Below are 112,231 nucleotides of genomic sequence, written 5' to 3'. Positions count from 1 at the left end.
ATATAGGCCCATGGCCTGTTGCCGATTCTTGAATTTTTCGTGACTTGATTCACAAGGGATCCGGCCTTTGGAACCCGATCTTTCCATAACTGACGATTGATTGAGATAGCTGCTGGACTTATTGCCTGGTCCGTAATTTGCAAGGCATTTTAGGACTGAACATATGCTCCTGCATAGCTTCGTCTAGTCTGTTATTAAGATCGCCATTTGTTTTTCCGTTTTTTCCCTGTTGACCGTAAAACAGCTTCTTCACATTCTCAGTAGTTGGGTTACTGTGTTTTTTTCTTTCAAATAGTTTAAGTAAATCGACGTTAAACGCGAGTATAGAAACGTTCAAGCATGTCGGGTGACTCGCACTCACGAAGATAAGCCTCTATAGAGAGCACTTGGCCGTGACCGCCACATCAGCCTTGTTATTTCTTGATAGATCGTTTTTTGTCGGTCAAAGATTCCAAAGATACGTTAAGCGAAACTCGGCGTCGTAAATTAAACTTGTACTAGCGGCAAACTGCAACATGCATGGATGGCGGAGCAGCGACTAGCGTGCGAACGAAATAACCAAGATGCGGATAAAATAATCTGTCTTAGGTATTTCGGGAAACCCTGAGTAAAATTAATATCGACGCTACATTAAAAGTTTTAGTTCTTTGTAAGACAATTTGCCCCAAAACGAATGAATGTTCAGACCAGCGTAACATTTTACTCCTACAGCACAATAGAGTTCTTGAAACCCGTCACTTAAATCAGTTAAATGCGAGTATCAATCACAGGTGCGTGTGATGGCACGCGACAGCTACCCGGTATGGACTAAACCTGCTTCCTGTCAATCTAAATACTTCTAATCTCAACCCTTTCCTCCAAATTTAGAATAAAATTATGCACATCGTAGCAAATGATTTTCATATACAAAAGATTTTCAAATGATTTTCATAGCAAATATACATTTACAAGCAACCAAGAAAATTTACTTATGCATGAAAAGGTCAAAAATATGAAATCAAGAGTGACTTTCTAAGAAGTTCAGGCCGAGGTGCGGTGATCCATTATGCTGCGCGGTAGTCTGTATAAGACTGTATTGAACTTGAGCAAAAAAGAGCCTAAGTATTCGTGTACATTGGCGCGTCTCATCTCAAGGCACCAAGTTAGTTCGTAGATTGCAGGGGCGGTTTGCCTTGAATCTCAACGTCGCGACAAGGCGTCGGCAGCAACATACGTTGGGGCGCAGCATGGCTGATGCACCGACATATCCTATTCTTAAATACATTCCAATTATGAATCTAAAATACATGTATTTATCAGTATAATATAACATAGTCGTTTAACAAAAATTCAAACAATGCTCGTTATTTTTAACTGAATTAATTAATAAATCACTCCTTATATAAAGTTTTATTAATTTATTAATCTTAAATAAATTTGCTTAGTTGAAGAATGCATCATAGCATATATTTGATCGAATTACATCGAATTTATCGAATTACCACAAAAAACCGACATTTCGTTCGACTTTTTGAGTGGCATAAATTTATAATATTTATGTGAACTTAATCTTGCCTGCAATTAAGATGCAAAAATGTACATATAACATCTGCGTGCTTTATTCAAAATTCCAATATACGATCACCTTGAATAAAAATTTTAAAGTTTATTTTTGCCCTTTCATTTTGTAAATTATGTTGAATTCAAGTGGAAACTGACATAATATGCTTAAATAAAGAGATTACCGAACCACTGAAGTTATATTGTAAGTCGTTTCATGCATCTGTTACTGTGACGAGGAATCATATAAAAGAGTTTTGAACATAAGTTGCTATTACTTTAATAGCGAACTTAGTAATTGCAAGCATTAACACGACACTCAATCGTCTTGAAAAACTCTAATAAGTTGGGTTTAGGTTATGGTGAGTTGAAATTGCCAATATATTCAAAGAAAAATTACCAAACGCAATCCGGTTCGTACAGTGCAATAATAAGCGATACCTGAATTCGTCAAAATATCATTCCGTGCAGTATTGATAGCTATAAGGACTCAAATACATAGCAGAACAACCATATACGATGCCATCGATATCTAGAGCAAAACTAAATTCTACCTATTCGCTAGTTTATTAATTGCTAACTATTCAATCACCTCCATCAGATTTGTCGCGATGCCTTGAAACAGACAAGAAAATATGAACATTAATTTTGAAACCTTAGCTGCGATAGTTTATCTAAAGTGGTTTTGTCATTTCATCGTATTCCACTTCTTGGTTTCGGTTAAGCGTGGTTACGGTTTAGTGCCGAAACTTCTTAACATTTTACGCCATTTTGGAAAACTCGTGAAGAAAAAAAGATCGCATCTGTGATACCGTCATCCCGTATTGCTTTTCGTGACTGGCGCGGTCGCGATAAATCGGCTTCGGAAATCGATGGCTGCATTTGAACATCGCATTTACACATTGAAATGAATTTGTGTGATCTGATTGCAAATTTACTATCATAGAATTTATTGCTGGGAAATCGGCTGCCGGATTGAGATTCAGCTCCTTTGCGCATCCATTTGTTAGACTTGTCGCAGATCGTGATGTGCAGACTGTTATTTTCAATGCTAATTCTTCAAATTAAAGAACTTTTAAAGAAAAAATTAAATTTTCGGAGAAATTTAGGACGTTTGTTGCATTGGTCCCTTGAGTGTACCGTGTTTTTAAAGTATCCACAGACAGCAACATATCAGAACAATTGAGTTGTATGAGGCAGCGCAATGCTCTCGCCCAAATGCACCTTCAAATTGCACGATTCTCGTCTCTGATATGACTTTCTTGCTACCAATGTCCAGATCCCCCATTTGTTCTCTTGTTTGCAATCTCAGAAACTTCCCTTTTAATTTCCCCTGGAATTTGTAAATGCTCAATATCGTGCTTTAAGTGACCTCCATGAGTGCCATTACTGGAATGCGCTCCACAAACCTCGCATGCATTGTTCCGGACTCGCAGAAAAAACGACAGAAACTCGCCAAAATAACTCACAAAAAACTCCTGCTCGTGTCTGAACTTTGTGGAACCTTAAAGCGCTTCGTACGGAACCATTACTAGCTGAAAACAGCATGCGAGGTATGCTGCCGGCAAAAAAGTGTTCTGAAATAACGCCAAGCGATAAGTTTCCGTGAAGCGGAAATAAGATAAGATGACAGAACCCAAATGCCGGTATTGCGTGAAGAATCAGTTCGAGTGAAAGTCGGAATTGCATTTCATAGTGACTCGACACCACAGACTTACGTGAAAGGTGACAGTTGTTCATCATAATCTATATTCTCTGCGATTTGTTTACATTTTACATTGGGCTTGCTCGTGTACTCAATTTTATATAGAGCAAATGAGATTTGACAGCAAAATTCGCAGCCGCCCCCCTGATCGGAACAAAAGCCACAGAAAACTCTGACTTCGACAACTATATTATAGAAATTCCCAGCCTCATACATGTCAATTCAATATCTTTATATAACAACGGAACATTAAAATTATTGTACTGCCACTCACGCGATTTAACCCTATTGACCCGCTGAGCTAATAAGAGCAAGTGAGCCATTATAGTTGTCCGCGCCGCATCAGGCGGTGCCCGCGACGTGGTCGGTGAGTGCTGGACTGCTGGTCTCAGGTGGGTGGTCGGCTAATACTAACAATAAACTATTATCTATTCTAAACTAATAAACTGTTAGCTTACTAATAGTTCAATAGGCTATATTTAGCTAAATCGATGAAATATTTACACTAGTGTTGATGGATCAGTAACAATGAATTTGAGAATGAAAATTACCTTAGGATAATCAGGGTTAATTATTCTTTTTTTGTTCATTGTCACATTTGTGTAAAAGTAATGGAAAGGAATACTAATACTTTGGCATTGGCGTATCACATTTAATTTAATTAATTGCAAAGGGAAAAAACGTTACAATTATTTTAAAATTGCAATGGAAAAATCCATTTCCACTTTTGTGTATGACCTCTGGCTCTGATTTGAGTAGAATTTAGGATTTTCTTGAAGCGATATACGGGTAAAATGTCTCATTCGAAAGTGATTCATATTGCACATTTCTAAGCAAGAATTAAGACTTATTCGATTGCAATGAATAATTTATGCAGGCCAAACAAGTGCTTGCGACATGGTTCTTCCTTGTGCATTCATGCTAAATCGGGGCAAGCGAAAGGCCGCGAAAACGACAAAATGTTTCTGTCGATGTCAGCTGAACCGGAACCCAAATTTACTATGTTTTACGTGAAATTAGAATAAGCAAAATTAACTGCAAAGGTTTTATTTATTCGTTTTCCCGCTACAATTTTCTCTTAATGAAGAATTAAATGGTCACCAGAAACATCGGTACAATTCAAATTAATGTTTCCACCACTCCGACTATCTATCCCTCTATTTGAAGCAATTATTGAAATTGAATACAATGAATAAAATTTTATGATCTCAAGGTAAAAATTGAAACTGAATGAATAACATCATATCAAATTTGTTAAAGGATTAGAAATACTCGAGTATGTCGTTAGGGGTTAACATTTGTGAACAGAAATGAACTTTTTTGCGGCTGATATTCTCAAAGCAAGCAAGGCCGCATACGCACCAGGCCGTCCGCGCATACATCCAGAAAAAAACACGGAGGTAGCGCCCAAATCTGGTGCGCAGCCCCCATACAATGTACTGTAATCTGCGTCCGTTTGCTTTTAATTTAATACGGTAATTTACACATTTGATATTGGGAAAAGAATTTCATTGTTTACTGCCGTTCTTGTAAAATAAATCATAGAGAATAAACCTAAATCCATAGCATCGTATAAGTGAATGATTGATTGTCAAGTAATAAAAACAATCTTCACGTCGCTCCGCCGCCCTTCAAACACCCACCAACTTTCAGCATCAATTAAACAACTTGGAAACTGATCATTTATCGGCATAAAAAATACTCGTTATAATCAAAGTTGTTAATAACTCACCGCGATCATGACTTTCAGTCCTCGTACGGTCTTGCAGGAGCCAATATTTCAGCAATTCTGAAATGTCTGAGCCGTTCTTGCGCGAGGCGAACGCTACATTCAACACTGCTTGCCCTAACAGCCGCTCTGTATATTACACTGTAAATAAAATACAATAGCGCATGTCTGCCAGGGAGAGGTTGAAAATGTTTGACTACTCAGCAATACAGGAAATAACAGGTACAATTTAAGTAATTTGAGTTTGTTCGATGAGCGAATTTTTTTTGTGTGTGTTCAGAAGTTACAATTTACAAAAATCTAGTTAAAATTACCGGTAATATCTAAGATATTGTGCACAGTATAAATTAATTCTACAGAAATTAATAGCATCAAAATTAATATTCTCGCGCGACTATAACTGAGGTAAGGATGATGGGAGTCTAATATTTTAAATTCAAGATAAAACTTGAACGAATTTCCCCAAAACTGCAAAAGTGATGATAAGCAAAGACCGTGTAATAAAATCAGAAACGATTTTTCGATCAATCTTACCAAGTTTAATAATTATAAATGAATCGATTTAATAATATAATTATTCGTTGATTGAAACAGCAAATGTATCGAGTTTCTATAAAAGTCTTAAGCCAGAGCTACGAGATCTCCGAACTGAAGCACTTGGGACTCCGTGGACCACTACCTACATCCCCCACACTCCTCCACGACCACTGGATGACTGACCATCCTGCAAAGGATTTCTGCTGCAAGTTTTTATGCGACATTCGGCGGCCTTGTCTGAAAGTTTTTTCAATGTACCATCAGTAATCAGGACTGCAATATTACAGGCATTTCAATAAAAGTCAAATACTGAAACGCTGAATTCCTTTTTGTAGTAAGAATTTTAGCAGGGAGGGTAGAGCTTTTCAAACCTTTAATTGCTTTCGATATAAATTGAACGTTCCTTCAGTTTTTGAGAGTTCGTGGTAAAGGTAATTCTTAGACGAATCTCAAGGCAAATTTGAACGTTAAACTATGTATGTGGATAATTGTACAATATTTAATCCTAGATTCGTAAAACATCTTTCTTCAGAATCAAAATGCAAAAAAGTTCTTTACTACTGTATAAAAGTTTTTTACTATTGTAAAAATGTATACATATCCAAAATTTTTTAAATTGAAAGGTTTGGAAACCAGCTTTAACCATGGTGCCTAAAAATTTAGGATCTTGGAATCTCTGCATATTTTTGAACTAAAACTTGTTAACGCGGGACAATGCCTACAGTTCTCGATGGATTATTACGTTACTTTGCGCGCTTATCTAGCTATTTAGTTTGATATCACCTGAGTAAATTTTGTCGTTCTATTAATTTTGCATTTATCCCTGATGTTTTGATCTGATGAAAGACTAGGTTTCCGAAACTTTCCTACTAAAAACATAATGAAATTTTTTAGACCATGATTTGTCTTCAAATTCTTAGTTTATTTGCTATACGAATAAACTTACTTTACAAATATTTGTATAATGATTGAGCTAACGTAATTTAATTCAGTCTTACGATTTAAACAAATTAATTTAAATTTAAGATGAATTAAACGAAATTATCTGACGTGTGCCCACCAAACACTTGAAATAGAAGCACATATATAATTTTTTCAGCTAATGAGTATAGCCATTAGGCGAAACTTAATTTATTATTGAGATTTAGTCACTGATTTGAAGGCATCATATGCGAGAACGTTATTTCAGAAGTTGTCCATGCTAAATTCCTGCTGCCGAGTGTATCGTTTGAGAGCAATTTTCTGCTGATCATGCATGCTTCGATGCACAACTCGCGGACCCTGGCGTGGTCGACAAACGCTGACACATCAACTTCTCATGAGGCAATGGAAGATTAGCGGTCACGGGGCTTTAAATAGCTCGATTCCTTGCATCTCATTTCAGAAGGCAAGAGTCTGAGTAGCATTGGAGTGGTTGCATGTCTAGTGTTCAACTCACCATGAGCAATCCAGAAGCTAAAGATCTCATAAGTGAACTAGACACTGCTATAGCGTCAGTTGGGAAAACACGAGTTTTTAAACCGAAGAATAAAAATGTGAGCATTGACATGATCACGGCATCTATTTCATCTGTTAATATCGAGTGCCCTGAAGAAGGCACTGCTGATGCAAATGAAAAAACGAAAATTTGTTCGTTGTCAGTCGGGGTTCCTTTGAGAAACGTCGCTCATCATAAGTCATTAGCTGTGCATAAAATTAAAAAACGAAGGATTCTTTCAAATTTTGATTTCCACCAGTAAGTTTTAGACCAGCGAATGTAATCATAAGTGATGTACATGTTTTTTCACCAAGTTTTATCCAAGCTTTTTTCAACATTTCCTTTATAGTTCAGTAAAAAAAATTTTCGATATGTCTTATCAATGTCGATTATTCTACAGAAAAAATATTCAATGCTGATTTAAGTACCAAATAAGTAACATTAATAAATATTGTAACTGCATTAGTGTTTATCCTTTGATATCTAACGAATTATCCTCTGAACCGGCAACATAAATCGAGGAGTCTCGCTTTCCGCTGTATCTCGTTCCCAGCAGACTGCATGCGCGGGTTTACTCAAAGTCTCAAACGTTTGCACGTTATCTGAAGTGAGCAAATAACCTTTCCAAAATGAGTAGCAAAGCTCATCCTCCCGAGTTGAAAAAGTATGTATACTTGTTGATTACAATTAAATTTTAGGCATCCGACTGAGTCGCTTTTGGGTATTTTTCGGTATCTGTTATCCAAACGGATAGAATGATTTTTGACCAATGACAGTATCAATGCAATCTATATGGCAAATCCTCATGGGCTATTAGCCTTATTTTAGCAATACGTTGCATTTTTGTACAGTATGGGTAATGTAAACACAATTTCTATTTAATGTGTGATCATTTTAACATGCCAAAGCACAGTAAGGACTAAGGACCCTAATTAGGCTGATAATCATTATAATGTTTGTGTTACAACACATTTTCACTCAAAAGTCTCACTCCACTTTGCTACACGCTACCTATTTGCTATTAGGTACAAAAATTTGGAGCCATACTAGCATACTACCTACCATCATTTTTAGCTGTATTATACATGAATGAATTTTATTGATAGAAACCCATGCATTGATAATTGAGTGGAATTTTTTATAGCCCTAGGTATGCAGTAGGCTGAAACAGTGAAACTGGGTAGGTAGCTAGGCCTATGCAAGGCTGTTTCAAATATTAGCAAGCAAATGATGCAAGTTTCTGAGCTCATGACAAGTTGTCAATGGCCAACTCATTCCAGAAAATTGGACTGAAGCTATGAATGACTGTGAATGAAAGAAGAATGCTTGATCTTGCTGGCAGATTTTCATTTTCAGATGATTTTATGGCACTTGCCTGCTATTTAAAAAATTATACATGCACATTTTTGCCTTCAATTTGCCATTAAAACCAATTTTGCCTTTAAAACAAATTTTTACCTGTAATATTGTTTATAAATTTGTCCAATAGTCAAGCATGGGGCCATGGCTGTCAAAAGTCAAAACTGTTATTAATATCATATATCCATTATATTAGTTATAATTCAGGAGCTGGTTTCTTGAAACTAGGCTATTAATACTGCAAGTTCAACCTGAAATAGGATGCCAGACTGCCAGATTTCTGTTAATTGCAGGTGAAAAAGATTGTTTCTAGGGCAATTTTATAACATTTAATGCAAAGTGTACTGTTCTTCATCATTTTCACAGAATAAATTGGGCTAGGGGAAGGGCAATTTAAATGGGTAAAACTGTGAAATTTCCTATTTGGGCTGTAGAATGGAATTTTCTTACTTAATAAGACAATTTGTGGCCCCTGATTATACTTTTTAGCACATTTTCTCATTTATGGAAAAAAGGCGCTATTGTGCTTGTAATGTCTCTGTCTGTCTGTCTGTGACTTCACGGTTTCATTGACGAGAAAATGAGCTCTCTGTGGCTCACTGCAGTCTGCAGTGAGTAGGCCTACTGAGCTATATTATTTTGCTATATATATTCAAAAGTTTGCTGACTGATAGTAGGAGATAATAATAATAATATGATACAATAATACTAAATTTTATAAAAAGATAGGAGATGATTCATCTAGCATGAATCTTGATGCTCTTAAATTGATGAGGAAGTTGAAAGCTCTAGTTGTGCCTGGGCAGGTAGATAATTTCCATGCCAATTTAGGCTTCTGCCTAATTTTTCAATTTGACTAACTATTCTAAGTATTTCTAACTGATACATTTGACAGAAGAAAAGAAAAGAGAAAAAATCTCCTGTACCAAAACATTTCAACTTTTAGGTCTCATAATTAGAAAATATTTTTTGACTTTTTCAGCTTCAATTAAGTATTGGATGAGAAAATGTTTATTAAAAAGTAATATATCTACTCTAAAAATAGCAGTCAAGCTCTAGTTGCATTTGAGAAATGATATGCTCTACACTGAAACCCATACATGTGACAAAACTTCCAATGAAGATATAAATGTAGTACCGTAAAATGGGGTAACTTTGACCACTTTTTTTCAAAATGATGCATAGACAAGTTAAACTTAAATTGAAACGTGCAAAATACAGGTCTATACTCAAGCTTTACTCACCATAAATTGCTGGCTCCTGCCTCTCATAGTTTTGATGTAATTTTGAAAAAAGTGATGGTCTTTGTTACCTCAGCTCTTGGGGTTTCTTTGACCGGGTGGTAAAATCAATTTTATTTTTTGATAAAATAACTCCAAATAACTCCAGGTTTTGGTGCATTGTAGTAGAACTCTTCTAGTTACATATGCAAATGACAAATTTGTGGGAAGTGTCATAGTTTGCAAATTGGGGGCGCCGCCCCCCAGTGGGCGAAATGTGACCACCTAATGGCAGCCGTGATGGGGTAACATTGACCGGCTTGGAAATTAAGTTAAAATTACCATATATAAGACTCTGTAGAGTCTGAAACGTAAAGAAAAAAAAAACATTAATAGGTGTATCAAACATAAAATATGTTATATAGGTACCTATGGTAATTTTAACTTAATTTCCAAGCCGGTCAATGTTACCCCATCATGGCTGCCAATAGGTGGTCAAAGTTCCCCCATTGGGGGGCGGCACCCCCCATTTGCAAACTATGACACTTTCCTAAAATTTGTCTTTTGCATATGTAACTAGAAGAGTTTTACTACAATGCATCCAAAACCTGGAGTTATTTTACCAAAAAATGAAAAAATTGGAGGGGGTACTCTGACAGGCTTTAAATAATAGCTCTTTTTACCACTTTTTTCTTAGCTCGCTTTCGTGTCTGTGATGATCAAATCTTGCAATCGATCACGAACTTTCCCATTAGCTAGCGCTCTGAAACTTTTAGGGAAGCTCAGCTCCCGATAACAATACAATAATCAATAATTTGTTGCACGTTTCCAGGCGTATAAACTCTAAAGGAACTCACAAGCAGGGGTTGGAACCTTTAATGCACGTCATCCTCGAGAGGATATTTGTGTTTAGACTGCGTATATTGATGATACGCTTCGTATCATCGATACGTACATCAAGTCAAGTAAATTGGCTTGCAACAACGTGTTTCGTGTGTAGCAACGGACTAAAAATGAGAAAGTAAAATACTTAAAAAGCTAAAAAGTAGAAAATAAAATGTATAAAAAAATTTTTAAAGACCACGTTTTTCATGTGGACTCGAAAGTAGAAAATAATTTTTCGGCAGCTACTGATCTCTGTTTGCTTTCATTCTCTTGGTCTTTTGTATTTCAGTTAAAATATTTTACATCTAAAATGAAAAACGTGGGGCGCATCTTCATTTAGGCATGCCTTAATTTCAATTTTGAATTCAACCACTATTTCTAATTATATCAGCAATACACTTCTCAAATGTTCAATGAACCATCATATTCATCATATCAAGTAATCACCAAACAATTAAATACATATGCGCCCCACGTTTTTCATTTTAGATGTTGTAAAATATTTTAACTGAAATACAAAAGACCAAGAGAATGAAAGCAAACAGAGATCAGTAGCTGCCGAAAAATTATTTTCTACTTTTGAGTCCACATGAAAAACGTGGTCTTTGAAAATTTTTGTTATACATTTTATTTGTGGGTCACATTATTAATTTTTTAACCTATTAGATATGCAAACTTTTTAAATCTTTCTATTGTGTTATGTAGCCTCAATTGGGCCTTTGATGGCCATTGACAAAATTTTTCTATGTCAAATAGCTTTTGAGTTTTGAGGGTTTTTGTTAAAAAAACAAAAAGTGGTCAAAGTTACCTAACCCCATTTTATGGTATATACTATTGATTTGAACATTGTTGCCATAAATTTGCCAGTTGAATTTGAAATTTGATTCATCTTGCAGAAATCTTTCAGCTCCAAAAGTGGCAGGACAGTGGTTGAACGTCTATTCCAAAGTTATCGAAATTATATTGCTTTTGGCCTGCTCAATTTTAGTAACCAATAGAAATTTTCCATCTTGTGGCAGGACAGCCCTATTGTTGATCTATGCTCTGGCAGATATAGGTCTTAGGGAAATTTTTCTACACAAAATAAGTATTCAAAAAATATAATAAAAATGTTTCAGAAGAAATTGCTATTGGCTATACAGTTTGCCAGGCAATCCCCATATTTTTGTCTCAAAAAGATGCCAGACATTGATGCAAAGGAATGGCCCCATTGGCAGTGGATTTAAAGTACCACAACAGTGGGTTGTTTTCTAGATAGTTGATAGCTAAGATCTTAGCTAGATTCATAGCTATTCACTTGAGCTCATTTTTCCTGCTAGATGGCTTAGAAATAGGCTGGATCTTTCTATAAATTAGAATTAAGTTGGCACCTCTGAGAGCAGTGCTATTTATTTTAACCAAGTGATGGTTTGCACAGACAGAGCATGTTGATATCAACCACATGTTTGGCAAAGCAAATTTCTTAATTAACATCTGTTGTACTTTATATATAATAAAAAAAAGCACTCCAATCTAAAATTGGTCTATTTGCTACACAAGTAATATTATGAGGTTCAGAAGAGAAATTTCATAACTCAATACCAAGGACATTATTCTCTTTGCAAATATGTTATAAAAAAATTGCATTAGAAAAAATAATTTATTGGGGCTGTTTTTTTAACATCCAATGTGGTATAAAAATAAAACTATTGGAGAGTAGTTAAATAAATTTATTATAACAAAAGTTAGGTACATAATTAGTTACTGTTCAACATATTTTTCATTTAAATTGAGGTATTTTTTATACCTGGGTACAAGCTTCTTAATAGGAGTATTTTGTTCATAGAAGATTGCCACCAGTGACTTGAGTTGTGTTTTCATGGCACCATGCAGTGCATTGTCTTTTTGGAAGCTTTGTCCTCCTAGCATCTCCAGTTCCTGGAAAAGGTCATAGTCAGTTTCATCAAAGCATCACTGTAAGGATGGGCATTGTAATGAAAGTGCACTATTCCAAATGTGGAGCATTACTCTCTTTTTGTTCTGTATAGCTCTGCATTTTTACCATATGGCATATAGCCATGACTTAGCACAGATCAATATCACCTTATCCCAGAATGGAAATAAAATGCTGAGGGGGCAAAGCTTCCTAACAGATGACTTTGCTGCAAGATGCCCTGAAAGCCCATCTAAAATCCCTGGCAACAAACTGCTATGAACAAGCTATTAAAAAGCTTGTACCCACGTATGAAAAATTATTCAGTTTAAATGTTAACTTTGTTGAAAAGTAACTAATAATGTACCTAACTTATGATGATAAATAATAATAACTCCTAATAATAAATAATATTTGTTTAAAAATTACTTTTTAAAGAAAACACTTCTAAAGAATCCAGTGTTTCCAATATTACAGATGTACAATGAATTTCTAACTTTATTTTCGAATATTAAAAAAATAAATTTTTCAATTTTATTAATATATAAAATTTTTCAAAATTATTTATTCTGTTTATTGATTCATGCATTGCCTCCAACTTCACACAAGTGTGCAAAATTTCATATTTACTAGACAGGTAAAAGTGTGTCAAATATCAATTATAAGATTTGTAGCTGACAAAACTATTTTTTCAGTTTTTTAATAATAAAAAAAATTTATTCCTAAAACCATTTATTTTGTCATTTGATTCATGCATTGTCTCCAACTTTACACAAGTGTGCAAAATTTCAGATCGATAGGATAAGTAGAAGTGTATTAAATTTCGATTACAAGATTTGTAGCAGACAGACAGACAAACAAGAAGTGAAGTTGAATAGAAGTGTTGTAAAAAGAATGCTGTGCTACTTTGTAATTAAAAATTACATTGAAGAAAATGTTTGATTTTGCACTGTTTGAATATATTCCTTTCAATAATGAGAATCGGTGCAGTGCGTTTTGCTTTGATTATTTTCCAGCAATGTCATGTTGAAAGTATGTAGATAATTTGTTACGGGGTACCTGAGAACATCTACAAATAATTATCTTGAAAATTTTGTATATTATTTGAAAACTGCTCCATAATATTAATTTTTTTTATTTCCAGATATATGGACAAGCAGGTTAAAGCCAAGCTCAATGGCGGACGCATTGTTGAAGGGGTCCTGCGTGGCTTTGACCCCTTCCTCAACTTGGTGGTTGAAAACTGCGTTGAAATTAAGAAAACTGGAGAAAAAGTTCAGATTGGCAGTGTGGTAAGCAAACAAAAAAATATAGATAGATTAAATGTGACATTGAAAATTTGTTAGTGTTCAGTTTAGTGCTTTTTCTATTCCAATTAAAACTATACTACCTGTATTCCTGATTTTAATTGTTTTTTAATCCACTTAGTCAGTAGCATGAATTTGCTATTTTGAGATCACTAAGTATATCTAGATATTCAAATTCAAACTATGTCAATTTGGTCATATAGGTTGTTTAATCTCTGTTTACTTGTATTTATTGAATTTTTTAAGGATTGCAAAATGTTCACTTCTTTTGCAAACGCTAGAAGTATACAAATGTATAGATTAAATTTTTTCTCTCCTTCATAAGTTGAGACATGAAACTCTGACTTCACTTATAGCAGAAAGTAAATACAACTACTCTCTTGTATATTTGTTTGCACTTTTCAATAATTTAGATCATTGCAAAATGTTAATTACCTTTGGGCTTTCTCTCGTTTTTTTTGTGCAAATTTGTTGTGTACTTATCTAAACTGATGTGTTCAACAATAGGTTTGCTGGCATTGCTGCTGATGGTCACTGTGACAAATTATTGCTGTGTTCCACTTACAATATGCTCGCAGGAAAAGTTGCGCTTAAAGTAAATCAGTTAAGGTGTTTCAAATTTTAGTTCTATAACGTGATGTATATTTTTGCAGGTGATGAGAGGCAGCAGCATCGTCATGCTGGAGGCTCTGGACAGGATATCGTAAACTCATCGTCACCTCTCCCTACTTGTATGCCATCAGGCTGTGCAAGGGATTTGAGCCATTTTGCGTCTTGTTCAATCACTTTACATTGGAAAGATAATTATAATGTATTGCTTGGTCATAATTCTACCAATTCAAGTTCAAATTTAACTATGATTCTGAAGCCATCTATTTTATTTGCTCATTTCTTTCCGAGAAAGTTGAACTCGCACAATCGTCCATGTCCCATTATTTAGATTGGTTAGCTTTAAATCCTCAATCATTTACCTCCTAGTTATGATCTCTTATTACGATGGCATGCGATCTCTAAGTACCAGCTGACAGTAAAGTTAAGCAAATCTCATAATGATTTTCATTGCCTTTTTTACTACTCAACTCCGAAAATTTGCCAGTGCTAAATCATACTACTAAATGTGTCAAAAAATTTATACCTTGTATAATGACCTCATGTTGCTTATTTACGTACCGCTGACCTTCCATGATAAATTACTGAGGGGAAGCTATGGGATTACGTGACCGGTGCGGTAACATCGTTACTTAACTTTCTTGCTAACAGGATCACTGAAGTTAGCTATTTTGAACGGATTGTAGAAAGAGCCTTAAATTGCCGACAATGAACACTGTGAAATCGTCACATGTCAAATTGCACTTAGATAAAATTAATGTAAAAGAAGTGGAATATCAAGATACTATTGAATCCGTATGTTTTGACAAAAAACAGTGCGTATACGACCATAAATGTGCTCGAATTTTATTTCAAGACTCGGTTTTGTTCTTTCCTGCTTTGAATTCACTATTAACAGCTGAGGTTTATACCGATGCAATGCCGAAATTACAGCTTAAAGAGACAGAAAATTCGTCTGGCATTCAAAGAAAATTTCGTTCAACTCTGCTATAACATCCTTGGTTGTGACGGTCTGGCAGGCTCGGCATGTCGCACCAGGACGGATGACCTCTCGACCTCAAAGAGCGATCTTGAGGCCGCACTAGATCGGAAGAGCCGTGATCTGGAGGACCAGGCTAGCTGCGTGGGCACCACGTTGACAAGCTAGTTTGCGGTCTTTCCGCCTCGGTTCAACCCTTCCGAAGTCCGACGTCGTCAAAGATGATGATGATCCAGAAGCGGCATTGGCTCAAGCTGGAGCTTAAGTGCTACAAATTCGAGTTTCGGCGGATTAAACTAATTGCCAAGGTCAGAAGCGTCAAGACTTAGGACAGTACAGCGGCAGGAGCGTCTTAAATCTATATACTCATTCAGGTCATTCTAGATTAGAAGAGTGGGTCGCCGGCCAGCGCTGTGCACAGAGCGATCGTGCAAGCCAGTTCGGAGGAAGAGAGATGCCCTCGCAGATGTACCATTTCTTAAACGTAGAGCCAAAGCGTACCCAGTCGCCTAAGTTTGGTCCTAGTAATGCCGCCAAGGCGCCGGTCATGGAAGACTCCTTCCTAACGATGCTCGTCGCCGAATTGAAGAGTGCACCTAAGAAGCTGTACAAAGAGGAGCCGCAGTATTTCGACAACTGGCTTCATAATTTACAACAAAGAATAGAGGAGTCACAATTGGGACCACGCAAAGCCATGGAGGTGTTGCCAATCATTCCACAGGCGAGCCGCTCGAGCTGATCGTAAGGTATCCGTCGGCACTCGGCAGTACATATGGATCAGCAACTACAACCTCGTTCTATTTTCACCGAATTGAGAAAAAGGTTTGGCTAGAGCCTAAAAATCGCAAGTTATGTGTACAATCGACTTTTTTCGATCGCTGGAATTGCTGGCCAAGCCTGAAGTCAGATTCAGGCGTAGCCCTGAAACTCAAGGCAATTTGATGACTTATGCGGGCCCCATACATCATAGAGTCCGACTCGCGAGTCTAACTCGGCTAACCTCAAAAAAAAAAAAAAAAAATATGGCGCCAAACGAGCCGAGGTGGGCAAAAAGAGGCGAGCCGAGCCAGGGCTTCCACTGATTGCTGTGGGGCTCGGCTAGAGTTCAGTTGCTATGCAGACGTCTATCTGAGAGGATGTATGCAGCAATGGCGGACTCCAGGCTATTCATGAGCCCCGACTTTTTAACAAAAACAAAGTTCATAGAAGAGTACCGTGCCTTTGGAAGGTTCGTTGCTCGTAATAATCCGACAAATCAAAAAGAGCATGGGAACATCTCGTTGGAATTACGCGGAAAAAGTAGTAAATGCAGACCTTAACTTTGTTAAGAAAAAAGTGGATAATATTTCGAGCATCATTCAGGAAATAATTGAGAAAGATTCGCGAGAGGACGCGATGTGGTGCGACATCCGATGACACGTACACGGTTACACCCCAACTTTGTGGTGATAATATGGTGGAGAACTTTAGGTCTGCGAACGACCGTCCGGTGGCTTTAAAACGTTGAGTAGCAATTAGCCGTTCCTCCGCTGTTATAGCCATGGTTATAGCTTTCCAAGTACTGTGTCTCGTTTTGCTATGAAGGGTTTGACTTTGTCCAAATAACAGTCCAATAGGACATTAAAGTTTTCTGCAGACATCCTTAAAATAGTTTCGATAGCCGTTTCGACTATCGCAAATATTCGACTATCGCAACTATAAAAAAATATTGCATAATTCCAACACCCACACCTCCTCGCCCCAACCTCCAGTATAATTTCCTTTTTGAGGGAGCTTTTTCCTGACCATATTTTCCTGAGTACTTTTTGAGGGAGCTGCTTTTCCTGACCATATTATCATGAATGGGGTCCCCCAAGTCAAGTAGCCATTCTGTCGCCTACATTATTTTATGTCGTGCTCTCAGATCTAACTTGTTTACGGAGGGTGGCGCTGGCAGAGTGTGCGGATGACATTGCCCATCTACTGCAAGTCTGCAGGAGCAGGGGTCCTGACTTGAAATAGATGCTAGCCTGTGATCTGTTTGAATCCTGAAAAAACCAAACTACAAAAGATTAATATTTACTCGTTACTCGTAAATATGTTAACTACACTCCTACAAGTATTGATAATGTAAATATTGTACATGTCAATCGTCAGAACAGAATATAGAAGTATGTATTGAGTCCTTGCTGACTTTTGCTTGACTCTCCAAGTCTCCAGCTTTGGCATAGAAAGATAACATAAAATACCTCAAAGATAGCTGCAACAGGAGCAGGAGGACCAATGTAATCATGTAATCATTATTGTAATGCAGGCAATGTCAGCTTGTCAGCAGTTCAGCAACTTCAGCAGACAGCAGTCAGCACACGGCATAGTGACAAACCAGAGATTTTTTAGAATCAGTTCATTTTTAATTTCCTCATTTACTTAAGATTTAAACTAATTTCTTATGTATGATAAGGCTGGTATCCAGGATACTCTACTGGTCTACTTATAGGACTCAAAAATGAACTTGAGGGAGAGTCTTAAAAACTCTCTGCTTTGCCACTATGGCACACGGCATAGTGGCAAACCAGAGCTTATTCAGAATCAGTTCATTTTTAATTTCCTCATTTACTCCAGATTTAAACCAATTTCTTAAGTATGATAATGCTGGTATCCAGGATACCCGATACTTTACTGGTCTACTGATAGGACTCAAAAATGAACTTGAGGGAGAGTCTAAAAAACACTCTGCTTTGCCACTATGGCACACGGCACACCATAGCACAGCCGCACAGCGGCACAGAGGAGCAGATAGAGAAGTATTAACATAACATAATGATATTGGTGCTAAAGAGTATGCCTGATGTGGTCATGTACTACCATACCCAGGATGGTGCCGTTTTCCGCGGATTAATCCGGCGTAAACGAGACTCCAAGCCCTTCTACTGGCGTACAACGCGGCATACAAAGAGCTAAAATAACGTTATTGGCGCACACGCCCGGCGTACGTCCGCATCTGGCTTGTCTCGACGTACGTCTGCATCTGGGCGATCTGGCTTGTCCTGACGTACCGTACGTCCGCATCTGGCTTGCCTTGGTGTACGTTTGCATCTGGGTGATCTGGCTTGTCCTGACGTACTGTACGTCCGCAACTGGATTGCCTTGGCGTACATCCGCATCTGGGTGATCTGGCTTGTCCCGACGTACGTCTTCATCTGGTTTTGAACATTTTAGTGCATACTAATGCGTTTTAAGGCGATTTAGGGCCTTCTAATGCGATCTAGCGCGTTCTATTACAATCTAGTGCGTTCTATTACGATCTAGTGCCTTCTACTGCTTATCAAGAAAAATCATATATTATTGAAAGATAATTAAAGGCATACTGTACTGAGTAATGTGAGTATTACGTCTGTTCCTCCACAAACTGCTCGTGCGCGGCAGCGCGACGTAGAATTGATGGCCAGGATTGCGCAAACACGTGCGCAAAGAGAATCAATTTTCATTACATTGCGCCAACTGTGCACAGCAATAGCTTAAAAAAAAGTGAAAATGCGCAGGAAAATTCAACGAAAACATACCTACATCATCCTGAGTGTGGCCGTGGTGTTGGTTCTTGTTTCAAATTCCTTTAGGGACCTTATATAAAGTACGTATAAACCATACAGTCCATACTTATATACTTCAATGAGGTCCCCATGCAGACGTCGATAACTGAGGCTTGTGAGCTTTATAATCTTTAATCTTTCTTCATAGGACTTGCCCTTCAAGCCTGGAATTATCCTTGTACATCTTTGAACATTCTCTTTTAAATTTTTGTCCTTTTCAAATTTTGGTGACCACACAACGTTTCCAAACTCAAGATTTGGCGCACAACAGCAACAAACAATTTCTTCATCTCTTCTGCAGCTAGGAACCCGTATTCTGGAAGAGCATCTGATTAGACCAAGAAGTTTGTTAGATGTATCAGCTTTTGTTTCAACATGCTTAGAAAATTTCAGCTCCTTGTCAATATAAACTCCAAGATCTTTTTCCACACTAGATTTTTCAATCATTACTCTCTTGTTGTAACCATGTCTTCTCATACTGTAATCTTGCTGCTCATTGTTCTTCCCTAGGTGAAGTACTTTACACTTGTCAGCATTAAAACGCAGCTGCCACGTATTAGCCCAGTTAACTAAACTGTCAAGATCATCTTGCAATTGCACTTTGATGCATCCTTCATTGTATTATAAACTTTGTGTCGTCGGCATACATGGAGCACACGCTGGACACTACTGGCAGATTTAATGCTGACCCGTTATCATCTACCTAATAGAAAGTCTATGATCCATTGGAGTATGTTTCCCTCAATTCCCAAAGACTTCACTTTACTTAGCAGCCTCTCGTGTGGAACACTATCAAATGCTTTGGCAAAATCACGGTTTAATGCATCCACTGGCTCCCTTTTGTCCAGAATATGAGTAAAATCGTTCAACGTAGACAATAAGTTAGTGGTGCAGCATCTACCAGCAATAAAACCATGTTGACAATCTGATAGGAGATGGTGAACAGTCAAGTGATCAAACTGTCAAGTGATTAGTATTGCTTAAGCCTTAAATTTTACAAAGCAGTAAATGAGTTTTAAGAACTTAAAAGTAAGCTGTACTATGCCCTATTGCTCCATGCTTTATGTAGCAGCTATTTTTAAAAGCTTAAAATCCAGAATAGATACCTCAAGTTAGCTATTGAGTTGACACTATTTTAGGAAAATTAGAGTCATAGTAGGATATTTGCCTTGATTATCTTTCTCTAAGGGAAGAATCATAGAGATGGCTTTTGCAAAATTTAGGTTGGGGCATGTTGGACTAAAGAAACATTTGTATAGGTTTAAATTAACCAACACAGATCTTTGTTTATGTAGAAGAACTCAATTGCTAGAACATTTTTTTCTACAATGTCCATTAGATGTTAAGTTGCACAATTATGCAGACTCAATTAGAGTCCCTGTAATCATGAAATGTACAGGAGTACAGTGGTGGAGGACAATATCCTCCCAAGATTCAATGTAAAATAATGAAATATGTATCACTTTTTCTGGCTGCTACTGGAACTGTGGAAGATTGAAAGAATTTTAGAACTAAGCAATAACCCAGACACTGATTAATTTCAAAGGAGCTCATTGTCAACTGACCCCCAGCACCTCACCTACAGATGTACCGTACAAAGTATATGCAAGTACATCACTTGTAAGGGAGCATTGCATGAGGTATATTTTGCTGTCCTGATGAGTGATGACAAGTCTTTGGACCATGGAATTAACAATTTGACCCCACGCCTGGACCTGGTAGTAGTAGAGTAGAATTAGACTGGTCCATGACATGCCTAAAAGCTCTAGATCTCCTGAACAAAACAATATATGCTCTAGGCTGCGCCTGCCCAGGCTGGACCATCTTACCCAATGAGCTCATGAGTCCAATTGACACTGACAATGTAGAAAAGGGCTACTAAGCAGTAGACTAACCTAAAGAACCCATAATGTAATTGCAGCCATGCCCAAGAAGCCTTTGAGCCGCTAGGTGCATGGTGGATGACACCATATCCTCTAAAAACAAACCACCATCACCACCAATATCTGTTTTATGGTCTTGCAACATCCCAAAAAAATTTTCAAAATGCACCAAATGGCATGCATCATCATTTCTAGCATAAGTTCAAGTTTGACTAAGGTCACTATGAATATCATCACTAATCTTTTATTTTAAAAATAACTAGCTTCCACAAAATATTTCTATTATAAAGTAAAAATTTTAATAAATATACCTGGCTTATTAATATTTTATGGGAACTAAGAAATATTGGAATTTAGAAAGTGAGCCTTATTAGCCTAATAATTCTATTCAGTTTTTGAGTGCTTCTGCTGAGAAACATCATAGAGTGAGAGCCAGAGCCTCAAATCTTGTTCATTATCAAGACCTTTAAACTTGGAACTTGTGCATTGCAGCATTTGTCTATATAGTTCAATAATCAATAGATAGAAAGAAAGTGCATTTTATTTTCTTATTTTGTTTTAAATTTAAGATGGACCTTCAAATTCCAAGTATTACTCAGTACCAAGGCCCCTACAAGACATCTGGTAAGTCTAATTTATACAGTTTATTCTAATTCTAATGCACATTTCAATAACATGTTAATATAGTAAATTGGATCTGATAATTTCCTTTTTAGCGCATTTTTTAATATTACCTAATCCAAATAACGAAATAGATACCTACTCAACATAGTAGCCATTATTAGAACAATTTTATGATGATGTCAATCAATCAAGGTTGTCTTACCATCCTCTGAAATTTGAAAATTTTCACTTGGAGTCTAATATTCTAAATTGGCTTTCCAAGCAATGCATAGAGCTTTTTTTTACCAATTAGAAGCACTGAAATTTCTGTTAAATAAAAAATCTTATAGCTTTTTGCATAACTGCATAATAAGAAAGCTAGATTTCAAATTTACTAGAAATGAGGACCTTTGCTATAACATTTTAGTAAAAATTAGGATTTTTAATATCTTGATCACTACTCATTTCTGACTAGTGACTATTGTGCAAAAAGTGAGCAAATAGCCTATACGCTAGATTGGCTTCAATACATGAAAGTGGGAAGTTTGTAGTGAATGTATAAAAATTAGGGGCCATTCTGTTGAATAGTTAAGAAATGAGACGAGGTACCTATATTGATAGAGTACACAATGTGTGCATTTTTAGCACTTGCTTGTTGTGATATACCTAGTCACTCAGTAAATGTATCACGCATCTCTTCATTGCATTTGCTGGTTATCTCATGAATGGTACTTCAAACGGAATCAACACAATTTTTCTAAGGCCACAATTTTTCGAGTGTAGGATTTTCTTCCCTTGAATGTCAAAATGGTCCAAGTCACCCCACTTTACATTACTGGTTCATTGCATTAATGAAACTTCTCTATCTTATCAGCTTAGTTAAGGTGACAACTGATGGTTTGCTTCAGTTTTTTTTTTCATTTGATCAGCAAAAAATTAGAAGAGAATTACCATTTGTTCACAATAACTACATTTTAATCTCCAACATTTATCATCTGAATAATTCTGAATTTGAGTAACAAATAGTCTGAATAATTAAAGAAAATTTTTAGTCATTACTTGATTTTTTATTTGCAGAAGAGTACGTCATTGCTCTGAGGGAATGGCTCTCTCAGATGTATCAGATTCAATGCTTGCATGCAGGCTTCCCATATTTTTTGGCTGCTGCCATGCAGGTAAAGGTTTTGGAGTTTATTATCTACCTAAAAAAATATAAGTGCTCTAAGTAATATAAAACATAAGTAGTAAAAGTTTATTAAGTACTTTTATTGTTTTCATTTTCAAATAGATTTTGAACATTGAAATCCAGCTAGTACTGACATTTAAAAAGTATCATTTCATACATAGCCAAAGGAAATGAGAATATTATATTATTATTTTATTACAATGTTATATTTTTGAAATAATGGTTATCAATTTATATACCTATATTGGATTTTTATTATTCTATAATTTAATGCTGAAGTTTGGTTCAGATCTGGCTGCACAAAGGCTCAAAATTACTGAGGAAAGCTCTCTTGGAAAATTTGTTTTTGCACATGGTGTGACTGGAGGGGGATGATTGTTTCTACCAGTGTTTAAAGAAAATAAGGATTACAACAACCTCTACAACCATCCTAATCCACTTTTTTATCTGATGTAAAAGTTTGGTTTGTGAAATTATGGTATATGGTTAAGAAGGAACAAATTCTAAAATTTATAGCAATTCATGCAAGGAATGAAACAATCCAAGAAGTTCCATTAAAATTCAAGGTTTGGAAGCAACTCTTTACTTTCAATAACTCGTTATTTAGGTAATTTGTGTGGTTAATCTTAGTCTGAGAATGTCATTCATTAATTACAAAAGTTATCCAAATTATATTAATTACAAAATTATCAAGAGAAAAGCACTTTTCCAATATCTGATTAGAGAGGAGTCTCCTTTTGTTTGATTAAAGATTTTCGTCCTACTCCTACTTTCTTTTCTAACCTTTCTTCTTGGTCTTGATGTAGTAATTTCAACCTTTAACCGAAACTGTAATCATCGATATAAGGGGGTGGCGTCGACAGGATTTATAGTTTTTTCTAAACACTCACTGTTTGTCCGACTCTCTCTAACGCCGCCGCGTGACTGCCCGCGGTCGCCCGCTACCTCCTGTTAAATACTCCCCCGGTCCCGCGCATGCGTGCTAGGCGGCTCGAGCTCCACCCCTTAATTCAAACTCTGCATCTCAACCCCCAAATCCCCCTATTCTTATCTTATTTATTCCTATTTCTAATCATATCCCCATGTTTTGTGTATGCTTAAACACAGATTATTCAGTTGCTAATTCCCAGAGAACAATAGCTGTGTGCCATGAAATGTAAGCGCACAAGGACACCCTAGCCAAACTCTTACTTCCTTATGAAAATAAGTCTTCTTTTAACAATACAAAGATAATATAGTATACATATATTGTTTAATTCTCGCCATTAGGTTTGCAGAGGCAAGAGAGCCATAAATCACATAAAGTTGATGCAGTTTTATTTGATGTGAATATGGTCTTGTTGAAGAGCAGTTCATTGACAGTGATGATGTTATGACCTTATAAAAAAAAGTTTCATTGAGAAAACCATGAAACACATTGAGTTAATTTAAATCATAGTATTTCACATAAAATTTGTGATTTGTGAACTGTGAAGTGGTCAGGAACTATGTATCACATTCCCTACTCATGACTTTTTAATAAAAAGCTAACAAGTTAATTTGTTTTCCAAGTTATGATCCATTGACACGCTAATAACCAGGAAAACAACACAGAAGATTTTATATAATTTCAAGATTTATGTGCATGAACAAAGTTTTCCTTGAAGAAAACTTTTGAATTAAAACTTTTTGCTAGTAAATGTATGCTGGATTAGTACCTATTTGATTTAACTAAATTAATTAATTTTGAATGTATGTTAATCAGAAGCAGCATCAGCAGCCAGGAATGCCAATTCATGGCTCAACCCTCACGTCTTCACCTGTTGCTGGCGCCACAAGCAGCTCTGCACAAAACACTTCTCCTCAGCGGGTGGAACGAGGTAAGGCCAGGGCTTACTCAATATCCTGCAAATATTTTATAATTATTTTCCCTAGTCTATATCAGTCAAAGAGATCGGCCGGATATTCAAACCAGTTTGTTAAAATAAAGTAAGCAATTATTGAATATGACAGCAAAATTGTATCTAGATAAAAATCAAATTCAAATAAATTAAGTTGAAAATCAATAATTTTTTATATTTTATGCATACCTATTTTTTTTCGTTTATCAGTATTTGATTTTATATGTCAATTTTTTTTACAGGTAGAGAATACTTGGTGCCGTCGCTGTGGAAGCGTTTTTTGGCCGAGTCTATAGACTTCATGCTGCTCTTCACCATAAAGCTTGTCATCACTTACCTCGCTATTGACTTCCTCGACCTCTTGTGAGTTGATATCTCTCTCAAAAATAGCTATTAACACGTTGACTCCAATTGCTTCATTGTATTAACACGTTGACTCCGACTGCTTCATCTTGTACCATTATTTCATTTCTGTACTGTTTTTAAACAGGGTTGCCAGACGGTCATTTTTTCTGGACAAATTCCGTGATTTAGTTTTTCTCAATTGCGTTGGCCGGCTAAAATTTATGATAGGGGTACTTCTTGATTAAATTTTAAACACTGCAAAAAGAAAATAAATGGAATTTCAATAGCAGAACCTACAAATAAATTAGTATATTTTGAGTTACCGGCCTTTTTTGTTCTTAAGGCAGCCTGAATAATGATGAATGAATAATGGCTGCCGATTTAAGGCAGCCTGAATAATGTACCACTACGTTCTGGAGAAGTACATTTCGTGGTATGCATATGTACCACTTCGTAGTCAACATGTTAAGTTCTTCAGTGCTAGGTACTATGAGCCCGTTTTGTAAATAGTTGTATGTCTTATAAATAAAAAAAGCTTGACCAAAAGTTGCACAATATATTTCTTTATATTTTCTACCTATTTGCAAGTCAACAGTTCTTTAGTTAACGTTTTCCAAAATTGAATCTACCTGCATTTGAGTTAATTTCTTGCTATCATTTGGTAATATTGGATTTTTCTTGTGGTTGAAAGTTTTATTTTCAGTGACATGGAGAACTATAACTTGGAAACCTTGAGGGCTGACATGCTGTCTGATTACCGCCTCACCATGAACGTTACGTGGGACATCTTCCTGCTCGAGTCCATACATCGAGTCCTCAATTGCGTCTTTGAAGTGAGTTGCTCGATGACTTTAAGTGTTGTGAGTTGAAGTGTTGTCGTCCTAGAATTCTATACATTAGAGTTTCATAACATTCATTTTTCCTCTTATTTGCTTCATGACTTCACTGTTCTACTTCCCTTCATGACTTCATTGCTCTACTTCACTTGTTTATCTCACTGCTTGACTTCCCTTCATGACTTCACTGCTCTACCTCATTTCTTTATCTCAATGCATGACTTCCATTCATGACTTCACTGCTCTACCTCACTTGTTTATCTCACTGCTTGACTTCCCTTTTGGACAAACTCCGTCCTGCCTGTCCAATATATCGAGGGCTTTACCTACTCCGTCCCACCTGTCCAATATATCGAGGGCTTTACCTACTCCGTCCCACCTGTCCAATATATCGAGGGCTTTACCTACTCCGTCCCACCTGTTCAATATATCGAGGGCTTTACCTACTCCGTCCTGCCTGTTCAATATATCGAGGGCTTTACCTACTCCGTCCTGCCTGTCCAATATATGGAGTGCATGACAGTAATGGTGTTTGCAGGCGCTGTGTCTGCACCGAGACAGGCGTGGCCAGGGGGGTGCGACGCCAGGCAAGAAGCTCATGGGGCTGCGTGTGGTGCGCTGTGAGTGGGTGGTGCCAACTCTCAACAACCAGGTGCTCGTGTACCCTGCCGCGGACCTGGGGTTAGTTATTCCTTTCAACTAACTTGATAGATTGATGGATTTTTTAATTTTATTTCGGTTAAATACTTATTTAAAATTGTGTGATTTTTCATTAGGTTTATAGATTTTTTAATTTTATTTGAGTCAAATACTTATTTAAACTTCTGTGATTTTTCATTAGGTTAATAGATTTTGTAATTTTATTTCGGTTGAATACTTTTTTAAACTTGTATGTATTTTGATATGTTAGGACTCGTATTCTACTGTCTGTTGATAAGTTGCTTGGAATTTAACACTGTATTGTTTGGATGGGATTTTGTTGATAAATTTTCCTATGTTGCTCAATGTCGCGGTGCTTATTTGTATTATGTTTCTGGTCAGAGGAAGCCGTTAGTGCGTGTTTACCTACATCAGACACTTGGAACATTTTCCTGCAGACTTGTTGATTTTCAATTTACCACCGAAACAAATTGCTCTTCAATTGTACCTCTCAATAAATGAAGCGGTTCATCAAAAAGTTCCTTAACGCTGGGAAATTGTATTATGATAAAAATATATGTTTTGTCTCAAATATAGTATTTTCAATAATTTTATTGGATAGACCCAATTTCGTAGGTTTTAAGCAATGTTGTAAACATTTCAGTTTGTGGCGTTCATTCACGCGTGCGGTCGCCAAGAACATCACAATCACGCTGATGTTCCCGATGTGCGTGACGTTCTTCATGTACCACAACAACCGCATGCTCTATGACGTCATGGCGGGGTCCTTGGTGGTGGAGGACATTCCGCTCCTGCGCCGCACTCCTAATAACGACAACAATAATAATAATAACAACAATAACAACAATCATGGGCGTTAATAGTGATTAAGTACATCAGATCAACAATATTAATGTAAAAAAACATCTCCTGCGCCGCACTCCTAACAACACGACAACAATAACAATATTAACAACAACAACGATGGGCGTCAATAGTGATTAAATAGATCAGATAAACAATATTATTATAAACAAACATCTCCTACGCCGCACTCCTATCAACGACAACAATAACAATAATAACAACAACAATAACAACCATCGCCGTCAATAGTGATTATGTACATCAGATCTACAATATTAATGGTAACAAGTACTATAATAACAATCAGCTATGATACGACCATTGTTTGGGTACGAAAGCAATATCCACCATAGGTAGTGGAGCCGGACTTTGAGAAGAGCTAGTGTAATATTTTCAAAGGCAAGGAGAGAGACATCAGTAGACTAATTGAAGCCCAAATATGCTTTATTTCCTCCGATTGTGGAGATTTTATGCACCGTTTGTTCACGTATAATATGCATCTTAAGGTACAGTTGTATTTTACATTTACGCGAGTGATATAAAAAGCTGTCATGGCATCAAATGATGAGAAAACTCTTCACTTATTGCTTCAAAATTTTCAGTGTTTTTTAATCAGAAGTCAGCTTCGTCGAAATATTTGCGTCCCTCTATTCCTGGTGCTGTATAAGATTATTTATAATAAACCATATGCTAAACATGAATGTCCAACCTAAAAAATGGTGCGATGAATATGCTTTTAAGTATCGAGTACGTATAAAATGATTCATTCAAGTCACCGTAATGGGTTGCGTTGCGTTTCAAATCAACAATCACGACACTCATGATTGTATGTGTAATTATAAGTTAGTTGTTAATGAGGTAGAGTGGCTATGTTTAATCTGTTGTGTGGGGTGGTCTGTTACCGCCTTCACAACTAAGTGGCTTCTAAAAGATGTCTTCATCAGAAACCACATTGCGTTTCCAATTTTCTGTTGTGATGAGGAACTCTACCCAGAAAGTTATATTTATTTTGTCACCATATTGGCTTAGTTTTTGCACATCTTTCAGCGTGATCACTTATCACTCTATGGTGATTTAATAAGAATTTCCCCCTTTGGTACCTCTTCAAGAATATCTGGAAAAACTGTTTGAAGGTTATGAAAAATTTGTTTTCGAGAATTAATTATTTATTCTTATTGTTTATTTTGATTTCCGTTTGTATCCACTCAAAACTTTTTAGAAATCTGGTTGTAAAAAAGAAGCTTTTAAGTTTAATTATATTATTTTCTGTTACGTTTTACAATTTTTCTTTTCTGACTACGGGAAAATACTTTGCAATAAAATCAATGTTGAAGCCGCCGAGTTTATTGGCAGTCTATTTGTCTATTTGCCTGGTTTATCCTGCTGTTGTATTAGAGGTGTTCTTTTCCTAGTCAATACCTCAGCTAACCCTTTTTATTACATTCGTACAAGGATGCTTGTATCATCATCAACTGTACATTTCTGCTCGATTGATTTTTACGCACGTTTTTTTAATTCTAAAGCTCTACTCTCTCCTTACTTCCTTTTAATGTCTCAAGATTTATATCGTATCATTACGCGGAAATTAGGCCTTTTGTTTTGTATTTGTTTGGTAACAGCATTTCTATCTTCATCAGATATCTATTTTATTCATGTTTAACCGATTTGGTCATAGTTATGATTATGTATTGAGTCAATAAAAGTATTTGTATCTACCTGACTCCGTAATTTTGAATGTTTGCCCCGTTCCTATGATTATATTCGAGACACTCCCATCTATATCCATTGTTTCTTAACACAAAATGTGTTGTGCATCACGAATTATGCGACACGAATTATGCGTTGTCATGGCGCGCATGTAACTCAGTTTTGCTCTCGGTGTTGTCACGCATTTTTCTTTGATGAGGTCCTGCCGCAGGGGACGTGAGTCGTACTCCGTCTGGGGACAACATGGACGATCCTCCGGCTCCCAGTCCTAAATGTAACGTCACTGTAGAAATAAAGCTTACGGACACCGGCTTTTTTCACAGACACTCCTAAATTTCATCACATTGTCTTGCTGACAATTTGCACGTCTCTAAACAAGTGTCATGGTGTAAACTCCTGTCTCAATAATGAAGCAAAGGTTATATCTCTCTTCTTGTTTTTTATTCCGGTCCTGGGTAGCTTAATGGCTGAAAAGCTGGTTATTCATATGACCATTAGACCAACTAATTTTTTATTCATTGTTTATTTTTATTCATTTTCAATGTATTGTACCGAAGTCATAGTCTAGTATTCTTTATCGTAAAAAATCGTGCCTGCCTACTTATGTAATAGTTTATGTGCTTGTCCGATGTATCTTTACATCATTGACTTTATCCTTCACTTTGATAACTGCTTGTTCCACTTGAACGCCATATTTTCACTTCTTCCTGACGCATCGCGCCATTTACTACTGACTATTACATGACAGCTTCCCTATAGTATTATATACATTTTATTGAATGTTTATGGATGAAATTTTTTGAGTTGTTTTAATCATTCTGAACTCTTGACGATTCCAATCGTTTAATCTATTTGTATATTATCTTGGGGTTATAATACCTATTTCCTAGGAACTGTTGACTTGTCATAACAACAACGGATGATTTTGTACACTTGGTGTTTATTCTCATTAATGTTTACAGGAAACCAATGAGTATCGTCTTTGCATTATTTTTATTGTGAAGATTATATTGACTCGTTGTAATGAACAACGATCTAAATATTATAGAAAATATCGATGTATCGGATAACATGTCTCCGAAGTGTCATTCCTTTGTGTGAGTTGAACGGAACCTGATTTTTACCTTTTCATTCACGTCATTCTCATTGAATGGCATTGAATGCGTCTCTATTCAGCAAAAGCCTTCAGTTACAAGTTTGATTTAACCCGCAATGGCGACCTCATTGCGCGACGCTTTGGCTGTAGCTCTGAACATCGAGGAAAAAAAGGCATGCGCCTCTGTCTCGGCGGGGCAAAGTTCACAGAACGAAGTTTGTTTGAACCAAACTTTAAGTAATTTTCCGACGCCTCAAATTCAACAAAAGAAGGCTAATTCATCCGAAGAATCTACGCGTAACATTTGCTCCAATCAAGCGCCAGTTGTAGACACAAGTTCATCTTCAACGACTGCGACAGTTTACGCGGTCGTCTCCCAACCCTCAGAAATGAGTTCCAAAACGGGCGAATCTGAATCTGCCTCCCAGTCCTTCTCAGCGGACTCGACGTCTGATGTTCAGGCGTCCTACGCGATTGCGTGCGGTGAACAAATTTCTTTTATTAAAAGTATTGATGGTTTTTTAATATACGTTCCAACCGGTGCTGTAGTTGATGCAAAAAGCAGCGATCCACTCGGAATAATTCAAGATGGAGTGACCATTTCTCTGCCTGAGAATAGCAATTTTCCCGATTATTGCATTAATCCCAAACTAGGAATTTCCTGCGACGGCAACGAGACCAGTGAAGTTATCCCAAAAACTGAAGTTGCGTCTCCAGAGACCAACTTAGAAGCCTCTGAGACTCTCGAAGATCGTCTAGCGAAAAGGAACGCTTTGCTTCCACCTCGACAGCGTCGCAGGATTGCCCCTGATCCTGCGTTGACCTGCGTGATATGCACTCGAGTGTTCAGGACGACCAACGCTCAGCGTAAACACGTCGCTGTTTGTAAACGGAGACTTGATAACAACCTCGACCAAAAAGCATTAGAAGATCAATCTCGTCATGTATGTTCAGTTTGTCGCATGGTGTTCCCTAGAGTGCTCTTGTTACAAGACCACATCAATTTCGTACACAATAAGAAACGTCCGCTTACCTGTCCTCAGTGCCCTAAAAAGTTCTACAGACCCCACGACCTGAAAATTCACCTGAATATACATTTTGGTATTAAGAATTACGTGTGTGATACGTGCGGGAAACAGTTTCATCACATATCTAACCTTAAAAGGCATCAGCGAACGCACTCGGGCGTGCGGCCGTATGCGTGTGAATTGTGCCTAAAGCGCTTCTCACAAGTTGTCAGTCTTCGTATGCATATGAAACGTCATATCAATGTTAGTGGTGCGACTCAATCTTCCTTGAACACGAAGAAATCTCGTAGTTTTTATTGTCAATTTTGTGGCAAAACTTTTAACACCAAAGCTGAACGTGTTACTCACGAAAAAGAAACGCACGAAAACGTTCGTAAAGCCTGTTGTAGTTCGTGTGGTCGGGATTTTGCTTCGACAGAGGCGCTGAAGTCTCATATTTGCCATAAACAAGCCGGTAAACTTAGTACGCGGTGCTCCAAGAAAAACAAATATTTCATTGCCAAAAGCCCTATGGCGGTTTCTACCTCGAACGGAGTTCGAAATGCGATTCTGCCAGAAGCCTCGGGGAATGATTCTTCATCCCCTAGTACAAATGTCGAGACGTCCCAAATGGAAAACTCTGGTCTTGAGCGTTCTTCTATATCAGACCTCATATCAGCTAAATCGCCCCATTTTATTAACATTAGTTTAGATTCGGACAACCTTATGACGACGGCTAACGTCTGTACAACTGCGACTCGTAATTGCAGTGTTGACACGGTCGTTATGTACCTGTCTGCTAATGGCGGCGATCATTTATCGTATGTTGCTAAGGACGCGTCTCTTTTGAACAGTGACGGCATTAAATCGGCCACCAATGTATTTGAGCCCAACGAGACCATAGTAATTGATATGTCAGAAAATTCTTTGAATGAATCAAAGTCGCGCGATTCTGTGATCGACCCGAACGAATTTTGTTTGCATCCAACAGAGGTCACTTCACAAGCGTCCTCGAAGAAGGGTGAAGTTGAAAAATTTCGTGATGCATGTATAACTGACAGGCAAACCGTGCGTAAAGATAGCCTCGACGTAACCACCGAGTCCATTGATGGTATTAACTTTAATGAAGAGGTACGCGTGCACACAAATCTTGTCGAATCTGCTGATATAGACGACCAAAATAATGATAGCTCGAGCATTGATGGAGTTGTAAATAGAACATCGACAGCTTCGCCTACAGAAAATATTTCCCTTATTCCTTCTGATATCGACGTTTTGAGACTTGGCATCGACGAATTGCTTGCTGAAGATAAGAGTAATTTCAAATTGTACAGCGCATCTTCTAGAATGTTTGATGATTTGGGCCGTGTGGTTTTATCAGTCAGTTCTGCAAATCTAGGTACGAATGACATCGAAAACCATACTTCTGGAGTTTCGAAACCGTTTCTAAATTACAATTCTAACTCATTAAAAGATGTGAGCAACAGCACTGAATCTCGAAGCGTAAAATGTTGCAAATCAGATTCTTCTGATGTATTTGCACACGTTCGACCAGGACGGAAGATTCTGCATTCTCTCAGGAATGTCGCTGCAAATACTGCCTCGTCAAAAAACATTAAAAATAAAAACTCTTTAAGGAGTTCAAATTCCGTGGGAAAAGAAGCTGTTAGTCTTACAAAAACCGGTAAAATAACCCGCGTTCACGCGTCTTCTGGTCGCGGCATCGACAAGGAGAAAGACGGCATCACACATTCGACTGCAACAACGGACATCACTTCCGTTTCTTCTTCAGACGATAAACCAAGCTGGGAACTCGTTACTCCGAGTCAAGGGCCATTCCCGTGCCAAGTTTGCTCAAAAGTCTTCAACCGTAAATGGAACTTGGAACAGCACGAAGGCCTTCATTTTCCTGAGCGACAGCGCTACTTGTGTCGCTTGTGCCAGCGGTCGTTCGCCTACAGGACGACCTACCTCGCGCACAGGCGCTCCCATGACCACACCACCACGACCGTGGCCTGCCTACACTGCGGTAAGGTAGGTTGTCATTAATTTGACCACACCACCACGACCGTGGCCTGCCTACACTGCGGTAAGGTAGGTTGTCATTGATTTACATCTTCGCGTAAAAAATTACATCTGCATCAATTAATTTTACATCTTCAAATTGTAGTTTGAGCACTCTATATAACTTGAATTAATAGCGCTCAGTTCTGCGAGGTTTATATCTCGTTGTATGGACAGATATGGATTTATCATTTCAGTTTTATGGACTGTTTTGATTATTCTATGGACAGCTTTATTTCTTGAATATTATTGTATAATAAAAATAACATATTTCTTCATGGTAACAATAATAATAGAATAATTTTTTTGTTCATCCGAATTTAATGTACTTTGTTTTCAATTGCACCCGAGTTCGTTATCGCGTTAACGTCTACATGGTTCAACGCTTTAAATTATACTGGAACTCTGGAGTTATCAGCGGTTTTATCGTGTCAGGTTATTTGAGTCGCGCGAGTGTCGGTGGTGTCTTAGCGTTCGCGCGAGTCCTGGACGAACGATGAATTGTGTTATGGATTATAGTTATGTAATTCATTACACGTTATTATACAGGAATGTGGCTCATAGTTGGAGTCCAATATTTGGTGTTTGCTTTGAAGCTATTATGCGTGCTTTCGTTTGAAAAGCAATTTGTGAGTTTTTAGAATACCTCTCGAGTGATTCTATTTAGATTTTAGCGTCATAAGAACTTGAGAGTAAGGGTACTTAACCGGCCCTTTACCGCCTGACATGAGTAACCGGAGCAATATTGTCACACAAGCCTACTTCCCAAAAAGGATACGTTCTAGTGAGCGCAAAATGACTTGCACTGATGGTTGCCGCCACGTACGACTTAGTGTTCTCTGTTGCGTACAAACGTCCTGAAGTTGCTACACTCGATAGTTTACGCATAATTCAAGTTGAAAGTTATGTTCCCGGAGAGTGATGTACGGCGGTAAAGGGTTAAATGATGAAGAGCTTTGCGCCCTGATATGCTTTGTCAAATCTTTAATCACCAGTTATATCTTATGATTAATTTCTCCTCTATTAGTTAGTAGATTTTTATCTTACAAATATTTGTTATTAAAGTTTATGTGTGTAGTTTTTTAAGCCTAGCACCGTATACAAATGGGGGTTTCGGGATGATACCGGGACCTGAAAATGTATGGTACCTAATGAGAGGATAGTGAGACATTGCCAAACTGGAAGTGTTGTGTGTGGGTTTGAAGGGGCATTTATTTAACTAGCATATATCAGCTCTATAATTTTTTAACGGAATCGGGGTTCGCGGGGATGATAGGATTTAGGATAACACGATTCTAAAATTGCAGGGATTATCGAGCTCGGTCAACGTCGTGTTAACCTGGTATTTTATATAGTCTGAAGATATTACTGATATTTTGAATATATTCGAAGAATAAACTAAAGTTTTTAGCGCTTTGTCTGGCAGGAGTTCAAGAGCAGAGGCGCGATGATGGCTCACGAGCGCAGGATCCACCAGAGAACAAAGCCCCACAAATGCTGCTCCTGTGACCGCTCCTTCCACCAGCGCGCCGAGCTAGCGTACCATCTCAGGTACGTGGGTGTAGGATACCTCAGGTACGTGGTGTAGGATACCTCAGGTACGTGGTGTAGGATACCTCAGGTACGTGGGTGTAGGATACCTCAGGTACGTGGGTGTAGGATACCTCAGGTACGTGGTGTAGGATACCTCAGGTACCTGGGTGTAGGATACCTCAGGTACCTGGGTGTAGGATACCTCAGGTACGTGGCTGTAGGAACCCAAACAAGTACCAAGATTAGGATACCTCAAGTCTACCACCTGCTATTGGGTGCATGTGAGCCCCGGTCCACTAGGAACTCCACACAACTGGGTGTATGTGAAGTCATGTGCGTTCCCAAGCTCTCCCCCCAAACCCTCAAATTCACATATTAAAATGGGGTGATATGTGCCCTCGTCTATTTGGTCCCCGGACTGCATGGTGTTTGTTCCTCTGCTCAGCGTCCTCGACAGCTTGCATGATATTGCACTGCAGAACTCCGATCGATTTGCCTTTTTTCGAGTAATAGTGTGCGGGAATCTTGCTGCAATAGTAAACTTCACATCCGTCTCTGCTAACCTGTATGCGTTATTATGTCTCATTAGGAGTATAATTTTTCATTCAAAACGTCGGTAATTCCTAATACTACTTGGGATACCGCTCATCAACAGCCAATCGTTGCACTCTAGCTCGAGATCATCTTAGAACTTTCGTCAAGCGTTTTAATTTAGAAGCGAACAGCTGTGAATGGAACATACAATAGCATTCGATACTTTTTAAAACTTATTTGCGCAAGCTACTTCTAACTAAGAACAATGTACTAAAAAATCCGCTCAAATATAAATTGAACTGGAAATAATTAATTTATCTAATTGCACAGAAGCTTTTTGGTCACATGGTAATTCGTTAACTCATACTGCATAGTGTTTAAGGAGTTGTGTTCATTAGTTATACATTGATCACTTGGTCACGCATTAATCACCCACTCAATACACACTGCCTTTTGCTCGTTATTTTAAGACGTTGAGTTACAAAGTTCCATATTAATCTCTTTGTGGCGCATTAAGCACTCAATACACTGTGCTTTTTGCTCGTTATTTTAAGACGTTGAGTCATGAAGTTAAATATTGACTTTTTGTGACGCATGAAGCCCTCATTACAGACTGCATCGCAAGGAGCAGCCGTACGTGTGCTTCACATGTGGCCGCACCTTCGCCCACTCGTCCAACCTACTGCGCCACGAGCGCCAGCACTCGGGCGAGAAGCCGCATCGCTGTCCGGTAACTTCTCGTCACTAACGCGAGGCTGAATATTGCAGGGAGTCTATGACTGAGCATAATATGTTGTGCTCGGCTCATTGTTGCAAGTCGTGCAAAACTTCTTGTCACTAACGCGAGGCTTAATATTTCCAGGAGTCTATCACTGGGCATAATACGTTGTGTTCAGCTCATTGTTACAAGTCATGCAACCTTCTTGTGACCAATGCGAAGCTGAAATTTTCGAGGAGTCTATCACTGGGCATAATACGTTGTGCTCAGCTCATTGTTACAAGTCATGCAACCTTCTTGTGACTAATGCGAGGCTGAAATTCCAGGAGTCTATCACTAGGCATAATATGTTGTGCTCAGCTCATTGTTACAGATCATGCAAAACTTCTTGACAGGTTGTCACTAATGCGAGGCTGAAATTTCAGGAGTCTTATCACTGAGCATAATACGTTGTGCTCAGCTAATTGTTACAAGTCGTGCAGGCTGCGAGGCTGAAATTTCAGGAGTATTTTCTCACTGGGCATAATACGTTGTGCTCGGCTCATTGTTAAAATTCGTGCAAAACTTCTTGTCACTAACGCGAGGCTGAACATTGCAGGGAGTCTATCACTAGGCATAATTCGTTGTGCTAAGCTAATTGTTACAAGATATGCAAAACTTTCTAGTTACTAGCTATCTCTTCATTTAAATAAATTTTTGGTTTGTTGGAGATATTAAGAAGATGAATAATTTTTCAATGATTTGACGTGCTTTGAATGGCTATACTTCAGTATAATTTTCTTCATTTTACATTTATAAGTACAGTGCTGATGTATCCATGCAAGAATATCGTGTGTTTTTTCCTTTTTAACTTGATAGCTCGAATTCTACGAATTATTATCCAACGTTGATTTATTAGCTTTATGAATTATTGTCCAACTTTGCTTTATTTTGTGCAGTATTGTTTACAAGGCTTCATTCAAGCGGTTGGTCTTAAGCGTCACTTGAAGAAGCATCACTCAGAAAATCATCCCCTGCAGCGCTACCCTCTGAAAACGAGCAGACAAGAGGGCGTACAATTCTCAAGTAATTCGCTGAAAACAAGAACATGTAAGCCAGAGGACCTATTGCACCCACTCAAATCGCTGCCTCATGCACCGCCTGCCGAGCCTCCCGCAAACAAGGTTTCAACATCGTCACAAATTTATAAAGACAACTTGGGGTGCGACTCTACGTTGAAACTCCGAGTCGATGGCATAGAATCCAGTCAACAAGCTTCGTTAAGTAATATTGGAAATGGTCGCCTGCAGAACAATAATCAGACCGATAAACCTGCAGATTTTTCTTCAGTGCAAAATAAAAATGATTATGTGGAGTCATTCTCAGGCGTTACGCCTGATGTAGCCTGTCCCGATATTACCGACCACGCGATGGCCAATATAGGGGATGTATATGGCATCATATTCATGCAGTAGAACAAACTATTGCATGTATCATAGCCGGATGAACTGGTAACGCGGCACATTTTTCCGACAGAATCATGGTCAAATGCTAAATATGTATATTGTATGAATTAGTACAATGCCAAAGAAAACATTTCGTATTGCTCATACAATTTATCCTTTGTATTGGTGCCATGAACAAATCCAGTATTGGATTGTTCATGCACAAATATCATATTTTTTTAACAGCGATGTTGCAGTTAGCGATAGCCTCCGAGTGCGAGTACATATCTTTTTGGCAAGAAAGCTTGTGTTACTGAGCAATGTGACCTCATGTCCATACTTTAAATTAACTTCTGCTTATGTTTTGTAGCTGAATTTTATAATAATAAACAATTATAGCGGTTTCAGCGTTTATTAGGCCGTAGGCCTGTCTCCAATTCTTCACATCGCAGAATATTCACAGCTTCTTGCGATCTCGAACACGCAACTCACTGCGCCAATTTTTGCAGCAGTGTTAATCCCCCGGCCTCCTCTCCACTCCAATTTTGGTACTTTGAACTGTAACAACTGGGCCACCCTGCAAGTGTGATGTCCTCTTGATTAATAGAAAGTTTCATTTCTTTTTGCAGGAACCAAATATTTTGCAATTGAGACAAAATATTTGGGATAATAATTACTTAAGAAGATGTGGAAATTTATCCGGTTTTCTAAGTAAGATCTTTGAATACCTTAAATTACATTTTTATGTTAGGTTTTCAGCATTCATATCATGCACCACGGACAAATGAATGTGACGTGAAAACTGCTTCCGATAACGTCATTTATTTATTTTGTTTCATCCCATTACATCAAATATTTTGTTTTGGCGTATCTCATTAACCTAACCGCAAGAATCGTCATCGATAAATTTAACCTAGGACGTTTTTATGGCTGTTCTTGCGGCCGGTGTCAAAAGTTCAGTGAACTAAAATATATCCCAAACTAGTGAACACAGCTCGATTAAACTTCGCACACATGCCCACTAGGAGCTAAACATCATAGTTTGGTTCCAATAAATAGGTGTGCAAAGTTTCATCCAGCTGTGTCTATTAGTTTCCGAAATATTTTAGGCTCTCTGAACCTTGGACACCTGCCGATAAAGTGTCAGATAGTTATAAATAAACATAATAAATCTGTGTTGTTAATTCAAGCAAATCAGAAGAGGATCAAAGCATTAAATATTTTAAAGTAGGAAACAAAATTATACGAATTGATGTTTCATTAAAAAATACTTCCTACGTTTGCTCTCGAATTTGAAAATATCTGCGCAATTTCTTTTGGACAATTACTCTTTTTGAGATTTATCCTGCTTGCTTGTTTTCAGTAAAAATTTTTGTCGAGCTGTGTCATCAACGAAATGCATTTTAATTGAATTTTTAACGATAGGCATATCATAAATGCCATAATGTATAATAAATACATTAGACACTCAAACAGCATGATTGTCATTGATCATATAACTTGTTTTCTCATTATTTATTCCCAAGTCATATATTGGGGAAATAATGAGGTAAAACTTTGAAATAGCTTGACATCATAGTGACAGAAGGGAATAATAAAGGGTTTGATATGCGGCAGAGGTGGTTAGCGTCCATTCCTTATAAAGGAAATATTCTCATCGTAAGAACAAAACACATCTCTAAGCGTACATAAATACATTTCGATTCTATATTCCTCTTTGGATAGGTTTCAACCAGCGAAGTACGAATGTATTCACGCGCGTGTCGTGTCTTCTATACATTAGTCACAATAACAAGTTTGACTAGTTGTGCTCTGGCACTGTGCTTGCGCATAGGCAGTGTCTAGACTCTCTCCACTGAATTTGTGTTCCCGTGTTTTCGCCGCTAATGAATCATGCTAAAGTTTATGAAACACCAGCAAAAGCTCACTCCTGAGCGGATTCAAAAGCAGAAGGAGCTATTTGCTTATACAAAGGTACATAATATTTTAAAATTTTACTTGATTTAAATTAAATAAAACGCTTCAGCAGGACAGTCAGTCCGAAATCGAATGATGCACCTCAACGGGTTATGGCAGGGTTCAACGCCTCCCACTTACGTGACGACTGCAATCTGCAAATAATGTAGTTGCCGCCATTTATTCGAAAATTTACACTGCTGTATTTTAAGATTTTATAGGTACGCTCACTGCCACTGGGACTGGGGTTGTAATGAAACTAAAAATGCTTCAACCTGTTCAAATGATTCTTGAGAATTGATAGCCATACATGATAGTGCAGCCCATACTTCAGTCATAGTGGCAAAGCAGAGTTATTTAGACTCACCTTAAAGTTCAATTTTAACTCCTATAAGTAGACCAGCAAAATATTATGGATACCAGCATCATCAATCATCATACATAAAATATTAGTTTAAATCTTGAAATCTTGAGTAGGGTAAACGCGGTATATTCCGACACATTAAGGCCGCATCGAGAAATGAGAAACTATAAAAAAATAACCGAATGCGTTACTCAAGTTCTGTTTGCTTTACGTGACTTGCAAAACACCGCACTATGCGCCAGCAACGATGTACCATCACAAAGTGTTGCTATATTTATTTAAAAGCCTTTAGAATGCAAACTTAGGGTAAACGCGGTAGGGTAAACGCGGTATATTCCGACATTGTAGGTAATTCCGTCACTTCTCTAGTTTTTCCTTTATATTAAGCTTTGTTTTAGTTCCATGCGTTCATTGATGGTTGAAATGGTGATGTCATACATTTGCGTGTCGAAATACTGCAAAAACACTAGTCATCCACGTGTTTGAATTCCGTTTGCTGTGTGAGCTGTATTGGAATACAACACGGCTTTGAATTCGAACACTAATAAATATTGAATACTACTTAATTACACTTTTAATTAACAATTATTAAGCTTTTAATTGAGCAAATTTTAATTTTTGTACACAGCTTGGAACGATCTGTGTGTGTCCAATTCAAGTTGTGACAGAATTAGTTTACGTGTGTCTAAATCCATTTCTCAACTTAATCATCTATTAATTTATTTACCACTTGAAATCAGCAAATACAAGTATTCTTAAAGGATTCCTAATATATTCACAGACTATTTAAAAGTCTCGAACCATAATATTCTTCCTATACAAACAGTTATTCACTATTTGGTAGAGCAAGGTCAACTGTCAAATTTGACACATTTTTCGATGATCTCACTGGGTAGCGTGCATTGTCTCTCTTTGGATCTCGATATTTTCCCGCTAGATGGCCAAGACCTAGTGTTTTGGCAGTAGTTTGACGCGCAAATGTATGACGTCACCATTTCAACCATCAACAAACGCATGGAACTAAAACAAAGCTTAATATAAAGGAAAAACTAGAGAGGTGACGGAATTACCCACGATGTCGGAATATAACGCGTTTACCCTACCAAATCCCTATATTTTGACGCTGTGTGTGACTAAATTTGGCACATTGTGAGACGAATTCCGGCCATGCTTCAAACTCTACTAATACGTAATTCCAACATCCATGTGTTCAAATTCCGATCGCTGTGTGAGCTGTATTAGAATATGACATGGCCTTGAATTAGAACACTATTGAATATTGAACACTACTTAATTAAGCTTTTAATTAAGAAAATTTTAATTTTTGCACACAGCTTGGAATGAGCTATGTGTGTCCAATTCAAGTTGTGTCGGAATTAGTTTTTATGTGTCTAAATCCATTTCTTAACTTAATCATCTATTAATTTATTTACCACTTGAAATCAGCAAATACAAGTATACTTAAAGGATTCCTAATATATTCACAGACGTATTTAAAAGTCTCAAACCATAATATTCTTTCTACACAAACAGTTTATCACTATTTGGTAGAGCAAGGTCAACTATCAACTTTGACACATTTTTCGATGATCTCACTGGGTGGCATGCAGGCTGGAATTCTAAGAATGGAAGTTCACTTATAAAAAAGCTTTCCACCACCAAAGGTGAAAAGCTTTCCTTTGATGCAGTGCTTGGCCAGGTGATGAGGTGAATGACTAGCTATAAATGAAAAGGTGGATCAAAAGTGGACAAACTGTTTCAATTGTATAGTACCTCAGGTTTGCTATAGAATTATTTAGATGTCTCTTGTTTGGTGGATATTTTTTATTTTATTGAATGGATTTTTTTGAGAAATATCCAGGCCTTTTGTTTGTAATGATCAAGTTTAAGTTAAGTACATATTTAGTTAATCAGTACTGTAGTACATAAAAGATATTGGGGGCGGGGCTTATGGCACAACCAATCACAGCTTGAAAGCATCCCCATTAACCAATCACAACTTGAAAGCATCCCCATCAACCAATCACAGCTAGAAAGCAGATAACATTACAATTCCATTAACGAATCACAGCTGGAATTCTGGAAAAAGATAAAGATATGCAAATAATTGACTGAAAGTGTTAAAGTTCCTGACCTTTCCAAGCTTTCAGGTCCTGCTTTCCAATATGCTATGTGTACTGGTTAATTTAATATCCCTCTAGAATTCCACACTGGTGGCATGCACTGTCTCTCTTTGGATCTCAACATTTTCCCGCCAGACGGCCCAAACCTAGTGTTTTGGCAATAGTTTGGTGCGCAAAGGTATGACGTCACTATTTCAACCATCAATGAATGCGTGGAACTAAGACAAAGCTTAATATAAAGGAAAAACTAGAGAGGTGTCAGAATTACCCACGATGTCGGAATATACCGCGTTTACCCTACGTAAATGAGATAAATAAAAATGAACTGATTCTAAAAAATCACTGGTTTGTTACTATGCTTCAGTGGTTCCCAAAATCCCAAAGTTGGCAATATTGCCCCGCTAGGGGCGGTGGAAAGATTTTGGGGGCGGTAAGGAAGAAGAGGGCAGTAGGAGGGCGGCAGTCAGAAGTTCAAACGTTTGTTTGACAATTTATACACAACACATGCAGCACATGGCCCACAGCAATGTTTTTTTTTACCCAGATCTGTTTTTTTTAACCTCTCCTGGGTTTACGTCTCAGACAAATTAACGGCTGGACTCGCAGCTGGTCTCATGGCCAATTTCCAAATTCAACGTCAAGGAATATTTCTCAAACTAATGAACTTAACTCAATGAAACTTGGTACATGTATTTATTAGGACCTAACGGTACTAATGTTTAGCTTGCAAAAATGTTTTTAATTTTGCCTTCATTTGTTTTTGCCATAGCCGGCATGAACAATATAAAAAGGCAATACAGGCCAAAATTCACAGCAATACTGGCCGAAATTTACAATTTCTTCCAAACTACTGAACAGATTCTAACAAAATTTTGAATTTACTGCCCTAACTACCAAACAGTAATGTTTAGCGCATGAAAATTTTTGTATTGTGCCTATGTTCGCAAGTTTTATTTCATTTCACCTTCATTCATGATTTAAACAGCAATATGTGCTTAAATTTGCAGTAATAAAAAAATTTCTTCCAAACTACTGAGCAGATTTAAACAAAACTTTGTATTTAAATACCTAAACTCAGCAATGGTGATGTTTAGCGCGCTACAAATCTTTTGTTTTGCCTTTGTTTGCGAGTTATACAGCTATTTGTAAATGGCTCTTGGTTAAACCAGCCAGTAGAAAAGCCGGTCCTTCCTCCTATATCTGTATAACTTGCAAACAAATGCAAAATAGAAAAATTGTCACAAGCTAAACATCGCCGTTGGGAGGTTAGGTACTTATATTCAAAGTTTTGTTGAAATTTGTTCAGTAGTTAGAAGAAATTTCTTGATTACTGTGAATTTAAGCGACAAATTACCTGGCAATACGGGCCAAATATAAGGAAGTGTGGTATCAAGAATGATGGTGAAATGAAAAAAACCTCACAAATAAAGGTAAAATAAAAAAAATTTAATAAGCTAAAAAATCACTGTTTGATAGTTAGGAATGTATATTTGAAATTTCGTTCAAATCTGTTCAGTAGTTTGGAAGAAATTCTTTGATCACTGCAAATTTTGGCCTATATTGCAATATAACTTACAAATGAAGCTGATATTAAAAGAATTTTCATGAGCTAAAGATTTACTTTAGGTTATGATGAATACATGTTCCAAGTTTCATTGAGCTGCATTAATTAGTTTGGGAGATATTCCTTGATAATAGAATTTGGAGATTGATCGTGAGACCGGCCACAAGTCCAGCTGTAAATTTGCCCAAGACGTCCTCGGTTTCTAGTGCTGAAACCGTTAAAACAGCTAAAAAACATATTGGTTCACTAAATGGGGTTTTATTTGTGATATACACATTTGAGTTTAACCTTTATCTTTTTAAATTGCAGCGTACTAAATTTCAAGAAAGAGGCAAGTCTTTGACAAGTCTTTTGTCAGCCTTTCCAGAAACCTCCAAAATGCATTAAAATAATTGTTGGAATTATGTTGCCAAATTGCCAATAAATTAAGAATTTTGCTTTGTCTTGGTTGAGAAAAGCCAATGAAAAAAATTGCTCTGATCTGAATTGAATAAAATTTATAAAAAATTTGATACTTTCAATAAGCTTGTTTTTATATTCAATTGAAATATTAATAACAGTTAACTAACCTTCTAATTGCAATTCCTTACTTTGTCACATTGTGGTGAATATTAGTTACACCACAACATCAATGGTATAACTAACATACCGTAATGCATCTGCCAGTGTTGATGTTGAAGTTCAGGTCAAGTCTTGACAGTTATTACTGCTTACAATGCTCTTAATGTGTTTCAAGGAGGTCTTAAAACATCCATAGTGGTATTCAACAAATGGATTTAAGTTTTAACAAAACTTCCATTCCTGTGAACCAGTTTAATACATATATAATATTAAGAAATGGGGACAGATACTTCCAGGATCCATGATGATACCAGCCTTGGTCATGCAAATAACCAAATGCTTGAGGAAACTAAATTGATAAGAATTATGATACATAATGAAACCTATAAATAAAATTGTTTTCACATTAAGGAATAAGCTGTTGGAATGACTACCAAAAAAATGCAATGGAAAATTGGTTTAAAAAAATTACTCTCAACAGCAAAATGTAGCTACCATCTATACACCATTAATGAATGTAATTTACCTTGACACTTTGTTGTTTTGCTAGAGTCCTGCCAAAAATAACTGTTGATATTATCTTGAGTTTTCAAAATTGGTGCCATTTACACATTATCCCACTGATTCAATCACTATTTTGTATCAAAATTTCTTAACTCAAATGGTGTTTTGTTTTGGGTTAAAAGAGCACACTGCTATATTGCTGTAGTTTGGATCAGAACAACTGCTTTACTGCAGAACTGCTTTTTAAATTTGTTTTCTGAAGATGCATTTGATTATTTGATTTCAACATAACGTAATACCAGCTTATAATACTATGAGGGCTTACTATGTTGGTCTAATTTAATTTACACTTCTTGTTCTGTGATAAAATTTTCAGTCATTACCATGGCTAATAAGATCCAATGGCTGATGATGATAAATTAAATTTGGGCTTTAGTCTGGTACTACCTAAATCTTTTTTAAATTAGAAAAAACAAAAGGCAAAACTGTTCAACACTGTGGCAATTGAGATTTTTTTGTTTTGTTTTATGTCAACATTGGATTTCTGAAAAAGAATGAAGCCTATGTGTTTCAGAAGACAATTATGAATGTCAAAATTATGATGTGGCAAGCAGGGGAAATGCAAATAAGTCTGCAAAAGAACATCTTTTGATGTTCTGGTGGCAATTCTTTTCTGCCATTCTCAGAGCAGAAGTACAAACAACTTTACTTAACCAAAGCTCTGTCAAGAACTAGTGTAGTTTGCTTAAGGGGACCGGCTACCCTCCGGAAAACTTCTACAGTTATTATCCGATCATCATGAAACTTCACATACATACGCAAAATGTAAAAATAAGAACATTTTGCTTCTATGAATTTTTTGAAAAAATTCATAGAAAACATGAAATTCATAGAAAACGGCTAAAAAGGGGTACTTTAGAAAATCATTGTCCTCCTACAAATATCATCCTACAACATCGAGACACGTAACATTCGGTTCGTAAGGACCATACCTAAAAATTTGATGATAATTTTTCTCATTTTCCCCTTAGTTTTTTTTAAGCGTGTTTTATCCCAATTTTCTCATTTTCCCCCCTCCCCCCCTTCTCCCCCATATAAAAAATGAACCAGACAGAAATTCAAAAAATGATCATCAAATTTTTAGGTATGGTCCTTACAAATCGAATGGTGTATGTCTCATTGCTGTAGCTTGAAAACTGTAGGAGGACAATACAATACCGTGACAATAAGTTGAACTTTTCAGGACGGCGCAACAAAGTCCCGCGCGCCCCGAAATAGACACTCAATGTAGCATGGATACCAAACTACAGGCTTCTGTAGCTTAATCCACTCAAGAGTGCTAGCAGCAACTTGTAGCACACCTCTCCGTACAAAGTTACGAGGGTGACTGAGCTCAGATGCCAGATACATCAATATATGTAGTCTTGCCGCTCTAATTTTCTTAGGTCTATTTACTGAAGGAACTCCACCCCCCGCCCCCCATTAAAGCCCGGCCGTGTGCGTCAATATTGCCGTACATGAATCGCAGTAGTATCGTTGGAAAGCTCAGAATGTCAGCTTTAAGATGAGACTAAGCATGTAACTGCAGCACAACTCACGTAGAAACTATTTTCAAAGATTTCAGCAGCTAATTACTTTATATCTAATTAGTTAAAGAACTCTCCCACCCGCTTCCCTTTAAAGAGACGTCATTAACGTAAATATTGACGTACAGCGATGGCAGTGGTGCCATTGGAAAGAGCAGAATTCCAGCTTTCAGATGCGCACAAAAACCGTGCCCCCCATTAAAGCCCGGCCGTGTGCGTCAATATTGCCGTACATGAATCGCAGTAGTATCGTTGGAAAGCTCAGAATGTCAGCTTTAAGATGAGCACAAAAACCGGAAAACGCCAAAATTTAAAATTTTAGGGTAGCCGGTCCCCTTAAGAAAAAATATTAATCATTTGCCCCCTATTAATGCTGGTTTCAATGCTTCAATACAATACTATGCAATGAGAAATTCATTAAAGCTAAATATTATATACAAAGCATTATTAGGCCAATTACCTATAAGTAAATACATTTCTTGCAGGGACTTGTTTTGATGATAAAATGGAAATGTAGTGTAATAGGCCATTGATGGGATAATTTCTTTTCTGGTTGGAAAATGTATGAAAATTGAGTGCTGTTCAACAATTCTGCTTAAATTAATGTACTATCAGCTATGAATTTTCTATCAATTTAATGAATATACCAAACATAGTTGTTCCAGGAAAAAATCAAAGTGAGAACCTCATTAATAATTATTTCAAAGAAATAACAGTAATTTTTTCCTAGCTAATTATTTACATAGTAATTGTATAATGAAATCTTAGTTTTGTAACGAAATTCATTTTTCTATGAAATGAATATTGCTCTTGATTGAGGCTTTTTTACCAATATGTTTGTTTTGATTTTCTAGAGAGAATGTTGAATCAAAGAAATATCTGAAGACATTTTTGTTATTTTTGGGTCAGGACTAAAGAAAGATTTATTGTACTAAATCAATATTTCAAAAGCATACAAGATGCTGCCTGTTCAAATCAATCCTAACCAATATCAAGTATTAATGTTTAATATGAATATTTTTAACAATGGTTTGTTCATTTACCATGACTCAGATCAACAACCAATTTTGTTTTTAAATCATGCTTTAAACATTCTGTACAATACCGTAAAATGGGGTAACTTTGACCACTTATTTTTCAAAATGATGCCATTTTTTTCTCTTTTTCATGGGTCACATTTTTAATTTTTTAACCTATTAGATATGCAAACTTTTTAAATCTTTCTATTGTGTTATGTAGCCTCAGTATTAGGCCTTTGATGGCCATTGACAAAATTTTTCTATGTCAAATCGTTTTTGAGTTTTGGGGGTTTTTGTTAAAAAAAAAGGAAAAAGTGGTCAAAGTTACCCCGCCGGTCAAAGTAACCCCATTTTACAGTACTATTTTTTCATAATTTTGCTTTTAGAATCATGACTCTGACTATTTTGTCCTAATTATGAACATCTTTGTGTATTTTTGCTTGAGAATTGACTGCTAGACAAGTACATGATAATTTGATGGTTTATGTTGTGCTTTACATGTTCTATCTCATCCTCCAGGCCTGCCAGCATGGCTTCCCCAACAAGCCCTCGGCCCTGGCTTACGACCCCGAGTTGAAGCTCCTTGCGGTGGCTACACGAACTGCTGCTGTTACTGTGTATCCTTTACTCTGTACAAATTGTGATCCATATACTACTATAGTATATTTATATTTTCATGTTATAAACTCTTGTATTCTCAGTTGGGACTAACTTGCTGACTTTCATTTAAGCTATTTACTCACTATGACGAAGAGAAGATTTCTTGTGGAAGTGTTGAATCATTCAGGCATGGCATGGCATGTCTTCTTAAGCTGATATCTCAAGTGCTCTTGACTTTTTATTTAGTGTTTTACTTGCTTGTATATTCATTCTATGCGTGTACACTTGGATTTCTTATTTCTTTTTACTTCAAGTAAAAGTTCTGCACGTTATAATGACTCACTTCACTCATTGTGTAGTAGGTATACCCATTGTAATTCACTCAGTATTTTCCTCGTTGCGTTCTGCCTTACAGTTACTTAAAGATCTGCCACAAATATTTTAATATAAGGAAATGCTGAGCTGTGAACCATAATATAAGGGCATGCCTGATGCATTCAACAGTAATTTGACCAAAACTGACAGTTATACTAATAGACTGTCTCTCGGCGTCTATGTTACCATAAGGATATGCACTAATTTTCACTTCCCCAAGATTTCTTTAGTATCAATTGTTTCTGCTGCATTGTTTAAAAGCTCATGACCTAAATAATTAAGCAAATTGCAGATAAATTCCTCTTGAAAAGGCGTTGAGACCATATTCGTGTTCAAGTTCTTGCTAAGCAGCCAGACGTGCGGGTAAGAAGGTAGAATGTCTGACCCAACTGTGGTCGCTGGTTGCGTCGTTGTAATGCCGTTATTGGGCTTGAATGGTTCTTGATTGATTCTGATTGGTGGTCAGCACCTCGACATAAAATGCTTCTCGAGCACGTCTCCTTCTGCAATTCTAAACTTCGTAAATTTTCACGATTTAATCCAGTTTCGTTCTTTTCTTCAATTAAATTTTGTGAACAGAACCTAATTATTCACCGATCCTCAGGCTTCGAATTCTCTGTCTTAGTTTGCTTTTGATTGACGTAAGTAAAGTGGAAATTGTTTCTCGACAATAAATTCCATTTCTGAATAATAAATAAATAATTGAAATAATTCCATTTTAGCAAGAAATTCCATTTCTTCTCTACATTGCAACTCCGTTCTTTGGTTACATTACAACCCTCCCCTCCTGTATGAGAATTTTCTGCTGTCGTCCATGAAGCCGTGTCGTGCGAGCGGCGCTCAAGTGGCACCTCAAAGACCCACTATATTGAGCCACTGTGGCGAGCTCTGTGGCATTGTTGCCCCATTGGCCGACGGCATAACCTTGCGCTGCATAAACCATCTATATCACTAGATAATCAATCCTATTTATCTCATATTCTTCTATTGCTTGACTAGCCTAACTTTTGTCGTTTAAATCTACAATACCTATACTTTAGAGCCTCGAATTTAGCTTAACGTTGCCACACAAGATTCTTTTCAAAGTTTTTTTTCCAGCATTACATTTAATGATAAAGCCTCAGTATTTCAATGGAGTTTTATTTGTTTGAAATCAATTGATGGAATTTTCTCAGTCTTAGAAATGGTACCCACATTTTTTTGAGTCATGAGTAGATTGTTCTATATTTATTTACCAAATGTTTGTTTTGCCCGAACCAAAATAAGTTACTGTGTTGCGCCTTTTGCGTACCTGTTTCTCATCTTATTTTTCCATTATTCAACCAACGCGTTTGGTCTCGTCCTTCTTATCTCTCCTCTCCATTCTATTCACATACTTATTATCAGTTGATATCGCCTCACGCACCCGTGCAATGTGATGCGATCACCCGTGCGATGTGATGCGATCACCGTGTGTGTCATGTCGAGCATGTGATGCCTCTGCAGTTGTCCGTTGCGGGCTTCGCTATATGCCTTTATTTTCTCTGTCATTTCCTGTTGATAGTTTCATGCCCATGCTTTAATTTTCATTGCTGTTACGTTCAGGACTCTTTTGTTCTGAAATATTCTTTGGTGACTTTTGGCAAGATTTCCTCGCATGAGAACCAAATTTAGTTAATGATTATGACATAGTCCTGACTAAATTGCATGAACATATTTGTACGCACTGCATTTTGTGGAAGAAAGGTGTAGAATGTTACGTTGTCGTTAGAACAATTTTATATTTATCTTTAAAAATTAAAGTTTCTTCGTTCCTACTACCTTTAATTTTGTATCATTTTGATTCAATACGAATGAAAACATTAACAATGACATTAAATAAGTACAACTGTTATTTATCATTGATGTGAGTGGCCCGTGACTGGTTACAGAGAAATGACTAATCATGTTATCGCTCTCTACTCTGCCGCAGTATCAATACTAGAAGCTTATAATGTGTTACGTTATGCGCGGCTGTCGCCATCGCTCATTGTCTCGTTGTTGGCTGCGGGTGTAATTAGTCTTTATAATTCCTGTAATCACCGGACAAGCTAATAATGACACGTGGCTAACGATGCTACGCTCAGTAGTCAATTGTTGCATTTAACAAAATTTTAGAAAACAAATACATCAATTTTAATCAATCATGAAGTCTGAAAATTCCCGCAATCCGTGGCGTGGCGGCAAGTATCGGATGCGGTTCATTATCAAGAACAGCGATCACAATAAGTTTCCTTGGTCGTTATTTGTAATTTAAGTCAATGGGCCAGCGCAGCTCGTGCTTCAAGTCGCTTGTAATCGACTTAGAGTCGCGGCTGAAAAAAAAGTTCGCGTAGAAACTTTTTTCCAGCCGAGTCGCGGCTAGAAAAGTTGCTTGTTTCTACGGCACCTTAGAGGGGCGGGTGCCGAGGGTCGTCGGTCTGGAGCCCTCACTCCGGATAATCATTAGGTTCTGCGGGGGAAAATTACACCAATTATTTACGGCTTGTGGTTGACCCGTAGATATTTTCCCTCTAGGAGATCAAGCGAATGTATGCGGGGTTGGTTTGGAGTCTTTATAAGCCAGGAGTATAATTCATTATTTCTTATCAGGAAAGCTCTGTTATTGATACTTGTATTTACTTCAATAGTTTATTTTATTGACCGACTTGACACTCATCTATCCAACTTATACTGTCAATAATAATAGAATTCATTGTAATTACGACAACCGTAAATTGTGGCGTATATAATGTGAGCGAACGCAAAATTGATGCACTGCAGCTTTCAGTTATTACTTCAGGTCTGTTAGGTATGACAATGTTAGGTCCCAGTGAACAAGGTACTTCGGTGGCAGTGGTAGGTATCGCTGTACAAAGGTAGGTATCGCACCCCGGACAGTGTTAGGTCCCAGTGTATACCATACAGGGTATTGTGCCATTATACATGGCACCTCGTGCATTTGAAGTGACCGGTGGTCAGCAATGGAGAGGATGTCGCTCGTTACTGGCAGCCTCCCTGATGATGGCGACTATGACGATGTAGTTGTTTGGACGAGCGCGTTTCGAGTGCGAGGCTATGGACGCTTTCCTTTTTATTTATTTTTTTTTTCGTTACTACTTACGTGAGTCGTGACGGTCGCGCCGCGCGTTCACGAATTCAGAGTCTTTGGCTGTCACCATACTGGATGCGCTGTGCGCTTTTTGGATTTGTACGCGCAGGTTAAAAGAAAGAGAAGTTGTATATTTTTCTAAATAAACTCAGTATTTTGGGTGATGATAAAAAGATGTATAGACGGTTGGAATTTGTTGGAATTGTCGCATGAAATTTTGATCTCAAAATTCATTCTTCCACTTTGTGAGCGATTTTGAATTTGAATTGTCAAATCGTGGATGCGGATCTTACTGTAGAAATAACGCATATATTCAGAGCACAAAACTTCAACCCTCTTAGTTATAACCCTTCCTAACTCGATTTCGCGGAATTTCAGGAGTTTGCCGCGGGCGATTTTGAAGGGTTTATATTTTTTTTAATTAGCCTGCAGCCCGCCTCGTGATGTCCGAACAATTGTCATCGTGGCGCGGGGAATGAACAAGCGGCCACATCTTTCTGCCGTCATTCTCCTACTGGAAGCGGGCCAAACTCGGAAGCTTTTATCTGACTAATTTTCCACGAACTGGCCTCTGAAGAAGACGTAATGTGCTGCAAAATAAGAATGTTTTAGTTCATTAAAGTAAATGGGAGAGTGGTTGTGCAGTACGAGCGCTGTAACTGCCTCATCAATGCCAGACAATGAGGGGAGGTGGAGGCAGGGCGGAGAGGCGGTCTGTATGCCTTACGTGACTCCATCTGCCTTCTCTCTGACGCCAACGACCGCACGGTCCACCAAGTTGTTTTTATCGTCGAGTATTTTGTTATTTTTTTATTGCACTAGGTGCTAACCAACTTGGTCGGTACTTCACACCCTTGACATTGTCTCGCTATTTTTCTTTACTCGTATCCCAGATAATGATATTAAAATAACTAATTCATATGTGCTTTATGTTGCTTGAGTTTACCTGTGTAGAAATAAATAGTCTATTCTTCTAGATCAGATTGTATCAGTCCTAAAACCAAATAGATATAATTTTTTGATTCATGCCGTAATCCAAATGTGACTAACCCAGCTTGCTGTAATACCTTCGTATTCTGGCCATACTTTCAAAAATCGCTAAGTGAACGTAAGTTCATCAGCCAATCATTGACGGTTTTCCAAGCAAAATCCACCAATCATAGACAAGAAAATAGAGCGTAAGTACTTACGTTCACTTAGCGAGTTTTGAAAGTATGTTGAACCATAAAATGTCCATGCGCTGCACAAGTGTCGTATGCAGCGAGTCGGTAACGCGTATGCGGCGCTACAGCCGCGTGTGTCTGCATGGCCGCGATATCGATCTTCTGGTGACGTGTTGGATCCTTTGCGGATCTTTGCCCTCTCCGGAGTGCGTGAAAAAAGAAGCAAAAAAAAAAGCCGTTGCTTTTTTGGGACACCAGCTGCAGACCTTACCTTGAATTTGGCTGAGTTGATTTTCCGGTTCCCCTAGACGCGGTGTCGTTGAGTTCCTTGCGACAGCGTGAGCACGTTTATTGCATCTTGCTTATTGTGTTCAGTGTGAAGGTGCGTGTATAGATGTCACTTTTGAGTGCTTTTTATATCCAATTGATCTGTGATAATTAATTAATTCTGCCAATGACGTACGTTGGAGAAGTTGACGAACGTGACAGTCGAGGTTGTTGAACCTGATCACGTCTAATCTATTTATCATTGCAATTCTTACAGTCATGCATATCCGCGCTGCGTGTAATATCGAATTGTTTGATTGTTTGAACCGAGGCTTTAGCCGCGAGCTGTTGCACAACGTATCAGTTCAGCTCCTTTCTGTTACGAAACGTATTAGTTTAACTGCCTGTTGTTACACAACGCATCAATTCGCCTGCCTGTTGTTACACAACGTATCAGTTCACCTGCCTGTTGTTACACAACGTATCAGTTCACCTGCCTGTTGTTACACAACGTGTCAGTTCACCTGCCTGTTGTTACACAACGTATCAGTTCACCTGCCTGTTGTTACACAACGTGTCAGTTCACCTGCCTGTTGTTACACAACGTATCAGTTCACTTGCCTGTTGTTACACAACGTATCAGTTCACATGATGGCTGTTGCGCTACGTACAAATTCACCTACAGTATTGCATAAAAATGATGAAATATCAATTCATCATTAATTTATTGCATATACGTAGTGTAAAAATTCACCTGCTGCTCGTAGCAATTTGACAACATTAGCGTCATATCCCGTAGGTTTACCTGGTCAAGTGCGTTATTATATCTGTATCTGACTATGATTATTTCTCTACTTCACACTATACTCAGTTGCTTGAAGTTCCCTATAGGTCTAGAACCTATAGGTTTATAGGGAACCAATCAAACCTATTGGTCTATAGGTTGGATTGCGTTACTTGTTCTTGCACTAACCACATTTCCAGTTAAATTTCCTTGACCAAGGCAATACAGGTACGGTGCACCGGGGGTTGAGTTCTACGGTCAACATGACTCCCACGATCATGCCGTCACCGCCATCTCTTTTGTACCTGGCAAGGTAATATTAGTATTAAATAAAAACTCTGTTGTCATCCATTTTACAAACTGTTCTTTAAGTGCATGAAAATCTCAGTGCGGTAATTTTAATAAGAATACTCAGAGCCACAAACAAAATTGGTGAAATTTGTTATTGTTTCATTGCTTGGGTTCACAGCTTGCCATCTCATTTTTGTACCCTTAGTGGTTCCCTGTTGATAAGATATTGTTTTATTTGTTAGTTATTTAATCCATGTACATTTATTGATTGCTGGATCAGGGCCAGCTGGTGACGCTGTGTGATGACAACAGCCTCCACCTGTGGCAGCTACAAGCAGATGGTGGGCCTCAGTCCAGCCAGCTGCGCCTCCTGCACTCTGTTTCACTGGAAGGAAAGTGCGTATTTTTTAAAGAAAATCATATCAAATTATTCATGGCAGTGAGGATAATTAACTAGTTTAATAAATTGATAATTATAAGTAAGATTCAAACCATGTGCAATTGAGAAGGCAACGGATTTAATTATCAATTTTTTTATTCAGAGGTGAATGACGAAAATATTCACAGTACCTTCATATTATTTTCAAGTATTATGTATATATGCAAGATAACAAATATTTTTGAAAAAGACAAAAGTTTCAATAGAATTATCTCTTCATGAAGTAATGACCTGCATAGTACCTATATAGCCTCGTGAAGCCTGCCTCCAGAAGACGATGTTGGCAACATTATCTGTGCATCCGCTAACTTATTACTTATTTGGCCAGACTGAAGAGGATCAGCGTGATCAGCTGTGGCGTGGGCAGCAACAATGTGCTGGTGGGCACCGAGGGCGGCAACATCTACTTGTGCAGCCTTAAGACCTTCACCTTCTCTGACAACATCATCTACCAGGACGTGGTCATGCAGAAGTGAGTAGCATCATCTACCAGGACGTGGTCATGCAGAAGTGAGTAGCATCATCTACCAGGAAATACCTCAGTAGTATCATCTACCAGGACGTTGCCTAGGGAAATGGAATTCTACTCTTCTACCGTTAACTTTCAAGTTTTAAAGCAGATTTAATTTTTGTATTCCTAATTAATTACTGATTAATGATAGACTGTGCTGCTTTCATTGTTAAATTCTTAAGATTTCTGTCTACTTTTTGTTTGTGAGCATTTTACTTGTACTTCATTATCAAATTAAATAATTGAATGTTCACTTCCGACAACAGTTCAATATTTCAGATAATACATACCAGGTAAATATTAGTATAGTGTTCTCAACTAAGTTCCCTGTTATATTAACTATTTTCATCCTTATTATATTTATACTGCCTCAACTAAGTTCCCTCTTATTTTCAATATTATTATCCTAATAACATTTCTACCTCCAGCGTGCCTGAGGTGTACAAAGTTAACCCCGGTCCAGTGGAGTCTCTGTGCCAGCATCCTGCCCAGCCTGACCGCGTCCTTATAGGATACCAGCGCGGCCTGGCTGTGCTCTGGGATATGCCTTCACTTACTGCTCTGCAGGTCCTTGTAATCTTGTGCATTGTTAACATAGCTTTATTATAGATAATGCATTGTGAACATAGCTTCATTATAGATGTATGTCTGTTCATTATATACACCTATGTAAACATGACTTCATTATATGTCTGTTGTGTCTTACTTCATATTCTTCATAGTCTGATGTCGTCTGCTGTTTATTTATGATGCCATCAGTCCCCATCACCCACAGAAGTGCAGGTCCCTTTAAAAATGTACATTACGAACATAGCTTCAGTATCTTCCTTCGCATCTGTTTTTTACAGTCTGGTTGCTTTCAAGATTTATTACCTTGTAGAAATAAACGTAGAAATCATTTGTTATGGTTTAATCGTTAATGAGGCAATACGCAATAGGGTTCTTTGCAATGTCAATACTGTCTGCTCTATATGGTTTTTTAGATTGTCACCGAATTCTGATATAAGTTAATATCTCGGGGTAAGTTTTTCTTAATTTTTTTATCTGATTAAAAGTGTAAAAATAAGCATGCTTGACGACATTTTTATTCGAAAACCTCTGTGTTGCATGAAAAAGTCCCACGCGTTTTATGCTAACAACAATTTGAAGGACGATGTTCTTATCTGAACACGCATATTGACGGCAATCCTGGAAATTTAATTCACCAGAATCTGAAAATGCATGTTTATGGCAATCCTGGAAATGTAAATCCACCAGACGTACGTGGACCTATGTGTTACATGAAAAATCTCACTCGTTTTATGCTAACAACAATTGGAAGCACGATGTTATTATCTGAAGATGCATAATTGATGTCAATCCTGGAAATGTAATTCACCAGACGTACGTGAGCCAGCAGCAGCTGGAGAGCATCAGCTGGCACCCTGATGGCACGCGCTTCATATGCAGCCACAACGATGGCTCTGTCACCATCTGGCCCTGTGTCCTGCCAACTCAAGGTTTCCTTATCTAATTTACTATCTTTATTCATCAAAACATCTATAAATGCTTCTGATTTTATTTTTCTAATGTTTGAAATCGTGAAATGCTCAATAATGGTGCAAAATATTTTGAAGATGTGATATCGCTTATCTAATTTAATACAATTGCTTATCTAATTTAATATTTTTATTCATCAAGTAATATATAATTGCTTCTGATTTGATTTTTTTCATGTTTTTTTTCAAATATTTTGAAGATGTGATATTATTTACACTATGATGAATCAAGGATACTGTAGAATTTTCGCAAATTCTAACATTGAAATCTTTGATCGGCAGGAAATTCTGAAGTAAACAAGCAGCCGGAAAGTTTAGACGGACCGAACACAATCTACGGACCCTTCCCCTGCAAGCCCATCACTAAAGTGGAGTGGTGCCGTGCTATGGGGTCAGTGATTAGCTCCTGCTTACTTGTTAATTCTTGCTGTCTTATTAGCTCTTGCTGTCTTATTAACTCTTGCTGTCTTATTAGCTCTTGCTGTCTTATTAACTCTTGCTTCTTATTAACTCTTGCTGTCTTATTAACTCTTGCTGTCTTATTAACTCTTACTGTCTTATTAACTCTTGCTGTCTTATTAACTCTTGCTGTCTTATGGAAGCTAGTATATATCCTTGGCCTGACTCGAAATTCCAATCAATACCACGCGAAAAAAATATGAGCGGTTCAATAATAACTTATGAATCTTATCATGTTCATTTATTTGTGCATTAATGTCCATTAAATTTATTTTCGGGGAGGAAGGCATCAAAAACATACCTATTAAAAACGTATATATTGGCAGAGAAATGTGTATGTATAATTTATGGCAACGTTTCTACACTGAAGATAAATAGTTAGTAATGTGTATATTGTAAGATATGTTTGTGTGCAGCACGGAGGGCAGCGACCTGCTGGTGCTGGGGGGCGGTATGCCCCGTGGTAGTCACGGGGACCGCAACACCGTGACTGTGATGCACTACAGCGGCGAGCAGCACGCAGACTCCAGCACCGACCAGCACGTCACCTTCAGCCTCTCATCCCGCGTTGTCGACTTCTGCGTCACCGACCGCCACTACGACCGCGTCAACGACAAGACGGGCGAGCAGACTGGTCAGGGGGTGATGGGTGGGCAGCAAACTGGTCAGGGGGTGATGGCTGGGCAGCAAACTGGTCAGGGGGTGATGGCTGGGCAGCAAACTGGTCAGGGGGTGATGGCTAGGGAGCAAACTGGTCAGGGGGCGATGGGTGGGGAGCAAGCTGATCAGGGGGTGATGGCTGGGGAGCAAACTGGTCAGGGGGTGATGGGTGGGGAGCAAACTGGTCAGGGGCTGATGGCTGGGGAGCAAACTGGTCAGGGGGTGATGGGTGATGGCTGGGGAGCAAACTGGTCAGGGGGTGATGGGTGGTGACTGGGGAGCAAACTGGTCAGGCTGTGATGGGTGGTGACTGGGGAGCAAACTGGTCAGGCTGTGATGGGTGGTGACTGGGGAGCAAACTGGTCAGGCTGTGATGGGTGATGACTGGGGAGCTCAGTGGTCAAGCTGTGCGCGTCCCAAGTGTATAATTATGATCGCACCAGCAACAAGACTGATGCGTGCTCTATTCAAATCCTGAAATTTAAAAAGTATTTCCTTCACCCAATTTTTATTGTCACTACCAATTAATTTTGTCGTGCGTCGTTCACATCTCATATTGAGATCTGTGTCGGTAATTTTGCTGCATTTTGCTATGAACGGGGTTGTTTGGCTGGAAAAGGGTATCTCATATTCGATAATTGTTAAAAATGTCGAGGAAACTCAGGCTGAATTCCAACACTTATAAAGATTAATTTTTTAAACTCATGCCGATCAATTGAACTAAGTTTTATTTTTCCCTAGACACGTCTGTTGCGGGGTGCCTGATCGTGCTGTGCGACGAAGAGATCGTCTTCATTGACTTGTGCTTGCCAGAGTGGCCGACTCTGCCACAGCCCTACCTCTGCTCCCTGCACTGCTCTGCCATCACCTGCACTGCCATCGTCTCTAACCCCCTCCCTTCCGTCTACGCCAAAATAAAGGTTTTATCGGCTATTTTTTTCTTTCACTGCTGTTTTTTTCACTTGAATAGAAGGTTCTTAATCTCATTCCTAGTTCATTTTACAGAAAACGTTTAGTATTATCTTTGCAGTTTATTAATTTATTTAAAGTTCCTTATTTGAATATATTTATTTTATTTGTTCTACCATTAACAGTGATCATATCTCAGTTTACTCGAATAAACATTGCTTAATATCCTCCTGTTTTCCTGCTTATTATGTTTATTTTTAATTTATGCATAGCTGCGTTTAGATATTTGCCCCAAGTTCTGATTTGAGAGATAAACTTCCAGATCTGTATTATATTCAAAAGAAATACACTAGTGTTGCTCTCTCTTTTAGGGTGTTGAAATAATAAGAAGCAATATTCGTAGAATTGGCCATTCATCTCATACCATGCTATATGGTATATGCTATATGCCATTTGAAATATGCTATATGCTATAGGTATGCAATATGCCATATGCTATACGCATGCACTCTGATTTGTGAAGCAACATGGATATTCCAGTCAGGCAATTGTGAGCCTAAATGTTTATTTTTTTTCGTCATCGCGTTAATTGTGTTTTGTGATGATGGGCTTGCTGTGAAGAATAAATTATTTTAAAATTCCCAATTATCTCCATCACATTTCTTATTCTAATATTAACTCAATAGTGTGAATATGGCGTTCTAGTTTCTTTTTTATGTGCCATTAAATTTTATTTAATTGAATAAATTTAATTAAATTAAATATTAAATGTTGTCTATTATTATTTGCGTGCGCAGGCTGCGGGTGCTGCTGGTGTGGGGAAGGATGTATCAGCTCAGGCATTCCCCATCTCAGGGGGCGTGGCCGCCCCCCACTCTGCCCCATCACCTGACACTCCCCAGGACCTGCTCATCACGGGGCATGAGGACGGTGAGGGCATCCACTCTACGCTTGATTAAACCTGCAATTTTTCCAGATTTCTTGACAATTTTTTAATGTTTTATTATGTTTCGGTGTCTATATATTCACTAGCACATCAATTTTCGTAATGTTTCCTTATGTTTTGGTGCTTATATATTCACGAGCACATCAACCTTGTATGCGTAGTTCTTCAGTCATCTTCTGTTTACCAAAAATGTTCAGTCTGAGACAGCAGCTGCGTTTTTAGCGCATTTCCTCATTTATTGAAAAAATGCGCTATTGTGCTCTTCATGTCCGTACGTCCGTCCGTGACTTCACGTCAAAGATGGACGAGAAAATGCGCTCTCTATCACTCACTGCAGTGAGTACTGAGTTATATTTTTCATCGTTTTTTTTCTAACAACATACAAACCGTGCAGGTACGGTGAGGCTGTGGTGTGGGGGCGGTGTGTGCGTATCACTGCTACACACCATCAACACGGCCACGATCTTCACGTCTGACGAGCTGCCTCCTGACGACGGCGCTGGCGCAGAGGACGATGACTGGCCTCCCTTCAGAAAGGTCCTTCTTGTCAAGCTCAAATAATGCAATATTTCACCATTTGTTCATTTCATGATGAAATTATCAAAGTTTTTAATAATAGGCCTATAAGATTTCCAAAATATTTCGTTGCTGCCGGTAAATTAGTATGTTTAGCTTCTGAAATTTTAATAAAATTCTTATAATTCTAATAGTAATGTAAATTTAACAACGACTTAAATTGTTAATTAAAAGAGAGAAGTGTTATTCATTCATAATCAATATTATTAATAATTATAATGATAATTAATATTATTAATAAGTATGTATTGATATTTATTAAGAGTTATTTATGAATCTTTTTCAGTAATGCAAGTAGGGTTGGCGAAGAAATTTTCAATCAATTGTTGAATAATTTTTAGAGTGTGCGGTCAGCTTGTGATTCTTTACACTTGTTAATTCATGTCCAAGCGTCTCCAAGTCTTCATTGATTCTAGTGAAAGGCCTAATCAGTATATAATATTTATTCTAATTTTCGAAACATTTAGTGAAAATATTTTACCATGCTTGCTGTTTAAGCCTTCAATGGATAGTTAAGTTTCATTTGGCAGCTAAAAATGTTGAAATATGAATACTTTCACATAAATATTATACCTATGAGTATTTTTCGGATATTTCACTGTTTTCTTCTCAATACATCGCCGTGAGAAGCAAGCCTTGGTGCGTGCATCACTCTATTTTCCAAATAATAATCCTTGATAATAAGCTTGGATTATGACCGATGATATAATCATATTACAGACAGGTTTGTTCTACCCTTTTTTTTTCTAAATAATAATTTGATAATAAGCTTGGATTATGACTGATGCTATGCTTATATTACAGACGGGGTTATTCGACCCATACAGCGACGACCCGCGCCTGGGCATCAAGAAGGTGGAGATGTGTGGGCTGAGCGGCCAGCTGGTCGTGGCTGGCACAGCTGGACAAGTTATTGTCATCAACTATACGGACAGTACCACTTCTGAACCTGCTAAACTACAGGTAATTAACTAGTTACTGGTGATAAACTAATTGTACTTTCCAAACTACAAATGCTAAACTAGTTGTACTTTCCAAACTACAAATGCTAAACTAGTTGTACTTTCCAAACTACAAATGCTAAACTAATTGTACTTTCCAAACTACAAATGCTAAACTAGTTGCAGGTCCTGAATATGTTAACATTCACAGCTCAATTTATTTACGACACATTGCCTGAAATGAACGTGAAGTTTTTCTTTATTTATTTGGTGTGAATTTATTTCCTGTGATATCTCTAAATGTTTAGTAGTATCAGATTGCATTACTATACAAATTAGCTCTTGAATACAGCGGAGAAATAGACTAGGTTAATATCTATGGCAACTATTATTACATGTTATCTATGGTAACTTGTATTACATGTTATCACTACTGCAACTAGCATATTATTTTAATATGGTTATTCTGCACTGATTTTCCAAGCTATTCTAATTGTATTATTTGAAATTCGCTGCAAACTGTGGAGCTCTAACTCAGAATTATTTCAAGTAAAGAATTGAGTGATTATCTCCGTATACGGGGATGCCGAAAAATTGCTGATGGTGTGAACCTCACGTCAAATTTTCATTGAATTCCTAATTCTACCTTCACATGTTCTGTAAATTGATTATAGTTGAATTTAGTATGGAATATCTGAGCTATTATGTAGCATAATGATGTAATAATATGTAATGTAATGTGCGCAGGCTGTGGATGTGAACCTCGTGGCAGAGACAGACAATTTCGTCTGGAAGAGCCACCCTAAACTCGAGCTCAAGCCCGACCCTGTTGATCTGGGACCAGGAGTTGAGGTGAGATCCTTCCTGAATTACTGCGATTTTCTGATGTTTTAAACTGTCGTATGTCTATTTGAAATATACGTCATGTTGGACCTGTTGAAAGAATTTTTAGAAATTCTGTTACTCAAAGGAAAATAACTTTAGAAAAAAGTAAAAGTCTGATGAATAAGAAGCTAGATATGGTCAAGAGTGCTATCCCCCAGCAACGAAATGTGCCTGACAATGTAAGCTTGTCCACGACTGGAAGATATAAAATTATTTGTTTAACGATGTAGGGTTTTGTTATCACACGAGTTATCGTACTGACTCTGGTCACGCCGTTGGCAGGTACAACTGCTGCTGCAGCTGCATCCCCCTGCCAGCTGCACGTCCCTGCACCTGCACAGCGAGTGGGGCCTCCTAGCGTGCGGCACGGCGCACGGCTTTGCCCTCGCAGACGTCGTAGCGCGCAAGAAGCTGCTCGCCAAGAGCACCTTGTCTTCCTTAGGTCAGTAGAGGGTGCGAGAAAACGGGAGACCCGTTGGTCAATGGATGAAGACATTAAAAGAACTTTTCGTAAAATAAGTTGTTTCATTTACAGACGCATATCTAAATAGCTTTTCTTGGTAGTTAAGGATGTTTTTTATTTTAGTTTTGGCTCATAACTTGTGGTGTCACTGAAACAAGCACTTGTATCTAAATTCTACTGACAAACGTATAAAGATTTCAACAAACAATTGTCGTCTTGTGCGACCAAGCCCATTGCTATTAAACTTGGGTGTGTCGTGCCCTCTAAGTTCGTTTGTACCAGACGCCACGACAACTACTTCGTAGAATAATAATAATTGTAACAATAATTTCCATGCTCCCTTGGCATGCTTTGAACAATATTTGCCTCTCATTGTTTCATTAAATGAAGCCTTTCAAGCTTCTTTTTCACCGTCGCTTTAATCACTGCGCACGCAGACTTGGCGAACGCCGCTGACGAAGGCCCCATGTCCCGGCGCAAGTCCCTGAAGAAGTCCCTGCGGGAGTCCTTCCGCCGCCTCAGACGGGGACGGTCCCAGCGCAAGACCACGCAGGCCGCCGCCCTGAACCGCCCTCAGCCCGCCGCTGTCAAGAGGTGAGTTCTCATCTTTGTACTCCTAAAGCTCCGTTGATTATAATTAATTGTTATTAATACACTGTTAGAAAAATTACCGTTAACGGTATTATCGGCGTTTCAGTGGCCGGTCGGCGCGTGAAAAGAAATACTGTGTCGCCGTTTTTATTCTAATTTAACACTAGAAATTCGTAAAACATCTGATAAAAACGGCGAAACAGTTTATTTTCACGGGGCGACCGGCCACTAGAACGCCAGTGGGACCGTTTTTTCACCGTTATTTCTAACAGTGTATCTTAGGTTATGTTTCATTGTTGTTGGGAAATCTACTCTAACAAAGTTGAAGGGAGCAGGGATATCGAAGCTCAATTTCTAAAAATGATGCATATTCATATATTTTTCATTGTATCCCTTACTATTACATATTTATTTTTATTATCAATTTTGGAAAAACTGAATTTTAAAAATTGAATTAAAAAAACTGAAAACTGAAAGTGTAGACTTTTAAGATGAACTTTGAAGAAGAACTTTGCTACAAACTGGCTCAATCTTCCTGGAAATGAAGTTGTGAGTTCAAGGTGTTGGTGTGGCGGAGTGCCCGATTGTTCCTCGCGCCGTCAATTCAAAGAAGCAACTTTTAATTATATTCATAGTCGCGAGACGTCAAACTTGGTTGAAAAAATTTATACCATTTAAAAAAATTAGAATTGAACTCGTAGAATACGTGTGATTTTCCAAGTTAAGATGTTTCACTGTGTTATTCTTAACTAACAAGTGAGTGGTGAAGCATCTGAAATGCAAATATGGAAAATATGGACACTGAACAGCCATAAATTGCTCCAGAAATTACGACGTCAGCAAATTACCTTGATGGAACCTAATATTGTAATAGTAACATAAAAGCCCGGGCTGTTCTCTCTGTACTTCAGCTTCGCGTTCTGTGACTGCATCATGTGATGGCTGTGAATCATCAAATGTATGCGTACATAACAAATACGGACGTAGGGCCGGTTCAGTTCACTTAATATGGTTTATTTTAAGAAATTATTGGATGTATTTGACCATCTGTTTCTATTCTTACCTACGCTGCCTTTTGACTCTTCATCCAATTGATAAAAGGTAAAATATTGCAAGCTGCTCTGTACACTAGCCTTGCATGAATCCCTTTGAAGTTTTGAATTCGGAGCGCAAGAGTTCGCCGTGCTTTGCTTCTCCTGTCGTTAAGTTTTCATTACCGCAGTTCGTCTACTTGTATTATATCAGCGAGGATCATTTGTAGAAATTAGTTTATAGGGAGATTGTAATATGTAGTGCGGTCCAAGCTGTTCCAGTGGAACTTCGGTTCACGAACTAATCGGTTTAAATTCTTGTCAGTTCTCGCATTGGGCTGTGGTGTACAATATCATTAACACATCGCATGTATGTCTGCGCTTGAGTGCATTCTTAGAGCTCGGGCGTTTCATATTACTTGAAAGGCCTAATTGTTATTCCCATTCTATCATTGAACGTAATTCTTGCAGCATAGATATGAAGCTAACAATAAAAAAATATAACTCAGTACTCACTGCAGTGAGTGACAGAGAGCGCATTTTCTCGTCCGTCCGTCCGTGAACTCACGGACAGACACAGACGGACGGACGGACGGACATGACGATCACAATAGCGAGTTTTTCCATAAATGAGAAAATGCGCTAAAAACTTAAGAAACAATTGTGTTATCGACATCCCCAAGTAATGCGACATCTGCTTAAGATGCAATCGCTTGATGAAGCTATCGCGATCTTGCTGGAAATAGAAACAATCGAATGGTCTTAAAGCTTTATAAAATATTCCTGGATCCAAAGTATAGAGATAAATAAAAATGGGAAACATTGTTTCAGCTTTCAAACTTTTTTATGGAACCGATCGAGCTCGTGAACCACTGCTCCACTGTAGCTGCACTTTAAATATCAAATACGTTAGTACCTCAGTTTGTCTCCATATGTCAAGGCTACAGTTACATTGATGAAAATAAATTTATAGTCGTCTTTTATTTTTGAGGTATGGGTCCCGTAATTTGTTTCATATTTAATTGCTTTATCTATTTTATGTTAGATTAATGCAACAAAATTTGGGTTTGGAATATGAATGATTTGAAACATCGTTTGCTTCGAAATTTGAAAATATTTGTGGGTTTCATGCTCGGGTAGTTGCATTTTTGTGTGTTCGGTCTTGTTTACATTCAACCCTATAGTCTCTGGCCTAATTTACATTCAACCCTATAGTCTCTGGCCTTGTTTACATTCAACCCTATAGTCTCCAGCCTAGGTTCCATTCAACCCTATAGTTTAGTCTCTGGTCTAGGTTCCATTCAACCCTATAGTCTCTGGGCTAGGTTCCATTCAACCCTATAGTCTCTGGTCTAGGTTCCGGTCAACCCTATAATCTCTGGCCTAGGTTCTGTTCAACCCTATAATCTCTGGGCTAGGTTCCATTCAACCCTATAGTCTCTAGTCTAGGTTCCGGCCAACCCTATAGTCTCTGACCTAGGTTCCATTCAACCCTATAGTCTCTGGCCTAGGATCCATTCAACCCTATAGCCTCTGGTCTATGTTCCAGTCAGCCCTATAGTCTCTGGTCTAGGTTCCATTCAACCCTATTGTCTCTGGTCTAGGCTCCAGTCAACCCTATAGTCTCTGGCCTAGGTTCCATTCAACCCTATAGTCTCTGGCCTATGTTCCACTCAACCCTATAGTCTCTGGTCTAGGTTCCATTCAACACTATAGTCTCTGGCCTAGGTTCCATTCAACATTATAGTCTCTTGCCTAGGTTCCATTCAACCCTATAGTCTCTGGCCTAGGTTACATTCAACACTATAGTCTCTGGCCTATGTTCCAGTCAACCCTATAGTCTCTGGTCTAGGTTCCATTCAATACTATAGTCTCTGGCCTAGGTTCCATTCAGCCCTGTAGTCTCTGGCCTAGGTTCTATTCAACCATATAGGCTTTTGGCTAGGTTTATTCAACCCTATAGTCTCTTACCTAGGTTCCGGTCAACCCTATAGTCTCTGGGCTAGGTTCCATTCAGCCCTATAGTCTCTGGGCTAGGTTCCATTCAACCCTATAGTCTCTGGCCTAGGTTTCATTCAGCCCTATAGTCTCTGGTCTAGGTTCCATTCAACACTATAGTCTCTGGCCTAGGTTCCATTCAGCCCTATAGTCTCTGGCTTATGTTCCAGTCAACCCTATAGTCTGGGCTAGGTTCCATTCAACCCTATAGTCTCTGGCCTAGGTTCCAGTCAACCCTATAGACTCTGGTCTAGGTTCCAGTCAACCCTATAGTCTCTGTATAGTCTAGTACCTCTAGTTCTTGTGTGCGTTGCTTCTCTAACGTTTATTGTGCGCTTTAATTCTAAGTGCTGCCTATGTTCTTCCTTCTAGTTATTTGTTTCCGTCCATTTGCTTAGATAAACGCTAATTATGCTTTGCTTACGACGATTGTGTTTCTTCTCAATTGTTGGTCGATTAAAGACTACTAATATGATGCTCCGTGCTTGTCTGAATTATTTTTATATGCATAGTAAATTGTACAAAGTGTCTGTTCTGAATTATCAATGTTTAGCTAAGGACAGTCCCATTTGTAAATTTCGAACCCATGAATTCGGCACTATATTTTCTTGAGGAACTAACCTGCCTCTCTTTGAACCATGAGGTAGCAATGAATAAGCTCATAATATTTAGTCATGATCCCATATCCCCCCTTCTCGCGGCATGTCCAATACTCTACCGTTAATAGCCGCTCTGCAGGGCCAATGGGTCTCTGTAAGCTTTGCATGGTAGTTACAAGTCGCAGTGTTCGCTCCCTATAGAGCTCTTGTGATGATTAGTGAGGGCTCTGTCGTAGAGTAGGAGTTAGTGTTAAGATCGTAACGGTTTTCTGACTTACTTGCAAGCAGCTATGAAGATGAGCAGGAGGCTGAACCGCTCACTCAACAGACTGTAAGTAAGCTAGATGCTAAGCCATCATGTGGTGATAGTGATGGACTCGTGGATGACGGAGGTGATGGTCTAAATGAAAACGATGATAGCTGCTTGGAAAGCATTGTTGACGCCGAAGAAAGTTCCGGCGATGAAAATAAATATGATATCGAGGCCGATCCAGATAACGCCAAAGACATTAAAACGGAAAGCGATGGCGACGTTCTACGCGAAAATGCTCAGACTAAGGAAAAAAGCGCTGAAAGTGCAGTAGGAACAATCGAAGGTCAAATCAAAGAAGTCGTCGACGATCTCGTTCAAAATGCCGCAGAGCTTCTCACAAGATGTTCCAAGTCCCCAGTGCAAGAGAAAGAGGCTGATGAGACGTTGATCGCCAAGGCACAACGCAGCGGAGTATCAGAACTCCAGGACTCCAAAGAAAATTTGTCTAGGTCTGTGCAAGGAAAAGGTTTCATCAGGGACGAGGAAGAAGGACTCATCATCGAAGATTTGAACAAGGCGGAAGAGCAGGGTTCTGTCTCAGAAAAGCTCGTCATAAAAACGAAAAACGCTAACTCGAAACTGGAGAAGGCTAAAAAGATAAAGGGTGATAAGAAAAGTGGTAGGAAGAAAGGTAAAAATAATTCGGAAAAGACGCATGACAAAAACAAGGAAAAGAAATGTTCTGTTGAAGAAAAAGCAGTGCATGTTAATGATGCTCTCGATGTTTTCATTGACGTAGTACGGAACAAAACCGATGCCGCTCATGAAACTGTTTCAAAAGCAACTCATGAAACTGAAGCGTGTTTGAAAGATACAACTAAAAAAATAGAAAAGGGAATGCAGGAAACGGCTGAAAAAGCAGAAGCAGTGGTAGATAAGGGCATAAAGGAAGCAAAAACAAAGGTGGACGAAGTGGAGAAGTCTGCTGTGAAGTCAACCAAAAGCTTAGGTGCTACTTTTGGTAAAAAGATGTCGAAGATACAGAAAAAGGTCGAGAAAAAATCGCCTGCTGTAAGCACTAAAATCGAGAAAACCAAATCTAGTATTAAGTCGGAGCTTGATGACGCGTCAAAGGCCGTTTCCTCTGAAATCGAGAAGAAAACTGAACTAAAGTCTTCAAAAATTGAAGAAACTTCATCGACTGTCACCAAAGAGATTGAAGACAAAATTCGTGATGTTTCAGAAGCCATCGAATCGAATTCGAAAATGATTTATGATAGTACCAGTGAAACTATTGAAAGTGCTGCGTCTGAAATAAAAGAAGTTGAATCCATTGTAGTTTCCGAAGTGAAGGAAACTGCATTAGTGATCGACGATAATATTGAAGCAACGAAGTCGTCTGTTGCTCAGCAGATGAAAGAGAGTTCAAAAACCATAGAATCAAAGGTTGAAGGAATCACAACGTCATCGACGTTAAAAGTTACAGAAATATCATCGATCACTACTTTTGTCAAAGAATCTTGTGTGACTGCCATTCAGTCTTCAGTTGAAAATTCAAAACCGTTCATGGAATCTGCTCATGAACCTGATAAACAGGAAGAACGTGAAGTACCCGACCAAGTAGAAGCAGTCCAAGAATCCGTCAAACTGGAGGCAGGCGGAGAACCGGGCAAACTAGAAGCGGACGAAGAGTCCGGTAAACTGGGAGCGGGCGAAAAATCTGACAAACTGAAGGCAGGCGAAGAATCCGGCCAACTGGAAGCAGGCGAAGAGTCCGGCAAACTGAAGGCAGGCGAAGAATCCAGCAAGCTTGGTTCCGATTCCGAAGAAAGAGCAAAGCGACCCAAGACTGCTATAAAGAATGTTTCTGATTTTTTGAAAGACCAAGCCGAGAAGATTACTCTGACTGGTATAAAGATAGGTAAGAAATCCAAGCAGATATCTGCTGAAAAAGCTGCGAAAGACAAACGTAAAAAGTCGTTTGATGCAACCAAGAGTGAGAGTGCGGACTCTGGTGATGCAGAATCTGTTAACTTAGATTCGTTGAGCTCCGTATCTGCTTCCGAGAAATCTAAGCCAGAGGCTGACAAGATCTCGAGTCATACCGCATCTAGTTCAGCTTCTTCATCTCGTAACAGTAGGGCGACAACCAATGAAGAAACGCTGGCCATCAACGAGCCTGTACCATTCTTCTATTATGTCACCCCTAAACAAGTCAAATGGCGCTCTTCTCGCCGCTCAGATTTAGAAAAACATGCTCAAGATGAGCTCAAATTGCAACGTGATAAACGGCGTGTTTCCTCTCGCGATGGAAGTTGTGTGGCTGAGGAAGTAACTGCCAAACAAGCCAAAGAAATTGAAGCTCAGCGAGAGGCTGGATTCTTCAGCCTGCCTCGCATGGTCAACCCGTCTGAAGCGTACGCCACTCCTGAAGCCAAGCGAGGGAATGTGAGCGAGCGATCTCATTTCAGCCTACCTCGTTTCGTGTCACCTAAATCAATGAAGCAAGCTGAAACTGAGACATCTTCGAGCCAATCAGGGTTCATTCGCTTCAAGAACTTCTTGCTTCGTAAAGACAAAAACGAGGGCTGCCAAGAAAGAACAGATTCTCAGAAAGTAGAGGGTTCTAAAGATGGCGACCCTGAAGCTATCATTGGAAGCGAAGAACTAGCCTCCGATTATGAGGCAAATAAGGAATCTCTACCTAAAAAGAAACGCTCTTTGTTCCATATTGGACGGCTGCATCGCAGTGAAGACATCAGCTCATCTGAGGTAAACTTATCCAATATCCCTGAATCAGCAGCGTGTGTTCCCGAAGATACAAAGGGGAAAAGCTCTTCACTGACTCGACCGCGGTCGTTATGGTTTGGATTTCGGGACAGCAAAGACAAAGAATCACCTGATGTCGCCGAAAGTCAAGAAGAGTCAGTTACGACCACTAAACCATGCGGGGAATTGGTTGCAGATGAAGCTGAAACTAAGCAACGTAAGCAGCGCATTAATCTGACTATTAAGGGACTTTCAGAGTCTAAGGATAAAGGTAAAACAATTGAAAAGGCTAGTAAAGACAACGATTCGCCCGTTTCAGGAAGGAAACGTTCCTCACTTGATTCTCTTCATCGCGCTCCCAGCTACGAGATAGCGGTATCGTCTCGCGTGCACTACGAAGATTCAGACTGTTCACCCAAAAAGTCCGTCTTCGAGGCCAGCAGTAAAAAAATAAAACAGCTTTTCAAGAACCAGGCTTTGCGGAACCCTTTCAGCCGATCTCGTGATCTTGCTGACAAACGCAAAAGTTGTCCAGCAGGTTCTTTGAGCGATGGCGACGGTCCCTGGCCTTTGGGAAGCTCGGCAGCCGACCACTCCAGTGCCCCTGATATCAGCGATCGTCATCCTAGCATCAGCACCTTCATTGACGACACTCCTGTTGCTGGTTTTCCTCCTGTCGTGCCAGCTTCTTCTTCTATTGTTACTACGACTGATGTTACCACTAGCACTTCTACCAATACTGCGGTGACTGTAGATGCTACTGGCACATCTAAAATCAGTGCTGAAATCGCGACCACGACCACTGTTGATCATAACACTTCGGCTTTGGCACCAAGCGACGCTGTTGATTTAGACGAACCTCCGACGTATCCTCCCCCTAGTGTACCGTGCACTCCTTCCAAAGAGGCTCCCTCAGATCCTAAAGTTGACATTGCGAGTAATTCTGAAGAGGCAGAAGACGAAGAAGAGGAAGATTCTCAGTATGATCACCAGCCCAGTACTCGCTCAGACTGGACCAAATCGTTAGAGCAATCTTTGCGCCGCACACTCGAGCGCAAACTAACCTTCTCGTTGCCCCCCGACGCCCCTGACAGCGTGGACGCGGATGTCGGTGTACGGCCTGTCGAACGAGCTATCGAGGCGCGCCAGCAGAGCGCCGACTACCTCGGCTCCATGGTGCGCTGCCTTCATCTCTCCAAGTGCTTCATTGCGAACAGTGAGTACTGCCCGCTTTTATTACGAGCTACATTATGAAAATTAGTTCAAGTATGTTCATTGCTGACATGAAATGATTAACAATAATAAGTTACCTATATCTTGTATCGATTACGCAAGAGCTAAAATAGGTAAACTTTTGTCAGTTCCGTTGTCTGAATTATCTATCAAACATTATTTCTTGGATGCAAAATCTTTGACTGACGCTGCAGGTCAAATGATGTCAGCGACGCTATGGGCGGGCACTAACAGCGGCGCGATATTCGTGTTCACGATCGCGATCCCTCCGTCGGAGAAGCGCAAGGAGCTGCCCGTGACTGTGCAGCTGGGCAAGGAGATCCACCTGAAGCACGCGGCGCCTGTGCTGAGCGTGACCATCCTGGACGGACAGTCACGGCCCTTCCCGCCGCCCCTCGCCGTCAAGAAGGAGCTCGTCAAAGGACCTGACACGAGCGCTCCACATAAAGTCCTCATCTGCTCCGAGGAGCAGTTCAAGGTGGGTAAATAACAGACATTTGAAAAAAAAATATTAGGAATCTTTGAGCATGCTAAATCTATGTGATTCTAAAGAACTATTTAGGGTATCTGTAAGCATACCTTTCCCATGAAGTGAGAGGTAGCTTAGATCGATTGAAGTCCATGTGATGCGAGTAGCGATTTAAGGTACGGTGTCACAAAAAACTTCATTAGTTCTTTCCAACTCTTAGACCCAAACATGTACAGACATCGCTTTCATCATCACAGTCTTTATCTTTCATCATCACAGTCTTTATCTTTCATCATCACAGTCTTTATCTTATATCATTTGTGTGGTCATGACAGGTCTTCACGCTGCCACAACTGAAGCCCTTCTGCAAGTACAAGCTGACCGCCATCGACGGAAGTCGTGTCCGCAAGATCGGCTTCGGGGAGTTCGTGTCGTCGGCCAACAAGTCGTACAGCGAGCCCTGCTTCAGCGTCGTCACCAACCAGGGCGACGCGTCTGTCTTCAGCCTGCCTGACTGCAGGAGACAAATTGCAGCCGCCTGCTTCAAGAGAGAGGACATCAAGTGAGCCTTATTTTGCGCTGTAATTTTGCCCTTAAATTGGCATTACTAATTAGTTTTTTCATTTTTTATAATGAAAATTGCAACGTTAGCCGAAGTTTGATTGGTCAAGCTGCTAATTTTGGGTCTTTTATCATGCGCACTATGGGTTTGATTTTTCTGCTAGAGAAAATCTCCGATTGCATACATTTTTGGGAAATTTAAATTAATTTGGTAGCTGATGAGTAATCAATTCAAAATAAGGTGTGTACTATATATTCTTGTGTCGTGCAGTGGCATCAACTCGGCCGTGTTCAACAATAGAGGCGAGCTCATCTTTTTGACGTCTCCCTCCGAGCTGATGAGAGTCTCCCTCTCTGCTGCTAACATCACCATGCCTCGACCCACCCTCAATCTCAATGGTTGGTAGCTATCTTTAGTTATTAGTTATCTTGTGTCACTTTGTGTACTAATTTCGTGTTTTTTTCCCGAACTATGTTTCTCCTATCATAAGCCACTTTTTTGTGGTATTTTTTGTCATTCAACCAAACTAATCCTCTCTCAGTAGTTTTTAAATTAGCTGTAACCAAATATAAGGTAAATAATGATTATAAAGAGTAGGTAAAAAGCATGATTGCTTGCTGTATAATTTCGAATATTCCATTGTAGTTAAAAATCTTATAAAAATACTATTTAGGGTATTATTTTAAACAATACAATGCCCTCACTGGAGCGTGTGAATGTAAAACTACCAAATATTTGAGATGATTGAGATGATCTGTGATGATCTGCTTTAATATTTGTAATAATTTGTTTGAACAATAACCAGATATTTGCACTACTAAATTTTGTGCTACAAACAAACTTAATGATCAAGTTTTCAACCGTCATGACACTGCTGATGAAATTAGTGCCTCTAGGTTTGCATAATTCTAAATTGAATTTGATCACAAAGAAAGACAACCGCAGTAATTCCTTTCGTATCGTACTTGTCATTGTACTGTACAGCAGGTACAGTCAACAATGTAACAGCTGCTGCGGAGCCGCCAGCCGAGCCCATAGCTGTAGCTGCGTCGCCTGGGGCTGCTACGGCTGCTACGGCTGCGTGTCCGTCGCAAGAAGACAACGAAAAGGTTCACTTCTTGTTTATATTTCAAGTGCTGGGATTTTTCTTATATTACAAAATGTTGAATATAAATTCACTGTTCTACTGTCAGTTTTATTTATTTTTTCTTTGAACTAAGGCCGAGTTCGGTTTCATGGAGTGCAATTGTTTTTAATTTGAATTCTTTTAATTAAAGTTTCGGTATTTAAGGTATTAGATTTAATTTGTTCTCTCACGAAATTCAGACCATGGATTCCGCTCCCCTGGGCAATTTTTTTCCAAACTCAACTGGATTTTCAGTTTGTGGGCTTTTCGTGGCTATTCACTCGCAGTTATAGTGCGCGATGTTCCCGCCTGATATTCTTGAACTATCATTTAAACATAGAACTATCATTTAAACATAGAACTATCATTTAAACATATAACTATCATTTAAACATATAACTATCATTTAAACATAGAACTATCACTTAAACATAGAACTATCATTTAAACATAGAACTATCACTTAAACATAGAACTATCATTTAAACATAGAACTATCACTTAAACATAGAACTATCATTTAAACATAGAACTATCATTTAAACATAGAACTATCACTTAAACATAGAACTATCATTTAAACATAGAACTATCACTTAAACATAGAACTATCATTTAAACATAGAACTATCATTTAAAGCTAAACAAAGAAAAGTGAGTAGTGTTTCACTATACGATCTGCCTGATATATTCTAGCTCTATTTTAACCTTTAATTATTCAAACTCAGGCCAAAGAGGGCGTAGAGGAAGACAGCGCGGTGGAGCACACGGTGGAGGTCGTGGAGTTGGCGTCTGGCAGTGGTGGCAAGGTGGAGGAAGTGAATGGTGGGGACACAAGTCTACTATCTGGAGACATCACCATTGACTCCATCCGAGACCACATGTAAGGGAATATATCAAACATAGTGATTCATACTCATGGGTTTTATTTTGATTTTGATCTCATTAATGCAAATTGTTTTCCATGTATTCTGTAAGGTCGTTCATCTTGAACCGATTTTACTATCCCTTCGTGTATGTACAATCGTTATTCCTCATCGCGTGTTTTGTGCGATTATGATTTGTGCTGTTGTCTTCTCATAAGCGTGCTTTATCCTTCAACTAATTCATTCTACTCAGTTCTTAGAATCACTCGAACGATTTATTAGTTTGATTATTAAAGCACATTTTAATTCTAATTTCTAACCGAACTAACCGATATAAATATCAACTAGGTATTTTGCTGTGCAAACCTTTATTTTTTTTTTATCATAAGCAATTAATTTGTTTAAGTTGTTGTTTAGGAACAACGAATAAACTCTCGCTAATGTAATTTATCCTGATGGTCAGGGTGGTCGGGAGCAACACGACGCTGGTCTCGTCACGGACGGCGGGCAGCGACAGCAGCACAGCGGCACCCGTCGTGCTGACCTCCACCAGCAGCACGTCCTCCGTGACTGCCAGTGGCACCGTCACCACCACCAAGCAGATCATTACCGTTATCAAGACCTCCTCCACCATCAACGACGACACTGACGCTCATGGTCTCTTTCCTTACACTATTTTATTTTGAAGCACATTTACGCTGGCCGATCATTGTTAACGATCGTTTTAATCTTTGCAAGGCACTGGACGAAGTTTCCAGCAGTGCACCGGCTTTATCAAAATTTTCTCAGTTGAACGCATAGATTCTGAGACCTTTAAATCCAATTCCTGTTGGCCGACTGTTGAAATTTCACCAAGTGAAGTATTCAAGTAATCGACTGATTCATAAATTTGAGTAACAAAATTTCATGCAGTTGACAACTGTTACTCGAGTTCTCTTTAGATACGCCATTCACACTGAACATGCAATAAACGCTGAGTCTTAAGAACATTTGAAAGTTTCCCATCTGGATCAGAAGGCTAGGAAATATGTACGAGCACGGTTCACGAATCATGTACGACGCATGTGAATGTTTGCATCAACCGAAATATTGTTCGCGTGCATTTTAATATCTCGTTTGCTAACAGTGTTTGGGCGGCGTAAAGTGATATTTAGAGCTTTTTCAAGATATAATGTTTCATTGTATCTAATTGTAACGCAACTTCAGGAATATTTTGAGATTTCCACTCGTTTTATTAGAATTTTTAACGCACTCGAAAGTCAAGATACCGTTAATGAACAGATGTTATTGCTTGTTTGATAAGAATATACATTGTAATCATGCTTTTCTTGTGAAATGTTGCATCTTGTTCAATTTGCCGAAGTATTCACGTACTTAATCAAGCTGTCATTGTGAGCATTCTGTCTTTTTCAATGGCTTTAATTTCTTCAAAGGTATTCTCGACGATTTTTCGTTATAACTCATAAGCGTGTGATTCGCTTCTGCTAATTACGGTAGCTTCATAATCGCCTCCGCGGCATTATATTAAAATCGTGGGTATTTGAAGATAAGTTTGGGTGCTTCTTATTGGTTTATAAACTTTAGTTTACAGCCCTTTAGTTTACTGTGCAGCTGTACAGCCCATTTATTTTTTATAGCAAGATTAGATTGTCTGCACGGTTACAGTGATTCACTGATCGTTCCTGCACAATGTTTGGTTTTACAATTATTTGAAGTGCAATTCTCGATATTTTCTTTTTCTAGAATATTTTCTTGGGTAGAATTAATTGATTAATAATTTGTGTGACAGGTGAGGAGAGCACTGTGGTGAGCACGACGGTAATCGAAAACAACACGGCCACGAGCAGCAGCGACGTTCCTGCTGCCGACGCTTCTCCTGCAGCCGTCAACGGCACCGAGGTACGCGTCTAAACAACCTTTACTTATAGCTTATTTTAACCCTTTAATGCTCTAATAATAATTGCATAAGTAGTCCATTTCTTGAAGAATTATAATCCCCCATTTGTAAACTGTCGTTCACAAAGGTAGTTTATATGAACATTTGTTGAACCATTTCTCAGAATAACTTTCGTGTTATATTTCCTCTTCCCGTTCACGTTCTCTGAAAGGTTTTTCTTTCACAATTACCTGACTTTATATCATGTTACAATACAAATACTTCTTAAAATTTGCTAATTTAAAATATAACTTTCGCTCTGAATAGGGTACAACCACATCTTGATATTCTTTGCTTCTGTACTCATCCAACCAATGATGTCTCCTGGGAAGCAGCCACTGCCTACATGTACCTATTACTCTATTTTATACAACTCATTACATCAGATGAGACTTGGTTACTTGCATTCTCACTCAATTGAATAATTTGAATCTTATTTCATTGATGATTGAAATCTTATCTGATCATGCAGCGTGATTTCTCGGAACAGAAATTGCATTTAATTGACTATTACATTCGCCCAAATTAACCAATGTAATTTACTGATAAAAAATAATAATAACCGAAATCAAAACGGATAAATTGTTTTCTTCCATTTAGTTTTACGTTTTCTTCTATTAATGTGGAATTCAAACATAAACGTTAAGTTGAATCTTCAATAGTAAAAGTAAATTAATTAAACAACAACAGTGGAGGTAACAATTATCGACTCCTAATATTTCGGAGCTGCAATGTCTAAATCAGAATTGTTGTACGATCAGTGCCGAGTAATCCCCCTTCTCATTTCTCACGATGATTTTACTCACTTCTCACAAGTAATATACTCATTTAGCATGAATATTTAGTCATTTAGTTCCTATAAATAACATCAGTACCATTTTTCCTTCCACCTCCTTGCTGCGCGGGGTTACTTCTGCTGCTGGGTTACCGCGTCTCTTATGGTGTAAATAAACTCGCATCTCTTGATTGCAGTGAAAGAAACACTGCCTCATACCGTGAGTAGTTGCGCTTCACATTCTTCATGCCTTTAGATTTTACCTTTTTACTTGAGTCATGCCTTCAGATTTTCATACATAAGTTGTACATGCCTTCAGATTTTCATACATAACTTCTGTCTTGCTTTTAGATTTTACCGCTTGCTTCTATAATGACTGTAGATTTACAGGTCCAATTTTGTATTATTTATGTTTTTTTATGTGGGTGTAGTTTTGCTTAACTTTGGTTTCGTCTTGGTTAAGGATAAAGAACAGATCATTCGTCAAGATAGAAGATAGATAAAATCATTTAACCTTCTACCGCCGTATGTCACTCTCTGGGAACATAAATTTAAACTTGAATTATACGTAAACTATTGAGTGTAGCAACCAGAGGACGTTTGTACGCAACAGAGAACATTTTAAAATTGTCGTAAGTGGCGGCAACCATCAGTGCAAGTTATTTTGCGCTCACAGGAACGCAAAAACGAAGCAAAAAAACGAACGAAGCAAAAAAACTTCCTTTTTACGAAGTAGGCACGTGACAATATTGCTCCGGTTGCTCATATCAGGCGGTAGAGAGTTATGATAGTTTGAGAAATTAATTTCTCGCTCAATTCGCAACTGCTGGTTTGTATACAATTTAGCGCCGCTTGATTTGTTGAGCTCATGGTTCGTTTGTAGCTCTTCTAACCAAGCTAGTTGAAATTTTTAGCATACTTTCCTACTTAACCATTCATTTTGAGAAGATTCTTTTTCATAGCAAAGTAAACCAATTTACTCGCCCTGGTAACTCATGATATTTATCCAGGTTAGAAATTTGCTGAAGTTGAACCATTCAATTTTTTTATCAAATTAAAATTTAAGATCAGCAAGTCTAGAGTGAGAACGAAGTAAGCTTCGGATGTCACGGCAAGAACTAAGTAATGTTAGGATGTTACGTCGAAAATTAAATAACGTTAGGATGTCATATGAAGAACTAAGCAAGCTTAGCATGTCATGTCAAGAACTAAGCAAGCCGAGCATGTCATGTCAAGAACTAAGCAAGCGTAGCATGTCATGTGAGCTAAGGTTATCTTATCCCTCAAAATGTCGAGGAGGCGCCCCGTACGAAGAGGCGCGGAGCTCCGCTTGCCAAAGCCGAGTCTTTCTTCAGCAAGAATCCGCGTAACCGCGAGTGAAGGCATCCCTGCTGCGTCCTGCTGGTCCCCTGAAGAATGCTAGTTGTGTCGCCTGTAGAAGAGGTGTTGCGATGATCAAATCTTATTTAGGTAGCTCTTCATGAATCACGTGAAATATCTCGTGTGTTGGATATCATTTCTGCGTCCAGGCTCTGTTTTATCAATATTGTCGGTGTTTCGAATCTCGAATCTATAGTAAGCGTCATACCATAATCTCGGCCTTATTGCTGATTGCAATGATGAACTGAAGTGGAACTTTCCCCTTAAGTCATTCAGTTTAATATCAGATAAATTATCGTAGACGCATAGTTATGTTCGTTCCTATTGTCTGGCCGTCATCATTAATTAGATGAAGTACAACTAAAAAGCTTAGGGTTTTAACGTCCAAGTTTTTCGTTCGTGGACGATGAGTTTCAGGGAAGTAGCACGGAATTTGTTTTGTTATAAAACGTGTGTTTCTTAGGGCAGGTTCTATTTGTTTGTGAAGAAAATCGTTCATCATGCATGTCAATTCTATGAAGTGGAAAATTCATAACTTGTTTTGTTGATAATTATGAGAGTGACAGTGAACTCGCGTTAATTTTTTACAACGATTTCTAATGGCTTTGGTTGCTATACTCTCCTCTTGAAGGGTGGCCGCTTTTCATGATAAAAGTTTGTCCCGTTTATGAGAGAGAGTTACAATCAATAGAGAGGCATTACATCTGCATTCATATGATCCATTAATATTTGTATACTAGCCTGCTGGCAAGGTAGATGTTTTCTACGGTATTTCGACTAAAGCTTGACGATGTATTATAGTTTCGTCACTAAATTGTATTGCAAAGGCAGAAGAATTATTGCCAGTTTCTGCCATCGTGTTATGTGCAGCTATTTTGGTATTGTTTTTAGTTTTAGCACGCGCGATATTCAGAATAGTTATTTCAATCAAAAGTAAATGAAAATTTTTAATCGTTAATGTGATAAAGAATTTCTTTTGATCAGCCCAATTGTTCTTATGAACTCTGTGAATTACGTTTAACCTGATTTTTTTTTTCAATTGATGCGTCATTCGTCTACAACTATAGTAGTCTTTCATGCTATTATACACTTCAAATTTGCTTAACTACTTTCGGGTGTTTAAGATCGCAGCTAACTTGCAAATCAGTGGCTTGCAAGAGACTTATTGGAGACCTCATTATTATACATCTTTTTCCTTGCGTGTGTGAGCGTCCTAATGCCATCTTCATCATCAACATCAATACAGTGGGATTTTCGGGAAGTAAGTTTGAAGGAAGGCTTTTTTTTCTTTGCGGTTGCCAACCCAAGGGCAATGTGCCCGAATCGATACTTTGTAATGTATTAGAAAAAGTCTAGTGTAGTTGATCGAGTTAGCCTGGCTGTAGCCTGGTGAGGCTTCCGTAGCGCTATTGTATTTAGTGAGCAGAAAAATAATGGGCTTCTTATATTATATCTTAACGTATGATGAATTTATTTAGCCGTCTATTCCCATCGTTGCCTCATCTTATTGTTAGTCAAAAATCTCTTAGGATAAAGCAACTTATAACCTTCTTCCATCCCTTCACTCATATGGAGAGACGACGACCGCGACTTGAATTTGTGTTGTGAAGTTTGACGAATATGATGTCGTATTGTTTTTATTTTGATGAGAATTGAGTCCTCTAGTTTTCTTTTTGGGCGTTAGCAATTAAAAAGGGGAAACTTTTAATTATTTTTTCAACTGCCATTTTATCGTCGTTATTCAACATTCCGCATTTTAATTTATCCTTTAACATTTATTATCAAGATTCTAACGGGGCAAGTTTTCGTTATTTTGGTCACAACTATTGCGTTTTACGTCGCTATTGTCTCCTCTAAGTAAATTCCCCAACCAGGCTTCGTCTCAAGGAATTATCGATATCTTGTACTACTCAATGTCCAACAATTTTCCATTAACATTTCTGCCGTGCAGTTTTCAGGCCTTCAAGAATTCTCTTAATTCTTAAATTGAAATTGCATTGTCATGCATTGTGAAATTGCATGTCATGCTAACGACAGGACTGCCATTTTTACAAACTTTTGATAAGATTTCATTCGTAAGGCCGTTCAATATCATGCTTAGTTCAGCTAGAGACTGAAAATGCTAGTAGATCCATATAATTCTAATTTTTTCCTAGTTGCATTGCTGCCGTTGGTGTGAGGATTATAATACTGTGTGATCGTGATTAGAATCATGACCGTTTTTTGTTATTGGTAGCGACTGAATAAGTTTCATTTTGTTTAGTTTATTGTGCTGTCTTTGCTTTCCGAATACTGCTATTCTTATTGTTCTATTTTACTGACCTGAAATTAAGTCTTGGAAGGTATTAACTGTCTGAAAGGGTTTTATATTTATTGATTTATAATGGACATCATACAATGCTAATTTGCGTGCTAGCAAAATTTATGCAGATACACCCGAAACTGGAGACCTTTCCTAGTTCTGGAAACCTAGTTGGACTAAGACGAGTTGGTGTAAGATGATGCATCACTTCCATGCGTTTGAAATTGTCTCGTTAAAAATAGCTTTCTTGCCATTTGAAAGTATTGCTTTGGAGTATTGCTCTATATAAAGAGAATGATTATTATCAGGAATGTGTACACATTTCCCAATCAACTGTAATTTTATTTGGGTTCTTTGATTCGTTCATTAATGGTTTACCTTGCATTCCATTTCTCCGCTGGACATTTTTTTTCTTGCCGCAACCCCTTCAATGTTCGTCAGTCGAGAGTTCATTTCTTTTCATAGTCGAGGGAGACGATGAAGCATGTAAACCTCATTCGTCTGAATTAATGCTTACATAATCAATGGATTCTAGGTTTCTGGTTCACCGAATGTCATATTTCAATTCAGTATACTAATTTTATATACTTTTCGAATTTGAACAACAGAATAAATTGGGTTTTAAGTAGAACTTATGTGCCGTATATTTTCTGATGTTTCAGATTCCGTAGGTGAGAAATTCGGTTCTACGTAATTAAAACGAATTCGCGTTTCATAATTAATTTAATTTACTGCGACGGTTATTCGAAGTTCTTATCTAGCTTTTGGGAATCCAGATGTTCGACGGAAAAAAATGACGAGAAGCTGCCTTTTTGTTCATAACTCAACCTTTTTTTATCGTATTAACTTAATGGAGGAAACTAACGTGGCATTACGAGTTGTTTTTAGAACTTAAGTTTTTTTTGGCGATTGTTTTGTCTGTATTTCAGCTACTTTTCTTCCTCTTACCATGTTCCATTCCTTCACATTCCAGCGAGTGGCTTAGTGGATATATTTTCTAACCTCGAGTTTCATGCACGGTAATGGCATAGGCATCGCTTCTTCAGAATCACGTAGGCTATTTCACTCTGTAATTTGGATTTCAGTGGGCGTGTGAGAGGTATTACCTGTATCTTTGTTCGCTATGTATTATTTTCTAGATTTGTAATGTATATAATTGCGTGGAAATCGTCCAGGCAAGCAAGCTTATTTAAACTACGAAGAGATTAGAAAAAAATGATTTTTTTTTTACCTGCAAATCTTCAATGAATATTAATGACATCCATTTCTACACTGACATGGTAGCGTAGCTAAATTGCGATTAAAATTCCCAGCATCAAGGACGGTTGTCAATCGCTAATTTGATGAGGTATGAACGGTCTAGGGAAATGAAACAGTCAGAGGTACACGATTTTCTGGTTCATTTTAGCAGCTTCTAGGCGAGCCACTCGTTGACTTCCTTCGGCACGGGAGGCCACATTTTGCTGACAGTCGGCACGAGACTCTGGTCGGCCAGCCACATGCAATACTCGCGCAGCAAATCTGTAAATGTAGAACCATTCATACCAGTCGTCTAAGCTATCAATTACTTATGTAAACAAGAATAATCCCGTGATAAATAATCGAAAATTACGAGTCATGAATACGTTGGGAACTTTCAGCAATGTGGATAAACTTGTCAAGCCAAAAAATTCTCATTTGAATGAGCTGCAAATGTTATCGCAGCAGATAAATAATAGTTGAGTGAATACTCACAGTTCGGTTGTTTCTTCCATATGCGCAAGAGTTTATCTTTGGTGGCCACGTCACAAATTTTCAAAGCTCGGACCAAACTATCCTTCTGATTCTGATATCTGTAAATAATACTTTTAGTTAAAGAAGAACATGCGCAATAACGGTTTTGAGTTCCAAAATTTAAATCAGGTGACTTCTGAAATAAAGAAAACTTGGGAGCTTTTACTTTTGCACTTAAAAAAATTTCAAAAACAGCATTTTTTATCTACATGCTCATTCTCATCCCAAGTTAAAAACACACAGCCATGATATTGCTTCAAAGAATAACATAAGAAGTGCCGAATAGTGTACTTCAATTATCTCTACCTTGATAATCGCGAATAGTTCGGAAGGCGATGAATAATCATGAGTGAGATTACCTGAGCGCCAGCGGACGCAGAAGAGTAACAATTTCGATGAGGTGTTGGGCGAACGGCTGCAGTTCGCTAAACACGTCGCCTTTCAAGAGATGGAACGCAAATCTTGAGTAGCCTTCAGTGTTCGTTGGGTGCGGGATGAGACAGCAGGGGATAACCCAGTCTGCCCGTCCTGCGAAAAACACTAGTTTTATTTCGACGTAGTTTTTTATTCGTAGTAGTTTTTATATCCGACGACCTGCTGAAAATATTCATAGAATCTATCATGTATATCATTCAATCCTTGAGTAAATTGCGAGAAATGTGTAGTAGGCGCGACGAGAATCTAAAAATGTTGTCAAAATTTTGTATTTTTTTTTTGTCTTGGAGGAGGAAGTCTCGTCTGCAGCCTGCCGTAAACACAGACACGAGTGTCATCAGCATAACTAGTGCGGTAACCGGAGAGAAAAACTCAACCGAGCCTGAACACTAATTTAGCAACGAAAAAACGTACGCTCCATTACAAATAAAATCATCACTGAAATAGTTTGGAGCGCAAGGCTTGAACAACAACTGCAATATACGGTATTTGTGAGAAATGAGGCCAACAAAACAAATGTAAAACTTGTTAGTTCTAGCAAAACACCATATTTGATACAAACCATTGAAACGTCTGCAACACGCAACGAAATCAATAGAAAACTCGATGATGTAAGGAGAAACTCATTCGCTTTGGGTGCAACAAGACAACCGTTCTAATATAGCTAACACCATTATTTTTTAAATGATTGCGTGCCATACACAATATAGTTTCAAGAGTGCAGTTAACCCGGTGGTCTCCTACCGTAGGTGGCGTCGGCGTAGCACATAACGGCGTCCTTGTCGCTGTCGTAGTGAGGTGCCGGGCGCAGCAGCGGCTCCGAGAAGCTGCACAGCAGCGGCCCAAACCGACTCAGCCACTCAGGCTCAATAGCCGTCACGCCTGCAATGAATCTTAGTTAATATTGTCAATAATTTTGCATTAGAACAAAATTCATAACTATGCCAATGATCAACGATAAGCGATCAAACTTTATTTAAATTTTCACTAGATCAATACGCATAAAAAGTCATATATACGTACTGAGGCCTGCATGTGAAAATATAAGTCAGACATTCCACTAAGCATTTTGAAAGCTACAATACACGTATGAGAGTTTCTCTATAACCTCACTGATGCCGTTTCGCAGTATACAAATTTCTCTATTATATTCTTGATGGATGTCGAGATTCAAAATGTCAGAATGAACTCGTCTCGGAATAAATTGTGTTAAACGGATTCAATTTCACCCTGACAGGTGAGCAAGGTTCACACGAACCTCGCATGAACATTTTGTGAGTTTCGAAGATATCCTGGTACACCACCCATTCCGGCTTGTCAATACGCAGTACAGACGAGTGAGGTAGGAAGACTGGTTCTTCCAAGTCTATTGTTCTGAAAAGGTAATAATTTTGTTCGGTATGAGGACGTGGACGTACTACACATATTAGTAATGAAAAGTTATATTTCAAAATATAATACAACACAACTTGGCAATGGAAAAGCAGAATTAGGAAGAAAGCCTAACTCTGACAACCAATTTGCATGGTCGCAACAACTGTGATAATCGGATCATGTACAACATATAATTACAATGCCGCAGAAATAGAATTTTTAAATGGAGGTTTGGCTTATCTAATGCAAATGATAACGCAATATAATGAAGCAAGTAGATCGCCGAACTTCAGCCGACGGATCAGCTCTCTGAGGAACTCACTGGTAGGCGTTTTTCCATTTGATTTTATCCTCGGCTTTTTTGATCCTAGACAGATCAACACGACGCGCGACTCGGTCCACGGACCCGCTCAGCACAACCTGGCGCAGCGCACAGCACTGCACGCGGGACAAATTAAATTATTCAGTCGCATGCTATACACGCTTGTATATTTGCAAGAAATATATTGATTTACATTCAGTGGAATGTATTCCTGGAATCAGAATTAGAATAAAACTAATAAGATAACGTCAGTAGAACTGTGTTAGTTACCAGCCAGAGAGCAGTTACCTTCACGGGAACTGCATCGCAGGATGCATTATTCAGAGCAGAGAACACAAAAGCTAGAATAAAACTAAAATTTTTCTCATTTGGCACATTATTCCCTAGGCATGAAATCCGAGATGAGTATAAATATACACATGCATCCCGGTTAATTATATCTTAAAGACGCAGAGTTCAGGACGAGATACCTGCTCTGCGGTGGGCAGCTTCATGTTGGGATCCATAGCGACATTTGCCCCCGGGACAATCATGTTCACTTCGTTCGTGAGCTGCCGACGCAGCTTACGGATGTTCACCAAACCCTTTTGTCTGTCAATAATTGGTGGATATATAATGCTATAATGCTAAAAAATTACATGAAATCCTCCCTATCTTTACAACCAAACAAATAACATATTTCACACGAGTAAAACATGTATAATATAACATGTGGACGCATACAAACATGAATTAAATATATGTAAATGTTGATTATCATATTGGCTGGGTTGCTCACCTAAGACCGTACTGCTCGCAGAAGTGGCTTGTGTTGTTGTTCGCCTCCGCCTCCAGCACGGCGCGCAGCAACACCATCAGGTCACCCAGGCGTCTAGTCTGTCCCGTGCCACTCCAAGACAGACGAATTTTACGCCATTCACTTCGGCGACGATCTGTAATCCCAGGAAGATTAGTACATTATGAAATGAAGGGAGCTTGAATGAATGACAGTGAAAATTGATGAGAATGAGAGTATTCTGCGAAGTGAGAAATAGTCGAGATGCTGGGAAGGGGATATGAATCAATATTCAAAATAGGGATGAGTAAAAGATTCTAACTATTTAAAACGAAACCTACAGTAGTGGCGGTGAGAAATCCAAAAAGTAGAGGAATAAAAAATGCTTATAAAGGAAGTGAAAAATGAACGATTAAATATTTAGAAAGCTAACCAAAATCCTCTCCGGAATTATCGAGAGGCATTTCGATGAGAATTTCCTGCACGGTGAGAGCGGCCACGAGGGCGATGGTGTAGGGAAACAAGTCGAACTGCGCGCTGAGGCAAAGCATCTTCGAGTAGCGCGGCGCTACGGGGAAGCTGCTCATGAGGCGACCCAAGCCTGTGATCACCGTCGTGTCTGCAGGATATGAAATGCGACATCATTATGACGGATGTTCTGATGATGAAAATATGGACCTATGATCACCAAGTCGAGCCAAAAAAGTGCAAGTCGAGCCAAAAAAAAGCAATTCCGATACTCTACTAAGGAAATTAAAAAAAAACACTTAGATTACTTAAAGACAATCAAGTTATCAGCAGATGAATCATTGTGAAAATAATTGATTCTAACAATCAAGATACAAAAAAAATCAAGCGCATCTGATAATAGTGATGATCAAATTCTGATGTACCAATTATCAAGAATCAATTGTTTGGTTCTATTCTCACTTATCAACACACAGCCATGATTGCCTCAAAAAATAACTTCGATCCGTCAGTTAGAAGCCAGTGATAGTTTTTAGCGCATTTTCTCATTTATGGAAAAAAGGCGCTATTGTGCTCGCCATGTCCGTCCGTCTGTCTGTCAGTCTGTCCGTCCGTGAATTCACGTTTTCGTCGACGAGAAAATGCGCTCTCTGTCACTCACTGCAGTGAGTACTGAGTAACATTTTTATAATTTGTAAGAACTGCTTAATAGTGTGCTTTAATTGCCTCTACCCTAACCATAATCGAGCCCAATCATTATGTCCGACAACTCTCAATGATTTTGCCGGAATCGTGGAAAAATGAATGCAAGTGGCACATGCAATAAGATATTGAATTTACATAAATAAAATATAATTTACCTTTATGAATGGGTGTGTTATTATGACCTGAAGTCTTGGCTTCTTCAGTCACGCCGGCGTCGCGGTCCTTCTCTAGCAGAGCTCCCAGGTGAGTCAACCTCTTCAGGGACTGACGAATCTGTAATGATAGTTAAAGATCAAGTCATCATTACACATGCAACGATCAAACAACACTTACGAAAGTTGACTTAACGTTAAGAAATGTCTTTTGCACTTGAAGATTTATGAATTCCTTCGTTTCAGGTAAATTTATATATAGTTTATAATTCATTCGTTATAGTTTATAATTCATACTTGCAACTCTTGCATTAGATTGTTAACTCTTGGAACAATATTAAGAGCCTCTAAACTTTTTAAAAATTCTCTAATTTACATTTTTTGATTGCTACAATGCCTTCGAAAATAAAAATAGTTAACAGCAACAAATTAAAAAAATCACTAGGAAATTCCAGAACGAATAATCATATTGAATTTATTATTTTCTTCATTCAATCTCCAACCTAAAAATATATGAACAACTTTGTCGCTATAGGTTCTACTAAGAATGTTAACAACAATACCTGCACGTGCTCGGGTGGGGTTGGGTACGGGAAATTCACAACCGGTAGATTAAGATTCTTGAGGATGAGCACGACGTCGTCGATTGGTCTGCACATAATCTCAGGCTTGGCAAACTTGGCGAAGTCGTTGAAGACGGCGGAGGAATAGAGTCTGTAGCAGTGGCCGGGAGCCACGCGACCAGCTCGACCGGCGCGCTGGTTAGCAGAGGCTTGACACACGTTCGTCACGTGGAACATCGACACGCCTGTCACTTTGTCAAACACCTGCAACGTGTGATTACGATTATTGTATTCCTTAGTAGAAAATAGCAAGACAAGAGCTTATAGACAAGTAGAGTAACATTTCAAAAAAATAGCATGACAGAGTGATTACGGGTCATGTATTGTGTCCCTTTTAAAAAATAGCAAAACGAAGCAATTGCGGGCAAGTATTGCACCCCTTAATAATAGGAAGATGTAGCAAGTACGAGTCAAGTTCTAAACCCCTTTACAGAAAATAACAATACGGGTCAATATGAATCTTATTAGAAGGGCCATGATCGATGGTGAGCGTGTGGTCGAAAAATTTATTTATTTTTCAACAAATTCCACGATGTGCAGTAAACACAAGGAACGAAAGTTGGCGGTAACTACGATTAATGAAAATAAAACAATAGGCAATTAAACATCGCAAAATTATTCTAGCACTCTTGGCTTGCCTATAAACTAAAATGTAGCTATTTCACGATAAAGTCGGTAAAATTGACTTGATCAGAGAATTAAACCAACCGCAACGAGATAATTGACATACCGAGCAATGAGCATTAAAACCACCACAGCAAATTTCATCACAAAAATTCAATAAGAATGAGAGAAAACATAAAAATTACTTAACCCTCTACAGCCTGACATGAGTAACCGTCCGAGCAATATTATACCAAGCCTACTACCCAAAAAGGATATGTTTTAGTGAGCGCAAAATGACTTGCACTGATGGTTGCCGCCACTTACAACTTCAAAATGTTCTCTGTTGCGTACAAACGTCCTCAGGTTGCTACACTCAATAGTTTACGTATAATTTAGGTTAAAAGTTGTGTTCCGGGAGAGTGACATACGGCGGTAGAGGGTTAAGAGAGTTAACAAAACAGATCAATGAAATTTTTTTATATTTTGATGGTAAATAATTAAGAGCAAGTATGAAGTGAACCTTGTCTTTGGTCTTGCCACAGTCAACGACGTATTTGACGTTCGGGATCGTGAGGGACGTTTCCGCGACGTTGGTGGCGACGACACAGAGACGCGTGCCCGCGGGAGGCTTCTGAAATACCTGCAATGGAAGTCAGAACTCAAGCCTCATTGTTATCATTCATGCCAAAAGAATGAAGATTGCACTTAGATCAAATAATACAGAATGTAAAATAAAGATGACTAGAAAACAATCTCTAAATTCTCATGGTTGAACTATATAAGGTTGACCAACGAGGATTTCCGGCTCTCAGTTCAGCTTTCTAGTTGCGCCACTGAGATCGATAAACGTAAATAATCCCGTCATTCCCATGACGGATTGGTTGACTGGTTTGATCGAATTTCGGTGAATATAATGTCTGTGATGTCACAGAGATCAGTGATGTCACAGGCAAACAACAAACTACGTCCGTAAAAATGAGCTTCTCATGGGTCACCTTATACTAGTTCAACCATGGGAAATTTTATTCAAAAGTATAATTCAGGTATATATTTGGTTGACAATGTAACATGAGTCTTCCGGTAACTCATTTCATTAATGGAGTGTTAAAACAATTTTTCTATTCAGCTAGCCACGCGTTTCTGACAATCAACAAAATAATAACTCAAGAGATTTGACTCAGCAGAGATATAAATCAAAAGGAACATTAAAATAGCACCCATAAACAATGACTCTACCTGCTTCTGACGATCAGCAGGCAGTAGTGAGTAGAGAGGCAACACGTGCAAGGGCTGCTCGTTGCCCACGCCCTTCTTCTCATCGTCGCCAGGCTTATCTTCGTCAGCGTTCTCGCCCAAATCAAAGTCATCGTCGGACGGAACGCCTTCTTGGTTTTGTTCTTCATTCGACTTTGAAGTTTCAGTAACATCGCCATCTTCAATATCGTCGCCTTCGTTGGCTTCATTCTCGTTGTCTGGAAACACCGAAGCTGCAGCAGCAAATCTGGAATGGGAAAATCAATTGGTGTGTGTCAACAATTTTTAAAAAGTTAGAATGTTCAGAAAATTAGTGCATGAAATCATCGGCAAATAGTGTAGGTTTTAAGGAAGCAGTCAGTAAAAATTTATTATTAGTATCTTGCGTATCAGAAATGCTTCAAAACAGACTCAGTCCAATATCGAATCCTGCTCGCAAAATATATCCCGGAACCCACATATATTCATGACAACTCAGCAACCATATTCTCTAGCTAAATTTCAATACCAGCATTATTATCGTTGCTATCATTGTTTTAGGCAGAAGATTAATCCCGTCACACTCATTGATGACGTAGACAATCGAGTCGCGAATAGCAAAACAAAGTGAAGTCGAAAATTACAATATTCACTCACAAAACTAACGAAGTAGAAGCGTATAGTATTCTAAATTGGCAGCCAGCCAAGCAATAAAAAAATGGCTTGCTTCGTTACGACAATTAAAAAATTTTGACGTGATTTCAAGAACAACCACACTAGCAGACCCAGCGATGCAAATGATAGCTGGCTAAAGAGGATTAAAATGTGGTTAACAAGAAAATATTTGCTCAAAAGTCAGAAGAAAAACTTACTCGTGCACGTTGACCTCGAGAAGTTTCTTGGTGAGCAGAGCAGCATTCTCAGCTTCTGCTTCTTTTTCGGCAGCTTGTTTTAAAAGCAGTTCCTTCTTAGCTAAGCGTTGCTTTTTCAGACTGTTCAAACGTTTTCTGGAACAAAAAATTATATATTGATCATAATGAATACAATTATGTCGGTCAGATGTAGTAAAGGTGGGGCCAGAGGCATAGCATGAGAATGGACGTAAGTACAAGGAACAATGAGAGAGCCGAGTGTTGTATGTGTGATGGCTGTGCGACGGCGTGTGAGAGAAAAAGACTGAGTGAAGCTATGAAGAGATAAAAGATTGAGGGCACAATTTATCGTGATTTGTTCAAATTAAGAGCTAAAAATAATGCTATATTAATGAAAGAAGATTAATCAGACTCTCAAAATTTACTTTTTCAACTGAAAATTAGAGACAGGACAGTTTTCAATTTAACTACATATTTGGTATAATTTTTTTTATTGAAAACTACGTTTATTTCTGATTTGCAGCACAGCGCAAGATACATAGGAAATCTAGAGACGCTATTTCCAATTTATGTGCACAAATTGTGATAATAAATAAAAATCATGATCGTCAATTGCAAAAACAAATGCGCACATCACAACAGATAATATTAGAAGAAAGCATGCCATCGATTCTGTTTTATTAATTAAATAAAAAATGTAATTGCATCAAAATAAAAAAAAATAATATTGAACTATACCTGTATTCGGTGGCGTCTCCATCATGAGGTTGCTCAGTGTCCGGCAGGCCGGTGGCTGGGAAGGTCGCGCGCAGCTTGCGGCACAACAAATTCACTTCCTGTTGACCTGTGGAGGAGAGTACAAGTTTAAACCTTACCTAATTCATGAATGCTAAGTGCGTAACCCAGCTTGGTAAAAATAATTTTAGTTTAAGAATAGAAACTAAATTCTAAGTACATTACATACCTCAGGAAAAAACATTTCAGATAAAGAAAGGAAATTACCTATTTTACATTAAGTAAAAATGATGTAAATAAAAAATATGTACGATAACAGGTAATAATCTCACTTGAATAAATGCGAGAATATTCATTTCAGATCAAGAAAGTAAATGACCTAGTTTATTTAAAGTAAAAATGTTTTGGATAAAAAAATATTTACGATGACAGGTAAGAATCTCACTTAAATAAATGAGGAAATATCCACGAGTCAAGGCAAAAAAGACACGTACCTGTGAGGAAGACGAGTATTGCTCCGTCAGGAAGCTGTCTGTGTATCTTGCAGATTTTGTTGTATGCGGCAGTCAAATAATCTTCTTCAGTTTTCTTATTATAATGAACCGTCACGGGGAAAGTACGACCTTCTATCTGAAATTATGGCCATTCATTTGAACATAAAAAACTCAAAACATTAATGTGTTGTGATGGAAGATAATGATTCAAAGGTAATCTATTCAAATCATCTAACTTGTGACAAAATGCAATGTTTCTTAATCGTAATAGGCACAAATCTAAAAATTGTATATGTGCACACTCTAGTGTGCACATATACATTCACGAGAGAAATTACAAATTGTATTTTAGATAAAGTACAAATTCTTATCTGAAAATAAAACCAATTTATTAAATATCAAGAAACTAGAACCGATTATTCATCAACATATAAAAATACGACGGTTTAGTTTTCGTAAAGTTGAAAACAAAAAGACATTTTTATAATTCTACCTATTTAACTTTAAACAAACCCCCTAACATTATACAGAAGAAAAACATTAAGGGTGGCACAACGCTTGACAAGAGGCGGAGCATCTTGTTTAGCCAGGCATTCAAAAATTCTACCCATTGAAAACTTTAGCCGAAAAGTAATGCCATCAAACTAAACAGGAACCTAACCTCACGACACAAACCTTGACAATAGGTGGAGGTCCCCCGAGCTTCTTAACGAGCCAGGCGTTCTCTGTAAAGTCCTCAACTCTGAGCGTGGCAGACATGATGACGAGCTTGAGAGGCTTGCCACGCTTGTGCCGCGCGGGCGCCACCCTCGATAGCACCCCGATGAGCAGGTCAGAGTACACGCTGCGCTCGTGAGCCTCGTCGATGATAATGGCAGAGTAGCGCGACAACAACTGATCCTGTTAATGATATAATTATAATTATCATGAAAACATTAACAAAGATACATAATACATGTGCAATATGGAAGATTTGGTAAGTGGCTAATGCGTTACATCGGTGATTATAAAAGAGTTTAGGTGCTGGTCATGTCAAAAGGGAATAGGAAATGTTTCCTGACAACTTAACTTATATTTATTATTAAAAATTGCCTCGGAGACAGTTAATGGTCACTAACATAAAAGATGAAATCAAACCCTAGCCACAGAACACAAAATACGAGCCACAGCGCAGCAGAAAAATAAATTATGAAATATGCAAAACATTGATATCATAATCAAGAAAAATCCGCATGATACATTACATGAGATCAATCCTGTATCAAGTGCCAGGCGGCTCCAGGTACCGTGATAGTTAAGTTAACAACCATTCCGATAACTATTGAATCCACGGTATCTATGACACCATAGGCATAATAAGCATAAGTAAAATATACATAGGTAAACAAAAATGTGCCTTGTATCGATTTCTGCCATTGACGTACCTCTTGGAACTCCTTGAGCAGCACACCATCCGTCATAAATTTGATCTTCGTGTCTTCCGTGGTGTTGCCCTCAAACCTGATCTGGTATGACACCTCGCGACTACTCAGGCCGAGCTCGTAGCCCACGCGCTCCGACATCGCTACCGCCGCTACACGACGAGGCTCCGTGACCGCAATGATTTCTTTGCAACTGCAACGCAGTATAATAATTGCACTTATAAAACATTTCCTTGATAAATTAATTCATACGTCAGCATGGCTTCATTGCAACTGAAGTTACAACCTACTAATTTTATGGCACCTATATATAAATAAACATTTTTGATATCATGCAATCATATTTAGAAGAAGAAAGGCATCGAAAGTATGAGCTTAGTTGAAAATATATTTAAACCAAAATATGAAAGTATCTTTTACTCTTTATTTCACATTTTTATTTGCTGGTTTCATTCTAATTTCAAGTTTGAAAATGTGTACTTCAGATTTAATAGTTCTCCATCAATTTTAAAATATTACAAAACGCAGGCAACTTTTCAAATGGTTAAAAATAAATGTTAAGCGCCTCCCGTACCTTGCATATCCAGCTTCATAAAGAAACTGCGGCACTTGAGTCGTTTTGCCACTTCCTGTTGGACCAACAATGACCGTCATCATATTTTCCTTAATGGTCTCCATGACGACCTGTTCCTCAGCAATTATGGGCAGGTCCATACGGGCTTCAGCCAACTCTCGAGGCCGCTTCACAGGGATAAAGGTGGGAGCTATCTTTACTGCAGTTGTACTTGAGCTATGGTTTACTTTTGCAGTATTGTTGATAGCATCAGTCTTGTTACTTGAGCTATTTTTTACTTTTTTAGTATTGTTGAAAGAACCAGTATTATTTTCTGAAGATGTTTCATCTAAGAGATGACTCTTATTACTACTCATTTCTTCATTAGCAGGAGAGTTTGAATCTTCCGTTGTTAAATTTTCAGAATCATTGGTTGCTTCAGAAAATTGAGTGTTGGAGTTCTCTAGACTAGCTTCTCCATCCTTTTTAATTTCTTGAATATCATTTTCCTCATCGCTGTCTGAAGATGATTCAGAGCTGCTGGGTCCTGCATACTGCAAAGAAAAAAATAAATAAATACTCAAGTTAATCTAAGGTGATCGAGCCAGAGAATATTAAAGCCATTAATTAATTTGCACCTTGGCAAACATATGACAACAAAAAATTCCATACAATTCAACAGGAAAACTATATTATAATATTATAAGCTACTTCCAATTTAGCTTACTAATCATTACCTGGTAATTACTAAGCATTACTCAAATTTATACTGATGCAATATAATAAATGTTGGACATGAATAAAAGGGGCTAAGCAGAAAAACTAATGAGCTAGATTCAGTCGAACATATAAAAGTGGGATTTTCACACATTTATTTCATATTGTTATTTATGCATGGCTCCATTTTTTTCCTCAATGCACAAGTACCTAATGCAGGATTTTTCTGAACGTGAAATATTCTTTTTTCAAACAGTAACATCAATGGTAAATAAATTCACTCACAACAATTCTAGGATCCCTTAAAAACTTTGCTTTCTTGGAAGACGCTAAATCTTCTTTTCTTTTGCGCTTGGCACTGCTGCTGATCTGATTGCGGCCTAGATGGCGTGCCTTGCCATCAGCATTGCTGTCTTCAGTAGCAAGTGACTCGGCAGTTTCTGCATCATATTTTGACTGCAGGAACTTCTTCCTGCCTTCCGTCTGAGTGGCTTGAAGACTTGTCAGTTTAGGGAACTTTTTGCGGTTCATGGCATGATTTTTTTCCAGAGCTTCCAAGAGTTCTTCACGCTAGGGGGCAAAAATTATAATGAATTAGTAAATGCAATATGGATAGTTGCAAAATTGAGGTAGAAGTCAAAAGAATAGTATCATCAAACATGAATAAAAATTTTCTCAAATATGAAGCACATTTATTCAGGAAATACAGGAATTTCCTGTATTTTCCCTTCAGTAATATGAGAAAAAAAAAAGCTTTAAAATGTAAACCAAATCATAGCTAAGGAATAATAATTCTTCAACAATTTGAATGGATTTTTTAAACTTGTCCCTGCAATTGAACCTACTGGATATCAACCAATAACCTAAACATATAATAAAATACTTAAAAAAAACTTTTTAAAAAACCACGTTTTTCTTGTGGACTAAAAAGTAGAAAATAAATTATGGCTCGCCCCAAAAAACGTGGGTCGGGCAGATTTATGATTAAAGCAAAAAGCACACAACACACGAATTTTGGAAATTTTTTTTGGAAATTTGATGGTGAATGGACAGCCCGACCCACGTTTTTTGGGGCGAGCCATAATTTATTTTCTACTTTTTAGTCCACAAGAAAAACGTGTTTTTTTAAAAAGTTTTTTTAAGTATTTTATTTTCTCCTTTTTAGTCCATTGCTACACCTGAAAAACGTTGTTGCAAGCCAATTTACTTGACTTGACGTACATATCGATGATACGCAGCGTAAGCGCCTGCTCGTCTATAACGTGAGCGCCCGCACGTCATACTATATATATACTATATATATATACTTTACTCAATTAAGCTAATTTAGGTCTCTAATTGCTAGTTTTTATGATTGTATCTGAAATTGTTAGGTGAAAATAGCCTGCATGCCGAATTTCAGATCTCTAGAGCAATCAGAAGTGGGCTAATTTTCGTTCTCAATGTCAACAACAAACAAACAAACGCGAAGCTGAGTAAAGAAAAACGTGTTAAAAATTCAATAATTAGGAATCCCTTATACATGCCAAATCTGTAGAATCAGCATTTTGTAGCTGATTCAGAAAATAGGACGTTAGAGTTAGCACATAAATTGGCAGTTTGAGTTTGAAAAGGTTAGGTCAAATTTTGTCAAGTTTCTTTACATTTAAATATTAAAAAAAGAACTTCACTGACTGACCTAACCCCAGATTCCTATAGTATAGTAATGTTGAGTCTACATATTTGGTAAACGGGCAGCCAATTCCATAGAATCAGCAATTTCGCAATTGTGGCACAACACATGCACAAGAAATAAGTTCTACAAAAAAGTGCAGGAATAAATATTTGTACTAAGTTAACTAATTACAAAAATTTTCAGTAGAGAATCTTAACAATACTACTCACATGAGCTTTCTTCTTCTTTGTTTCCACAATTTTCTCAAGGCGTTTCCTCTGCTTCTTGGAGAGGAGTTTGACAGGCTCAGCTTCCCTGACTTTCTTGGTCTTCCTCCTCTGACTTGGAAGAACAAGGGCATTGCTGCTGTCATACTGAGGTATTTCTGACCCATCATTGAACTCGACTTGAATCTGAAAATGTAAATGTTAGACATTAGAAAAATTCTGATTATATTCATATTTCAACATTAACTTTTATGCAAGAGAGTCAACATATAGGGTCACTTGAAAAATTCTTATTATACGGTATTCATTATTCAACATTAACTTTTACGCAAGATAGTTGACATATGTCATTTACGGTCACTTGAAATCTCTTTCCAAAAAAGCCCAGCTTGTCACCTCATTTATGTTTGAGGCTACGTACTTTATCATGCCTCTGACAATATCTAATCATCTACCAGCAATCCATACGTAGCTTCAGCCCCTGTAATGCCCATGAATTAAAATATGGGAATTTTTGCAAAAATTTCAACTAATTCAATGAAATTGATGCTCTTTCTGCATATTTTAGAAAAGTTGGAAGAAAAAACATCACTTCAATTAATATAAAGTAGCTGGAAAGAATTGAATCAAATTGCAGCTTGATTGTTTTTCTTTGCACTTGATTTAATAAACTAAGAAAATTTTAATTTCTTCCAGCGTAGTAACCACTTTTTTGGAATTATCATCTGCAATTTCCTCCAATATTATGCATAATTTTGAAAAATCCATAGGATTGAATTTATCTTAGAATTGCCCATAATTTCTTGTGGTGGCTCCAGATATGTAAATTTCTGCATATTTTTATGCTTTCCCGCAAAAGGGTTAAAAAACTAGAAGGGTAACTAGTAGCAATAATATTTGAGTCTTCTTAAAGTTATTAAAGGATTGCTCTCAGATAGATTTTAAGATTATTATTGTATTCAGTCTAAGCTGAATACAAAATGCAGTCACATCTACATTCATGAGCGATATTGATAGGTTCATGAAGCTTTACATGTACAAAGAACAAATCTTGCATGTGGTGCAGAGAAGCAACATCAGTTCCCAGGCATGTGGCACATCTTAATGCCTATGATTGCATGAACTGCATAGCCATTGACTTCAAATTTAGACTACATCTAGTATCTATGTGGAATGTATGAGAGAGAGCGTCAGTCTATGATGGAGGTGATTCTGAATGAGGGAGGTGAGATTAACAAAGTTGGGTATGAGAGAACAAGCAAAGAGTGGATGGCATTGATTGTGGGTTTGTCTGAGGGAGCAACTGTAGCTATACTTGAGAGTGTGAAGAGATACTATTTGGAAAACATGTGGAGGTTGAGAGAGAGGAGGGAGGATGACAAGTGTGGGGGCTTGAAAAGCGGAGGGTTGAGAGAGGGGAGGGTGGGAAGGCAAAGGTGACCGAGCCAAATGTTCATAGTACATTATTTCTGTTCTTCTTTTAGGATGTTGACATGCACAAAGGAATGTTTTAGTCTTTTTAGGATTGTTGTGAATACTTGTTAATTGAACTTTTTTCAACTATCAAGTGTGATGTGAATTTTTAGTTTTTTGGCACTAGTAAAAGAGCTTTTATGCAGCATGAATGAACAATTTATCTAGACTGGAGGTCATCACACACCCTATTCAAATTCCAATCTATTTTTAACATAATTACTTTCCCAACAATTTAGAAGCCACAAGATTCCTGCCAGGCACATTATATATATATCTTAAGTGCACATATTAAATATATATATATATATATATATTAGTTTTGGATGGCAGAATTAGTTTATTTACACGCGTGCGATTAACGACCAGAGAATTCGTTGATTTAAATTATCAAAGAGTCGGGCAATTCTTCAGATGACGTTGGTAGATCGAAAGGCATATATCAGGAAGTAGTTTTGGTTTATTAACGACGTTTCGAATGTAACGAACATTCATTTTCAAGTTACAAAGAGCATTAAATATTGAAATTTTGGTGGAAATAAGTACATAATATACGTAAATAGGATACTACAGTAAAATTTTTGAATCAGAAAATCACTCTGAAAACTATTTCAAAGTTCAGGCAAATCAGGTAGTTAAGAATGAGATAGCAGGCGTCCAATCCGTAGAGACGATGAGGCTAGCCATCTTCGGTCGATTGATGTCAGGCCACTGCTTGATGACAATGCTGGTGGGTTCCCTCAGCACAAAGCGAGTGACGGTCTGGTTGAGATTTTCGCGTGTGATTCACTTGCTCTCCGGGTTGGAGGTAGCTAATAAGACAGCGTCTCGGTGTCCTGGTTGTTGATCCAAATTGTCCGATGTAGTCCAAAAGATGAAGAAGTCTACAACCTTCTTTGAAGCAAAATTTATAGACCACATCGGCCTCTCGGAAAACTCCCGAGTTTTTGCAAGGGCCATTATCGCGTTTAGTTGGGAGTTTGATGATGTTGTCACGAAGCCTGTTAAATTCATCGCCAATTTTGAGATGAAGTTGCTTATTTGTACTGCTTTGAGACCTGGACTGGTTGTTAGCTTGTCTCAGGTGGTAGTAGAAACGGCTGTTCAATGTCACAATTGTTACCCCAATGATTCCAATATAATCCAAATAATGAAGAAGTCTACAACCTTCTTTGAAGCAAAATTTATAGGATACATCGGGTCCTTGGAGAACTCTCGCTTCTTTGCAGGTACCGTTGTTGCGTATATTCTGGGATTTGACGTTATTAAGAATGTCACGAAGCCTGTTGAATTCATCGATGATCTTGAGATGAAGTCGCTTCTTTGTAATACTTTGAGACCTGGTCTGGTTGTGAGCTTGTCTCAGGTGGTGGGAGAAACGGCAGTTCAATGTCGCAGTCGTTACTGCAATTACCCGAATGCAATCCAAATAATGAAGAAGTCTACAACCTTCTTTGAAGCAAAATTTACAGATTACACCGGCCTCTTGGAGAACTTCCACTTTTTTGCATTTGCCATTGCTCGGTTTACATAATTATTTATAAAAATGGTGGATTGAGCATCAAAACTTTGAATTTGTCCAGAATGTATGACTTTGAACATATGCAACATATCTACTTTCCAAGCCACAACTTTTTCACTAAGCAAATAAGCTTCAACCTAAATGTTAATAAAAGTGTATGATTCAGCTCTTAAAATTTTAGTAAAATGTTAAACTTTTACAATCTTGATTTTGGAGCTGTGCAATTTCTGCAAAAGTTTCACTTTTTGACAGAAATGCATCTATAATAAAAATTTTAATCCTAGATTGTTCTGCAATTAGTGTATTGAGGAGCAAAACATTATAAAAAAATGTGTGATCATGGCATTCTGTATAGCCTTGAAGAGTTAAGTGAATTTGCATTGCTAAAGGCAATATTTGATATTTTTTGTTACCTAACCATCAATACTTACATAATAACTTGTTAGCCTTTGTGATTTAATTATCAAATCACGACACAAACCCAAACATTTTTAACACATTCCTACTAATATTAAACATTGGTTTTTATGTCATTTGTGGGTGAGCTGAGAGTGGATTTTTTTGAGCCATTGTTTTATGGATTTGTCAGCCGTGATTCCATGTCTTTGAGCCGTGAATTCCATATCTTGGCCATGAAGAGCCATTTACAAGCCACAAACTTATTTACAAAGTCATTTATGTGCACATGTTATCCCAAATCTCTAATTTTACCCTAAAACAGTCAAACAGCATTCAGCAACAATAACATTTGTCTTTACTTTGGTGGCAACTGGACATGTGGTAATGCAGTCTTGGACTGTTGGACACATGATAGCCTAATGCAGTCTGACCACTCTGACGTGACTGCAAATATGCTATCTTCATCAAAATGTTTTGGCTTGCAGAAGTTGAAAATTTTATGAAACAACATGTTAGCAAAGTGAAAACCATAATTTTTTATAAAGCCATGAGAATTTATACTTACTGAAATTATGATATTGGAGTGGCAATATTTCAGAAAAAAGTAAGAATTTTCCTGACTTTTTGGCAACAAGTTGGGAAAATTCCTACTTTGGCAATTGGCAACTAGTTGTTGCCAATTGCCACTTATCTACTGCTGCACTTTACTTGCCAGTGGTCAATAAAATTACTATAATACTTGTCTTAATTATGATTTGCAGGACTAAATTAGCAAATGAATACAAGCTTTACAAGGATTTTTTTATTTGACTATGAAGTTTTGTTCAGTTTAATGTTAACAAAATGGGTCATTTATTTTGAAGCCAATTTCATGTCACAAACGAGTTTAAAAAATATCAGAAGAATAGGCCATTTTTAGCATTTTCAAGGAAAAAATTGGAAAAGGTTATAAAAACATATGTAAGGGTCACACTTAAAAGCTGAAGGCGCTGAAGTAGCTGAAGACGCTGAAGTGCGGAACATGTGGCGAATAATGGATCGATCAAATGCGGCGGAGAATCGGGCGATTCCGTAATTTGAGAAGCCGACACTGCAATAGCATATCACCAATAATATATATAACACTGGTGTCAAAAGTAACGAGACGTAAATCTTGAACCATAGCGTTTGAGGCAGATATACCCGTTCTCTGTTTAAACATGTTAAACGATTAATCACCTTTCATTTCAAGTGAACCCTGACGATCACTTCAGGTTTCACAGGTTCAATGCTCATATCTCAGAAAATATTCAACCCAGAGAGTGCAGAGTGATGAAATAATGTGGATCAATTACTTATTCACTGTAAATAATCACTCCGCACTCGACCACAACATTTAGCACTCGCCAATAGTGCTTAGCGCAAAACAACCTCTTACGGTTTAACTACTTCAACGCTTACCGTCAACCGGGGCTACTCGGGACGGTTTTGAGCGTTTTTTGTTAATAACTTCTTACGATGAAACATTTCATAAACAAGTTTAGGCTCATTTTATAGCTCTTTGCAAGGGCTATCAAATGGCATCTTCAAAAAAATTCCATATGCTATTTGTAAGGTGCAAGAAGCAAAAAAAGAGTGTCCCAAGTAGCCCCGTCGAACGGGGCTACTTGGGACACTGGGAATGAAACTTCATTTTAAAACACTAGAAGCATGCAGAGCGTACTCATCCATTACTGACAGTACTCTGAAGTCCGCCTCTTTCATTGTAGATGATGTAGAGGTAGAATAAATGACATTTTCTGTGATTTTTACTTGTTTTTCCTTTATTGATATGATATTGCCATATACATTAATTACCGTATTATTGATGTGCAATTATCGTATTATTGATGTAACAGTTTTACGCCGTGTCGGAGGTGCGTCCCGAGTTGCCCGCCAGTCCCGAGTTGCCCCGGTTGACGGTATATCTCAGAAAATATTCAACGCAGAGAGTGCGGAGTGATGACATAACGTTATTCAATTACTTATTCACTGTAAATAATCACTCCGCACTCGACCACAACATTTAGCACTCGCCAATAGTGCTTAGCACAAAACAACCTCGTACGGTTTAACTACGTCAACGCTTATATCTCAGAAAATATTCAACCCAGAGAGTACGGAGTGATGAAATAACGTGAATCAATTACTTATTCAATATAAATAATCACTTTGCACTCGACCACACCATTTAGCACTCGCCAATAGTGCTTAGCACGAAACAACCTCGTACGGTTTAACTACTTCAACGCTTATATCTCAGAAAATATCCAACCCAGAGAGTGCGGAGTGATGAAATAACTTGAATCAATTACTTATTCACTGTAAATAATCACTCCGCACTCTCTGGGTTGGATATTTTCTGAGATATAAGCGTTGAAGTAGTTAAACCGTACAAGGTGGTTTTGCGCTAAGTACTATTGGCAAGTGCTAAATGTTGAAGTCGAGTGCAGAGTTTTACTGATATTGCTGTGTGGTGGTTTAAATTGAAATATGCTTGATTGATTTCCGCCTTGCTTATATAAGATGCTTTTATAGTTGTAAGATTCGACTGTTCAAACCAAGATAAGACAATAAGTTTAATTGTATGAACATGAGTATAGTGCTGTTTTAAGCATATGTTATTTGTCAGATTTTTAAATTTTTTTGATTTGTAGAACACAAAAAGGGGATATGCGTAGTTTGAGTGCCAAAATTTTCAACAGAAGATAATGAAAAACATTACTTTACTTCTTGGCAAATTCGCGGAATTCGTCCAGCCGCGGCGTTTTATTGATCAATCGTTCGCGGAATTTGTCCAGCCGCTGCGTTCCATCGATCAATCGTTTGCCACTTCAGCGTCTTCGGCGTCTTCAGCTTTTAAGTGTTACCCCATATGTTAATATAATTAACCTGTCTCCCAAACTTTTTTGTCCAATTCTGTCAAATTTTTCAGTTTATCCAATTCTGCCCAATTTTCCAGAAAGCCTGGAATATGAGAGAAAATTTTCAACAAATCATAAGTTTAAGTAAGCCTACTTTTGATTTACAGGTAATTATTTTTAATTGCAGGCAGAAATGCAGTGATATTATTTTTGAATGAAAATGGGTAAGAGGCTAAGAGCCATAAAAGCAGGTAAATTGACTGCAAGCACAGGAATTTTTGTCTCATACAGAATCAGATTTCTTCAGTCCAATTATACAGAAGTCAGATTGTCATTACCTATGATTAGTATCAGGCAGCGCCGCAGCGGGATCTACACTTTGCGTTTGCAAGTTGTGACCTTGACACTTGACAGTAGACCATAGTGGCAAACCAGAGCTTCTTTAGAATCAGTTCGTTTTTAATTTCCTAATTCAATCAAGATTTAAACCAATTTCTTAAGTATGATAAAGCTGGTATCCATGATACTTTACTGGTCTACTTATAGGACTCAAAAATGAACTTGAGGGAGAGTCTAAAGAACTCTCTGCTTTGCCACTATGCAGTAGACAATTGAATAATGTTGTTGATCTAAAATTCTTCACTTAAATATTATTTAACATCAACTTGCAATCACTAAATCAAATGAAGAACTGATCAATCAATTACTTACTTTATCTTGCACTGAAGTATCAATAATCGTTTTAACATTGTGACGCGCTTTAAAATTCCTTCTTTTCCTAAACTTTTCTTTGATTTTCTCAACTTTCAACATGTTGAAATAAATACTATTTAAACAAGTAACAAATAATTCAACCCCCAAAATTATAAGTTTTCGTCAACGAACTGAAAGACCTCCGCGGACTCTCGACCTCCGCTGCTCCGCATACTCCTGCAGAAAGGAAGACGACGTGGGTGCAACTAACGCAACAGCAGAGCAGTAAACAGAATCACATGTGTTTCGCTAAGGCTAAAAAGAAAATGTTACGTGGTTAGTATTTGGTATGTCCGAAAATTTGGAGGAACGATTTTTAAGCATAGGGTCACAATAAATAAAAATATCAATTAAATTCAGATATGTTCTAGAATTGAAATAAACTTGGAAGAAAATTTGGTTATCTTGAAAATTTTTTGATTGATATATGCGGAAATGAAAAGTTATTATACACATGGAGCTCATTTAATTCTTATTAACAACTTCATACACGCAGTTTTTGCTCAAGTTCAAATAAAAAATTAGTCGGTAGCAATATTCACATAGTTAGGCGCCAAGAAATAATCACTATTTGATCTCATATTCGATTGTAATGGAATAAATCTAGTCATTAGATCTTGAAGCGCGAGTAGTACACAGAAACACAAGCATTAAATTACGATTTGTTGAAATTTACCACATATTTCAGCAGATGCAAAACCAAGGCACCATTCAGCATTAACCCTCATAAGATTGCATAGGTGCAATTTTACTTAAACTCAAAGCGATTATAAGTCGGAAATTAAGTAATCTGACAATAATTGTTATAGGTGAAATCCTCAATTGAATTAACATGACCGGACATGAAAAGAAATATGACGCGACGTATGACTTTATCTTAGACCTCTGCGTTTGTTACTTTTTCCCATTTGAGACCTGATGCGACAAGAAGGTTTGTCCCAGTTAGCAGTAAAAAAACAGGACAACTTTCAGTACTCCTGGGAATCCCGGGATAATACCGAGACGATATCTCACTGTTGTCGAGATGTATTAAAATTTCCCGGAATTTTATCTCTTATAACGAGTCAAGGCAAGACATAACGAAAAATACTATTTAGTCTTAATATTCAATTAGAAAAGTAAATTGCTTTAGGATCAACATTTTTTTCTGCTTGCAATGTTTCAGGTGAATCAATATTATTATTATAGTACGAAGCATTTATCGTGGCGTGTGGTTCAAACGGACTTCAAGGGCACGCCACACATAAGTTTAATAGCGAGCGAACAACAAATAGACACAAGAAAGGGTGAAACGGATAAAATAATTAGGCATTAGATTCATAGGCTCTACGAAATAGTTCCGCCTTTAGGCGTCGACGAAACACCTGGAACAAAGGAGCCGAAGTTACGGAAGCAGGCAGACTGTTCCAGGTTCTGGTGGATGCGACCGGGAACGATCTGTCGCCGATGGTAGATAGACGTGTAGATGGTACGACGAGGTCCGATGTTGATGATTAGTGCAATCGTCTTCTAGAAGGCAGATCCGACACGCGCTGCAGACCTTTCGTGAGATAAGAAGGCGCCAGACTGTGAAGGTATCGGAACTTCAGAACAGCGACCTTGAACTGCGTGCGCTGCTGAATGAGCAGCCAGTGGAGATCACGCAATATCGGCGTCACATTGTCGAATTTTCGCTTATTGCACACGAGTCGAGCAGCAGCGTTTATTGCGGATTGTAGTTTATTAAGTGCCGTGGTCGGAAGTCCATAAAGTTTAGCATTACCATAGTCCAATCTGGTCAGAAAGAGTGCCATCACAAGGACCTCAGGGACCGGCCTCGAAAGACAGCGGCTGATGCTACGTATTCGTCTGACAGAGCGCCAAAGCAAGCGGTGGTGACTTTGGCAATGTGACTGCTCTTTGATTGTTCAGAGTCCAGCAGAATGTCCAGGTTGTGAACTGCGGATGCAGGCATGACGAACTCGTTGCCCACGCGAACAGGGTTGGCCGGAAGCTGATGCTGGCGCCGAGCAGTCAGAAACCAAATACAGACGGTTTTTGATGCATCGAGCTGGAGCCGGTTGGAGCGCATCCAGTCTGAGACAGCGTACATGCAGGCGGACATCCGATCCTGCAACGCTGCGGAGTCAGCCGGTGCACCGCAGCCATAAATTTGGGTGTCGTCAGCCAACAAATGCGGATTCAAACTGTGTGAATCGATTATATGCAATACTTCGATAGTGTACAACAGGAAAAGGATCGGTCCGAGAACTGAACTCTGTGGTACACCGCAAGTGACCAACGATGGCGTAGGAGAAGAGTTCCCGCGCCAAGCGCTTTGTAATTTATTGCTAAGACAGGACTCGATCCACAGCAGCACTGTACCGCGAATGCCGAATTATACGTCAAGTCGACGCAATAAAGTGGCGTGGTCGACCATGTCAAACGCGGCCGACAGGTCGAGTTAAGCTAGTGCCGCAGTGTCGCCGCGGTCTACTGCTCGCAGAATGTCTGAAAGCACCTTCAGCACAGCGGTTTCCGTCGAGTGCAGATGGCGGTATGCAGACTGGAGGCGAGACATGAGATCGGACTGCTGAAGATGGTTGATCAGCTGTAGCGCCACAACGCGTTCCACGAGTTTCGACAAAATCGACAGGTTGGAGATGGGTCAATATGATTAAAGATCGGTAGAGTCAAGGTCTGATTTTTTTAATAGAGGGTTTATGTAAGCTGATTTGAAGTTCATCGGAACAACACCGTCAGTGAGGCAACGGTTGAAAAGTTCTACCAAAAAAAGTGCTAGGGTTACAACATTCCAATTAAGTAACGACGTCGGCAGCGGATCGCTGGCACACTGCTTGCAAGGCAGGCCGCGCACTGCAGCGATGACGTCATCAGCTGTGACGCGAGTGAATTCTTGGAGCACGCAGACGAACGGACACTGGGCAAATGCTGCCGGCGGAGCATCGATCGACGACGCTAGCACAGCAGAAGTTTTTTTTAAATACCACGTGGAATTCCTCCACGCTTACGTCACCCTAAGCCTCTGTATGACCTCTTCCCATGAGCAGAGCTGGGCAGCGCTACTTTGAATTGGAGCGGCCGCTACGGCTACATGCTCTAAATGTAGCGGGCGCTACCGCTACCGCTACACCCACTAGATTGTAGCGGGCCACATTACAGTAGTCAGTAAAATGTAGTGCCGCTACATTAGCAGCTACAATACTAAGGCTGGTACAATATACTTGTACTAGCCTTAGTAGGTGAGCCGACTGACATAGACACTGTCACTGATGGCTCCTCGTCCTCTGAAAATTGCAATTCTGCATCTTCATGTTCTAATACTACTTCATCATTTATATCCCTGGACGCACAACGACCGGCCTTAGTAATATATTTATCCATTTTAAGTACATACGAAAATACTAATTATTTGGCATACGCACGTAGATAGTATAGAAACCGTTTTCAAATCCAGTGGTATAACCTGGCAGTTGCCACCCCCTAGGTTTCTAACACACCGGGAAACGCACACGAACGGCGACATAAAAACGCCATACAAGCGCTGTCAGCCAGCTGAAGTTAGGTGGCTGAAGTCCGTGATGTGGTCGTGGACATGTGGTGGCAGCTGGCACGGAACAAGAACAAGTGGTAACTGGTAACAACTTAACAAATAACAACTAACATGTTGACACTAGTAACAGGCTGAGGTTGACAACATTACACCGAAATCTTTCGTACAGTTTCATTCTGTAATTTATATTATGTATGTATCATGCTGGTTTTAAAATAATATTTAATACTATCAAGTAAAATCTAAAAGCTTTAACTTTAAATGTAGCGGTAGCGCTGTAGCGGCAAAATCTCGTATCGCTACTTAAATAAAACTCACTGGCGCTACTTAAATATGTAGCGGGCGATACCGCTACAATTGCTTAAATATAGCGCCGCTATCGCTACTGAAAATGTAGCGCGCTACTGCCCACCTCTGCCCATGTGTTTATCCAGCGAATGCCACAGCGCTTGAGGATCCCTATGTTGGGCGTCGACCGTCTGACGCCAGAATGACTCTCTTTTAGAACGAAGAAGGTTGACGTAATTGCGCCGGGCATCTCGCGAGGTGGAGGCCACAGCAGCGGCAGCAGCAAGATTGACGCGTCTGTTCGCCCGGTAGACAGCCCGCTGGAGCCGTCGAATCCCCCGCTTCGAGACTCGACATTCATCATCGAACCATGGGTCGGAGAACCTTTGGGGTACCCGAGCTGTGCGTGCAGGAATGAGGTCATTTATTGCACAGGTCAGCTCGATGTTGTAGAGTTGCACGAGATCGTCGACTGATAGTGCCAATCATGAGTCAGGGTCGACATAGTCGGGACGCCTGCGGCTTTTCGCGTAAGACATCGCCGTCGAGACCGCACCACGGACGACAGGTAACGGCCTTGTAAGCTGGCATCGGGCGCATACACGGCACCGTCCACCGAAGTAGTCGATGGTCGGATATTGCGATCTCGATGATGTCAACCGGCAGACTTTGATGGCCAGCACGAGTGATGAAAACGTCCAGCAGTTATTATTATTCTTATTCTACGATGCATTTATCGTGATGTACGGTTCAAAGGAACTTCGAGGGCACGTCACACATAAGATTGATAGCAAGCGAAAATGAAATAGACACAATAAATGATGGGAAATATGTAGAGGTTTCAGCGTTTACTAGGCCAAAGGCCTGTCGCCGATTCTTAACATCGCAGAACATTCACAGCATTTTGCGGTCTCGAACTCACTGCTCCAATTCTGCTGTGCTTAACCGCCCGGCCTCCTTGCCGATTTTGACCAAAAACTGGCGCACGGAGCTGGGATCGAACACGCGCCTCCGTGCGCCAATCTTGGTACTCTGAACTTGAACCACTGATCCACCTTGTCCATCATCGCTAATGACATCGCTATTGTCCATCTAGCAAATTTGAAGGGCCAGAGTGAAATTGAAAATACAATTGTTAGAAATGCGCAGCGGGCTATATTATTAGATTTTTACGTTAGTTCGCCTGCAATTAAAACGAAAAAAAATACGCAACTGCCAGCAGGGCCGGATGATCAAAACACTGCTAGGTAAAAACGTAAGTACGTACTTTTTCAGTGCATAAAAACTGCTAAGTTAACGTACTCCAATGGGTGGTATTGTCAAAACATTTTGCGTAAATTTACGTACAAAAAGCTGTGCGTAACTTTACAACTCGGAGGTTGCGTAAGTGGAGTTACTCATAATTTTTGAGTGGTTGAAGTGAGTGGTAATCATTTAGTTATTAATAAAACAGCAAATTTTGGAATATTATGGTTTATACTTGAAGAAATGATGTAAATTCGTGAAATTAGAGTACAAAATTTAGTCATTCATATGCCAAGGGCAAATTGGTTCCCCACTGGCGTTAGAAATTATGAGCTATGTTAATTGCTAAATTCTAGAGTTTTATAACTATTTAAAAATCGCATCCTTATGAATCTTTTATTCAATATTATTTAGACCTTGCCTCAGCTTGCTCTGCCAATCGTAAGTGTCTTGACTCTAGTATCCATGGTTGAACTAATACACTAGTATAATTTTAGCGTAAATAATCTAAGTTTTATTTTTAAAATTATTCATTTCTCATTTATAATGAAACGTATTAGTCATGCAGCTTATGGATTTTTTCTCCGCATTCACGGGCTCGGTATATATGCGTAATTGCCGAGATTCATTTCACGAACCTTCAGGTTCGTGAAACCTTATACTGAATCAACATGATTCATGACTCGAAGCACTTCAGTATACAGTGAGGAAATAAATACAGGAGAATACGAGATGAAACTTTACTGAGACAAGGGAATAACAGTTTTATCCATAAGAACAAGCTATATTGAAACTCTGAAAATAGCCCCGCGAACATTTTTTTTTTCACACGCTAACGCCGCTCCCTGACTCGTGTGTATATGTGGTCATTACAATGCTTGGTCTGGAACAAGCATATGAAAGTAGAATTAATTTTTAGAATGAGAAATAAATAGTGAAACAATAAGTTTTAGTAATTGACAATGAGATACGACTCTCAATATAACCAAGCAGTAGATTATTAATTTCAACTTTGTCTAACGTATCATTTATGCGTATGGATAACTCGGGCAAAATGATAGGCGACATGAATGTTCGAGGGACTCGTCATATGAGGAAACCGAGAACATAAAGGAACTCGAAAACTTAAGAATGCTTCAGGAGAAAGCAGAATGTTATTGATATTTTTGCCTGAAAAAATGTATTTTGCCTGTAATATATCCAAAAGGAAGAAGAGCCAATAAATAAACAACTCAGCGACATTAACGGTAATTGTAGCAGTTACAACGTACACAGAGAGGTAATTTAGTACATTATGATTCAAGTATACGTGAACAATACAATATACGCTTCTTAACCGAGTAAACTACAACATAAAATATATTAAATCTAACTACGATGTCTTCTTTTTTCGTGTCTTAAGATGATCATAACATCACACATTCACTTCCCTCAAAACATGCAGTGTAAATCCGATATATCGATGAGATTATACGAAGCTGAGCCACATCAGGATATATCTTGATCGCATGTTCTCGTGTATCCCAACGCATTTTCAATTAATAATTTTAAAAGTGAACATGAATCACGATATAAGTAACTGTTAATTGGATAATGGGTGAAGTATAATTGTTCACAGCCCTTAGTAAAATTTTCAGTATCGGACCCATGAACTACTAATCGTAACATACAACGCACGTTAGATAACGCGATGCACAACCCAAAAGTACAATGTTTCGTTAGGAATATGGAAAATTACAACTAAATTACATAATAGGTTGAAGTTAAAGAATTAATATTTTACTACTTATTGTTATCAATACTTTCAGTTTGAAACTTGGATAATGAAATACTAGCGCGATGTCGCATTCTAAAGGATGAAGAGGGATACATTCACGGGAGATTCAACTCTAATAAAATAAGTAAACTTATGAAATAGACTAAGAAAACTCTGGCAACGACGTATAAATGATCCTGGGAGACGGAAGTATCACATATATTTTAGTTTTTGGTTTAGTTCTAGTATACAATGTTATTCTAAATTATGAACCCAATTTAATAAATTCGTATTCATAAAATCAAAATTTTTAAAACCTTTTCAAACGCGGAATAGGGCCGCATTGAAGTCACTCCTGAGCGTTGGGTAGGACGCGTAGGAAATGGAGATCTGGCACCCCATGTGACTATTGCTTATGGGGTTACGTCAAGGAAGCTGTTTACGGCCCGCATCTTCATGAATACAACGAATTTATTCATTTTATGAATAAACCGCTAAAACGAATATAGCTGTTTACGTGCCGTCTCTATACATGAATAAAAACGAATTTATTAAATTGGGTCCATCATTTAGAATAACCCTGTAGAAACCGGCATAAAGCAAGAGCTTCATTAATATACATGCATAAAAGTATACAAAGGGCAACATATCAACAATCAGAGACCATCGTCGGGTCGACCGAGGAAACTGGCGTCAAACAGTTGCAATAAAAACTATTCAGTTCATCTAAAAATCTAAGATAAAACATTTATTTTTCCTCCTGAATTTTCTAGGGAGAGATGAACCCCGTGCAAATACTCGTGTATCATACATAGAAGTTATGAGTCCCATAACAAACATCCATTTCCAGACGGACACGCTTCGATCTATCAACAGTCGTAACTCACACTGAATTAATTAAATATTTCAGACCCACTGCAAACCAAGGTAAATTTGGAGATCCTCAAACAGCTGTCAGGAATGCTTTAAAAACTCATAATAACAATAATGATGATGATGGTGATGATATCTTTTAACTGCCGTTTTAGAGCAGCTGAACGAATAAAATTAGTTGCGCTCATGAACAATAACTTTTTTCTGGCTCCCGCGAGAAATTCCTGACGACCAACATCTTCATGAGGAAATGACATTACTTCCGATTGCAATAGCTTTCAACGTAAACATAATACTTAACGGCATCAAGGAAGCATGGGAAACATTACCACGGTGAATACAAACAGTGGACTCTATCAGATTCAGGTCGCTTCGAGAAAAGAATGCCATTTGTAGGCCTATTTCACCGTACCAAGGTTCCGTATTTTACTCTCACTGTTAACAAGATGCAGGAAAGAACACAACCTACAGATTGCCGTTCCAACGGCAGCCTATTAGCGTCTAGCGCAAAAATGACGAGTACAAGAATGATCAAGAATTCGAGAAGTAGAATTTCCTGGAGGAATTGGATGGGATAATTGGATTTCAACTATGATAGGATCAACAACTATTGATTATTATACTAAAACAGGTGGCTGATTCTAAATAGAACAATCGATGACAATAACTCTGGAAAGTCAAGAGAGGCAATGACTAAAATGTTAAGACGACTAATGCAAATGTCAACGTGTCCTAAAACAATAATATTAATAGTTTTAACACTAACCTCATATTCGACCAACCTCGACGCATTTAGAAGCAATCATCTCGATGTTGATTCAACTCGACGTATTCGGTAGTAAATGCTTTATTGAGAGACTCAATCACCAGCAGTTTTCTTCGATCACAATTGAGGCGGGAGCAAAGCCGTTGAATCTACACCAGACCACAGGCGGAAGTTGGCTGGGTACAGGTTTAGTTGCAGTGTGTCTACTGACAACCTGAGTCTGGAATCAATAGCGAGCGTAGATAGATATTACTATGTAGTCAACATATGTTTACAGTGATAAAAAACGCGCTAAACTTTGGTTTAGACAGAAATAGCCGTCGTTACGTTTTGAACACCAGCTCTAATTGTCTAGCATGAAATTTTGCAGTCAGAGTTCCTGTAGAAGATACTACATAGCACCACACAGCAAAATAGGTACACAGTACCACACAAAACGTCATACAATGGGAAGAAAAGATGGACGATTGTCAACAAGATGCGATCTAAAAAAGAAAGGCTTGATATTTGCTCAAGCAACGTTTAACAAGAGCTTACAGATACGCAAGACGTAAAACTATCTAGTTAGGTAAGATTAACAAGGCTTTTTCATCAAGCAGGTCTATGACCAGGACGACGGACGATTCAGGTTCTAACGACGCTTTCATACGCAACCAGATAGCTACTAGCAAGATTAAAAAGATTCTACTTTTTTGATACGCAACCAGATAACTACTAGCAAGATTAAAAAGATTCTACTTTTTTGATACGCAACCAGATAACTACTAGCAAGATTAAAAAGATTCTACTTTTTTTATACGCAACCAGATAACTACTAGCAAGATTAAAAAGATTCTACTTTTTTTATACACATCTAGATAGCTACTAGCAAGATTAAAAAGATTCTACTTTTTTGATACGCAACCAGATAACTACTAGCAAGATTAAAAAGATTCTACTTTTTTTATACACATCTAGATAGCTACTAGCAAGATTAAAAGATTATACTTTTTTGATACGCAACCAGATAACTACTAGCAAGATTAAAAAGATTCTACTTTTTTTATACGCAACCAGATAACTACTAGCAAGATTAAAAGATTATACTTTTTTGATCGCAACCAGATAACTACTAGCAAAATTAAAAGATTCTACTATCAACGACAGATTGAGTTAAAATCTAACTATATGCTGAGAGAAAAACCGAAGGACTGGAATAGACAAGAAAATATTTCGCGTCACAAGAACGGTAAGACCACGAGCAGCATCGACGCAAGTCAACCTACGAGGTCCAAACGGAACGCGACAGAGCGGTTGTCAGAGAGAGTGTATATATTTATAGAGTAAATGTGGCCCCAAGTTCTGTAAATCAAACAGCCAATAAATGGTCAAATAATTTTGTAATTGGAGAAAATAAGTTACCTTGAATATTTGGACCGCAGTTGACGTTGCCAATACGCAAAAGGTTACTGATGCATCAATTTTGAGGCATTAACATAAATTTTGATGCATTGGCATCAATGGATGCATTCGAAACCAAACACTGTTACCTATCAAATGGTATGTCATGCTACCCTTAAATGGAGGATGAAAACGTGTCTCATAGACTCAATGGTAGTTACGAATTAGGCCGTAAATTAAGTTGACAATTAGATAGGAACTAATGGTTACTAAACGAATCACAGAAAATAATTGACTTTTACAAAATATTGATAATCAAAGGTCAGATCAGTTAGCTTAGATTCATTAAGAAATCTATTAGGAAAAATTTATGCCGATGAAAGATATCACTCCTCGGGCGGCTTTAGGTTGCGATAATAACTAAAGAATACCTACCACGTAAAATTTTAAAACGATTTCAGTTTGATAATGAATAAAAAGTTTTTTTCCATGCGTAAATACATGTAAGAAACTATATATTTTTGGTGATAAATTTGAATAACGAGTGAATTTTAGGTAGTTGGATTGTGG

General features: G+C 38.3%; 5 protein-coding genes across 8 annotated transcripts; 4 read left to right on the top strand and 1 right to left on the bottom strand.

The window, feature by feature from the left end:
* The first annotated feature begins 7,516 nt into the window (after window positions 1–7,516).
* Window positions 7,517–14,717, top strand: LOC108671304 (small nuclear ribonucleoprotein G). The gene is made up of 3 exons (XM_018158817.2): window positions 7,517–7,651; window positions 13,508–13,655; window positions 14,324–14,717. Exons 1-3 carry the CDS (start codon window positions 7,617–7,619, stop codon window positions 14,375–14,377), a joined length of 237 nt encoding a protein of 78 aa, XP_018014306.1. The 5' UTR covers window positions 7,517–7,616; the 3' UTR covers window positions 14,378–14,717.
* Window positions 14,718–21,007: 6,290 nt separating this feature from the next.
* On the top strand, window positions 21,008–28,794 carry LOC108671315 (protein FAM8A1). Of its 2 annotated transcripts, none has more exons than XM_018158836.2 (7): window positions 21,008–21,334; window positions 22,391–22,488; window positions 24,244–24,358; window positions 24,622–24,742; window positions 25,428–25,557; window positions 26,099–26,241; window positions 26,864–28,794. In XM_018158836.2, exons 1-7 carry the CDS (start codon window positions 21,280–21,282, stop codon window positions 27,078–27,080), a joined length of 879 nt encoding a protein of 292 aa, XP_018014325.1. In that variant the 5' UTR covers window positions 21,008–21,279; the 3' UTR covers window positions 27,081–28,794. The 2 variants fall into 2 exon arrangements, with proteins under 2 accessions (XP_018014325.1, XP_018014323.1); XM_018158834.2 differs by having other exon boundaries at window positions 25,416–25,557.
* An 853-nt stretch (window positions 28,795–29,647) lies between these two features.
* Window positions 29,648–37,558, top strand: LOC108671317. The gene is made up of 4 exons (XM_018158838.2): window positions 29,648–32,910; window positions 34,367–34,491; window positions 35,620–35,737; window positions 36,664–37,558. The coding sequence occupies exons 1-4, from the start codon at window positions 29,986–29,988 to the stop codon at window positions 37,177–37,179; spliced, it is 3,684 nt and encodes a 1,227-aa protein (XP_018014327.1). The 5' UTR covers window positions 29,648–29,985; the 3' UTR covers window positions 37,180–37,558.
* A 1,398-nt stretch (window positions 37,559–38,956) lies between these two features.
* LOC108671309 (lethal(2) giant larvae protein homolog 1) lies at window positions 38,957–79,635 on the top strand. Of its 3 annotated transcripts, XM_018158824.2 has the most exons (26): window positions 38,957–39,123; window positions 47,346–47,443; window positions 53,353–53,437; window positions 53,696–53,811; window positions 54,183–54,326; window positions 54,794–54,932; window positions 55,747–55,864; window positions 56,186–56,294; window positions 56,779–56,996; window positions 57,764–57,942; window positions 58,729–58,861; window positions 59,272–59,414; window positions 60,258–60,416; window positions 61,142–61,246; window positions 61,562–61,721; window positions 62,180–62,336; window positions 70,078–70,199; window positions 70,411–70,694; window positions 71,021–71,247; window positions 71,518–71,645; window positions 72,232–72,356; window positions 73,102–73,256; window positions 73,703–73,896; window positions 75,029–75,138; window positions 76,148–76,170; window positions 77,235–77,279. In XM_018158824.2, the coding sequence occupies exons 1-25, from the start codon at window positions 39,043–39,045 to the stop codon at window positions 76,148–76,150; spliced, it is 3,492 nt and encodes a 1,163-aa protein (XP_018014313.1). In that variant the 5' UTR covers window positions 38,957–39,042; the 3' UTR covers window positions 76,151–76,170; window positions 77,235–77,279. The 3 variants fall into 3 exon arrangements, with proteins under 3 accessions (XP_018014313.1, XP_047741524.1, XP_047741525.1); XM_047885568.1 differs by lacking the exon at window positions 76,148–76,170 and having other exon boundaries at window positions 77,235–79,635; XM_047885569.1 differs by lacking the exons at window positions 38,957–39,123; window positions 47,346–47,443; window positions 53,353–53,437; ... (1 more) ...; window positions 54,183–54,326; window positions 76,148–76,170 and adding an exon at window positions 54,341–54,364 and having other exon boundaries at window positions 77,235–79,635.
* A 1,376-nt stretch (window positions 79,636–81,011) lies between these two features.
* LOC108671314 (probable ATP-dependent RNA helicase DHX37) lies at window positions 81,012–101,881 on the bottom strand. Its single transcript, XM_018158833.2, has 22 exons — window positions 101,759–101,881; window positions 94,775–94,957; window positions 93,176–93,460; window positions 92,195–92,727; window positions 91,624–91,813; window positions 90,875–91,099; window positions 90,200–90,335; window positions 89,709–89,814; window positions 88,971–89,105; window positions 88,102–88,366; window positions 87,386–87,505; window positions 86,200–86,463; window positions 85,640–85,757; window positions 84,745–84,930; window positions 84,315–84,468; window positions 84,007–84,127; window positions 83,537–83,652; window positions 83,099–83,214; window positions 82,585–82,722; window positions 81,765–81,933; window positions 81,367–81,464; window positions 81,012–81,153 (listed from the first exon to the last, which is right to left on the bottom strand). The coding sequence occupies exons 1-22, from the start codon at window positions 101,858–101,860 to the stop codon at window positions 81,047–81,049; spliced, it is 3,867 nt and encodes a 1,288-aa protein (XP_018014322.1). The 5' UTR covers window positions 101,861–101,881; the 3' UTR covers window positions 81,012–81,046.
* Between the last annotated feature and the right edge of the window lie 10,350 nt (window positions 101,882–112,231).

This window comes from Hyalella azteca, unplaced genomic scaffold (genome assembly GCF_000764305.2).
Source record: "Hyalella azteca isolate HAZT.00-mixed unplaced genomic scaffold, Hazt_2.0.2 contig2444, whole genome shotgun sequence".
NCBI classification, from domain to species: Eukaryota; Metazoa; Arthropoda; class Malacostraca; order Amphipoda; family Hyalellidae; genus Hyalella; species Hyalella azteca.
Note: the sequence above shows the minus strand (reverse complement) of the source record. Positions and strands in the feature narration are given on the sequence as shown.

What these genes read in the sequence shown, in the direction of transcription:
- LOC108671314 (XM_018158833.2), bottom strand. Translation starts at nt 101,860, where the DNA reads ATGTTGAAAGTTGAGAAAATCAAAGAAAAGTTTAGGAAAAGAAGGAAT. An exon ending in ATACTTCAGTGCAAGATAAA is followed by an intron (nt 94,958 to 101,758) that starts GTAAGTAATTGA and finishes TTACATTTTCAG; the next exon opens with ATTCAAGTCGAGTTCAATGA. An exon ending in TAATTCCGGAGAGGATTTTG is followed by an intron (nt 84,469 to 84,744) that starts GTTAGCTTTCTA and finishes CTGGGATTACAG; the next exon opens with ATCGTCGCCGAAGTGAATGG.
- LOC108671309 (XM_047885568.1), top strand. Translation starts at nt 39,043, where the DNA reads ATGCTAAAGTTTATGAAACACCAGCAAAAGCTCACTCCTGAGCGGATT. An exon ending in AGCTATTTGCTTATACAAAG is followed by an intron (nt 39,124 to 47,345) that starts GTACATAATATT and finishes CTCATCCTCCAG; the next exon opens with GCCTGCCAGCATGGCTTCCC. An exon ending in TCTCTTTTGTACCTGGCAAG is followed by an intron (nt 53,438 to 53,695) that starts GTAATATTAGTA and finishes TTGCTGGATCAG; the next exon opens with GGCCAGCTGGTGACGCTGTG.
- LOC108671315 (XM_018158834.2), top strand. Translation starts at nt 21,280, where the DNA reads ATGGACCTTCAAATTCCAAGTATTACTCAGTACCAAGGCCCCTACAAG. An exon ending in TTTTGGCTGCTGCCATGCAG is followed by an intron (nt 22,489 to 24,243) that starts GTAAAGGTTTTG and finishes TATGTTAATCAG; the next exon opens with AAGCAGCATCAGCAGCCAGG. An exon ending in TCCTCAGCGGGTGGAACGAG is followed by an intron (nt 24,359 to 24,621) that starts GTAAGGCCAGGG and finishes TTTTTTTTACAG; the next exon opens with GTAGAGAATACTTGGTGCCG.
- LOC108671304 (XM_018158817.2), top strand. Translation starts at nt 7,617, where the DNA reads ATGAGTAGCAAAGCTCATCCTCCCGAGTTGAAAAA. An exon ending in CATCCTCCCGAGTTGAAAAA is followed by an intron (nt 7,652 to 13,507) that starts GTATGTATACTT and finishes TTTTATTTCCAG; the next exon opens with ATATATGGACAAGCAGGTTA. An exon ending in AAGTTCAGATTGGCAGTGTG is followed by an intron (nt 13,656 to 14,323) that starts GTAAGCAAACAA and finishes ATATTTTTGCAG; the next exon opens with GTGATGAGAGGCAGCAGCAT.
- LOC108671317 (XM_018158838.2), top strand. Translation starts at nt 29,986, where the DNA reads ATGGCGACCTCATTGCGCGACGCTTTGGCTGTAGCTCTGAACATCGAG. An exon ending in CCTGCCTACACTGCGGTAAG is followed by an intron (nt 32,911 to 34,366) that starts GTAGGTTGTCAT and finishes TTTGTCTGGCAG; the next exon opens with GAGTTCAAGAGCAGAGGCGC. An exon ending in GAGCTAGCGTACCATCTCAG is followed by an intron (nt 34,492 to 35,619) that starts GTACGTGGGTGT and finishes CCCTCATTACAG; the next exon opens with ACTGCATCGCAAGGAGCAGC.